The 121,896-nt window shown below is 38.4% G+C and overlaps 2 protein-coding genes across 2 annotated transcripts; one reads left to right on the top strand and one right to left on the bottom strand.

Moving 5' to 3' along the window:
• Nucleotides 1–1,242: 1,242 nt before the first annotated feature.
• WDR3 (WD repeat domain 3) lies at nucleotides 1,243–34,793 on the bottom strand. Its single transcript, XM_065886294.1, has 26 exons — nucleotides 34,623–34,793; nucleotides 33,406–33,615; nucleotides 30,973–31,091; nucleotides 29,264–29,342; nucleotides 27,992–28,087; nucleotides 26,619–26,732; nucleotides 26,362–26,463; nucleotides 25,370–25,467; nucleotides 24,338–24,445; nucleotides 23,587–23,817; nucleotides 20,756–20,849; nucleotides 18,342–18,443; nucleotides 17,005–17,090; nucleotides 16,706–16,841; nucleotides 15,929–15,985; nucleotides 14,813–14,913; nucleotides 14,474–14,585; nucleotides 14,193–14,327; nucleotides 13,854–13,904; nucleotides 13,265–13,330; nucleotides 6,263–6,355; nucleotides 5,734–5,781; nucleotides 5,021–5,064; nucleotides 3,252–3,380; nucleotides 1,753–1,846; nucleotides 1,243–1,459 (listed from the first exon to the last, which is right to left on the bottom strand). The coding sequence occupies exons 1-26, from the start codon at nucleotides 34,791–34,793 to the stop codon at nucleotides 1,304–1,306; spliced, it is 2,832 nt and encodes a 943-aa protein (XP_065742366.1). The 3' UTR covers nucleotides 1,243–1,303.
• A 3,648-nt stretch (nucleotides 34,794–38,441) lies between these two features.
• GDAP2 (ganglioside induced differentiation associated protein 2) lies at nucleotides 38,442–106,037 on the top strand. The gene is made up of 14 exons (XM_065880734.1): nucleotides 38,442–38,615; nucleotides 46,528–46,770; nucleotides 47,710–47,849; nucleotides 65,474–65,627; nucleotides 66,038–66,126; nucleotides 71,734–71,810; nucleotides 78,119–78,278; nucleotides 80,291–80,447; nucleotides 86,036–86,112; nucleotides 86,873–86,949; nucleotides 89,755–89,894; nucleotides 90,196–90,250; nucleotides 100,932–101,075; nucleotides 105,478–106,037. Exons 2-14 carry the CDS (start codon nucleotides 46,595–46,597, stop codon nucleotides 105,523–105,525), a joined length of 1,494 nt encoding a protein of 497 aa, XP_065736806.1. The 5' UTR covers nucleotides 38,442–38,615; nucleotides 46,528–46,594; the 3' UTR covers nucleotides 105,526–106,037.
• Nucleotides 106,038–121,896: the final 15,859 nt, after the last annotated feature.

The following is a 121,896-nucleotide window of genomic DNA, read 5'->3' as shown; positions in this document are numbered from 1 at the left end:
TTAGATTCTTTTCTCATATAGGTCATCACACAACATTGAATAGAGTTCCCTGTGCTATACAGCAGGTCCTTGTTGGCCATCTACCTTATATATAGTAGTGTATGTTTATCCCAAGCTCCTGATTTATCCCTCCCCGCCACATTTCCCCTTTGGAAACCATAAGTTTGTTTTGATATCTGTAAGTCTGTTTCTGTTTTGTAAATAAGTTCATTTGTATCATTTTTTAATTAATTCCACACGAGTGATATCATATGATATTTGTCTTTCTCTGACTTACTTCATTTAGGATGATAATCTCTCGGTTCATCCATGTTGCTGCAAATGGCATTATTTCATTATTTTTTACAGCTGAGTAATATTCCACTGTATATATGTACCACATCTTCTTTATCCATTCATCTGTCAATGGACATTGACGTTGCTTCCATGTCTTGGCTATTGTAAATAGTGCTGCAGTGAACATTGGGGTGCATGTATCTTTTTGAATTATGGTTTTCTCCAGATATATGCCTGGGACTACTGGATCATATAGTAGTCCTATTTTTAGTTTTTAAAGGAACCTCCATACTGTTCTCCATAGTGGTGGTACCAACAGTGTAGGAGGGTTCCCTTTTCTCCACACCCTCTCCAGCATTTATTGTGTGTAGACTTTTTGATGATGGACATTCTGACCAATGTGAGGTAGTACCTCATTATAGTTTTGATTTGCATTGCTCTGATAATTAGTGATGTTGAGCATCTTTGCATGTGCCTGTTTTTTTTTTTTTTTAACGTAGAGCTGCATGAGCTGTTTGTATAGTTTAGAGATTAATCCCTTGTTGGTTGCTTTGTTTGCAGATATTTTCTCCCATTCTGGGGGCTGTCTCTTCATTTTGTTTATGGTTTCCTTTGTTGTGCAAAAGCTTTAAGTTTAATTAGGTCCCATTTGTTTATTTTTGTTTTTTCTTACTCTATGAGGTGGATCCAAAAAGATATTGCTGAGATTTATGTCAAAGGGTGTTCTTTATTTTCCCCTAAGAGTTTTATAGTGTCCGGCCTTACATTTAGGTCTTTGATCCATTTTGAGTTTATTTTGGGGTATGGTGTTAGAGAATGTTCTAATTTCATTCTTTTACATGTAGCTGTCCATCACATGGCATTCTTATAAAAGCAAATCATTGGATTTAATCTTATCTAGAATGACCCATCTTAACTAATTATATTTGTAAAGACCCAAATTCCAAATAAGATCATTCATAGGTTCTGCTGCTTAGTTTGGAAGGCCTTTTCAAGAAAAAGTTGAAAAAGGCACCACATTTCAGTTCTAAGTCAATGTTAAAATCAGCTTCTCCCTCTTTTTCTTTTTCCTCTTCTTTTCTTCCAAGTGGCTGGTAGCATCAGCAAAAAACATAACTTCACTTTTTGCCTCACATTCCCTCTTGAGATAATCAAGACCTGCCATGTTGAAGCCGATAACATCCTGAGAAAGAATACAAGAGAGATTAAATAAACTTCCTCTCAATTCAGTTCAACATCACAGCATATGTGAGTCAGGGGAACCAAAGCTTCATGTGTTGTTACTCATCCTTCCCTAAGGGTTTTCCTTGTTTGTTTGTTTTTTTGTCTACTAGCTCTAACAAAAACCTCATCTTAAATATACATGCATGTCAGGTCAGTATCACCAAAGATAGGGCACAGCACACTATGCTACTTGTAAGTAACATACACGCTAGAATTTTCCCCTCCTTGTTCTGTCTCTACAAAGATACTTACCCGGACTTGGCTGACTTTTGAAATAGTTGTTTCCTTTAATTTTTCAATCACTGGCACAAGCATTTGGTTGCTAGTGATCTGGCCAAAGTGAATCCTAACAAAAATAAAACCAGGCATGTCACAAAGAAGGATAGTGGTTCTAGCTCTACCTATCCCTTCTAGAACTAGCAAACAGACAAAATGTCCAAAAAAAAAAACATTTTGCTGATCATGGGAATACAGAAATGCTTCTATGAAAAAAAAACTAAAGAAGTTTCTTCCTACTATTCAGTTCTATCCAATAACAATTTTTAAAATACTATCCTAACATTCAACTCATTTGCAAAGCTGACTCTGCAATCTACCCGGTGGCCACAGATTTTGACAACAGCATTCTATGGAACAATCAGAGGAAAATGAGCCTTCTAAGAATTGCTAACTCAAAGATTTATTAATATTTCAGCCAAAAAAAGAGATGATCAAACTCTAACCTAGAGTACCAAGATGCCCTTGATGATTCATGCTCCTCTAACCTCCACATTCACCCTCACCCTCAGTTGTGACCTGCCATATCTACCTGCGAGGTAGCACCCATCTACCACCCCAATATGCTAGAAACATTCACTGTGTTTCTCTTAGAATCAGTAACCCCGATTCAATAGCACATATGCCATAGCAATTAAAAAATAAACTGTAAATATGACAACGGAGTAATATAAACATATTGTTCTTCATTTGCTACTATCCTGAAAGAAATAAAGGAATGAAGGGTTAATGATCATGAAAAAAGGCCAATTCACCAAATACACCTGTTTTCTTATTAACTATTTGGTATTGGCTGAGCAGTTTCTGATTTCCTAATTAATAGCATTTTAAGGAATGTTCAAATTTGCCTCTATTCCTGTCCTCTGATATAACAGCTTGAGACTGGGGGACAGAGTGGGAGATAAGAATATATTACGCCTTTGTAAATATATTTTCCCTCTGTTACATATTAATAAGAATTCTTCCTATTTAAGAATATAATCTAATGAACATTTTCTTTATGTTTCTTAGTTCCCTCCAAATATGCCCCTATCCTTCCATTTGTACTTGTAGAGACCTGGGAAATAAACTGACTACTCCTTAAAATGCTATTATGAAAACAAAACCATTTAGTTTAAACTCAATAGTCAAAAAGAAACACTGAGGCAGACTGGCTATTCAGAGATGGGCTTTCAGCAAACTAACTAGAACCGGAGCTGCTACCTTAGACTGTAACCTGGAGACCTCTGCCTGCCTGAGCATCCTTAGCAACATAGTACCTCATGCTACTTAGAGTTGGGTCATCACTATCTGCATTTTACGAGCAAGACTGACTCCAAAGGATAAGAATTATGTCAGGCAGCACTGAAATTCCCAACAGCCTCTGAAACGGAAACATCACATTTCTTAATCCCAAAGCATGGACAGCTTCAGGTGAGGCACTACTGGAGCAGTTATGCAGATAAGACATGATATTCTTTTGGAAAGGACGTTACCTGAGGAGAAAGAAGAGGCACCTACATAGAAGTTCAATATCAGAGCCCAGCTGGATGAATTCATTAAAGAGCTTAAGAATGTCTGGGACGTAAGAGAAAGGCAGCACAAGCAGAGATTCTTCCAGCTCACTGAAGAGGAAAAAATAAACATTAAAAATGCCACGTTTCTTAACATGGTCAATTTAAAAATCTTTTCCTCTCCTATTTTTTTCTTCTACTTTTATACTTGAGTAGATCTTACCCATCCAGAGTTAAACATACATCGGTATTATGAATGGTTCTCTCTTTTCAACGTTTTGGTTTTTTATATTTAGTATTTTAACCTACTTGATGCATTCTGGTCCATGGCAGGGTAGGAGAATCTGTTTTTCTTTCAGATAACCAATTTCTTTAAAGCCTTTTGTTGTATATCCCATCTTTATATGATACTTCTTTTACCATTTATTGAGTCCCTCTATATCATAGAGTGTTCTAGGGCTTTAGAGTCTGTTTTCATAACTGATTCTGACAACAATCCTGTACTGTTTTAATTTTGCATTTTTACAGTTTTTTAATCTAGGAGAACAGCTCCCTCTTGTTCTTTTTCTGGTTTGTTTTACTTTTCTTGAGCTAGTTCTATTATCATTTCATCAATTCCAACTAGAACTCTCAAGAGGATTTCAATTGGGATCACAAACCTATAGACTAGTTTAAGAAAAACCAAATCTTTAAAACACAGAATCTTCCCATCTAGGAATGCATCGTACCTCCACTACTCTAAATTTTCTTTTACATTTCTCTAGCAAAGTTTCATTATCTTAGATAGGTCCTGTTTGTTTCTCGTATGGGATATACTCAGATATTGTGATTTCTTATTTAAAAAATGATAACTCTCAGTAGATCAAACTCAAATATTATTTCAAAAATGAATGACAAAAGATATAAAAAAATTCTTAAAAAACCGGTAAGAGAAACAACTATAAAGCACAAGAAAAGGAAAGTAAAAATTCACAGGAAAAAATACAAATGGCCAACAAATATAATAAAATTTTAACTTTGTTAATTAAAAAGGAAAATAATGCAGTACCACCTTTTGCCTCTCAAACCAGCAAAGAATTTTTTAAAAGCTGGTAAAAGTCATTACAAGCACTCTGACAGTAATTAAGCAACATAAACCTTTAAAAAGCTCATGTCCATTGATTAGTTAATAGACTGCTAGGACCCTTAAGAAAAATAATCAATGATGATGACAAAGATTTATATATAAAGGTGTTTACTAAGGCAGTATTGGTAACAGCCAAACACATATGCACCACCCAATAGTAACTATATATACAATGGAATATTTTGAACTAATTCAATGATGTATTTTTGAAGAATATTACTGAAGTGACCAAGTGCTCAGGAAATATTCTGTGAAAAAGGACAGGATATAAAAATGTATACATATGATTCCAGCTGTGTATGTATACAGAAAATAAGCCAAAGGAAATATACAACAAAAAATGTTAGCAGTTGGTACCTGTGACTGAATTATAGATGATTTCATTACCTATGATATAAAGTAGCACTGCCGTTCATTTGTGCTTTTTAAAAGTATTCAATATCTCCCTTCATATTTTAGGAGGAACCTTCTAGTTCTAATTCAAAAAGAACATTATAATGAATTATTTTCCATCAAAATTTTGACATAGTTAAACCTCTAAAGAAGATAACCATCAATTATAATGTCTGTTTATCTCATGTTCGGTAAATGGTATTAGCTGTAGTAACTGTGCACCGGCACTCACCTTGACTTGATTCCTTTAAAAATCTCCAACACATAAGCTGAAGGCTATAAAGGAAGTGTGACAGCATTAGTGATACTCTTGATTTCTTACCTGAAGCTCTCTAATTTCCATCTCCTGAAAACCAGGGATATCTCTCCTTCTTATGAGAAACTGTTCTAAAAAGGGCAGTACGTGCACGGGCTTAGACTGAGTCAGATCTGGGTTCACAATCCAGCTCTGCCACTTATCAACTATGTTCCCTTCGATCTGTAAGTCAGAACAATCTCCTATCTATAAAATGAAGACACACTGACTCACATTACTATTGTGATGAATGAAACATGCAAGTATTGAGTAATTAAAGATCACTAAAAGCATACATTGTCCCAGTATTCTCCCTCTCTCCTCTTTTATCTGACTAATTTATATCAACTTTTCCTCCAAAAACTTCAGTTTCAATGAATAGAATCTTCAGAGGGCTGTGGATACTAAACATAAATAAGCACTAAAAAAAGAATGCCAGTCCAGTCCAACCAGAAAGGATGACTTGAAGATACACTAAAATGGTCCTTTTGAAATACAAAATGTCTTAGAGGATTCCAGCATTCAAGAGATTTTTAATGACAAAGTATTTCCCAATATGTCTATTCTAAAATCATAACGCCTCTTCACTTCCTCTCTTGTGCCTGAAAGTATACTTAGAATAACCAAGGGGAAACCATTAGTCTACTCACAGAGATACTGCCATAAGCCATCAGGATGGGGTTGATGGGAAGAGGAACCTATGAAGAAATTATTAAATCAAATCATTAAAAAACAAGCCTTTGATAGTGCTTATCACAGGCAGGGTCATAACAATATTTTGCACTTTTGAAAAGAGAGACCCTAAAAACTGACCCTGAAGAATTATTAAATTATTTAATAATAACTTTTAGTTTCAATACTGCTTATTTATGAATGAGTCTGGGCAATACATTTCATCTAGAAATCCGAAATGTTTACCCTGCCTCCCAAACAAAAGGAGGAATCTGAGTTTTTAACTCAATACAACAATCACCATGATCTCAAATTAACTATCCTTGGCTTTTTATTAAGACAAAGCTTCTCAATTCCTTCCTTCTAATGTTTGAATTAGAAAAGATTCTACTACATTTATCCCATTTCCTGATCTGAGTTAATAAATCCCCAAATGATGTTTTTTTCCTCAGGAGTTGTCTCCATTTATAAATGTTTCTCAGACCATAACTTAATGGACTGTCTTACCTCTTTCCCTGCAGCTTTACAAATGGCTTTGTGTTCTCTCATTTTTGCAGTTTCTTCTCGGTATAGCTCAATAGCCTCCATGATCCTCTCAGCCTACACGGATGATGGCAAAGGACAGAAGTCATCACAACAAACTCACCATCCCACAACACTGCAAATGGAAGGCCTGACGAAAAGTTACCAAATGAAATTGGTTGAATCAGTTTAATAAAAATGTGCCAATAGTGTGCCAAACAGCATTCAAAGATGTCTTCGGGGTTTTTTTTGTTTTTTTTTTAAATTTTAGTTATTTTTGGCTGCATTAGGTCTTCGCTGCTGCGCACAGGCTTTCTCTAGTTGCGGTGAGCGGGGGCTACTCTTCGTTGCGGTATGCAGGCTTCTCATTGTGGTGCCTTCTCTTGTTGCGGAGCACAGGCTCTAGGTATGTGGGCTCAGTAGTCGCAGCACGCGGGCTTAGTTGCAGCATGCAGGCCCTAGAGCATGCAGGCTTCAGTAGTTGCAGCACGTGGGTTCAGTAGTTGTGGCTCGTGGGCTCTAGAGTGCAGGCTCAGTAGTCGTGGTGCATGGGCTTAGTTGCTCCATAGCATGTGGGATCTTCCCAGACCAGGGACTGAACCCGTGTCCCCTACTATGACAAGCGGATTCTTAACCACTGCGCCAGAGGGAAGTCCCTGATTTTTCCTTTTTAATTTACAAGGAGACTGGGTCATGGATTCAGGTGAGACTACAAGTGGACACACTGAGTAGGGCAACTCCCAGGAACACCTGAGAGGTGCCACTTTCAGGAGATCAAACTTTCCTTTCTAGAAACCAGGCACTGATCCAACAGATTCAGCACTACTTCTGTCCTTGGCTACAAGGGAGGAAAACAGAGGTTATGATCTTCATCTGTAAATTTCATCAACTTTTTGCCACAAAAGGCCTATCTGGTTGGGATCCTATTTAAAACTGAGATACAGGGGCTTCCCTGGTGGTGCAGTGGTTGAGAATCTGCCTGCTAATGCAGGGGACACGGGTTCGAGCCCTGGTCTGGGAGGATCCCACATGCCGCGGAGCAGCTAGGCCCGTGAGCCACAACTACTGAGCCTGCGCATCTGGAGCCTGTGCTCCGCAATGGGAGAGGCCGCGATAGTGAGAGGCCCACGCACTGCGATGAAGAGTGGCCCCCACTTGCCGCAACTGGAGAAGGCCCTCGCACGGAAGCGAAGACCCAACAGAGCCCAAGATAAATAAATTTTAAAAAATAAAAATGAGATACAGGAGAGCGATCAAGATGGCAGAGTAGAAGGGACGTGAAGCTCACCTCCTCCCACAACTACATCAAAAACATATCTACATGTCGAACAGTTCTCACAGAATGTCTACTGAATGCTGGCAGGAGACCTCAGACCCCTGAAAGGGCAAAGAAAATCTCCATGTAACCAGGTAGGACAAAAGTAAAAAAAAAAAAAAAGAAAGTAAGGAAGCCATCGGGTCAGGACCTGCGCCCCAGGCAGGGAGCTGTGAAACAAGAAAGGTTCCTGCATCCTGGGAAGTGCCCTCACCGGCAGGGAGATCAGCCAGGACAGAGGGAGAGCTTCAGAGCTTTGGAGGAGAAAACAGCAACCGATCTGCAGCAGCTAGAATAGAGACCTGCACAGAGGGTCAGTGCACCCGCTCTACACTCCCCAGCCCGAGATGCACGTCTGCCAGAACGGGCAAGGGCTGGGTGTGGAAACTTGGGCTTCGGAGAGGTGCTGTTGTGTGGGCAGTGTGCGAGGGGAGGCCCGGGAGCCACCCTGCAGCCGTTTTCCCTGAGCGAGCTCTCAGGCGGCAGGACACGGCCTACATGAGCTCCAAGAGTGATCATGAGCTGCCTCTGCTCCCATCATTTGCTCCGGGGTCACACATGAGCCACCACTGCCGCTGAGAACCCCACGACCAGGCACCAGACACTGCATCTGCACATCCTCTATTAAGGGGATAATGGCCGGCACACGCTGAGAAAAGAGGCAACAGGCATCCATACGAAAATCAGCCCCTGCACCAAAAATATTAAACCCACACAGGCTACACAGGGATGCTCCCACATAAAAAGAGCCCTCCAAGACCACAGTAGATAGACCTCTTCAGTCTAACAGACACTGATTTCAAAAAGGAGATAATGAAAATACTGAAGGAATTAAGAAAGGCTATCAACAGAAATGCAGAGTACTATAAAAGGGAACTAGAAACAGTAAAGAGGAACCAAGAAAAATTAGAAAACTCATTTGTCAAGACAAAAACTGAACTACAGGCAACGAACAGCAGAATAAATAATGTAGAACGAATAAGTGACCTGGAAGATAGAATGATGGAAATCACCCATCAGCACAGCAGACAGAAAGCCAAATGAGAAAAAAATGAAAGCAATATAAGAGACCTATGGGATAATATAAAGTGTACGAATCTACACATAATCGGGATTCCAGAAGGGGAAGAGAAAAGGGGACTGAAAATGTATTTGAAAAATTATGGCTGAAAACTTCCCAAACCTAAAGAAGGAAACAGATAAAGCAGGTACAGGAAGCACAGAGGGTCCCAAACAAGGTAAACCCAAACCTACATCAAGACATATTATAATAAAAAAGGCACAAGTTAGAGATGAAGAGGATTCTCAAGGCAGCAAGAAAAAAACAGTTAATTATAAGGGAACCCCCCATAAGGCTATCAGCAGATTTCTCTACAGAAACACTGCAGGCCAGAAGGGAGTGGCAAGATATATGCGAAGTCCTGAAAGGGAAGAATGTGCATCCGAGGATACTCTAGCCAGCAAGATTATCATTTAGAATAGAAGGAGGGATAAAGAATTTCTCAGACAAGCAAAAACTAAAAGAATATAGCAATACTAAACCTATCCTAAAGCAAATATTGAAAGGTCCTCTCTAAGCAGAAAAGTAGGAAAAATATATAGGGAAGAGAAAATTCACAATTGGAAAACAACTCACATAAAGAAGCCAGTACACAGATTAAAAAATAAAATTTTTGTGAACGTGATAATACCACAATGAATAGCAAAAGCATGAACGTGAAGATGTAAACAGGACATTAAAATCATAAAATGTGGGTGAGGAGAGTAAGAAAAGGTAGATTTTTCTTTTTTGCATTTCCTAGAATGTGTTTGAGCCTATATGACTACCAGTCTAAGGCAAGTAGATATAGGATGGGGTTAACATACTTGAAAAACAGGATAACTACAAATGAAAAACATACAATAGAGTCACAAAAACCAAAAAGAAAAGAATATAATATGAAAGAAAATCATCAAACCACAAAAGGAAAAACAAAGAAAAAGGGACAAAGATGAAATATTGAAAGGGAGGGAATGTAAAAAGATATTTCATGCAAACAGAAATGACAAGAAAGCTGGGGTTGCAATACTCATATTGGACAAAACAGACTTTAAAACAAAGCCCATAAAGAAAGACACTATATAATAATAAAAGGATCAATACAAGAAGAGGAGTTTACACTCATCAACATGTATGCACCCAAAATAGGAGCACCCAAATACATAAAACAAACACTAATATACAGGGACTTCCCTGGTAACACAGTGGTTAAGAGTCCGCTTGCCAATGCAGGGGACACGAGTTCGAGCCCTGGTTCGGGACGATCCCACATGTCACGGAGCAACTAAGACCATGTGCCACTACTGAGCCTGCGCTCTAGAGCCCACGAACCACAACTACTGAGCCTACGTGCCACAACTACTGAAGCCTGTGCACCACAACAAAGAGAAGCTACCGCAATGAGAAGCCCATGCACCACGACAAAGAGTAGCCCCACTCGCTGCCACTAGAGAAAGCCCACATGCAGCAACGAAGACCCAACGCAGCCAAAAATAAAAATAAATTAAAAAAAAAAGAAAATACTAGGGCTTCCCCGGTGGCGCAGTGGTTGAGAGTCTGCCTGCCGATGCAGGGGACACGGGTTCGTGCCCCGGTCTGGGAAGATCCCGCATGCCGCGGAGCGGCTGGGCCCGTGAGCCATGGCCGCTGAGCCTGCGCTTCCGGAGCCTGTGCTCTGCAATGGGAGAGGCCACAACAGTGAGAGGCCAGCGTACCACAAAAAAAAAAAAAAAAAAGAAAATACTAATATACATAAAGGGAAAAACTGACAATATAATAGTAGGAGACTTTAAAACCCTACTCACAGCAATGGACTGATCTTCTAGACAGAAAATCAAGGCAACAGAGATCTTAAATGACACAATAGAACAGTTAGACTTAATTGATATTTTCAGGACATTACATCCAAAAAAACCAAAATACCTTTCAAAATTGCAACCCAAAACTAAAATACTTAGCAAAAGACCTGACCAAGAAAGTGAAAGACTTATACACTGAGAACTATAAAACCTTAATAAAGAAAATTGAAGATGATTCAACGAAATGGAAAGATAGGGACTTCCCTGGTGGCACAGTGGTTAAGAATCTGTCTGCCAACACAGGGCACACGGGTTCGAGCCCTGGTCCAGGAAGATCCCACATGCCGTGGAGCAACTAAGCCCATGTGCCACAACTACTGAGCCCATGCTCTACAGCCTGCAAGCCACAACTACTGAGCCCACGTGCCACAACTACTGCAGCCTGCGCGCCTAGAGCCCGTGTACTGCAACAAAGAGTAGTCCCCACTCGCCACAACTAGAGAAAGCCCGCATGCAGCAATGAAGACCCAATGCAGGCAGAAATAAATAAATAAATTTACTTATTTTTTAAAAAAAGAAATGGAAAGATATCCCATGTTCTTGGACTGGAAGAATACTGTTAAAATGGGCATACTACCCAAGGCAATTTACAGATTTAATGTGATCCCTATCAAATTACCCATGACATTTTTCACAGAACTAGAACAAATAATCCTAAAATTTATATGGAACCATAAAAGACCCAGAATTGCCAAAGCAATCCTGAAGAAAACGAACAAAGCAGGAGGCATAACCCTCCCAGACTTCAGACAATACTACAAAGCTACAGTAATCAAAACAGCATGGTATTGGCACAAAAAGAGACATATGGATCAATGGAACAGAATAGAGAGCTCAGAAATAAACCCACACACCTACTGTCAAGTAACCTTCAACAAAGGAGGCAAGAACATACAATGGGAAAAAGACAGTCTCTTCAGCAAGTGGTGTTGGGAAAGCTGGACAGCTGCATGTAAATTGATGAAGTTAGAACACACCCTCTCACCATACACAGAAATAAACTCAAAATGGCTTAAAGACTTAAACATAAGGCATGACACCATAAAACTCCCAGAAGAGATTATAGACAAAACATTCTCTGACATAGATAGTACCAATATTTTCTTAGGTCAGTCTCCCAAGGCAATAGAAATAAAAACAAAAATAATTAAATGGGACATAATCAAACTTAAAAGTTTCTGCACAGCAAAGGAAACCATAAAAAAAATGAAAAAACAACCTACAGAATGGGAGAAAATATTTGTGAACGATGTGACTGACAAGGACTTAATTTCCAAAACATACAAACAGCTCATACAACGCTATAACAAAAAACCAAACAACCCAATTGAAAAATGGGCAGAAGACCTAAACAGACATTTCTCCAAAGAAATACAGATGGCCAGTAGGCACATTAAAAGATGCTCAACATTGCTAATTATTAGAGAAATACAAATCAAAACTACAATGAGGTACTACCTCACAGTGGTCAGAATGGCCACATTAAAAACTCTACAAATAACAAACGTTGGAGAGGATGTGAAGAAAAGGGAACCTTCTTACACTGTTGGTGGAAATGTAAGTTGGTACAGCCACTATGGAAAACAGTATGGAGGTTCCTCAAGAAACTAAAAATAGAATTACCATATGATCCATCAATCCCACTCCTGGGCATATATCCAGACAAAACTCTAATCCAAAAAGATACGTGCACCCTTATGTTCATAGCAGCACTATTCACAATAGCCAAGACATGGAAATAACCTAAATGTCCATCAACAGATGAATGGATAAAGAAGATGTGGTACACTAGAGGGGTGGGATAGGGAGGGTGGGAGGGAGACGCAAGAGGGAGGGGATATATGTATACATATAGCTGATTCACTTTGTTATACAGCAGAAACTAACACAACATTGTAAAGCAATTATACTCCAATAAAGATGTTTAAGAAAAAAAAGATGTGATACAAATGTACAATGGAATACTACTGAACCATAAAAAAGAACAAAATATGCCATTTGCAGCAACATGGATGCAACTAGAGATTATCATACTAAATGAACTAAGTCAGAAAGAGACACAAATACCATATGATATCACTTATATGTAGAATCTAAAACATGACACAAATGAACCCATCTACAAAACAGAGACAGACTCACGGACATAGAGAACAGACTTGTGGCTGCTTTGGGGGAGGGATGGAGTAGGAGGTTGGGGTTAGCAGATGTAAGCTATTATATATGGAATGGATAAACATCAAGGTCCTACTGTATAGCACAGGGAACTATATTCAGTATCCTATGATAAACCATAATGGAAAAGAATTTATAAGAATGTATATATAACTGAATTACTTTGCTGTACGGCAAAAATTAACACAACATTGTAAATCAACTACACTTCAATTTAAAAAAAAGAGTCTATAATCAAAAAGCAAACAAACAAACAAAAAAACCCTCACTTATTGCTCACCCCACCCCTGTGATTCACATTCAGTAGGTTTGGGCTAGGGCCTGGGAATTTTCTTTTCTAACAAGTTCTCAGGGGATGCTGATGCTTCTGGTCTGGGGGCTCCACTTTGAGAACTACTGCCATAAAGTAAAGGAATTCGAATAGGGGCTCTTAACACTTATTTGGTGATTTTAGGGTCAAATCTAGAAAAAGGGCAATTTCATGCTGTTTTTATTTCTTATAATTATTTCCTTTGTGTTTTTCTTTAGATTTTAATAAAATACTTTTTGGAAATAAAAAAAAATTAAAAATGAGATACTACATTCTAGTATCAACTTACTGCTTTGACCGTTTCAATAGTTTTCTTTCCAGTAAAGTAACTGTCACCTTGAGTCTCTCCCGGAACCTGCCAGGAACAGAGAGATCCTTTAACAATTTCATTGACAGGTGTTAAAGAGCCAATAAATTAATCTTACATCCAGAAAAGAACAGACATTACTATGTTACGATGACTGTTACATGGTGTTATCAGCTACCATTAACTGAGTACTTAGTGTCAGACACTACGTTAAATGTGTTATATGCATTATCGGAAGAATACCCTGCTCTACAACACGTTTAAAGACAACGCCCAATTTCTCAATTTTTTTCTGATTTTTGATTTACAGTGAAACAACTGCCTGAAGCCTCCTTTAAAAAAAAGCCAGAACGACAATCATTCAATACCAAATCTGGTCAATCATTTGTCCCATAAAATCAGGATATACAGCTGGATTAGGAAGGACTACACAGATTCCTTCCCGTATCAGCTGTGCATGACTCTGACATCTAGTCCCAATTCTAATCCCATTAGAAATTCTTGAAATTACAGCAAATTCCAATAAGATAATTACAGGACACAGTCTGAGGGTCCTGAAAGATTTACTTACTACTGGTTGGTCTTCTTTGGCCACACTCTCCTCATATTCTGCTTCCCTTTGCTGACAAGAGATAGATATGAATGAATTTCAAAGAAAAAACATGACCCCTATGTGAAGTGAAATGAGACAGTGAGAAGCTGCTTCTTTCACAATCCAACCCCCTTAATGGCATCTCTGTCTCCGCTTGGCTGCCGAAGTGGTGTCAGCAGTCTTGGAAACATCTTTTGGAGCTCAATGGACTTGCACTGACTGAGGTGTGACAGCACTAGACAGGAAACTCGAGCTGAGACAGCGCTGTCAGATACTGACACCCACCAGCACATTTGTAACCAAGGCTGAACACCTTACCATCTCCCTTTCTTCCTCAAGAATAAGAGGCTCCCTTGTTCTCTCCCAAAGTCTCAGAGATTTGTCATGGGACGATGATACAATATAGTCCCCACTGGGGCTTACAGCCAAGCACCATATTTCCTGGTGATGTCCCTGCGGAGAGAAAGGACAAAAAACAAAAATCCTGAGTAAGAATACCTTATTCATAGACCGCTAACTGCTTACATTAGTGGGAAATCAACACTTGATCTTAAAAGAAGTTCTTAAGTACTGAGCAAGCAAAGCAGGCAAGAGGTTACCTCCAAAGTTTGTATGTGTTCAAATTTGTCTGCATCCCACTGCTTAATCTTATGGTCTTTCCCAGCAGTGAAGAAGAGGTGAGACTTGGGAACAAACTTTAGGTACATCACACTGAAAAGTGAGAGAAGTACTCAAATGTCATCAAATTCCTCATCATTAAAAAGAGTCTTATACACATAAATAGCTTTTGAACAGCTAGTTCTAGAGTGTCTGACTATTTATATTTTAGAATTTTTAATTTCTGACTATCTGAGAACACTAAATAATAGACACAGATGCTCCTGGGAAATGATACCTACGGTGACTCAACGGGAGGTCTTTGAAAAGATGACACCTACCTGTCATCATGTGCAAACAGAGACTTGTGGCAGTCCCCAAAGTCCAGACCCCAGATCTTCACATTCCTGTCAGCAGAGCCAGTTGCTATCAGTGCTCCATCCTAGGAGGAAGAGAAGTAAAACATTACTTGATTATCTGAAACTCTAATTGGAGAAAAGCTAACCAGAACATGTATCCCATTTCTTTCAAAAACATTAATGCCAAAAAATTAATTTCATCTCTTTACCAAGAGCACCTACATCCTCTCTTTTACCTACAGATCTACTTATAAAGCTTGTAAGTAAGCAAGAACTCTGTGGCTTAGATGTTTTGGTCCTGCTACAGGACAGTGTTATGCCTTGATGGAGGTTATGTTTACTTTGTTCAACAGATAGAATAAAGAATCTCTAATCTCTGTCATAGAGTTTGGGGGGAGAGAAGAGGGAAAGAGAAGAATAAGGCTGGGAAAGAATCTACTATATAGAATGTTTAAGACCTAGCCCTTTTTATGCCATGTCTCCTATCACTGATTTTCTTACCTTTCCTGTTTTAGCACCTAGTTCAAATTGCTGTCAACGTAACAAGAAAACTGAAAATATTTTCTGACACCAATTTATTCTGTTAATGCACTGAGTGCAGACAAGCTAGAGCAGGGGCCAATTCCTTTTACACAGACTAGACATTGTTTTTAAGTATATATTGCCACTCCTAACCATAACTAGACATTACAAAAAATATGACTTTGGTCAAGAGACTAGAAGTATACATAACGCAAAATACCGTAAATATTGCAAAGTTCCATTTTCCTTACAAACATTATACTTCAGAACAAAGGGGGCTGCCTTTTTGAAAGTTCTTCATATTCTAGGGTGTTCTACCAATTATATTATTTTTATACAAGAAAATACTATTTGGGGAATCCAAAACAGGGAGTTGGTTATGAGGATTAATTCAGGTATCTGTGAAAATATTCTAAAAGCATTAAAGAAATATATATATCTAAGGTATGATTTTTTTAGGATAGTCAGTTATACAACAAACTGAAAAATACTAAGATGAAGCTATCAAGCCAAGAACTAAGATAGCATTTTAGAAAAGACAACTTGTTACTGAGACAGTATTTAAATTTTACTTACATAAGAGATGTCCATGCATATGACAGGCAGTTTGTGTCCATACAGTGAGAGAAAAAACTAAACATTTAAAAATAAAAAAAGAGTATAAATAACTCATGTCTATAAAACACAGGTATAATTTATTACCTGTAGACCTAAAATATAACTTTAAATACAATGCTAAGACTGTTCTGGATTGCTTTATGTCTGTAGTTTCAAAGAAGACAGTCAAACCACTGAAGGTGACTTGACTGTCACCGGCATACAACTCCTGCATGCACTTGCCAAGAATGCTGCAGTATAGTGGAGCCAGGGCTGCTGCAGAAGCCTATTCCCTCAGTCAGAATATGGAACAGAGACGTTCTCTGGATCTCTTAGCTGAAATCTCTGGAGCACTTGTTTCACAACAATATTTCCAGGCCCAATCCAGTCCCACTGAGACTCTGGGCATAGAGCCCAGTAATCTATATTTTTAAAAGCAACTCAAATGATCCTGACTTACAGCCAAGTGTGGAATCACTGCCTAAGACACCTAGCATCGCTCTTAAAACTACTGGCTACGACAGGATTTTCTGTCCACAGATTTTCTGAACATATGAAATACAACTTGCTTTAAACAAAATTTATGAACCAAAGGATTCTTTTAAAACCCTAGCCTTCCTAGTGTACTTGCAATGTTTTGATTCACAAATTTTTAGAAACATACTACTGCTGGGAACACTCAAGGACACTTCTTTATAGTCTCAACCCAAGGTCAGTCAGAAAGAAAGCAAATATCCATAGGCATAACCATTGTACCTTTAAAGTATCAACATAGAAAACTTTCACAGTACAGTCCAGCAAAGACACAGCCAACATCTTTTGATTGGGAGAGTAACTGACACACAGAACTTCTTCATCTAGTTGCAAGGTCCGGGTTTGCTTCACAGAAAGCCTAGCATTACAGAAAGCATCAAGAAAAATGAGTACGAAAGCACAAAAAAATTCCAAAAACCCTCTGGAGCTCAACAGAAATATCAATACATGTCGAAAACCCATTCAATGGTTCCCGATTTTCGCTCCCCCAAAATGGACACAAATAAAAAATGTCCACTCACCTCTTCTGGGTACTGTTTTCATCTTTCACCAACTCAAAATCCCAGAACTTGACAGATTTATCTGCACCACCTGTCACAAAGCCACGCTGAAAATCAAATGACATTTCCGTTAAAAAAAATCTTAGTATTGAAACTTTCATAAGACACCTCAAAATAGTATAAAAGACCATTTTTATTTAATGGCATGGGATAAGAATTAGGATATGTGGTTTTTCCTTAACTCCCTTCATTGCTCTTTATGGGATGCTACCACAGGTCCTACTGGAGAACTCCTAGCAGAGACTAATGTAGTCAGATGATAACTAGTGTAAAGTTCTAGTTATACTTTCATTCAGCATCAGGAAGAAAGACTCAATGAACACTGCAGGGTAAGGCAACAGTCAAAAGAATTTGCTATGAAGTATTCAATTGGTTTTATCACATTTTAGTATTAGTGTAAGCTATAAGGACTACAGAGTCAGAAAACTACATCTCAAATATCTATTCTGCTATTTCAGAGATTTGTAACATGGGAAAATAACCTTATAATGACCCTCAGTGTTGGTGCAGTTGTAAAGACTACCTAGTTTATAAAATCATTGTGAAAATAACAATAATGACATGATGGACGTGAAAACACTTTGGAAAAGAGAACACTCTACAAATGCTAGATGTTGCTACTATTTAAATTTTAAATGCTGTTTCATTTCTGACCCCAAATGGCATTACCCAGTCTAAATTCCAGGTTCCGTTTTTTTCCAAAAATATCTACTTTCAATGAATGAAGGTTTGTCACCATTGGGAGTATTCAAATAAATGGGCCACAATCCCTTAAGGTGTCAAATAATATCTCAAAATGTTCTGAGCAACAGCACCATTACTGGAATAAGTACGCAGTTCTCCAGGGTGACTCCTTTGAAGGGAAATACACTGTTATTGACTTGAAAAGGTTCACATATTTACTAAAAAATCACTAGATTTATATAGTCATAGATGTATGGACTAAAAGGGGAGCACAAAAGTCTACTCTATCCTCCACACTGTGTTGCCCCAGGAAGTATTTCCTCTTAAGAAGTATCACAAACCACTGGTACAAAGTCAGGAGGGTAAGCAATTTGATGTCATGGAGCTGATGATGAACAGCAGCTGAACAAGATTTCAAATCATAATGACAGCTATTCATATTATCAGGCACAAGATATGGCACCATATATAAAAGCTAGAGATTAGACAGAAGTGGGCTTTCTTTAAAGAAACCCTGAGACAAATCCCTGTTAGGCAGCAGCAGAACTTGATATAAGAAATGGGAAGTACAGCCAGAGTACTGAAGCCCAGATCTTAACATCTGGTTTAGTTACCTGATCTGGAGAGAGAGACAAGGACCATAAAGCTCCATCATGTGCATCTATTGTCTCCAGCAGATTTCCTGAGGCCAAGTCATAAAGCTGCAGCTTTCCTGTCTTTGGAAGACACAAAATGAACACACTACCTACACAGTTTCATAACCAAGCAGCAACAATGTAGCTAACTGCTCAGGAAACGGGCTTCCACGGTCCATGCTCTGTACTTCCTCTGTGAATAAATGTTGTTAAATCCCCTACGGATATGTTGGGTTAATCCTGGCAGGGTTGCTATACTGTACAAGTAAGGAACAGTACAACCTTGTAGTACAGGACTACTGTCACTTCCACTGGTTTCCTCAACTTCAAAAGGTAAATATCATGGCCACAGGCATTATCAGAATAAACATAAGAGCAAATGGGGAACTTAAAAAACCTTTAAAAAACTTAATCAGTCCTTTAAGTGGACTATCCTCTATGGTAGTTGGCTTAACCAACTCTCGATTTCCCCCTCTAGAATACACTGATAATGAGAAATACTGCCTACGATGCTAGGGAGGGCAATGAACTTGAAACAAACAACATCACAGTAGCTTAGAAAGCTATCAGCCACGCTTCCTGTTTAGACCATGTATATGCTGTGGTCATGGTGCCAGCACGGAACACACACAGTGGCAAAGCCTGCTCTATGACAAGCCTGTGCACATGTGGTGGAAAGAACGTAAGGGGAAGACTTGAATCCCAGGGCTGCTTCTCTCTAACTCTGACTGTGGGTAAATTCATCTCCATGAGCCCATTTTTCCATCTGAAAAATGGAGTTTATATCACCAACCCCTCTAAGCTGTTGTGGGGATTAAATGAGATCATGTATGTTAGCAGCATGGCACAGAGACTAGGCTAGGGATTCTGTCTGAGTCATACAAATAGTCTTTGAAGCAATGGGCAAAATGTTTTCCCAATAGCAGATAGCGAATGGACATTTGTTAAAAGAATGAATGAAAACTGAGGAAAACTTTTAACTGAAATTTAATGTTCTTTCACTGACACTGACCCTAAAATCTCTCCAGCTTATTTTACACTTTTTGCTGGACCAAAAATATCCATTATAACATAGGTTTTTCTAATAAAATAATCATGCACACATGGCATTAGTTTAGGGGGATAATAATGACAAATACTTGCAAAGCACTTTTCAAAATATTCCATAGACCTTATTCCACTTTATTTCCACTACCACCCCTGCTACTACCATTCGTGCTACTTCTGCTACTAGTTCTTATTTATTAGTTATTTGCTGGGAGCCAGTCTCTGTGCTAAGTGCTTTGCAGACTGTGAGGCAGGTTATTTACATCATTTTACATGAAAAAACTAAGGCTCACAGGGTTGAGTAACTTGCCCAAAAGGTCTTATAGCCAGTAAGTGGAAGAGCTAGGATTCAAACCTAGGCCCATCTGGCACAAAAGGCTCTGCCAAAAAACAAGTGTCACCATTCCATTGTGTAGATAATGAAACACACTAAGAGAAGTTATATGACTTTCTCCAAATTACCCATTTCGTAAGGGGAAGAACCTGAATCCAAATCCATGTCTGCTTATTCCCTCATGGTTATCTCCCAATCTGATTAGCAGCTCAGGACTTCATCAGTCAGGCTGTCTTTACCAAATGCTTCTATCTGCCACGCATGATGCTGGTACTTAATGTCTTTTATCATCAGTCTTCTCAAAACACAATTACACGTGTGCTCATAAAAAGATGCATGAAAAGCTGATCTCCAAAATGTTAGTGACAGTTATCTCAAGGTCATGATTTTAATTTTCTTCGTAATTTGACATAAGATTTGGTTTAAAAAAAAAACACAAAGAAAACAAAACTTAAAAATAAAAACCTCGCGCTTCCCTGGTGGTGCAGTGGTTGCAAGAATCCACCTGCCAATGCAGGGGACAAGGGTTCGATCCCTGGTCCGGGAAGATCCCACATGCCACGGAGCAACTAAGCCCATGCGCCACAACTACTGAGCCTGCCCTCTAGACCCCGCAAACCACAACTACTTAGCCTGCGCTCAGGAGCCCGTGAGCCACAACTACTGAGCCTGCGCTCAGGAGCCTGTGAGCCACAACTACTGAAGCCCGTGTATCTAGAGCCCGAGAGAAGCCACTGCAATGAGAAACCCACGCACCGTGACGATGATTGGTCCCTGTTCGCGCCGCAACTAGAGAAAGCCTGTGCGCAGCAACGAAAACCCAATGCAGCCCAAAATAAATAAATTAAATAAAAATAAAAACCTCAAAAAAAAAGGCAATGAACTAACACCCTCTCATACTATCTGGCCCTAATACATTTCCCATATGCTAAAATAGGAAGCATATTTCTCAAACAACTTTAAGAATACGGAGTAGAAAAAGTCCCCCAAATCCATGGAAAAGCCTGTTTACCTTTGTTCCTATGACCACCTGCCGATCACCAGGTACAAAGAATGAGCAAAGTGCATATTCGCAGGTCATCGTGCGAATACACTGCAGTGTAGACCTGTGAGAAAGAAGGAATCAAGAACTTGTATGTTACGAGAAGCTGCTTCTCCATCTGAGAGGTCAGCATGTACATTTCATACAAACTTAGCCACACAGAATGATCAATATGAGAAAGGATAAAGTCTGAATAACCCTGGCTTATTACAGTGAAGGGAGAAATTAGTAAGCGGCACCTAACTTTGTTTTCTTTCATGGCGGCTCCCAATCCTAAGGAACGGATTCTACGAAAGAGCTGAGAAAAGCATCTGCTGGGCTCCACAGACTGCCACTACAAAGAAGTGAGGCCAGAGGACTGCAAGTCGAATTAGCATACTGTATCCTTACAAGTTCATTTTACTGGACCATAAGCATTCATCCGTGCAACAAACAGATATCAAATGCCCACTTCCTTCAACATTTACTGAATGCCAGGTACCGTTCTAGGTGCTGGAGATATAACAATGAATTAAACAGAAGAGGCCCCAAATCTCATAAAGCTTAACATCCTCTGGAAATGAGACAAATTGGTGTATCAGGTGCTAGCAGGTGCTATGGAGAAACACAGTACCTGGGGGAAGGGGACCAAGAGTACAAGGGTGGGAAGGGGATAGCAGGATGGCCATGTGATGAGAAGAGAGGGAGAAAGTCTTAGCCAAAAGGGGAATATGGTTCCACGCAGAAAGGGAGCACAACAGCCATGACACGGGCACACGCCTGTCACCTGTAAGGGATAACGAAAAGGCCAGGGTGGCTCCACTGGAGAAGGGGAGAGTGGTAAGAGACAATGTCTGTAAGGACTGTGGCTTGTAGTTAGTCCTTGTGAGATGGACCTCCTGGAAGTGATATAACTTCCATTATAAAAAGATTACACTGGCCGCTGTGTTGAGTATAGACCACAGAGGGGCAAGTAAGGAAGCATGGAAGACTGGTCAGAAAGCTATTACAATCCAGGTAAGAGATGTTGGTGGTTTGAACCAGGTCATGGCAGCGCAGGTGATGAGATGTGGTTGAATTCCAGGTGAGTTTTTTTTTTTAATTTATTTTTGGCTGCACTGGGTCTTCATTGCTGCGTCTTAGCTTTCTCTAGTAGTGGTGAGCATGGGCTACTCTTCATTGCGGTGTGCGGGCTTCTCATTGCGGTGGCTCCTCGTTGCAGAGCATGGGCTCTAGGCAGGTGGGCTTCAGTAGTTGCAGCATGTGGGCTCAGGAGTTGCAGCGCACAGGCTCTAGAGTGCGCAGGCTTCAGCAGTTGTGGCACGCGAGCTCAGTAGTTGCGGCTCGCAGGCTCTAGAGCGCAGGCTCAGTAGTTGTGGCACACGGACTTAGTTGCCCCATGGCCTGTGGGATCTTCCCGGACCAGGGATCGAACCCATGTCCTCTGCATTGGCAGGTGTATTCTTAACCACTGGACCACCAGGGAAGTTTTGAAGGTAGAGCTGATAGGATTTGCTAATGCACTGGACATGAGAGAATCAAGAATGGCTACAAGGATTTGGGCTAGAAAAACCACAGGAAGTAATTATTTACTAATATGGGGAAGTCTGTAGGAACAGAGGGTGGGGAGACTATTGAAGAAATGAAGATCACAAGTATGGTTTGGACATATAAAAATCTGAGATGCCTAATTAGACATCCAAGGGTGATACAAACAAAAGCTTTGGACATATGAGTCTGAAGTTCAGGGAGAGGCTATGGCTAGAGATAGAAGTTTAAGTGTCATCAGCTTACAGAAAGCCACCTGACTAGAGATCACAGAAAGTGAGTGTAGACAGAGAAAAGTTTCAAAGACTCTGCCCTGAAGTATTCCAACAGTTAGAAGTCAGCAAAATAAAAAGGGTCTAGCCAAGACTGAGAAAAAAAAACAGCCAGCAGAGAAAGAGGAAATAATGAAATTCAAACTGTTTCAAAGAGGAGAAAAGTTATCAATTCAAAGACAGTGTCAAACGAAGCTTATTGGTCACTGGATTTTGAAACATGAACACCACTGATGAGATGACAAGAGCTGTTTTGGTGAAAGAGTGGGGATAAAGGCCTGATGGAGAAAAGGAGTCAGAGGATGGGGGGAGATAATTGGACAGAGAGATAAGGATGAAACAGGATTACTTCCTTCAAGATGGGAGATATCACAGTGTATCTGTATGCTGATGCGAACAACCCAACAGAGAGGGAAGATTAATGATGCAAGAGAGGGAGGAAAATTGCTAGAAGGAGAAATATAGCTTGTGATTACCTTTTGGTTTGGAGCACCAACAGTCATAGGAAGAAAGATTATGTGGATACAGGTGCAGCTAAGGTGGGAACGTATGAACATTTTCTAGATGATTCCATTTCTTCAGTGAACTAGGAGGAAAGGTCATCAGCTTAAAGGGGCTACAGGTGTGAGGTGTGAGGAGCGGTAAGAACATGTGAAATAGTCATCTAGGAAAGTGAGGAATGAGAAATCATGGTAAAATTACTGTAAAGCACTAAGAGCCTATTTGAATTTAGAGTAGGAAGTATGCTTGTGTTTTTCTCTAGCCAAGTACAGCAATAAGCTTCAGACATGGAATAAACTTACATTTTTCATACCAAATCTAAAAAGGCAATTTTTCCTACTCTAAACTTCACAGGCCTACAGTCAAAATGCACTGAAGATACATTTTGAGGGAACTGTATTTAGGGCCCTAAGAATAACTAACCATCAAGAGTATTAAAAACCAACTCAAAGGGAAGAAAACACTATTGGATAAAGCTATAGAAAGCATCATTTCACAAACCTGTTCCATATCTTAACGGAATCAGCTGCTGCTGAAAGGACAGCGATATTGTCTGAGCTGAATGCCAAAGTCCGCACATCACTGCGATGACCCCCGATGGTAATTCTGTTTGTCCTGACAGTCTGAGGAGCTGACATGGATGGATTCAGTGAATATAATTCCACCAAGTTGTTTTGCAGAAGGAAGACAGCCTTTAACTCTCCTTGAGGAGTATGAATCAAGTCAAAGGATCTGCATGGAAAATATTCATAAATGCTCCAGCAACCATCTTAGCTCACAAGGTTAATTTTTTTCTAGGAGAAAAGCTTTGCAATGCCCTCCATCTATACAAAGTTTGAACAAGTATAAAGGATTTTACAGATAAGAGTGCTCTGACTATTGGACAGTCGTCTAGTATAGGCTTTTAAGTCCAAGAAACCTGAGCTCAGATATTGGCTCTGACTTGTTGCTGTGCATGCATTCTTTTTTATAAGTGACTGCAAATCCTTTTGGAATGTGGGGTATACATTTTTCTTTTTAACTGGCAGCAAAGAACTGTAAGTAAAAAGCTAAAAAGCTATCATAAGGAAACAAATATGAGATGATGAGTAAGTGGGCCCATGGTGAGAGGCAGGAGCTGAGGCCACGATCACCATCTCCAGATACGTAATTTGCAGGGACTGCTTACAAATGGTGGGAAAAGCCGATACAATTTTGTAGCAACACTTCAGATACTTCTCTCAGATACCTCAGCTACTACATTTTCACTCACTTGATTTTGGCAGAAGTTTTGATATTAGTCACCCGTTGGATTTCATCTTGCAGAGTCATTTCAACATTGACTTCAAGGTCTTCCTCCTCCTCTTTGCAAGAATTTAATCTAGAGGAGAAAAAAAAAAAGACTATCATGCTATCACTTTTCTAGAAGAAGCTTTGCTATTACTTGAGTCAAGCTCTGGTCTGAGACCAACAACCTTTATTGAACCCGGAAGAGTCACTTAACCACACGGATTACCATGAGAATTAAACAATGTAGTGTACGTAAAAATGCTTTGTGAACCACAATGCAATTAATGTGAAGTGTTATTCCATCCTATGGGTACCCTCAATAAACGGATTCTGAATGCAAAAGCCCATAAAATTTCTGGGGACAAGTCTTTGTAGTTCAAACTATCCCACTGAAGTAAACTTCTCTAACTTCAGGACTTTTTAGAAAATCCATTACTCTGCACTTATAACCCAACCAAGCCAAAAAAAAACCAGAGGTCTCAAAAGATTTGCTTTGGCAAATAAAAAATTTTAAAAACTGGTGACTTTTTATTTCTTTGAGACTTGATAAATTTCAACCACTGAGAAACTGATTTCTATGGCTATAATGACCTATTTATTGTAAGGTTATACCGCCCCCAAACTCCAATTATGTAACTGTCCAACCAGTCTTCCTTCTCACAGTCCCAAAGGTCAGCACTATGCAACCCGGATTCCTTCTGTATAGGCTGTTGTCACTGAAGACACACTGCTAGCCTCTCAGAATTAAATCATTTAGAAGCCATGTTTGAATATCTGTACTGCCTTTCTCGTTCTGTGTGGCTCTGAGTGCAAGACCTAGGAATATGATAGTTATGAAGCTGTATTTAGAAATTAAAAACTTGGCTTACCAGCACTCCATAAAATCTTCCCTAGCATTTAATGGTAATTGAAAACAGAGTAAATACTCCTTTAAAGAAGCCATAGTTTTTCCTTCAGTACTATGTGGCCCACCCACGATACTTGTTGACTAGTAGTAAATATTAAGAAAACACACTTTGCTTTCTTTTTAGCTTTCTTCATCTTCTTGTCTATTTTCTTCTGAATTTCCTCCTTGGAAAGGATACGAAACACTTCTAGCACAGAATCAGTCCCCTAGAAAGGCAAAAGGTTGATGTGAGTCCAGGAGAGGCAATTTGTAATTTAGCTTTTTCTCTGTAAGAACATTTCTCTTTCTTCCCTTACTAGTTGTATTACTATGGACAACTTAATCTCATTGGGATTGCTGTCTCATCTGTAAAGTGGGAATTCACCACTTTCTACAATGTTACTCTGAGACTAAATAAGAAGTTAATGCTTTTTACAGAGTGAAATCAGAAAGAGAAAAACAAATACCATATGCTAACACATATATATGAAATCTTAAAAAAAAAAAATTCGTTCTGAAAAACCTAGGGGCAGGACAGGAATAAAGACGCAGACATAGAGAATGGACTTGAGGACATGGGGAGGGGACAGGGTAAGCTGGGACAAAGTGAGAGAGTGGCATGGACATATATACACTACCAAATGTAAAACAGACAGCTAGTGGGAAGCAGCCACATAGCACAGGGAGATCGGCTCGGTGCTTTGTTTCCACCTAGAGGGATGGGATAGGGAGGGTGGGAGGGAGACGCAAGAGGGAGGAGATATGGGGATATATGTATACGCATAGCTGATTCACTTTGTTATACAGCAGCAACTAACAGAACAATGTAAAGCAATTATACTCCAATAAAGATGTTAAAAAAAACAGAAAAAAGAAGTTAATGCTTATAAATTGTTTAGAAAGGCAGGGATTTAATAAATGTTTGCTAATAATAAGAAGAATAAGAGCAATTACTGTTGTCGGGCTAACAGAAGTTAGGGAATATAGGTCCACACAATACCATATAAGGAAATCTTAACAGGACCAAAGAAAAATTCACCTCCACACTGAATACGAAAGAAGAACAAGTCTCTAAAGGAAGAGCCAAGTCCTTGTTATTTTCTCCTAAGCCTGGTACTCACATGGCAAGCAAGAATCCTGCCTGTCCTGTCGACTGCAAGGTTCACAACTCTGTCCCTTCCTTCCCGCATTATGGAACCAGCTTTTCTACATGTAAGGATGCGCTGCAGAGGAAGCAAGAGAAAAGATGAAGGTTAATAGTTCTGTTGACCCCTGAAAAGACACGATCCCAAGAAATGCAGGTGACAAAGATCTTCCCTAAAATGAATACTTTCCCACCACTCAACTCAACTGAAGGTAAGAAACAAAAATGAATTACATCCTCAGGAGCTTCATCCATCTCAAGGGTACCATCCTCTGCTTCATGTGTGTCCTGTATTCCAGGGGAAGACCCTTTGACTTTCTTGGGCTCTGGTTCTTCTGGGTCTCCAATCTGTTTTATAAAAATGGGAAAATAAAAGCTGAAATAGGGCTTGCCAGGTGGCTCAGTGGTTAAGAATCCGCCTGCTAATGCAGGGGACATGGGTTCGAGCCCTGGTCCAGAGAGATCCCACATGCCGCAGAGCAACTAAGCCCATGCGCCACAACTACTGAGCCTGCGCTCTAGAGCCCGCGAGCCACAACTACTGAAGCCCGCGTGCCTAGAGCCCGTGCTCCTCAACAAGAGAAGCCACCACAATGAGAAGCTTGAGCACTGCAATGAAGAGTAGCCCCTGCTGGCCGCAACTAGAGAAAGCCCATGTGTAGCAATGAAGACCCAACGCAGCCAAAAATAAATAAACACGTTTATTTTTTAAAAAAAAAAAAGCTGAAATAATTTGTTCCAGGAGGTGATTTTCCCCCCTAATGACTTAGAAACCTGTCCTTAGAGCCACTGATAACTTCCATTTAGTGATCTCTCTGATCAAACCTCTTCAACGACAGCACATTCATCAGAATGTGTTAAAAACTGACCACATCAAGAACACAAACAAAACATTATTCATTATACCAGCTCCAATAACTTTCCACAGTCTAAGGACTATTGTTTCATAACAAGGTGAAAAAATGATGACCTCATTAATTTTAAAACCTTCTTAGGTGAAAGATCTACCATATTCTAGAGGGAAAGATTCATGTTGGCATTACGAATTGAAAGACATTGCAAGAGAGGTTACATTTTCTCCTTAAATAAAAAAAAAGATAAACCCTAGCCTACTAATGAAGAACCCATCAAAATGGCTACTGGACCCAACACCACACACCTAACTCCAGCTAAACCCTAAGGTCTATAACACCTTTCATCCACGCAAAATCTTTGATGATCTGAGAAAATGTGACAGATCTTCTCAGAATATACATATTTACATAAACATACACAAATTTCACATAGATTTTTGTTTGAGGGAAGAGGGTCACAGATATTCGGAAGTCCATCCGTGGACACCCAAAGGTCAAGGAATATCAAGCTAAGAGCCCTACAGACTAAAACATTAACATTACCAAGAGCTGTCAGCCTAAAGCTATCCTTCTTCCAAGTGCAAATCAGGGCAATGGACCATAGAATGAAGAAAAAAAATGTTTAGAAATCGCAGTAAGAGAGAATTCCAATACTATGTGAAGTACTCAAAAATTACATCTGATTCTAAATTCAATAAGTCTATGAAATTGCTAAAACATGACACTGCCCATGATTAGAAAAAAAGCAATTACCTCTCGCAGGTAAGCTATGTCCCAAGCCCTCAGCTCACTGTCAGAAGCCCCAGTGATGAGTCGCTTTTCTTCTGACACCAGAACCAACCCCCACACCTACAGGGTATAAAAATATTCAAATAATATGGTTATTAAGGGACTCCAGGATGCATGACATCACATTCCAAAAGTCTAAGTACACTGTAGTGAAATCTCTTTGGCACTGCAAAGTCTAATATTAAGACAACCCTTTCAAAATACACTACAAGAAAGCTCACTTTGAGAAAGAAAATGATCTGTGGTGGAAGTGTTGTTTATGGGGTAACTAGCAGTTTCTCTGTAATTTCCTATCCTTAAATTTAGATAATGGCTGTTCAGAATAAATCCTAACTAGAAGCCACTCAAAATAATGATTTCAAGCGTGGCACTTCTTTGATTTCAGCAGTGCCTTGCAAATGAAAGGTGCTCCATTAACGTCTATCAGAGCACAATTTTTAGCCTCAAACATCCATGAACTAAACAATGAAAACAACAATACTGTTGCAAATCAAGAAAGAATCTGCTTTTCCTCCTCATTAATTCTAGGGTGTGTATATTCCTCATATATTCTAGGGCATATATATACAAAAATATATATAATTGAGTTATAATTAACATATAACATTAAACTAGTTTAAGGCATACAACACAGTGATTCAATATTTTTATACATCATGAAATGATCACCAAAATAAGACCAGTTACCATCCATTGCCATACAAAGTCGTTAAAATATTATACTGACTATATACCCTATGTGTAGATTCCATCCCATGGCTTACATATTTTATAGGTAGAAGTTTGTACCCCTTACTCACCTTCACCTATGCCTGGTATGAACAAAGCACAAAGGAGGATGCAAAGATGTAAAATATTCCCTGATCTCTACTGAACAGATCTATGTTCAATAATTATTATAATGGCTACAATTTGCTATTTACATGTCACTGGGCCAGGCATTGTACACATTAAACTTCCCTACGACCATAAAGGTGGATACTTATCATTTAAAAGTGATGAAACCCATATTCATGGGTTAAGAACTTATCCGGGGCCAATTTCTACTGAATGCCAGAGCAGCTGCATCTGCTCTGACGGTTGGCACTTTGTCCACCACTCCAACTTCTCTCTCTAAAGACAGTACATGTTGATTACTGTTAGTAAAAACAAAGAGTCATGAAAGGGCCAGGGAAGAAACCATCTTTTCCTTTCTGCCTTGCTATTCATTCCCTGGGCCCATGACTCTACATATACCTCAGTTCGGTGGCCAACCATTGTTTTGAAGCAGTGCTGGGTATCAAGGTCCCACCATTTCACCATGGTATCTTTCCCACTAGAAGAAGAAATAGGAAAAAAATCTTATTAGGAAGAATCACTGAACTAACAGGAAAATCAAGGACTTATTTGTTGCCTTAAAAAGACAATACACAGCAATGATGTCTAATGCTACTATTTACCTGACCTTTCTTTTAAAAAGTAAAGAATCCTAACTCTTTATATGTCTATTCTCAGGTAGAAAAATAAAATGTTCCATCTGTAAGCACAAAAATAACCTTGAATTCAGAATGCTACAGAACACAGAACTTGACCAGCTGACCACCATTTCCATCGCCACAGCATCAACATTCCTTCATTCTAACACACAAACATCTTAGACCTCTCCTGCTCCCTTGTCTCCTATGTCCAGCTAGTCTCTAGGTCCTGAAAACGCCTCCTCTGGGAAGTCTCCAAGTCTCGATTCCTTCCAATCCATTTCTGTACACAAACCTGAAGTTAGGTCCTACTGCCCGAATTATTTTAATAAGTTATCTGGTCTCTGTCTATTCTGTTCCCTCACCACATCCAATACATTACTGTCAGATAATCTTAATCTTCTAAATTTGCACTAACTCAAGGTTCTCTATGGATTCAAAATCAAGCTCTTCAGCACCATTCCCAAAACCTCCCATTAACTGGCACTTAATCTCCCTGCCAATGGGCTCTACTATTCCTGCCTCAAATGCCTGTTCCCTGCTTCTTCACCAATATGAATCTAATATAATCCTGCTTCAAGACAAAACTGGAAAAAAACAAAAACCCAATTTACAAAGTCTTTCCTATATAATCCCACCTCACGGTGTTATTTCCTTTCCCTTACATTCCCTAAGCTATAAGGTGTATGTATATTCTAGTAGAGCAGTAGAGTCATTGCCTCACAGAATGTGTTATCTGAACAAGACACACTAACGTCCCTGCATCCTATCCCACAGGAACAAATCCACCACTGGTACAGCATTTCGTGCTGCTCCTCTACACTGCCTTCTGGTTCTTCTATGGTTCTAATTACTATGGTTCTTCTAATTACTGCCTGGCAAAACTTAAGATCCCAAACTTTCCTGGGTGGTCATTCCTTAGGAATGATAACTATTATATTAGGTTGAGCGATATGAAATTGCTGATATATGAAATTGCTGATATCTGACCTATCATTTTTAACCCACACAAATGGAAATTTCAAATGGTTCAACCTATGAGATGTTCAGAAGGGCTAAGTATGGAGTATGTCTCTTCTCAAGCGGCAGGCTAAGACAAACATTTGGTATTCGCATTTGCCCACTGCTCCATGTTCGGCTTTTCTGACTTTCTAGGGATCCAGAAAGTAGACAGCTCATCCTATACAAGGTCTGTTGAAGAGTTAAGGAACTATGGAAAAGCTGGTATGAGGGGAAAATAATGACAAATCAGAAAAGGGAATTAAAAAATGCTATAAATAACTCTGGACAGCATCTATGACACCGTTTGGGAAGGGAGGGGAGGGGAAGGGAGGGGGAGAGAGAGGAAAAGCAGCGAGAAGAGGAAACTAGCACATGAGCTTGAATATAGTGCGGAGATACGAGTAAGGAATGAAACAAATTCCCTCTTTGAAAACCTCTCCAGTGAATTCACCTAGAGAAAAATGGAAACGAAGCTTATTATTTCTTTACCTAGTAACTAGCAGATTCTTGTCTCGTAGAAACAATGCTTGTGTAACAGCGTCCTTGTGCCCCTTTAGACGGTAGAGGCCACTCTCATTGATCACATCCCACACAATAGTATCTGTGTCCTAAAGGAATCAAACACAGAAGAATTTTCTTTACCACATAAGGCCTAACTTGACAAACAATATTTTTATTACAAAGTTGATATGTAGTCCTTATAGAAAATTTGGAAATCATACAGAAAAGCACAGAGGAACCAAACACCAGTTGATTTCACCATCCAGATATAACCACCACAGGTATTTTGTTGTATACTATTCTAGTCTTTATGTATACATACATGTTGTTAACTGAGATCATGCTATTCCTATCACTGTATAACTCTCCTCCTTTTTCTCATTTAATATACTTCCACGTCTTTCCACACTGTTCTCATTTTTAATGGTCACATAATAACCAACCTTAAGGATATACCATAATTTACTTTAAATTTTTTCTATTTCAGCCATTTAGGCAGTTTCCAATTTTCTGCTATCATAGATATGTGGAAATGAACATTCTTGTACCTCTATCTTTGTACATATCTCAGATCAGAATAAAAACTAAAAAGGGAAATTATTGGGTTAAAAGGTATTTCTATCTTAAGTCTGCAATTCAGGGTGATCTCCAGAAAGGCTGCACCAATCTAAAGGTCCACCAAGGATATGTATGACAACACCAGTTTTCCCATCCCTTCACCTCTGGATATTATCAGTTGCTCAAAAAACAGTGCCAATTTCAAAAGTTGAAAGGCTGTCTCAATGTTTATTTGATTTGCATTTCTGAATACCAATGAGAAATTCTGTACATGCTCTATGGTGATTACTGGCCGTTCTGCACCTCCTTTGAACTGCCAAGTCATGTCTTTCATCTTCTTTTGGGTCTTATTTTTCACTTGTTTGTTGGTTATTAAGACATATTAATCCTTCCCTTTTATAGTGGAACTATTAAATACTTTCCCCTTTTTCATTGTCCTTTAACTTTATTTTTTCCAGTTTTATTGAAAAAATAATTGATGTACATCATTGTATAAGTTTAAGGCATACAGCATGACAGTTTAATTTACATATATTGTGAAATGATTACCATAATAGGTTCAGCTAACACCCATCTCCTCATATAGATATAATAAAAAGAAAAAAAGGAAAAATAATTTCTCCTTGGGATGAGAACTCTTAGGATTTACTCTTGACAACTTCTTTAGTGTTTAAATGCACAAATGTTTTAAATATTCAAATATCAAGCATTCAAATTTATCAGTCTTTTCCTTTATAATTTCTTTCCTTGCTGATATGCTTGAAGTCTTTTTCCACCTTGATATCAAATAAATATTTATTTATATATCTTCTAGTTTACTTAAAATATCATGGTTTAATATTTAAGTCTTTAATCTGTGACTCTTTGGTACACAGCATGAGGTAAAGTTTTAACTTTAAATTTGCCCCCAAATAGTTAGCCAACTGTTTAAGTCCTGTTTCATAAGAAATCCATCATTTTTCTACTCATCAAAAATGTCATCTTTAAAATATACTAATTAGGTATATCAAGTGGATTTGTTTCTTGGATTCCCATTTGGTTACAGTAATCTATCTGACTATTTTGTATTAATGCCAGGTTAATATAACACATTATAAGTTATGACTTCATAATGCATTTTAATATCTGAAACTTCTTAAATCTAACCCTGAAAAAAGAAATCTGAAACCCTTTTATTTTTTCCCAAAATTCTGCTATTTATTATTCATTTGTTTTTTCAATATGTGCTTTTAAATCATTTGGTCATATTCTAAAAAAACAACAAAAAGACCTTTGGGATATTTAAATTGCTTTATCTGTATAAACTAATTAGAACATACGAGCATCTTTTCAATACTTTGTCTTGCCATTCAAGAACATGGTTTGTGTCTCTATTCACTCAAGTCTTCTGTTACATTCCTTAGTAAAGTTTCACAGTATTTTTGTGTCCATTACTTAACATACTTTTGTAAATGGAATCATTTACATTCTATTTTCTGATGACTGAGATATAGGAAAGCTACCGATTTTACCAAAACAAATGGCCAAGAATCATCATTTTGACTCCCCTTTTCCAATTTGTTTTGTTCCCCCCAACTTGTGTACTGTTTTGGGTAGCATATCCACAATGATGTTACATAGTAACTATCATGGGCATCCTCATCTTGTTCCTGTATTTAATAGTCTTTTATCAGTGAATCTGACAGGAATCAAAATGAACCACCCAATTCATATCCATCCTTCTCACTCTATTCTACCATCTATACTATTTTGTACACCGAGTGCCCACTGTTTGACACAACAATGTTTGTGAATCACCTGCTTCAGCAGTAGCCTTACACTCCTTTCTAGATTAAAGTCCAGGCACCTAATTCAAGGTCTCACCTTGGACCCAGATGCCAGCCTGCCTCCTAGCTGATCATACTTCAAGGAAGTGATTGCTGCTTTGTGTCCATTGAAGGTCACGTTTCCTTCCCCACTCAGGAGACTGAAGATTCGGATAGACCCATCCTCATAACCAACAGCTAAGTGCAGCCCATCTGGGGAGGGGCACAAGAAAGTGACTTCGTGTTTAAGCCCCTGAAGGATGAGAATCTGAAATAATAAGAATTAAAAACAATGTAGAGGAGTTAAGCATGTCATCAAGGAAAAAGTGTGGGAATAATCAGGCACAGTAAAATTAAGAGCATCAATAATTCCAAATCACTCTTATGAATAATAATGAGTCTCTGGACTCTATCTCAAGTTCTTTAATATAGAAATTATTATTTGTACAGGGTAATGAAACATTCAAGAAAAGGTAAAGCTATACTATACTATTTCTCCAAAGCTCTACATTAGCATAATATATGCCAAAATTTCCCAAGCAATGGAATAAACTACTAAGTCCTTATTCTATGTCAACACCAAATGATTTTCCATAAAGGGTTATAAACGCATCCTTGATTTAACTGAGCCCCATCCCAGAAACCAACCTGCATGGCACTGGAGTGCTACAGTGATATATCCCCAAGGGACTCTGGGGGACACTAAGTATCAAAGTATTAACCTCTTGGAGGTCACAAAGTGAGTGGACAAGATCAAAATGCCTGTATTTTGTTCGGCAGAAGTGGTAGGCTTGGGAATTCAGAGTCATACAAAATATCAAAGGCTAGTTTAACAACCGTTGGGCCTCATCTGCATAAGTAAGAGAAAGATTCAGTCAACATAGCAATATTCCTTTTAAATGCTTAATTTCTATAACTAGTTGTGAGGGCAAGTAGAAGAACTTGAAAAATGGAGAACTGGTAAAGTAGAGAAAAACAAACATGTTGGGAATAATGATTACAAATAATTACCTGTAAATATCACTACAAATAAATACCCAAGAGGTAAGCTCTTTCGGCTGTGGTTTTCAGAATACAGTATAGAAGAGCACAATAGAATGTGATACTTGGCTATCTGGACCCAAAGGAAAAAAAAAATTTCTAGAGGCACACACATTAAAAAAAAAAAATCTGTGCGTGACAAAGTCTGTGCATGACAAAGCAGAGCTCTCCCACTTCTGCCTCCACCCTTAAATACCCATAAATCAATATCAACCTAGGTGATTTCTCGCATACCTTCTCTCCTTTCCTTAAGTCCCAGATGAAGACATGTTCACAGGCTGGTACTGCCACGTAGCGTCCTTTTTCACCACGAAGTGTCACAAAGACAATATTACCCTTCTGGCTGCCAATAAGGCCAAAGACTGCACTGGCAACATAGCGTAGGTACTGCCTGGTGAGCCCCATGTTCTAACATCTGATACCACAAGTGAGGCAGCTGCACCTGCAAACAAAGAAAACTGAGTTCTTGGGTTCTGCTAGGCTGGCAAACACCGACTGCATATCATGTAGTTAAAAGTACATGACCTGTGGTTGCTTAACCTTCATTTACTTTGAATATATTACTGACATAAAATACCCAGACATCTCCATTTTTTATTCACTGCTGACTCAATGTGTAATCTCTCACTCCTCAAGTTTCGGATTGGTCACACTGTCATGGCCACCTCACAAATTCTGACATGTAGTCCCAATGCAGCTTAACAATTTGCTTCTGCCCATTCAACTACCATCAAAGTTTTTACACGGAGACGGACAGCCTGAGACTGAAAATATTTATTGGTGAGCATTTATTGTAAACCTACTAATAATGAGACAGGCGCTGATCTAGACGCTAGAGATACGGTGTTGAGTAAAACAACATCCCTGATCTTGTGGCACTTACCTTCGAGCACAGTGGCTCTCAAACTCCAGAATGTATCTAAATCACCCAAGGAACTATGAAAACAAATTTCTGGGAACCACCTACACCGCACATCCCCAGGGCCTATTTCTGATTCAGTAGGTCTGGGGTGGGACCCAAGATTTTTCATTTCTAACAAGTTCTCAAGTGATGCTGCCGCTGCGGTTCCCCGCTTTGAGAACTACTGTAACTAATACGTGCAGGTATGCCCTGGATTTCCAAAGCAGGGCAGCCACCTGCCCTTGGCGCACTGTTTTTCAAAGTTGCCATAGTTTTTATGTAACCGAGCAGGACACTACAGGGCCTTCCCAGGTCAGGCACCACCGCCGCCCCCCACCCCTCGCCCCCCGCCCCCGCCGCACCATGTCCTCCACCTGCCTCCCGTTAGTAGAAAACCTTTAGCCTCCTAAGCCTTTCCTGAGTTCCAAAGAGCAAATGTAATCAGAGAAGTGAGAAAATGCAGAAACAAAGGAATCAAGCAAGACAAAAAAAAATAGTTTTAACCATTAAACAAAATCAAGGATCTTTAGGTTCCTCCTCAAGGGCTATGGAGATAATATTCTGAACCATATCCTTAAGCTGTTTTGCAGATACTGAAACCCCAACCAGGTGGAAGAAGTTAACCGAATGCTGACCACCAGCACGTAGACTCCAGGCCAGTTGGAACTGGGTTGATGGTGTTGACTCCCAATTACCTCACCACCAACCAATCAGAAGAATGCCCACCAGCTGATCACATGCCCCACCCCCTCTCCCTCACCTTGACTTGAAAAACCTTTCCCTGAAAGCCAGTGCCGGGGAGGGGTGTCTTCTGAGCACTAGCTGCACTTTCCTTCACCACAACCCGGTGTCAGTAGACTGGCTTGATTGCCCACAGTGGGGCGGACCCAGCTTTGGTTTTAACAACTGCACTAAATCAAATTCACTGAAAACACTTGGTTACCATAAGAGACAACTGGTGAAGGAGATAAATTAAGCTTGTCTGTTCTTAATATGGAAACGCGAAAGGTATTCCCCCAAACACCGATGCAGCTTAAAAGACACAAGAATACTAAACAGAAGTTACAGCCTTCTTCTGGAGCTGTTGTTGTTTGTTGCTGTTGTTGGTTCAGTTTGTTTGGTTTAACGCTACAGGGTCTCTTTCTATTACAACCTGATGTTTTAGTCTACTTTAACAGGAAAATATTCAATGCCTGTACTAATATTTTCTTTTAATGACCACTTACAGGCCTCATTTTTCTTCTCCTAGGAACCAACATAAAGCCAGTTAAAAATGAAGGGAAGATAATATTAACATGGCAAAAACGCTCTTCACCTGGGCCATTTGATCAATTCTTTACCAATTCATCTTACTCCTCTGGCCCCAGCCCCTTAACTGTAATTGTTGTTCATGGTAGTCTTCCACCATCTACCACAGTATTTTCCTTGGAGACTTCATACAGCATGCCTAGGCCCAGGGACGCACCACATCCCTACTTCCAGTCCGGCCTACATACCTGAATACTAACTATACAGCTCCAAGAGTTTATTAGACATCCCCATCCGAACACCTTGCAGTATCACATTTAACGTGTATAAAACCAAGCCTACCTTGCTTCCTGAACCCTACTCACTTTTTTCTGAGTCTCCAAGCCATTCAGGCTCAAAACCTTGTAGTAACCTTTGGCTCATTAGTATTATTTAAGCAGCCAATACTGAAAGAGTGCTTACTATATGGTAACTGATACATTAAAATATATATAACTGAGTAAACATATGCAGTTAATTTCATATTTATTAATCGGATTAATCATAATTAATTGAATTAAGTGGGTTAATACATGTGAAGTGCTTAAAAGGATCCTTCAGTTACCTTGCAAGATAGGTACTATTCTTATCCCTATTTTACAGACAAGGAAACTAGACACACAGACATGAAATAGCTAGCTCAAAGTCATTCAGCTGGTTTTAAGTGCCAAAGCCAGATTACAAACCAAACTCCAAAATTTCCTCTTTTAACCACTAAACTATTTCTCTTTGCCTCCGTCCTCTCTTTTGTCAGAAACTTCTACCTGTTTCTCTGAAGGAGGATCCTTTTCTCTTTCCACTACTTTCTGTTCCAGCTCTTTATCACTGGGTTCCTGCACTATGTAGCACCTCCACCTCCATGTTTTTCATTCTTTTCTTTTAAAAGTCATTAATACTACCTGACTAATCTTTTCAAACGCACTAATCCTACCCCAAAACCCTTTAAGAGCTAAACAGTGTGCAGTTCGCAAGAACTCAACCTATCTATTCCTCTTTAGTTCTCGCATAAACTTTTCTGTCAGGCTAGCTGGTTTCCCTCTTTGTCCTGTCACCTGCCTTCTTCAAACTGTTCCTCCCACTTAGAATAACATACATTCGCCCGTCTACCTAAGTGTTACCCTCTGAGGCCCACTTCCTTTGGGGCTAGTCCAATTCTCGAAGCTTTTTCCATTGCCTCAGAACTTTAACGATCTTCCATACATCTTGGTACTGGTCACTTGTGTCTCACATGCATGTTGTGTATATGACGCTTTTCGGAGAGAGCTCACGCCCTAACCTTCCGCTATGCCCCTACCATCCCTGCTTCTGAACCCACAGCCCCCGAAAACATGCTTCTATGATGCGCTGAAAGGCTGGACCGCCGGAACAGACCTGTCAGATGTCCCTAAACCAATTCTTCAGTCAGGAGAGGGTGAAGTGGAGGCTCCGCACACCCACCACGCTGCCAGACCATCCTCAGGAGAGCCCTGCAGGCGCCGGGTGAACTAGCTCAACACGGCATGCGCCAGCTTCGGGTGTCCGCGGCCAGCTTCCCAGGGACGGCGGTGGGGCTCCCGCAGTGGCCCAGGTGCCCCTCCACCCTCGAGACCGTCCCCAAATCCCCCTGCCTCGCCCGCTGCTGGCACCAGGAAGGCCTCAGCCAGGACCAAACAAACCCGAGGAGCGGAGCAAAAAGCGCTCGGCCGCCGCGCGCCTTCGGTACCTACCTGGGCCTCCACGAGGCTCCGGGCTGGTTGGACCCGCCCGTGGAACCCACCCCTTCCGGGTCCGCTGAAGGAGCCTCTTCCGCCCGACGTTCCCTTTGCCTTCTGGGGGAAATGACGTAAGAGCTGGGCTCTGATTGGTGAGCGCTGGCCGGGAGCGGAAGGCGGTGTTTCGCCTGCCAGGGCTCCTGTGGCTGGTCTTTCCAGCCTCCTGCGACTTTGGCTGCTTTACCCGCCGAGCTCCTGGCAAGGCTTGTCAGGGGATGCCGCTCGGCCGCTTTCCACGAGGAACTTAACCCGCCGTGCCTACCTCCCGGATGGGACCGCCGGAATGCTGTGAGAGGCGGGACAGAGGCCGGGAAGGAAGGCGGGGCGGAGCGGGCCGGGGGCGCGGCGGGAGGCGCACGGGACTCGGCCAGGGCTGGGGGTGCGGGCATAGAGGGCTGGTTTTGTCAGTTCTCCGCAAAAATGAGCCTGGCGCTCCCGCCTCCGCTGTTGGTCTTGTTCCTCTCGCCTGAGGCGCTGTCGGGGAGAAGTTACCCACCAGAAGATAGAGGATAGGCAGACCCAGGCACAAGGGACAGTGGTGCTCTAGCCCCTGGGGAGGCGCGCGTCCTGGGGTGCAGGAGTCGAGTTTGTGTGGTCGCTCGTGTGGACTGGGCGTTTCACGGACCGAGAGCTGCTCGAATCAGGGCTGGGTAGGCGCTGAGCCCAGGATGCTGAGTTGTCTGGATCTCCGCAGTCCCTGGAGTGACATTGGTCTAGCTTTTGGTTTCCGCTCCTTGGTCGCCGGAGGGGGAAGTGAACAGGGCTGACTCCTCCTTGCTTGGTAATTGAGGCTTTAGGTGCTCTGTCACCAAGTGGGAATTAGCTATTCTTTCTTGCAGTTTTGTCCGATTTTATTCTTGGGCTGCATAAAAGTGTTTAGAAAGGAGTTCTGATGTCTGTAGCTGTGGAAGATTAAAGCTAACATATAGGTATATAAAAGAAATAAGTCTGTGCCTTCAAGATAGCTGCAGCCAGCTTAGAAAATGGAGTTTTATCTATATTACCTGATTTTCTTCAGGCGTTTCTTGAGTTTTTAAGACATGTTCACCTAGTCTGCCATATTCAAGTAAATGATAAGAGTAGAGAATGGATATGATCAGGCTGTAAATAGATGTAACAGTGTAGGTGTTTGAAACAAGCCTGCGGTGGGTTGGATGAATAAGGGAGGAAATTGTGGCAACAGACTTACTTCAGTTAAGTTTGATGGGGAAGGGAGCATTTAGGTGAGCGTGTATGGCTAATATACGAAAAAATGTGTATATATATGAGGAAAAAACGTGCTTTAGTACATAGTCTATATTCCATCTCGGTGACACCCCTTGTATTACCTGATTCTAAGAAAGTTATTTTACAGCTGTATAAACTGTAGACAACTGCTGTCAATACTAAATCATTTTATTTGTAGACATGAAAATTCTACATGTCTTTTAGAGGTTGAGTGGAAGTTTTGCCTCACGTACATTCATTTCAGTATTCCTGATCTATTAATGAGCCCAATTTTGGGACTCCCTTTATCAACCATCTGGCTGGTACCTTTGTGAGTTAAATAAAATCTTGAACCATGTTCACTTCTGTATTAGAATGAGTCATGATTTTATCTTTAAAAAATTAATTTAACATTATTAAATATTATGGGAAAGGACAATCACAAATGGAAAAAATAATTTTGTTTTATTTATTATTATTATGTTTTGGCCGCATCGTGCAGATTACCGGATCTTAGTTCCCTGACCAGGGATCGAACCTGCACCCTCTCCAGTCCTAACCACTGGACCGCCAGGGAATTCCCAGAAAAAATAATTTTAATGAAAGTTGTTGTAAGCATCTTCGATTGAGTGCTAAGATAATGCATCTTATAACTTCCCAATGCACTACTTCAAGAGCATAACCTTAGTTTCTTAAGTTTCAGAATTGCTAAATGTATTAATTTTATAATTGAAACATAATAAAGTTCTTTTTTTTTTTTTGGATTCAAAACTTTAACAATAAGTTCTGCCTGATTCTGCCCTGTCTTGAACAATAAAAGTCTAATCCCTCTAACCAATCCAATTAATCATATAAAGCACTATTTGGAGGACTTCGTAAACTAAAAGATGACAAGATTTTGAGGAAAAAAAAGATGAACTACAGGGTAATAAGAACTGTTATATACTCATTACTAATTTGAATTGTAAAAGATACATAGTGGGTTCTCTTTATCCTCATCTAGGGAGGTACTGAAGATAACCCTTAAGATAGTATGGCTAAGGAAATAGATCTGATTCTGCAATCTTCTGTTTGTTACATGTAAACTTTGAGATCCTGGGACGTAAATGTCTTGCTTCAGGAGCATTTTTACTAAGGTTTTGTGTTTGCTTATGAACCTGTTCAAAATACAGGACTGATCAATTGATTTTCAGTGGAAAGTCCCGCTCCTCTTTAATGTTATCCAAAATTCTGGCTAAAGCTGTAGATTATCGTAGCCTCCCCCTCCTCCTTTCCTTACCCGAGCACTCTGTATTCTATCACTGGGATTCCTAATTTGAGTCTGGGAAACCCCTCAGATTTTTTTCCAGACCTGTGCTTGTATGAGCTCATGTAGTCACAATTTGGGTGATGAAAAGGTTTTTATATTTCATGCAATTCTCCAAAGGGTCTGTGACTCCAAGAATGTTAAGAACCACTGTTCCTTAAGGATCAGGGATCAGATTTTCCTGCCTAGCTTCGCTTTGCTGCTCCATTTACTTTATTGCCAAGGTGTGTGTGTTGGGGGAGGGAGAGATTTAAATCTCTTTTTGATGAGAAAAATACATTTCTGTTTAGAGATGGAGCTGAAAAAGAATTCATTGTTAAATGCCATGACACTTTCATATAATGCCATTAAATTTGCTCTACAGTAAGCGCTCTGAACATTACCTATTACTCATTTAACACTCAGTATCTTGTGTGTCACAATGACTTTTAAGATCTTGGAAGAAGATCCAACAAACTATACTGACAAGATGTGGTTGGACATATAGGAGAACTACCAGCGTGTACTGTCAAAGAAGATAATAGAGTTTCAGGGAGGGAATAATCAATAGTGGATGCAGCTAAAATTTGATTAGCTCTTGGACTTGACATTTAGAGAATTATTGTTGACCTTGAAAAAGCAGTTTTAGTATTGTTATAGAGATGGAAGCAGAACTGTAGTGGGTTGAATAAATGGAGGAAAAGGAAGTAGAGCTGCGAAACAGATTACTCTTAAAGTTAAATGGTGAAAAGAGGAGTTTGTTGGTATTCTGAAGAAACGGGGTAGGGAAAAAATTTGAGAGTAAGAGACTCGGGAAGGAGAGATCAGGTGTAGTGAAGGGATACTTGATGTTATTACATTCTCTTAGAGGAAAGCTAGTCAGGTGCAGTAAAATGCTTAAATGAAGGTGATTTGGCAGGCTTAAAAGTGTGGAATATACCCCAAAATCACTTGGAAGTTGGAAAGAGTGAATGAAGATAGAGACATTTTGAGTTGGAGAGAAGTTAAGATAATTTGAACAATGACTTCTCTTTTCTCAGAGCATCAGGAAAAGAAGGAAGGCAATGTGATATGATGTAATGGAAACGGCACAGGTTTTAGTGCCAGCTGGTCTTTGATTTGGATCTCAAGGTACCACTTACTAGTTCTGTTACCTTGAGCTGATAATTGAACCTCTGGGTCTTGGTGCCCTCACTGTAAAATAAGTGTTCTGATACCTACTTTGCAGGATTATTGTAAGGATTAGAAAGCATATTTGTAACATATCTAATACCCTGTGGTTCACTGTAACTTCCACAGTTGGCCTTCTTTTGTTCCTTTAGTGTCTTAGGCTCTTTCCTGCCTTAAGGCGCCCAGATGTACCTTTGCGCAGCCTGTAAAACTCTTCTACTTTTGGTCTCAATTCTCACTATCTGGAAGAGACATTCTCTGCCTCTTCAATTTAAATAGCTCCACTCTTCTTTGTTGTAGGACACTTATCACAGATTTTAACTATGTATGTATTTCTACGATTATATCTTTGTGTGATTTTTGTGGAGCTATCTCTTCCATTAGACAGAGACTCAGCACTTAACAGTGCTTGAATGAATGAATGCCTGGGACATAATAGGCAAATAAGCATTTATTACCTCACAGTTTTTATGGGTGAGGAATTCAAAAGTTGCTTAGTCTTGTGGTTCTGGCTCAGGGTTTCTCATGAGGTTGTGGTCAAGATGTCAGCTGGGGCTGGAGGATCCAAGGTGATTCATTCCCATGTCTGTCAGTTCATGCTGGTTGTTGGCAGGAACTCTCAGTTTCTCCACACAGGGGCTTTTCCATGAGCTTCATGAGTGTCCCCATGTCATGAGAGCTCACTTCCCCAGAACAAGCAGTCCAAGAGAGCATGGCAGAAGCCACAATATCTTTTATGATCCATCCGTGGAAGTCACACACTGTCATTTCTGCAATATCCAGTTGGGTACACTAGCCAGCCTTATTCATTATGGGAGGCATCTACACAACGGCATTAATATCAGGAGGCAGGTATCATTGAAGGACATCTTGGAGGCTGTCTATCACAGATGCTGTGTGGAATAGCATAGAGTCATCCAAGAATGACTCAAAACAGTTTTCTCTTAGTGTTGATGGAGGGCCAAGCTAACATAGGAAACCATGTATTTGTTTTGACAGCAGAGAGGATAACTTCTGATTTTTTTTTTTTCCCTACTGGCACAGGAGCAGATCAGAGAAAACAGATGTAGGCTTGATCTAGGTGTTAGGGATTAACAAGTCATTACAAGGGCAGACATTGAGATAAGTAAGAGTGTATCTTAATTCACCAATTTGTTTATCTGATGCTCGTTAGAGAGTCTTTGACAGTGAGTGTCTTGGTCTTTGCCACACATGAAAACATCTCTTTATCTCAACAGTGGTGCAGGTGACTTTCACATTGGCTCTGAGAAAGTTATAACTTTTATTGTGCCTTGCTTGATGCCAGGTGCTCTGCTATGCAGTTTTTTTTTTAAAGATTCTTTTGATATGGACCATTTTTTAAGTCTTTATTGAATTTGTTTTATGGGGTTTTTTTTGGTTTTTTGGCCGAGAGGCATGTGGGATCTTAACTCCCCAACCAGGGATCAAACCTGCGCCCCCTGCATTGGAAGGCAGAGTCTTAACCACTGGATCACCAGGGAAGTCCCTGTTGTGCAATTTTAATACAGATTATATCATTTAATTCTCACAATAACCATAGTAGTACATTACTCCTATTTTAGAAATAAGAAAACTCTGGTTTAGAGTCAAGGATAATATGTTAGGTGGTAGGTCCTCAACCCAAACTCAGGCCTTCTGATAACGGAGCCCAAGCTTTTACCATTCTGCTTCTGCCTCAAAGTGTAATTGCATATGGAAATATTTACCTTAAAATACTAAAGAAACCGGATTCAAAATTGTACGTGCCTTATCATTTTACCTATCACAGAAAAAGGTAGGAACTACTTTTTGGTATCTTTCAAATGTTCTGTAAGTGAGTATTACTAAGAATTGGAAGGAAAAGTTATTTTAAAGAAGTGATTTAGCCCTGTAATTTGACATTCAAGTTTGCAAAATGAAAACTAAGTTTGTTTTTAATGGACTTTTTAGTATCATGGTTAAGAAATTTCAGCATGAGTTGTCACCAAAAACCTGTGGATAATTTTTTGAAATTATGAATTTCTGCAGGGTGTCATTCCGTTGAGCTCAAGGCAGTTCAACCATAGACAGTGAATGTAGCCTTCACTTGTACTCTGTTCAGCTTGTCCAGTTCCAGGCTGAATACTTGTGAACTGATCAACAGGACTTGTGGTTGCCTCTAGTTTCAAAGGCCAATTGGATGGACTAAACACCAACTTCTAGATAAAATTAGTTTATTTATTTCAAAATAATATCAAAGGAGTACTTAGTAACAAATAAGAATAATCCTCTGATACAATTTTATCCTGGTATGATCTACAAGGCCTTTCTGAAATTGTTATATAAATGAGCACATTTCCTACCACACAGTGTTGGTGCAGGAATTAGAATATTGTGTCAAATCCATCGTTCATTCCAATTAGTATCCCATGTCTCTCAGCAAGAAACAGCAAGATATTAGATATAGAAGGGCATGCTTTTTCTCCTTGACTCTTAACAAACATGAGGATCATACAGAAAAGCTTCTCAGGAAGTTCACATACCAGCTGTCATTCCTTAATCATCTCTGCTCTCATGTATGTTCAGTGTTACCAGCTATCTCCAATTTACCAAACCGACTAATTAGTTCTTAGTCCTTACTCAACCTTTCAGTAGTATTTAACCCTAGATGATCCCTCTTGAGCATTCTGTCTAAAGTTACTTTCTTCACTTGGCTTTTAGGGTACCACACTTTCCAAATCTTCCATTCCTATCAATGCTTTTCTATCTCTTTCTTAAACTTTTCCTCTTTCCAGCCTCTAAATTTGGCCTTAGGACTGAGTCCTTGGATCTATTCTCCATTTGCATTTTCTCTCTTGGTGGTCTTAAATACCATCCATATGCTGAGACTTCCAAATTTATATCTTTAGCCTGACCTCTTCTCTGGGCTCTAGCCTCATGTAGCCAGCCAATTGTATGTTTGATATACATACTTGGGCATATAATGGGCATCTCAAACTAACAAAAGGAAAACATAAGGAAAAAAATACCTTGATAATTACTCCACCTGCAACCTACTCCAGTCTTTTCCTTCTCTATAAGTAGCATTACCATCTATTTAATTGCTCAAGCAGGAAATCTAGGAGTAACCTTTGATTCTGTTCTTTTCCCTCACCCCCTCAGGTGCATTTAGAAAGTCTTGTTGACCCTACCTTCAAAATTCATTCCAATTCTAAGCATTCCTCACCACCTTCCTCACCATCACCTAGATTACTCCAATCGTTTTCTACTGGTCTCTGCGTTTACTCTTGCCCCCACTCAGTTTCACTGTAGCTGGAGTAATCTTTTCAAATATTTATATTAAGTCATTATCCTTATAGGGACCCCCTAAGAGCTTACCCTCATTTACATTGAGATCTAAACTTCTTATCATGGCTTACAAACTAGATCATCTGGCCTTTCCTTGGCTCACCAACCTCATCACCTGCTACTCATTACCTAGCTCACTGTACTGTAGCCAAACCAGCCTCTACGCTCTTCTGGAATAGACCAAGCTCCTCCCTCCCCTTTTGGCCTTTGTACTTGCCATTCCCTCTGCCTGACGCACCCTCCAGAGCTTCACATGGCTTGCTCTCTCTCACTTTATTTAGCTCTCTGCTCAGATAGAACCTTTTTCTTATAATACTCACTGCCTCCAGTCGTTCTGTTAGATACCTGCTTGCTTGTTTGTTTATCGTTTTTCATCTGCTTTCAAGGAAGCATCAGCTCTCTAAGGGTAGGGACTTGCTCTGTCTTATTCACTGTGTGTCCCCAGTAACTAGAACAATACCTGACACATAATAGCTGCTTATAAAGATTTATTGAATGAACGAATCTACCATTTTACTGAAATAGCTATCTGACTTATTGCCAAATAAAGTATCATGTTAAATTTCCCATGAGTTTCTGTGACTTGACACTACGTGTCTTCCTATCAACCCTTCTCTTCTAATTTCTACATTTCTGTACAACCAACCTTATACCACATTGGTGTCTCATATACTATATTCTATAAATTTTCAAATCCTGTTAATTTTTCCTTTGTATGTTGCCTCACAAATCTATGCCTTCCTCTCCATCTGTTTCTCTACATAGTTCAGACCTTTATCTCTTACTACCTGATTGCAGTAACCTCCCTGCTTCTCATCTTCCGTATTAGACTGAACTTTTTAAGTTGTTCATATTATCTTTGTATCTCTTGCAGCACCTGACACTCCCCCTACCCCGCCAATAGCAGACACTCAATGAATGTTGAATGAATGGTCCTGTGTTTCTGGAAAGTAGAATTGATGGGCCGTGTGATTATTTAAATGACTGTAATTCTTTGAAAATAATTTGTGTTTAAATAATCCCTCTTTCTTCCTGTTTAAAAAAGCCGTAGTAATTCATTGTACATTTGATTTTTTAATGGACTATTTAAGTGACTATAATCACACAATGTACTATTGGAGCATTTCACAGCAGAGTTTTGTTTTTTACTCTAATAGAAGTAAAGTAATACCTGTGCTTCTCTATTAAAATGATTCTTTCTTTTCTCTTAAGCTGAAGTCTACAGTGAATATTGAATTGCTGAGGAATTTGGGAAAAGACAAGCTGAAGTTCCCATTCCATGGATCCCTTGGGTGCACCTTCCCAGTTTGTGGATGTGGATACACTACCAAGCTGGGGCAATTCTTGTGAAGAACAATTAACTACTTCTGATACTGCAGCTGAAACCTATCAGGAAGAGACTATTAGATCACCTTTTCTTTACAATAAGGATATCAATGGAAAAGTGGTTCTCTGGTAATTCCTTGGTTAAATCATATCATGATATAATAATACTTTCTCATAATTTCTTCTAATTTCTTTTTTTCATATTTTTTTCTAAACTCTTTTTTGTGAACCCTTGCATTATTGAAATATTACTTTGCATACACATTTACAGCTTTATTGAGACTTAATTAACTTACAGTAAACTGCATATATTTAAAGTGTACAGTTTGGTAAATTTTGACATGTATACACCCATGAACCCATCACCAGAATCAAGATAGTGAATATATTTATCACCCCGGAAGTTTTTTTGTGTCCCTTGGTAATCCCTCTCTCCTGCCCCTCCCTGCCTCAACATCCCCAAGCAGTCATTCATCTTTCTGTCACTATAGATTAGTATGCATTTTCTAGAGCTTTATATAAATGGAATAGTGTACTCTTTTTTTAGTCTGGCCTCTTTCATTCAACACAATTATTTGAAAGTTCATCTATGTTGTTGCATGTAGTAGTAGTAGTACATTTCTGTTTTTAAAAAAAGCTTTAGAGATGTAATTCATATACCATACAAATGCACTAGTTTACATTGTACAAGTCAGTGGCTTTTAGTATATTCACAAAATTGTGCAGCCGTCACCAGAGTCAATTTTAGAACATTTTCATCACCCCAAAGTCCTGTTCCCATTAACTGTCACTCCCCATCTCACACACATCTCTTATGTAAGAAGCAAAGGAATGACATGATGGTTTTGTGGGTTTCAGGGTTACAGCAATTGCGTTCAAGATGTATCTGCGATGCCATATTAGCCTTTCTGAATCAGGAACAACTTTTTACTATTGTTTAAGCTTGTGAACTGGTAAAACCAATGTTGTGGAGGGAGTGAAGATAGAATGTTTTGAAACAATTAGAAACTAGCTTTCTTATATGCCTCCTCTTCCCCACACTTGCTCTTATTTATTTATTTTCCGCAGGAAAGGAGATGTGGCATTACTGAACTGTACAGCTATTGTAAATACCAGCAATGAAAGTCTTACTGATAAGAATCCTGTGTCAGAAAGTATCTTCATGCTCGCAGGGCCTGATTTGAAGGAGGACCTCCAGAAACTTAGAGGTGAGTGAATTTTCTTAGGTATGTTAGTGCTTAGGAAACATTTATTTTGATGTTTGAAGAAGTATGTTTTGCGTGTAAGTGAGAAACTAAGTAGATGTAGCTCTTCTGTTGTTGTTAAAACTAAATAAATACAGCCTTTGAAAAACCTATAATGTGTTAGAAGCTGAGTACTGAGACTTTACTTGGTAAAACCCCTCTGTCGTGTTCCTGAATTTTAAAATGACAGTCAACATAGCCAGTTAGATTTCTGGTAACATTTTCTTGGCTGTATAATGTCTTACACCGATAAGCCTTATAAAACAACTATTCTTTATCTAAACTGAAAATTTTTTATTGAGTTATGATATTGACAGAATTTTTTTATATACCTCCTGGACATAGAGTGTCACACTTCTGAAATGAAATTGACTTACTGGTAAAAACCAAGTGTGTTCTGGGTTAATTCTGTACTTTCTTTTTTTTTTTTAAACCAATACATTCTTCTTCTGGGAATATTTCTTTGGAATTGGAGACAGGAGGAGTCCTGTTTGTTCAGAATCTTGTTTACCTTATTTGCATTTATTTTCTTAACTTACCAACCTCACAACTTTTTGTTATTATTATTTGTGTGTAAAGGGAATATTGTGAAATTCAATTATCCCATTTCATAAAAAGTATTTTTGAAATACAGCAACTTTTCTTAAAATGTAAACAGCAAATCCCACCTATATAAAAAAATCTTCGTTTCTTAGACTTCTACAAACAATTGGTTTTTAACCTAATAAAGATATTAGAATTTGAACAGGATCATTTATAATGCTGACTATGAAAGAAGAGATGAAGAGAGAAGAATTGTTTATCTGATCAAGAAACTGAACTTTGTGAGGGTAGATGTGGGAAAAAGCCCTCAGTTTAACTAGAAACATGATGCCATGAAGAATATGTAGAAATTATAATATGTATTAGAGATAATACTGAGAAGTTCTTTGATATAAGTAACAGAGAAACTGGTCTGGAAAAATTCCTAATGAGCGCGCACGCTCACTTACACCTTAGAGCTGGACTTATGAATTAAAAAAATATAAAATTTAAGTATACAAAATAAAAACTCAATTTTTAGCAGCATATGTTTGGAGGGTCTCCAAGCTGGGGTTCATATTATAACTCTGTCCTTTACTAACTGTGTTACTTAGGACCAGTTACTTCACCTCTGAGCCTGAGTTTCCTTATCTCTAAAATGGGGATGATAATAGTCCCTATCTTAGTTCCTGACACATAACAAGAGCTCAATGAGTATTTGAGGATGGAAAAAATTAATTTCATGAAGAATAAATTAAATTATGGACATTAAGTGCTAGGCACATCCTCAGTGTTCAGTGTTATTGCTGGTGCTGGTTACACTCCTCAGTTGTATTGCTTAATGAACCAGTGCCACCCTGAAGAGAGATTATTAAGGGTGCACTGAAGGGCTGAGTACTTAATTCTGTCCTCTTTTTACATGCTTAACAACAACTTAGTAAATGATTACAAAGTATGACTTACCAAATTTGTAGATGATAAAAAGTTGGGAGGATTTATAGGAGACATTGGATGATAGACTAAAGATTTTGAAATATCCGAACCGACTGGAAGTATGAGCCAAAGAAATGAAAAAATCAACAGGGATGAATATAAAGGTCTTGCAGTAAGTTGAAAACATTAATTACCCAAGTTCAGGATGGGGAAGCCCAGTCTGACAACACTTTTTATATAAGAATTTGCTTTCTTAGTAAAATGGCATTATCATCTCCTCCATTTTTCATGCAAAAAAACGTTAGCATTAACACGTTCCTCTTCCTTATTCCCCACATAAAGTCAGTCATCAAGCCCTAAATAGATCTTGAATCTCTCTGTATTACCACCACCTCCAGCCTAGCCTGTGCTGCGTCATCCCCTGCCTGGACTACGGCCATTGCCTCCCTCCCAATTGGTCTCCTACAACCATTCTTTACTTGAATCTGTTTTCCACATGTAGTAAGTATTTGCTTTTTAAACTGTAAATCCCTTCTCATTACTCCCCTGCTTCAAACCATTTAGTGGCCTCTCATTACACTTTAAGTCCTAACTCCTTAAATTGTTCTCCAAGTTCTTGCAAGATCTTACTCACTTACTTCCAGGTCCCCTTTTACCTTCCTCAATGTACTTGAACCAGACTGATCTCTCATTGCCTTGTCATCCAGCTCCTTTTCAATTTTGCATGTGCTGTTGTTCTTTCTCTCAATTCTTAACTCTTAATCTTAAGTCTTTGCTTATATCTCTTCCTCAAAGCGCTACTTCCTTTTACTTCAGAATCGCTCATGGTATATGCTCCCAACCTGTGGTACTTCTCTTTGGTGCTCTTAGCACAATTGTAATTTTGTAAATTGTTTATATAATTATTATGTCCCCATTAAACTTTGAACTCCTTGAGGTCAGGAACCATATGTCTTATTGGCCTCCATGTTCCCAGTACCAAGTATAGTAAAGGCATCCTTTCAGTAGCTGATAAATGAATGAATAGAAGTTCCCTGGGATTTTAACTGACTAGACTCCGAGATGATAATGCATCATTTCTACTGAAAACACTAACAGTATCAGATGCTTCATTGCACAACATCACAAGTGAAGGTTTGTAATCAGCTTAAAATAAACTGTTATATTTATCAGATGTTTAATGTAAACCTCATGGTAACCACAAAGAATAAAACCTATGATAGATACAAAAAAGATAAAGAAAGGAGTTAAAGCATACCAGTTAAAAAAAAAAATTAAAGTAAGACAGCAAGAGAGGAACAAAGGATAGGAGACTTAAAAAAATACTCAGAAAACAATTAACAAAATGACAGTAATTACCTATTAATAATTATTTTAAATGCTAAAGGACTAAATTCTCCAACCAAAAGACACAGAGGGGATGAAGGATAAAAAAAGAAAAAGAATCCAACAGTATGCTGCCTACAAGAGACTCACTTTAGCTTTAATGACATATACAGGCTGGAAGTGAATGGATAAAAAAAGATATTCCATGCAAATGGAAACCAAAAGAGAGTAAGAGTGGCTATACTTACATCAGATAAAATAGACTTTCAGTCAGAATTGGTCACAAGAGACAGAGATCACTATATGGTCCAGGGGTCAATTCATCAAGAGATTATAACAATTGTAAATATATGTGCACCCAACATTGAAGCACCTAAGTATTTAAGGCAAATATTAATAGAACTGAATGGAGAAATAGATGGAAATACAGTAATAATTAGGGACCTCAATACCCCACTATAAATATTGGATAGATCATCCAGACAGAAAATTAGTAAGGAAACAGAAGGCCTGAATAACACTATGGTCCAAATGAACCTAAGACATATACAGAATATTCCATCCAACAGCACCAGAATATACATTCTTCTCAAGCATACATGGGACATTCTCCATGATAAATCATATTGGGCCAGAAAGCAAATCTTATCAAATTTAAGAAGACTGAGGTCATGTCAGGAATCTTTTCTAACCACAGTTGTGTGAAACTAGAAATCAGTAACAAAAAGAAAATGAAAAAAATCACAAATATGTGGAAATTTAACAGTATGCTCCTGAAAAACTACTGGATCAAAGAAGAAATCAGAAGGGAAATCAGAAATTATCTTGAGACAATGAAAAGGGAAATACAACATGCGAAACTTATAGGATGTAAAAAAAAAAAAGTTTTAAACCAGTTCTAAGAGAAATTTATATCACTAAATGCCTACATTAGAAGAAAAGAACAGCTCAAACAACCTAATTTTAAACCTCAAGGAGTTAGAAAAAAAGGTCAATCTAAGCCTGTAGTTAGCAGAGGGAAGGAAATAGTAAATATTAGAGCAGAAATAAAAGAAATAGAAACTAGAAATACAATAGGAAAAAAGCAACAAAAAGAGTTGGCTTTTAAAGAAGAGAGACAAATGTTTAGCTAGACTAACCATGGGGAAATAAAGGACTCAAAATTCTAAATGAAAGTGGAGATATTACAGCTAACACCATAGAAAGACAAAAGATTATAAGAGACTACTATGAACAATTATTTGCCAACATATTGGATAACCTAGAAGAAACAGATAACTTCCTAGGAAACATGCAACCTAACAAGACTGAACCATGATGGAACAAAAAATCTGAACAGATGAAAGGAGTAAGGAGACTTGAATCAACAATCAAAAACTTTCCAACAAAAATAAGCCCACAACCTGATGGCTTCCCCGGTGAATTCTACCATACATATACATATAGAGAAGAATTAATACCAATTCTTCTCAATTTCTTCTGTGAAAAAGTTGAAGAGGAGTGAACGCTTCCAAATTAATTTTACAGGGACAGCACTACCCCGATACCAAAGCCAGATAAGGATGCTACAAGAAGAGAGATTCAAGATGGCAGAGGAATAAGTGGACATGGAGTTCATTTCTCTCTACAGATGCATCAGGAATACATCTGTAGATGCAACAGTTCTCACAGAACACTGGCTGAAAACTAGCAGAAGACCTTGGACACTGGAAAGGACTATAAAGATCCCTGCATAACTGTGTAGGATGGAAAAAAGAAGGGAGAAGGAGAAGGAGAGGAAGTAGGACAGGACCTGCACTCTGGGTCGGGGGAGCTGAAGCAGAGGAGAGATGCCCGAATTCAGGGAAACCCCCTCTCCGACGGGGAAATCGATTGGGACAGAAGGGCAGCATTTGAGGCTGTCAGAAGAAGGTGAAGCGACCAATCTGTGGCAGACGGGACAGAGTGAGAAGTACACAGATGGTCCATACCTCAGCCCTGTGTGCCCCGGACTGGGACATGTATTCACAGGTGTGCAAGGGGGCTGGGAGCTGGTGCATGGGGATTGGAGAACAGGCCCAGAGTGAGAACTGCTGTGGGCTGTGGGGAGACGGACTGAGGGGACAGGAGGGAGGAAATCTGCAGCAGGGAATGCCTGTGGAGGAAGACTGGACTGCCATGGAAGCAGGGTGCTATTGCTGAGTCACAAGAGCGGGGAGGAGCCACCATTGTAACCTCTCTCTCCCTACATGCCAGTGCCTGCTGATGACAATAAAAGAAGCCCACTCAAGGCTGGCTCTGTGCGCTGGCTGCCAAGCAATAAACAAAGCCCCATGAGAGCTGACCCTCACGTGCTGGCTGCAGGGCAAAAAAACCCTCTCAGGGCTGGCCCTTGCACACCTGCTGCCGGGTGCCAGAAAAACCCTGGCCAGGGCTCGCCCTCATGTGCCTTATGCCGGGCGCCAGAAAAGGCCCTCACTACGACCATATCTCTTGTGCCTGTGGCTGGCAGCTTCCCTGTGCATTTGGGGCTGTAAGGGCTCCCGTGATCCAAGCAGTCATACCACCTCTGCACCTGGTCCTCACGGGGGCAGACCCTAGAGCTCCAAGGCAGCCTCAGGACCAGACTCCTGTGGGTGGACCACGCACAGAGGTGGGAATGAAACCAGAGCTGAACCCCTGGGACGGGATGACTAAGGAAGATCAAAAATCTTTCCATCAGCTGTACAAGCTGCAGACTAAATCCCTGCAATCAGCTAGGTAGATTCTGCATCTAAGGAATATCTGAGTAGACAATGAGTGTTCCCACAAATGAAAATGGTCTAGCTCTGGCAGTTGTGGACGTTGGGGGCAGCACATGCAGGAATTGGGCCAGATCAGAGTCTGAGTGGTGCCCACAGGGCCCACAGAAGGTCTAGAGACCAGCCCAGAGGCAAAGGAGAGCCTCTTGGGGAGGCGGAGGTGGGCTCTAGCTCACGGCATATGCAGGACACTTACAGCAGAGATGCCAGGGACACATAATTATTGCTATTAATTTCATTATGTTTTGATTCATTCTGTTCTTGGTTCTAGCTTTTTTTTTTTGGTTTTTTTTGGTTTTAGGTTTTTTTTTGGGTTTTTTTGTTTTTTACTCTTTTGGGATCTCCATGTTTTATAACATATTTTTACTTTCTATTTTTTTTATACATTTCTGTTTTTACTTTTCTGTGTTCTTTTCCCTAATATTTTTCCTTTTTCTTTTTCTTTAATAAATTTTCCTTTTTTTAATGTATATATTTCTGTTTCTACTTTGCTTTTCTGTTGTCTGTGTTTTTTCCCTTTTTATTTTATTTTATTGTTTTTTTTTAATCATTTTTATAAGTTCTGTTTCCTTGCTTTATTCTTTAGTGGTCACACTGCTTTGGTTTTGTTTTTAGGTTATGTGTTTTTGTTAGTTTTAATCCTAATTGTTTGATTTCATTTTTGAGTTCTTCTGTTTGTCTGGTTGTTCTGTTTTTGTTTCTTTTATGTGTGTTTGTGTTCCTTGTTTCTCTTTTTGTTTGATTTTGTTTTTACCATTTCTCCAGGGTTTTGTTTGTCTTTTTTTTTCTAAAATATACTTTCTATTTTTTTATATTTGTTTCTACATTGTTTTTCTGTTGTTCTGTCATCTTTCCCCTTTCTCTTTTTCTTTTTTTATATCATTTTTGTCAGTTCTGTTTCTTTGCTTCATTCTTCAGTTGGCACTCTGCTTTGGTTTTGTTTCTTGGTTTTTGTCACCTTTCTTCTTAATTGTTTGATTTCATTCTTGGGTTCTTTTGTTTGTCTGGTTGTTCTCTTGCTATTTGATTTATTTGGCTCTATTTTTCTTTCTTTTGTGTGTGTGTGTGCTTCCTTGTTTCTGTTTCTGATTGATTTTAATTTATAGCATTTGCTTGGGGTTTTGTTAGTTTTTTTTTTTTTTTAATCCCCTTTATTGCTGGGATGAGTGACTTGTGGGGTCTTGGTCCCACGACCAGAAGTTGGGCCAGAGGCTCTGGAGTGGGAGCACTGAGTCCAGGGTGCTGGAACACTACAGAATTGCCGGCTCCAAGGAAGATTAATCACTGAGAGATGTCACAGAAGCCTCCATCTGAATCCAAGACCCATCTCCACCCAACTGCCAGCAGCTCCCAGCTGCTCCCAGCAAACAACAAACAAGACAGGAACACAAACCCACCCATCAGCACACAGACTACCTAAACTCCTACTAAGCTCACAGACACCCCAAAACACACCACCTGACCTGGCCTTGCTCATAAGTGGAAAAAAGACTCAGCTCCACCCACCAGAGCGCAGGCATCAGTCCCTCCTATCAGGAAGCCTACACAAGACACTGGACCAACCTTAACCACTGGGGGTAGAGAACAGAAGCAAGAGGAACTATGATCCTGCAGCCTAGGGAAAGGAGACCTCAAACACTGTAAATTAGGTAAAATGAGAACACAGAGAAATATCTTACAGGTAAAGAAGTAAGGTAAAAGCCCACAAGACCAAATAAATAAAGAGGAAATAGGCAAACTACCTGAAAAAGAATTCAGAGTAATGATAGTAAAGATGATCCACAATCTAGAAAATAGAATAGAGAAAATACAAGAAACGTTTAACAAGGACCTAAGAGAACTAAAGAGCAAACAAACAGTAATGAACAACACAATAACTGAAATTAAAAATACTCTAGAAGGAATCAATAGCAAAATAAATGAGGCAGAAGAACAGATAAGTGAGCTGGAAGATAGAATGGTGGAGATAACTGCCACAGAGCAGATTAAGAAAAAAGAATGAAAATGGAGGACAGTCTCAGAGACATCTGGGACAACATTAAGCACGCCAACATTCGAATTATAGGTGTCCCAGTAGAAAAAGAAAAAAAGAAAGAGTCTGAGAAAATATTTGAAGAGATTAGAGTTGCAAACTTCCCCAACATAGGAAAAGAAGTAGTCAGTCAAGTCCAGGAAGCACAGAGAGTCCCATACAGGATAAACCCAAGGAGAAACATGTCAAGACACGTATTAATCAAACTAACAAAGAGTAAACCCAAAGAAAAAATATTAAAAGCATCAAGGGAAAAGCAGCAAATAACATACACGGGAATCCCCTTAAGGTTAACAGCTGATCTTTCAGCAGAAACTCTACAGGCCAGAAGGGAGTGGCAAGATATATTTATAGTAATGAAAGGGGAAAACCTACAACCAAGATTACCCAGCAAGGATCTCATTCAGATTGAACAGATAAGTTAAAACTTTTACAGACAAGGAAAGGTTAAAAGAATTCAGCATCACCAAACCAGCTTTACAATAAATGCTAAAGGAACTTCTCTAGGCAGGAAATACAAGAGAAGGAAAAGTCTTAACACAAACAAACCCAAAACAATTAAGAAAATGGAAATAGGAACATACATATCGATAATTACCTTAAGTGTAAATGGATTAAATGCCCCAAACAAAAGACACAGACTGGCTGAATGGATACAAAAACAAGATCCATATATATGCTGTCTACAAGAGACCCACTTCACACCTAGGGACACATAAAGACTGAAATTGAAGTTATGGAAAAAGATATTCCGTGCAAATGGAAGTCAAAAGAGAGCTGGAATAATAATACTCATATTAGAAAAAATAGACTTTAAACTAAAGACTACTACAAGAGACCAGGAAGGACAATGATCAAGGGAGCAATCCAAGAAGATATAACAATTGTAAATATCTATGCACCCAGCATAGGAGCACCTCAATCCATAAGGCAAATGCTAACAGCCATAAAAGGGGAAATCAACAGTAACACAACAATAGTAGGTGACTTTAACACCCCACTTACACCCATGGACTCATCATCCAAACAGAAAATAAATAAGGAAATGCAAACTCTAAATGACACATTAGACCAGATGGACTTAATTTGATATTTATAGGACATTGCATCCAAAACCAATATAATATGCTTTCTTCTCAAGTAGACACAGAACATTCTCCAGGATAGATCACATCTTTGGTCACAAATCAAGCCTTGGTAAATTTAAGAATATTGAAATATCAAGCATCTTTTCCAACCACAATGCTGTGAGACTAGATATCAATTACGGGAAAAAAAACTGTAAAAAATACACATGGAGGCTAGACAATAAGCTACTAGACAACCAAGAGATCACTGAAGAAGTCAAAGAGGAAATTAAAAAATACCTAGAAACAAATGACAATGAAAACACAACGACTCAAAACCTATGGGATGCAGCAAAAGCAGTTCTAAGAGGGAAGTTTAGAGCAATACAATCTTACCTCAAAAAACAAGAAAAATCTCAAATAACTTAACCTAAAGCAGTTAGAGAAAGAAGAACAAAAAAACCCCAAATTTAGCAGAAGGAGAGAAATCATACAGATCAGATCAGAAATAAATGAAAAAGAAATGAAGGAAACAGTAGCAAAGATCAATGAAACTAAAAGCTGGTTCTTTGAGAAGGTAAACAAAATTGATAAACCATTAGCCAGACTCATCAGGAGAAAAAAGGGAGAAGACTCAAATCAACAGAATTAGAAATGAAAAAGGAGAAGTAATAGTGACACTGCAGAAATACAAAGGATCATGAGAGACTACTACAATCAACTATATGCCAATAAAATGGGCAACCTGGAGGAAATGGACAAATTCTTAGAAAAGTATAACCTTCCAAGACTGATCCAGGAAGAAATAGAAACCATGAACAGACCAATCACAAGCACTAAAATTGAAACTGTGATTAAAAATCTTCCAATAAACAAAAGCCCAGGACCAGATGGTTTCACAGGTGAATTCTATCAAACATTTTGAGGAGAGCTAACATCTGTCCTTCTCAAACTCTTCCAAAATATAACAGGGGGAGGAACACTCCCAAACTCATTCTATGAGGCTACCATCACCCTGATACCAAAACCAGACAAAGATGTCACAAAAAAAACTACAGGCCAATATCATTCATGAACATAGATGCAAAAATCTTCAACAAAATAATAGCAAACAGAATCCCGCAGCGCATTAAAGGATCATACACCATGATCAAGTGGGGTTTATCCCATGAATGGAAGGATTCATCAGTATATGTGGATCAATCAATGTGATACACTATATTAACAAACTGAAGGATAAAAACCATAGGATACTCTCATTAGATGCAGAGAAAGCTTTCGACAAAATTCAACACCCATTTATGATAAAACTCTCCAGAAAGTAGGCATAGAGGGAACCTACCTCAACATAATAAAGGCCATATATGACAAACCCACAGCCAACATCATTCTCAATGGTGAAAAACTTAAAGCATTTCCTCTAGATCAGGAACAAGACAAGGTTGCCCACTCTCACCGCTATTATTCAACATAGTTTTGGAAGTTTTAGAGCAATCAGAGAAGAAAAAGAAATAAAAGGAATACAAATTGGAAAAGAAGAAGTAAAACTGTCACTCTTTCCAGCTGACATGATACTATACATAGAAAATCCTAAAGATGCTACCAGGTAACTACTAGAGCTAATCAATGAATTTGGTAAAGTAGCAGGATACAAAATTAATGCACAGAAATCTCTTGCATTCCGAAGACTATAGAGACTGAGGTTCATGATATTAGAGATGAGAAGGAGGAAGACAATATATTAATGGTGTAAAGCAATATGGTTATTATCCTAAGGATGGCAGTCGGCTGTTTGCCATTTAACTGAATACAAAGTAGGAAAATTGGGGTCTACGATACAGAATGGTGAGTAGAGGACAAGTAAGTTGTTCCCATGATATTTGCACACACTAGACTCTTGCTGCATTAGTTGAATGAAAACATACATGAATTAATGAGCAAATGTGGAATAATTTACTAGTATTTATGTTTCTTGAACATTGGGTTATTACTGAGAGGGGTTGAAAAATTCTTTTATCTGGTGAAATGAAAAGAACAGAGATGTAATTAAAGAGGGGCCTTAAACTGTCAAAAAATTGTAAAAAAACATTCTTTCTCCACAAAAAAAAAAGAAATCTCTTGCATTCCTATACACTAACAACAAAAAAATCAGAAAGAGAAATCAAAGAAACACTCCCATTTACTATTGCAGCAAAAAGAATAAAATACCTAGGAATAAACCTACCTAAGGAGGCAGAAGATATGTATGCAGAAAACTATAAGACACTGATGAAAGAAATCAAAGACAATACAAACAGGTGGAAAGGTATACCATGTTCTTGGACTGGAAGAATCAACATTGTGGAAATGACTATACTACCCAAAGCAACCTACAGATTCAATTCAATCCCTATAAAATTACCAATGGCATTTTTCACAGAAGTAGAACAAAAAGTTTTACAATTTGTATAGAAACACAAAAGACAATGGAGAAAAGACAGTGTCTTCAATAAGTAGAGCTGAGAAAACTGGACAGCTACATGTAAAAGAATGAAATTAGAACACTTCTAACACCATACACAAAAATAAACTCATAGTGGATTGAAGACCTAAGTGTAAGGCCAGGCACTGGAAAACTCTTAGAGGAAAACATAGGCACAACACCCTTTGACATAAATCACAGCAAAGGTTTTTTTTGACCTCCCCCAGAGTAATGGAAATAAAATAAATAAATGGGACCTAAGGAAACTTAAAAGCTTTAGCACAGCAAAGGAAACCATAAACAAGACAAAAAGACAGGTCTCAGAATGGAAGAAAATATTTGCAAACGAATCAACTGACAAAAGGTTAATCTCCAAAATATAGAAGCGGCTCATGCAGCTCAATATCAAAAAAACAAACAACCCAGTACAAAAATGGGCAGAAGACCTAAATGGACATTTCTCCAAAGAAGACATACAGATTACCAACAAACACATGAAAAGATGCTCAGCATCACTAATCATTAGAGAAATGCAAATCAAAACCACAATGAGGTATCACCTCACACCCATCACAATGGCCATCATCAAAAAATCTACAAACAATAAATGCTGGAGAAGGTATGGAGAAAGGAAACCCTCTTGCACTGTTGACGGGAATGTAAATTGATACAGCCACTATGGAGAACAGTATGGAGTATAGTTTTCCTTAAAAAACTAAAATAAGTACTACCATATGACCCAGCAATCCCACTACTGGGCATATACCCTGAGAAAACCATAATTCAAAAAGAGACATGTATCCCAATGTTCACTGCAGCTCTGTTTACAATAGCTAGGATATTGAAGCAACCTTTGTGTCCATCAACAGATGAATGGATAAAGAAGATGTGTCACATGTATACAATGGAATATTACTCAGCCATAAAAAGGAATGAATTGAATTATTTGTAGTGAGGTGGATGGACCTAGAGTCTGTCATACAGAGTGAAGTAACTCAGAAAAAGATAAACAAATGGTGTATGCTAACGCACATATATGGAATCTAAAAAATGGTACTGAAGAACCTAGTGGCAGGACAGGAATAAAGGGCCAGACGTAGAGAATGGGCTTGAGGACACGGCGGGGAAGGGAAACTGGGTTGAAGTGAGAGAGTTGCATTGACATATATACACTACCAAATGTAAAATGGATGGCTGTTGGGAAGCAGCTGCATAGCACAGGGAGATCAGTTCGATGCTTTGTGACGACCTAGAGGAGTGGGATAGGGAGGGTGGGAGGGAGGCTGAGGAGGGAGGGGATATGGGGATATATGTATACTTATAGCTGATTCACTTTGTTGTGCAACAGAAACTAACACAACATTGTAAAGCAACTATACTCCAATAAAGATATTAAAAAGAATAAAAATTCTAAAATAATGTTCCTATTAAAGGAATCATTAGTAGTTATAATTTTACAGAGGATTTTTATTGGTTCATTAAATACAAAAAAATTGATGTATGATTGCATAATAAAGTTTTTCTAATTCTAAGAGAAAAATGGACACTGCAAGAAAAGAAAACTACAGGCCTATATCTCTGATGAATATAGATGCAAAAATTCTCAACAAAATAGTAGCAAACAATACAGCAGCACTTTAAAAGAATCACACACTGTGATCAAGTGGGATTTATCCTTGGGATGAAAGGATGGTTCAACATACACAAATCAATAAATGTGATACACCACATTAATGGAATGAAGAGTGAAAATTATATAATCCTCTCAATAGATGAAGAAAAAACGTTTGACAAAATTCATCACATTTTTCTTGATAAAAATTCTAAACATGTTCAATGTAGAGGGAACATACTTCAACATATCCAGAGCAATTAGGCAAGAAAATGAAACAAAAGGCGTCCAAATCAGAAAAGAAATAAAATTATTACTGTTTGAAGGTAACATGATCTTATTTAGAGAAAATTGTAAAGACTCCACCAAAAAACTGTTAGAAGGGGCTTCCCTGGTGGCGCAGTGGTTGAGAGTCCGCCTGCCGATGCAGGGGACATGGGTTCATGCCCCGGTCCAGGAGGATCCCACATACCGCGGAGTGGCTAGGCCCGTGAGCCATGGCCGCTGAGCCTGTGCATCCAGAGCCTGTGCTCCACAATGGGAGAGGCCACAGCAGTGAGAGGCCCGCGTACTGCAAAAAAAAAAAAAAACTGTTAGAACTAGTAAATCCAGTAAAGTTGCAGGATACAAAATCAACATGCAAAAATCAGTTGCATTTCTATACAGTAACAATGAACCACCTGAAAATGAAATTCTGAAAACAATCCCATTTTACAGTAGCATCAAAAAGAATAAAATTCTTACTGATAAATTTAGTGAATAGGTAAGAGATCGGTACACTGAGAACTATAAAACATTGATGAAAGAAATTGAAGAAGACATAAGACATAAATGGAAAGATAGCCTGTGTTCATTGATTGAAAGAATTAATATTGTTAAAATATCTGTACTACTCAAAACCATCTATAGATTCAGTGCAATCCCTATCAAAACTCCAATGGTATTTTTCACAGAAATAGATAAAAGAATCCTAAAATTGGTATGGGACTACAGAAGACCCCAAATAGGCAAAGCAATCTTGAGAAAGAGGAGCAAAGCCAGAAGCAACACACTTCCTGATTTCCGACTATACTACAAGGCTGTAATAATCAGAACAGTAACAAATGGGACTACATCAAACTAAAAAGCTTCTGTACAGCACAAGAAGAGACATTTTCCCAAATAAGACACAGATGGCCAATAGGTGCATACAAAGGTGCTCAATAAAAACCACAGTGAAGGGCTTCCCCGGCAGCACAGTGGTTGAGAGTCCGCCTGCTGATGCAGGGGACACAGGTTCGTGCCCCAGTCCAGGAAGATCCCACATGCCGCAGAGCGGCTGGGCCCATGAGCCATGGCTGCTGAGCCTGCACGTCCAGAGCCTGTGCTCTGCAACGGGAGAGGCCACAACAGTGAGAGGCCCACGTACCACAAAAAAAAAAAAAAACCACAGTGAAGTATCACCACACACCTGTTAGAATGGCTGTTATTTTAAAAATGAGATAACATGCTGTTAAGGATGTGGAGAAAAGGGAACTGTTGTGCACTCATGGTAAGTATGTGAATTGGGATAGCTGTTATGGAAAACAGTATGGAGGTTCCTCAAAAGAATTTAAATGGAATTACTGTATTGTCCAGAAATTCCACTTCTAGGTGTAAATCCAGAGAAAATGAAATCATTATCTTAAAGAGGTATCTGCACCCCAATGTTCATTGCAGCATTATTTATGATAGCCAAGACATGGAAACAACCTAAGTGTCCATTGATGGGTGAGTGAATAAAGAAAATGTAGTGGTGGTGGTGTGTGTATGTATAAACTGTGTCTGTGTACATATTATATAATATATAGTATACACAGTGGAATATTTTTCAGCCATAAAAAAGGAAATCCTGCCATTTGCAACAATATGCATGACTTTGATGGTGTTATGCCAAGTGAAATAAAGTCAAAGGCATATTGAATGATCTCATTTATATATGGAATCTGAAAAAAGCTGAAGTCATAGAAACAGAGAATAGAATTGTGGTTGACAGGGGTGGGGGAAATGAGATGTTGGTCAAAAGAACAAACTTCAGGCTATAATATAAATACTAAAGTTGTACAGCATGGTGATTATAATTAATAACACTATTACATACTTGAAGGTTGTCAAGAGAGTAGATCTGAAGTGTTCTCTCTATAAAGAAAAGTAGTTATTTGAGGTGATAGATGCGTTAACTGACCTTATTGTGGTAATCATTTCACAATACATACATATATCAAATGACCATGTTGTACACCTTAAACATGGTCATTTGATATATGTATATATTGTGAAATGGTTACCACAATAATTACACAATGTTATATGTCAATTATGCCTCAGTAAAGCTGAGGAGAAAAGTACAGCATCAAAGTCAAGAGAGGCTGTTATTTATTCTGTCCTGTTAGGACCCCATGCTGCATAGTTTTCATCTTATTTTTGTTATTACTTTTTAAGAGTGATAGACTGGGATATACCTAAAAGAAAATGATTAGCATAGTAGACATTGTGGAAACCATATTATTTGAAGGAATAGTTTAAAGAGCTAGGATTAGCATAGAGAAAAGAAGATTTGAGGGAAATATGACTTGTTTGAGTGAATTAGGCCAAGATATTTTTCAAGATATCCCACCTTCTGGATATATCTGATTCACCTGAGGTACCATTTAGTTTATTGCTTTATCCCTTGTATTTCCTCTAAACTGGAAGTTATATCTAATGGAATCAAGTTTGGCTAAAATATTTCATAGGTGATGTTGTATTGTGTACTTAATATTGTCTCATATTAGAAGATACATGAAATCTGATTGACCTGTTAGTGGACCATTATTAAGAGGCTCTCCAGATTAGAGTGATGACAGTTTGATCCTTCCATTTGTACAGTTATATTTTATCCTTTGTGGCCGAAAGGTAATCAATAAGATGGTGTTTAGGCTCTATGAGTATCTAGTCCCTCATTGTACATTCACATAATGGTTTTAGCAACAATTTATAGTCCTAAATTATAGTTTGGGTGGAAATAAAATTCTACGTTAGAAATTATTTTCCAGATTTTTGAAGGCATTGCTCCATTGTTTTCTATTTTCATTATTGCTCTTGAAAAATCTCATATTATTATTCCTGATTCTTCATATGTTACTGGTTTCTTTTCTGGAAACTTTATGATCTCATCTTTATTTCTGATGTTTTTTTAATTGAAATTTAAGTGATTTAAGTAATTTAAGTGATGTGGCTTGGTCTGGTTTGGTTATTCCATGGGCTCTTTGAGTCTAGAAACTCATATCTTTCCATTATGGGAAATTTCTTGTTTTATTTTTTTAATAATTTCCTTCCCTCTGTATTCTCTGTTCTGTCTTTGAAGAAACTTTATTGGATGCTCTACCTCCCATTTCATCCTCCGAGTTTTATATCTGTTACCTCTTATTTTCTATCTGTTTATTTTCTGGACGATTTCCTCAACTTTAGCTTTAACCCATTTTTGAACTTTTTATTTCTGCTGTCATATTTTTCACTTGGCTATAACAATTAGATAAGTGCTTTTTCCTCTTCTCTGAATATTCTGTTTTTCATAACATTCTGGTTATGTTTCAGACATACTGTGTCTCTTCTCACCTCTTTGAGAGTATTAATTATAGTGTTGGGAGTTTTTTGGCTTGTTTTTTAAGTTTCCTTCCCTAAATTGCCTATTTTTTTTTTTAGCATTTGTGCCCCCCACACATACCCCGTTTCTGAGAGGCTTTCCTCACTTCCTGGTGATCCTCGAGTGTTAGCATATTCAAGAGAGGAATTGAGAAGGTACTGGGAAGCTTTGTGTGCATGGGCTTGGTGGATCTTGAAGCAGGTGATGAGCAGGAGCCCTGCTGTTTCATTGGGAGAACATCCCTCATCCCTCATTTATCAGAATCTGTAGGTCCTTTGGTTTGAGCCTCTTAGTCTCCTGGAAGGGAATCTTCCAGGGGTATAATCATGGATGTCTGTTTTGGAAGCCAGTTAGGAGCAGAGATCTAGAGCCATTACTGTTGAGTATAACAGTTTAATCAAATCCCCTCTTTTCAGCTGTGCCTGGGGTTCTTAGAGTCCAGAAGCTCTAGTGCAGCATCTCCCAAGAATAAACCTTCCTGTTGCTGTGGTGGTAAAGGAATCATCGCCTTGCTGTGCTGGCTGGGAGAGGGGTTGTTGCAGATTTGAATGTTTTTATGCAAACTTTTAACTCAGCCTCCTCTTTTTAGTCCCACTTCACATCATAGCCTTCAGAAGTTCTTAGGACCTCCAATTTCTGAGCCTTTTTAGTGTTCTGTAGTAATAACAACAATAATAGCTAATGCATGAATGCACTTTGCATATATTAACTCATTTAATCCTGTGAAATAAGTACTACTAGTATCCCCCTTATATAGGAAATTGAGGCATGGAGAGGCCAAGGGCTTGTCCAAAGGGTCATAGCAGGAACATGGTGGATTCAGGATTTGAATCAAAGCAGTCTGTCTTCAATCCAACACTGCCTTTCAGAACAGACCAGCTTGCTTCATGTTGGTCACCCCATTTCTGCAAGCAGTTATGTTTCTCTGCTTTGCTAAATCAGTTGCTTCTAGTCCACTGACTTTATTCCTTCCACAATTTTAATGATGCTTTTCTGCTTCATGTTCTCTCCCATCCTCTTTGTCTCTCTTTTTATACCTGTTGTATTGCTTTTTTGGGATCAGAGACAAATGTTTGTATTCAATCCATATTTTTAACTGGAATTTCTCAAAGTTCGTAATACTTTCTCTGTTTCATGCATTGTTCTGTTAGTTTGCTGGGTTTTTTTTTTTCCTAACAGCTCCATGACTTATATATTCTCCCTTGTTCCCAGGTTGCCGGACAGGTGAAGCAAAATTGACAAAAGGATTTAATCTAGCTGCCCGGTTCATCATTCACACAGTGGGACCTAAGTACAAGAGCCGCTATCGCACAGCCGCTGAGAGTTCCCTATACAGCTGCTACAGAAACGTACTTCAGCTGGCAAAGTATGGCTAGCTCAGTTCCTAGACATAGCATGCCATACATTGGTAAAGGCCCTGGTTTTAAAATGAAACCTAGCTATGAAAGTCAAATTTTGAGGGACTTAAATAATTTAGGAGGAACCTGAAGATAGAATTAATCATCTTCTCAAACGTGGCAGAGTAAGAGGAATACATTTGGGTGACTTGAGAATTTAACCAATTCCCATTTTACTTAGTTCCCATTTTACTCGGAATATATTTCCCCCAAATGGCGCAGTTAAATTATATGTTAATATAATTTTTACATAGCGCAGTTGGGTTAAATATTACAGTAGATTCATTGAAGGGACAGGGAAGGAGAAGTTAAGCTGCATTTTTTATTATTTATTATGAATGCTTAGAGTATAGTTTTTGTGTTTTCTGTTTGATTGCAGAGAGCAGTCCATGTCTTCTGTTGGATTCTGTGTCATCAATTCTGCAAAACGAGGTTACCCTTTAGAGGATGCAACACACATAGCACTTCGTAAGTAAGGTTGGGGGTACTGTACATAAATTAAATTTTAAAAAAGTTTTTTATCACTAGTTAAATAGTTGCAGCCAAAGAAGATTTGTTGATTAACTGATTGTGGCACTCTGGCGGGAAGTTTGTGTTGACAAGTTGCAGAGCTCTCAGTTTACTTTCTAGGTTTGACATTTTTATCCCTTTGAATAAAGGCTTAGAAAATTTGCCTATTAAGTTTGAAAATTATACCGCTGAGAAGTATGGCCAATGCATTGGGTATTTGAATCATAATTCAGAATAATCTTAGCAGGCAGCAACAGTGAAGTCAAAACAGATTTTGTAATATCAGATTGATACAGCACTGTCAGTTTAAGCGGTAGCTTTCACGTGTGCTATTTGAATATAAAACCTTGCGTTTAGGGTTTAAAAAGACTGGGCTCAATCATTATGAGCCAGAATGTTGTATATGTAAGATAAAAATATGACGCTTAGCTCGAGGGAGTCCCTGATCTCACTGTATGGTATACAGCTTCAGACCACGCCTAGAATTTTGCATCTAGTTCTGGCTGTCATATCTCATGAGACTGACAAACTGCAGGGCAAACAGTTTGAAACATTAGTGGTGTTTCTCCTAAAGAAGAACACACTTTTAGCATATATGGTGCCCAAATATATGGAGTCGTCTCATGTGGACTTACTCCATACTGTATTTTTAGAGCAATAGTTCTTAACTATTATGACTTCTTTGGAATTCATCATAAACTACACTGAGCATCTGAGGAAACAAAGCTGTGGACCCTTTTCCCGGAGGAATGCACTTATAGAGGGAATTTACATGCTATTTCAGGAAGTTCACAGATCCTTGTAAAGATTGTAAATAAGATCTCCAACTGTAGAAGACAGGTCTAAGACAAGTGACAAGGAAGAAGATTTGTTCCCCTTTGAGATAGGACTATCTGAAATAGAAAGTTTTTTTTTTTTAATTTATTTATTTTATTATTTATTTTTGGCTGCATTGGATCTTCGTTGCTGCGCACAAACTTTCTGTAGTTGCGGCAAGCAAGGGCCACTCCTCGTTGTGGTGCATGGGCTTCTCATTGTGGTGGCTTCTCTTGCTGTGGAGCATGGGTTTCAGGTGCGCAGGCTTCAGTAGTTGTGGCACGCAGGCTCAGTAGTTGTGACTCACAGGCTCTAGAGCGCAGGCTCAGCAGTTGTGGCACGTGGGCTTAGTTGCTCCGCGGCATGTGGGATCTTCCTGGACCAGGGCTCGAACCCGTGTCCCCTGCATTGGCAGGTGGATTCTTAACCACTGCGCCACCAGGGATGTCCTAGAGATGTTTTCATCTCTGTATTTCTAATGCTTTCTTATGTCAGGAATGCTTTACATATGGTCCTTGCTGAAGAAATAAGTATCTTAAAAAGGGATAAAAGAAATTCCATTTCACTTCTTCAACAACCGTGTGTTTTAGGTAGTGTAGTGTTTTAGGTATTTGCTTTACAAATAAAGAGGCTCAGAAATTTATCATTTTCTTAGGGTTATGCAGACTTGGAACATGTATCCAGGCCTTCTGACTCCCAAGTCTAGTAACCTATGTGTTGTACTAGATAATTCATTATGCTTGAGTTAGGACTGCTTTGGTGGGAAACTACTGTTACAGCTAGCCTGCATGTATTCTGAATGGTGCCTTACCAAAGCAAAGTTCCTACCTTTATATAATTCTCCTTGGCAAGGCTTTTGGCAGGTCTTAACTTTCTCTGGTTTCGTTTAGCCTGTGTCCCATATTCCTATATCATAACTTGAGATAGGCCTTTTATGTCTCCATTTTTTATTAAAGTAATTATATGGATTAGAATTTAAAGAGACACCATCATTTTGTAGCAAAGGCTCTGAAAAGGTAGTCAAGAAGACTGGTTTTTGGTCCCAGTTCTACCAGTCTAACTCTGGCTCTGTGGCCCTCAGATAAGTCACTTGATACAGTACCACAGAGGAGTCAGCTTTGAGCAGTAATTGTAGTAATAGCAGATAAAGATCAAAAGTAGGTATAAGGCCATAGTTCCTATGAGTCAGGAGTCTGGCTTGGCTGACTCTTCTGCTCGGGGTCTCCCATGGCAACAACTTAGGTGTGGGCCAGACAGTTCATCTCTGGAGCTTGGCGGGTACTTCTAAGTTCATGTGGTTATTGGCAGAATTCAGTTTCTTGCAGCTGTGGGACTGGAGGTCCCTGCTTTCTTGCTGCCTGTCAGCCGAGGGCCACTCGCAGTGCGTAGAGGCCACCTGAACTTCCCTGCTACGTGACCCTTTCCCAACAGGGCAGCCCACTTCCTCCAAGCCAGCAGGAGAAACTCTTCTTCCATCAGCCAGCCAGTGCCTCACACCATGTAACTCAACCACAGGAGTGACATTCTTCACTTCTGCTGGGTCCTTCCACATTCAAGGGCAGGAGATTCAACCAGGTTGTGACTCTTTGGACGTCATCTTAGAATTCTGCCTGTCACAGGGTAGAAAGCCAGCCCACTCTTCCTACCTTGAAATTGTCAACCAGAAACCCAGCATGTGCTTTTGTAAATGGTCCCTCAATTAAATTCTCCTCAAATTACAAAGAAAAAAACTAGGTATAAGGGACTTTGATGAAGCAATTTCTAGAAATTTAATTAGCACAAAGGAAAGGTAAAGCTTTAAGATAAGCAGGTTAACTTGTATAAGACCTGCTTGACTTATTACACCTTAAATCTAATAGCAGAACTATAACATCTCATTAAAAAATACACACACACACACACAAACAGTTGTGCCCTTTGCTCACATACTTTCTAAGCATCTGGGAAAAAAAATGGCTTTTAGGCTTTTGTAGCATATATGGGCCAAGAACAAATCTGAGGCTGGAACTCTTAAGTCCTTAGCTCCAAAAGCTTTCTTACTTATTAAACCATTATTGAAATTTATTTCATTTGAAATCTAAGTAATATCTGCATGATAGATATACTAAGTTATTTATCTTTTTTTCCTTAGTTCATATGCAGTTCAGTTCTTCTCCAGAAGAAACTTAAAGAAACATCTACATTTAGAGAAATGTATCATGTTATTTATCATTCAGCAGAACTGAGTGACTACTATATGCTAGGCCCTATGCTGTATAGAAGAGGATACAGTGGTGAGAAAAAAGGCAATGGTGTTGTTCTTATTGTGTTTCCGGTTTGGAAATTTTAATGTCACACATGTCATTCTCACCAGTTACAGAGTTTTTACTACAAGTTAGGCACATGGCATCCTAGCTGCTTGCAAAGAATAGTGCACAGTACAAAAACCTTATAGCCATGATATCACTTTTTTTTTTTCTCCTTTTTGCAGAATTACTTTTCTGAGTGAACTGTGCTGCTGAGGGAATTCAACTTGGTTACTAGTTGGCATCGTACGTTGTCTTCCAAAGGAAATGCCCCAGTTATACGCTGGGAAACTATTTTGTGTAAACATTAAAACTTGGTGTCAAAGTAAATGGGATGGAAGAAAATCGTTTTTTTTTTTAATTTCATCTTTTAAAAATTATTAAAGCACAATAGGGGGAGAAATGAAAAAATTTGTCACCTGACAGAAAGAGAATTAGGAAGATTTGTTCAGTCCTTCAACAAATGGGTCTCCTCTATTTAGGCTCTCAAGACACAGTAGTGAACAAGGCAAGCAATAGGTTGATAATCAGAGTCATAAAATGTTCATTCAGTTACTACTTTTGAATGATTGCTTGCCATATTCCAAAGGTGTACTAGGCCCTAGTAATATATATATTTTATTTTAAAGATTTTTTTTTTAATGTGGACCATTTTTAAAGTCCTCATCGAATTTGTTACAGTATTGCTTCTGTTTTATGTTTTGGTTTTTTGGCCCTGAGGCATGTGAGATCCTAGCTCCCCGACCGGAGATCAAACCTGCACTGCGTTGGAAGGCAACATTCTAACCACTGGACCACCAGGGCAGTCCCAAGGCCCTAGTAGTATTAATGTTAAGTTTACTTGGCCTTCAGAAAGCTCACAGTCTAGATATAAAATGCTATGCAAAGTTCACAAATAGAGGGCTGTTTAAAAGATTATGGGAGGAGCACACAGAAGGATGGAGTTCTATACAAAGGAGATGGCTTTTGACTGGGCCATGAAAAATGAGTAGGAGTTCACTAAGAGAGGGTCATGGTGGATGAAAGGTATTCTAGTCAAAGGCAACCATGCAGGCAGAGGTAGGGTAACATCAAAGTAAGTGGCATATTCGAAGTACAGCAAAGAAGCCAATGGCTAAAGCATAAGATGGGTGGGAAGAATAGCTGGAAATAGGACTAAAGGGCAGGGGTGGAGGGGTGGTTAATTGTCAGGGTGTGGAGAGCCATGCCATGGGGACTTTGGATCTTAACCTATAAGCAGTGCACAGCCATCGGAAATAGTTAGTAAGGAGGGTAACATAAGATAACTCAGGCAACAGTGAATATGTAGGCTTGGAAAGAGAACAGTTGAAAACTTATTGCCAACGTCTTTGTTAGCCTTGGGAGCCTGAGAGCAGCTGGAAGAGAAAAGGAATGGCTGTTAAAAATATTAGCAATAGAATTTAAAGCACATGATAACACATGGAAAATGCAGGATGAAGGAAGAAGTGTCAGAAGAATTCAGGATTCTAGCTTAGGTTAGTGGTTGGTTGTTGCTGTGTAACTGAAATAAGGAGTACAGGTAAAGGAGCAGGTGTTGGGGAGAGATGGAAGTCAGGTTTGGACCTGTTGGGATCAGGTTTGGACACGCTGAGTTTGAGGTCTCAGTTACCTGGGCAGATATGCCCAGCAGGCTGTAGGAAATTTCAGGTCTTTTGTTCAGAAAACAGAGTATAAAGATTTGGGAGCCATCAGCATGTGGAATATTATCTAATAATCAAATTAGTGAGCTCAAGAAAATATATATACCAAGAAAATTAAAAATATGGAGGACAGAACCTGGAGAGGACAATATTTTTAAAAGGTGGGGTGCGGGCATCTAGAGAGAGATTGCAGGTAAGTTAGGGACTGAGAAAAGGCCACTAGGTCTCATTATTAAGAAGTTTATAGAGAAAGAATAAGGATAAGATAGAAATTAAGAAAAAATAATTCCGTTTTGGTTCAATAGGATCTTGACAGGGATAAAGAGCTGAGGAGGACTTCTCATACTGTAACTGATTAATGGAAAGGCACTTGTGCTAGACCATTCTGGTCAGAGAGAGAGGTCCCAGAGAATAAAAAGAATATACTGGATAAGGGAGAATTGTCTGGAGTCAGCATCTTCTATCGCCAGGCACTATTTACTGGCAATAAAGCAGTAAATAAAATAAAGCTCTTGCTGTTGTGGAGCTTTCGTCTAATGGATGGGGCAGGGAGGGTGGGGAGGATATACAATAAACAGGAAACTCCACGAAATGTCCAGAACAGTTGCTCTGTAGGAAAGCAAATTAGGGAAGAGTTTTTAAATAGGGTGACCTGGGGAGGCTTTACTGATACGGTGTCACTGAGTACAGACCTGAATGACACGAGGAGTGATCCCTTACAGAAATAAAACTTTGAAGGGTTCGATTTTTCTTCACAATTAATTTCTTATTTATTGAATTAATCTTTCTATTCTTTTCCTCAGGCACCGTAAGGAGATTCCTCGAAATACACGGAGAGACTATTGAAAAAGTAGTATTTGCTGTCTCTGAACTTGAAGAGGTATTTTGCTAATTCTCTTGCATTGTTTAAACCTTATTTTCACTTGTAAGTGTTTGCCTCTGTCTCTTCATTATCTGTTAACTGAATTGCCAGCAGGGAAATCCTAATTATCTGTGCACATGTTCGGTAGTGGGGCTTACCATCATTTGTTGAAAAAGACTATACTGGAGACTAAAAGCAAGCCAAGAGGAGCATCTTGTCCATGTTCTTCACTGGTAAACTGTAATCACGCAGTAAACTCTTACAAGGTGGAGTTGTTCTGATTTACTCACTATATTAGCTCTCAAGACAGCTCAAGGCATCGCCTTACGACCTGAGCACTGGGTGCCTGGGCAGCATAACTGGAAAACCACCACTGCTGGAAAAGCCCTGTTATCTCTGTGACCTGGAAACAGGTGACAGCCTAGCCTAGTGGCTAGTATTGAGTAAGTTGTGAGGTTTATGGTTTGTTATGTGTGGTTAGGTTTAGTATGTTTCCATTTAATTTAGAGCCATTTTAGGAAATAAGTTCTTTTAAAAATCTTATTAAGCTTTATTTAGCTTTAGTGTGCTCTGTCCCATTCAGCTTGTATTACTTCTGAGTTTTGTGTCCTTGGGCAAGTTTTGTGTCCTCTCTGTGCTTTGATAAAAAATGAATACTAACAGTACTTATATCATAGGAGTTTTGTGATAAATGAATTAATACATGTGAAATAGCCATTCAGAGTATATGTAGGTACATATATAAGATATAAACCATTTTGAATTTGCTGAAGTAAGACACATTTACCATGTTTGCTACCTCTTCTTGTTTCACCTGGTTTGCCTATTCATTCATTCTCTCAGTGACCTATTATTGAATTCTAGGATATATCAGGTTTACTCCACTGGGTTCTGGGAATGCACCAGTGGATGAGTCATGGTCGTTGTCCTCAAGGAGCCCACTGTCTGTTGGTGGGGACAGACAAGTCAGATAAGTTATGGTAATTGTGGTAAGGGCATTAATGGAGGTATGGGAAGGACAGGAGCACACAGCTCCAGCCTGGCATGTGGTTAGGAAATGCTTTCCATAGATGGTGATATGTAAGTTGAAATCATTGTAAAAGGTAACTAAAATTTTCCAAAGGAAGGGCAAATAACAGTAGTCATACGAGCATAAGCACAGGCATATAAGTAAGAAATAGCAGAAAGGGTGTAGTGTATTGCATAAAATGTGAGGCTAGGAGTCGCAAAAATGCAAGTTAGGCAGGTGCAAGATCACTCAAGGCCTGGTATCTCATACTTTATCAGTCGTACAATGGGGGAACATGGAAGAGCTCCAAGTAGACGAATGATGCGGTCTCACTTCTGTATTAGCTATGTGGAGGGTGATTTTGAAGGAGAAAGACAAGTGACCAGAAGAGATAATAAGCGGTTGTAATATTCCAAGTGAGAAATGATCAGACCTGAACAAGGGCACTGGAGGTGTTGAAATTTAAAAAAAATATTAAACAAATTCAGCTGGAGTTGGAGGTCACAAATATGTAGGGGAAAAGAGAGAGGGAAGTTAAGGATGACTCCTGGATTTCTGGCTTGGATGACTGGATAATGATGCCACCAGTGAGATAGCAGGTAGAAAGGGGGGAAAATTTTAGAGAGGGGAAGGGATTGAAGACACGTTCTATTTTGAACATGTTGAATCCTAGGGGGTCAGTGTATTCAACTGATGATCAGCAGGCCATTGTGCTTGTCAGTCTAAAGCTGAGGAGTGAAGTCTGGGCTAGAGATTTGACCATGTCATAGAATAGGATACCAAGTAAGGTACCAAGGTAAGATACCCTGTTCTCAGGGAGTTTGTAGACTAATAGTTAGATAGCCAGATAAACAAAGACCACCCTGAAGTGTGGCAAGTGCTGTGCTGGGAGTGTACATCACAGTGCTGTGGCAGTCTATCAGGGCACCTAAGCCAGACCCAGGGGAACAGAGAAAAATTCTTCACCTTCAGTATACCTGAAAAAAATAGTCATTAACGTTTATCATCTAGGTCCAATGGACTTTTTTTTAAAAAGTCGTTTTAAGAATAATTTATTGAATAATAAAGGGATAATAAAAAACAATTTGATAAGGTATTTCAGTAAGAATTGAAATGTAACCAACCTTTTTATATCAAGTAAATTTTGTTGCACAAACATTGTAAAAGATGAAAGAATACTGTCACATCTTTCTAGTAAAATGTTCTTATCACAAAATCCTGTATGGTCAAGTTCTTCCTATAGTGACTCACTGAATGAGAATGCCATATTTCTACTTTGCCCATAGAAATATGTTGTTGACTCATGGGTTCTTGAATTTGAGAAGATTAATCTAGGATATTGTCATCTGAAGACTCAGTGTCTGAGATTCACTTCATATGATCAATCTTAACCTCATCTTTAATGAAGTGCTGCTGTCTGTGTCTTTACATCCACCTTTGATTCCTTTAATAATTCTGAAACGTCATCTGTGTTCAGTTGTCTTCTCTTTGCTATTTTGGGCTGAAAATGAAAAAGTCTGAATTCTCAAATCTTTCCAATGAAAGTTAAAAACAGACTACACATAAGAATAGAGATGCAAAAATTCTTAACAAAATATTAGCCAACTGAATCCAGCAACATATAAAAGGATTATGTAATATAACATCACCAAGTGGAATTTATCCCAGGAATGTTAGCTATGTTTTTTTGTATATAAAAAAATCCTAAGACGTCCACAAAAGAGCTGTTAGAACTAACGGAGCTCAGCAGGGTTACAGGACATAAGATCAATATAAAAAATAGTGTTTCTACACACTAGCAAAGAATAATCCAAAAATGAAATTAAGAAAACAGTTGCATTTACAGTAGCATTAAGAAGAATCAAATATTTAAGACTAAACTTAACAAAAGAAGTGTAAGGCTTGTACATTGAAAACTGCAAAATATATTTGAAGAAAAATTTAAAAGACCTTAATAAATAGAAAGATATCCTGTTTATGGATTGGAAGACAATATTGTTAAGATGGCAGTATTCCCCAAATTGTTCTACAGATTCAGCAAAATCCCTATCAAAATCCCAACTGAGTTTTTTGTAGAAATTGACAAGTTGTTTCTGAATTTCACATGGATATGCAAGGGACCCAGGATAGTCAAAACAACCTTGGAGAAAAAGAACAAAGTTGAAGGATTCACACTTAACTTATTTTGAAACTTACTCCAAGCACAGTAAATAAGACTATGTTGTACTGACACAAGAATAAACATATAGATCAGTGTAATAGAATTTTGACATGGCTGCCAAGACAATTCAATGAAGAAAGAATAAATAGTCTTATAAACAAATGGTATTGGAGCAACTGGTTATCCACATGCAAAAGAATGAAATTGAACCCCTACTTCACCCATATAAAGGAAATTAGCTCAAAATTTATCTAGGGACTAAGTATGAGACCTAAAACTATAAAACTGTTAGAAGAAAACATAGGTATAAATCTTCATGACCTTGCCTTAGGCAGTGGTTTCTTAGATATGATGTGATGTCAAAGACACAAGCATCCAAAATAAAAATAGGTAAATTGGTCACTCTTATAATTCAACAGTAAAAAGACAAATCACCCAATTTTAAAATGGACAAAAGTTGGTATTTACCCAAAGGAGTTGAAAATTTATGTCCTCACAAAAAACTACAAAAGATGTTTATAGCAACTTTATTAATATTTGCCAAAACTTGGAAGCACCAATATGTTGGTAGGTGAATGGGTAAATAAACTGTAATACATCCAGACAATGGAATATTATTCAACACTAAGAAGAAATGAACTATCAAGCTATAAAAAGATATGGAGGGACCTTAAGTGCATATTACTAAGTGAAAGAAGCCTATCTGGGACTTCCCTGGTGGCGCAGTGGTTAAGAATCCACCTGCCAATGCAGGGGACACGGATTCGAGCCCTGGTCTGGGAAGATCCCACATGCCGCGGAGCAACTAAGCCCGTGTGCCACAACTACTGAAGCCCGTGCGCCTAGAGCCTGCAAGCCACAATTACTGAAGCCCGCGTGCCAAGAAGCCCATGCTCCACAACAAGAGAAACCACTGCAATGAGAAGCCCACACACTGCAACAAAGAGTAGTCCCCGCTCACCACAACTAGAGAAAGCCCGCGTGTAGCAACAAAGACCCAACGCAGCCAAAAATAAATAAATAAATAAATTTATTTAAAAAAAAAAAAAAAAGATGCCTATCTGAAAAGGCTGCATACTGTATGATTCCAACCATCTGATGTTCCAGAAAAGGCAAAACTACCAAGACAGTAAAAAGGTCAGTGGTTGCAGGAGGATGGGGGAGGGATGAATAGAGCACAGAGGATTTTTAGGGCAGTGAAAATACTCTTTATGGTACTATAATGATGGATACAAGTCATTATACATTTGTGCAAACCTGTAGAATGTACAACACCAAGAGTGAACCCTATGGGTGATTAGACGTGTCAGTGTAGGTTCATCAGTTATAACAAATGTACCACTCTGGTGGGGGTTGGTGATAATGAGGGAGACTGTATGTGTGAGGGCTGAAGGGATATGGGAAATCTCTCTACCTTCTTCCCAGTTTTGTTGTGAGCCTTAAACTGCTATGAAAAGAATAAAATCTTAAAAAATGGGCAAAAGTTTTGAATAGACAAGCACATGGGAAGATGTTCTATAACATTAACCAATAAGGGAATATAAGTCAAAATCACAGTGAGGTACCACTTCACACTCACTAGTGTGACTTTAATTACAAAGACAGACAATAACAAGAGTTAGGATGTGGAGAAATTGGAACCCTCATACGTAGCTAGTGAGAATGTAAAATTGTGCAGCTGCTTTGGAAAACAGCCTGGCAGTTCCTAAAAAAGTTAAAAAGAAATTCCAGTCTTAGGTATATGCAGAATAGAATTGAAAACATATGTCCACACACAAAAACTTGTACACAAATATTCATATCATCGTTATTCGTAACAGCCAAAATGTGGAAACAACCTAAATGTCTGACTTACTGATAGATGGATAAACAAAATATGGTATATACATACAATGGAATATTAACCTATAAAAAGAATGAAGTACTGATATATCCTGTAGCATGGGTGAACCTTAGAAACATTATGCTAGGTGAAGAAAGCCAGACACGAAAACCATATACTGTATTCCATTTTAATGAAATGTCTGGAATAGGTAAATCTATACAGACAGAAATGTTAGTGGTTGTCAGGGGCTTGGGGAGGGAGGTATGGAGAATGACCTAGCTAATGAGCTTAGATTTTCTATTTGAGATGATGAAATGTTCTGGAATTAGATAGTGGTGATGATTGCCCAACTTCGTGAATATACTAAAAACCAGTGAATCGTATACTTTAAAACGTGAATTTTATGGTACATGAATTATATCTTTTTTAAAAAGGCTGCAAAGATGTTGTGTCTAGTCTTTTTTTTTTAATTGAGTGCAGTTGACTTACAATCCAGTCTTCTTATGTACCTCATATAATATACTTATTTACATGAAAGATGATGAAGTATTGCAGGTGACATAATAGGAAAACTGACAGATAATGATTTCTCTGCCCTTCTAGGCAATTCCATCGTTCTTTTGGTTTCTTATTATTCTATTGTAGTCTTTTCTGGTATAGTTGGGGATAATTGATGAATAATGATAAAATAATTCTAGGATGATGAAAAAGCAAAATGCTTCAAGATACAGGAAAAATAAGAGCACTAAGTATCTATAATGTATCATGGATTTAGGAATGAGTCCAATGGACCAACCCATATGGAAATTATAAGAATGAGTTTTATTCTATTTTTTTAAGTGAGATATATCTTTATTCTTTGAGAAATCTCTAAGAAAGAATGGAAGTCATGAAATAGCAATCCTTCACAAAGAGTTAGAACTGTTAAAAAAAAAAAAAAAACTCAAAAACTAAACCTGGGTCCAATGGACCCTGATGGCACACTGAGGATTAAGGAAGTGGTGTCTGAGCTGAATCTTGAAAGACAAATATCACTAGTGAGGTGAAGGAGGGGCTGGGGACAGGGGTCACAGAACTTTTCATTCCAGGTTCAGTGACCTGGAACTGCCAGGATGGGAATCATGCTCAACTTGAGTGACTAACAAACCCTGATCCTTAACACGAGAACTGATTGAGGGTCCCAGGCAGCACGCAGTCTGAGCTTAGAAGTGGTGTGGCCTTCCTCCGGGATGAAGGCTGTCTTCACGGTGTAGGGAACAACACTAAGCACTGCTGGTGCCTGCTCCATTACTTCGTTAGTTTTCACACAATGTTTGGCTTTTCTCACACAGGCTACTTACCAAAAGCTGCTACCTCTGTACTTCCCAAGGTCATTAAAGGAGGAGAGTTGCTCATTGCCATACCTACCTGCAGATATTGGAAATGCAGAAGGGGAGCCTGTGGTACCAGAACGGCAGATAAGAATAAGTGAAAAACCTGGCGCCCCGGAGGGTGAGTTCTCCTTTTCTTACTTTTCCTCTTAAGGAAGCAAAGGCTCTGCTAAACATCAGCCACCGAAGAAGTAGGAAGTTCAGCCTGACCCTTGGGAGGCTATTGTGTGACACTAAGATCAAGACCACCTTAGGTGTTTTTAGAGTCTTATTCTTGTTAAGTCTAGAGACTCTATTCTTTTAGAGTCTTATTCTTGTTATTTTTACATTCTTTAAATGTAAAAAATATATATATGTATTATATTATATAATGTCAAGTCTGTGTTAGGCAGTAGAGATTCAGAGGTGGATATGACAACATTTTTACCCTCACGAAGTTTAGAGTTTCATGAAGGACACTGTTGAGGAAGCAGTCAAGTATATTATCATCTAAAATTTTCAACAGCTTCAACTGTGTCCTCTGAAGGCCATACCTAACATCGAATACCGAAACAAGAATGCTGTTTTGTTTTGTTTCTTTAGGTTACATACCCCTGTAGATTGAAGTGATAGTAGAGCAGGGTAGGATGGGAGCTCCTCTGAAGCTGTTCTGTATGACAGCTTGTACTGATCTTCTTGGATATGTGTTATTGGAGACATGCCTCACAAGCTTCATTGCTGGAACTTGCAGCAGTTTAAGAATTACTGTGAGATTCCTGCTGTGAACACTTTTAAATGAGCATCAAGTTAAAATCTATAGAAGGCTACTCATCTCTTTTTTATCACCAGTATTTTTATCAGAAAATGTCTGTGAACCAAGCTTTCCTGGAGGGGTACTCATGTACTTTTAGGGAGCCACCAATAGAGTACAGCCTTGAAATGTGCCCAGCATCATTTGGAAATCCTCATAATTGTGACTACCACAATAGAATATAATTTTTCTTAAATGCGTAAAATGTGTTTTATATGACAAGGAATAATAAAAAGCAAAATCAGCTGAGGTAGCAGTACTGGGCAGTCATTAGCCAAAAGGTTCCCTTCTGTCCCCCATCCTCAAAGACTGCTTGATTTGCATCCATATCTCAGAAAATATTGTTACCTCATAGGTTCTAGTGTTCATAAATATTTTCAGTTAGAATATAGAATCTGTTAAAATAGATGTAAAATCAGCCTTGCCTGAGGGATTGAGAGAAGATTCATTTATGGGTATTTTTTTTAATAAAGGCACACTCAGCCCTTGCCTGTCACAGTTTGAGGAGCAGTGGTATAGATGTGAGGAGGTCCCAGCTCAACGGCCTCAGGTGGTGGCATTGCCTTGGGAAGCTCCCCTGCCATGGTCCAAGGATTTTGTTTGTTTGCTTTTCTTTCTTTAAAAAAGAATTTTTTTTAAACAGATCTAGTGAGGCAGTGGGGAACACATTAAGAGATGATCCATTCCCAAGGGACTGGCTGCTAGCCAAACGTAAAATGATCATATGGATAAATCAGAAAGGTAACATTAATTTGTAGTGAGAACTGTAACTCTTATGTACCAGAATGATTATGTAGGCATGACCAGTGTAGAAAATCAGACCGCTAGTCAAAACATAGTGAATGCGGATCACACCCTGAAATCCTGGTCCATCCGTCTTCCTTCAGGGGTTACCTGACAAAAGGACTGAAGATTATGTGCCAGCCATTCAAGTGCTCCCTTCTTAAACAATTCTGGATAAATGACCCCAAACATTTTTTCTTTCTATTTCTCTTTGGTTAGGTGTTGTGCTGTAGTTCATCTTTAAACCCACATACAGTATAATTGCTTCTATCTTTTTGTTTATTATTACGTTCTACTCTTTTCTTCCTTAGGTTACATCTAGGTCCCCTTGATTTGATTTCATGTGTTCCTAAAACTTCCATCCCACATGGACAGGTGGTTTCTTTCATTATTTCAGTTCTTCAAATGCCTGAATCTGATTTCAGTTTCATTCTCAAAAAATAACCTTAACCCTGGTTTTTTGAGTTTCTGTGCACTCATCCCTATAGCAGCATTCACAGTCTGTTTGTAGCATTTACTGTCAAGTTTTGCTATCTCTATTGATAGTATTTGTGTTGCAGACAACCAAGAAGAGGAGGATGAAGGCTTGGGAGTTGATCTCTCTTTCATTGGCTCTCATGCTTTTGCTCGAATGGAAGGAGATATTGATAAGCAAAGAAGACTGATCCTTCAGGGACAGTTATCAGAGGCAGCCCTGCAGAAGCAGCATCAAAGAAAGTAAGGCAAACCCCTTTGGACTGACAGGCACATAAGGACATGAGAAACAAGAAAGGGCCTACCGCTGCTAAATGATCTACACGTAACGTGGTCTCATTTATTCTTCATGACAATCCACTAAGAAAGATATGTCCCCACTTTGTAGATGCAGAAATTCAAAGTTAATTTATCAGTGGACACCATTAGTATGTGATGAAGTCAGTGTTCAGATGCATCTCTGATTTCAGAGCTCCTACTCTTTCTACTGCGATTGTAGTGTCTTTGGGTGAGATTATATTCTAAAAGCAGAAAATAGGGGAAGGGAAAAACCAAGTCACAAGGTTTTTACTTAACATTACTATATTTATAATTAAAGCATAATCTATGGTTGTATTAACGTTAAAAGAGCTTTATTTCCCCCGATTTATCCCAGGGACCTTATAAAGCCATTCCATTTCTTTCAGGTGTTTTCTAAAGCAATTCTGAGTAACTCTTTTTTGAAACATAAAGAAAAGCAGCTTTTGTACTTCTGGGTAAGCTTGTCCAAGGATTAACAAACAGTCCTTGGAAAGCTAGTTGCTTTTCAAAAAATGTTAAAGGAAAGGAAAAATCATACACCATAATTGATTAATATTCATTATCTTATAGGGTTGGTTGAGGGGATAACATCTCATAGCGTCGTTGTGAGTGTTAAATAAGATAATGTAATGAGCTTAGCACAGTACCTGGTACTTAGCAAGCTCTTAAAAATTGGTCACTGCTCTTCTCTTTAATACTGAGCAAATTATGGTCTATTTTACCTTTGAGCTTTGGTACTTGCCATCCCTTTTGCCTGGAATACTCTTATTCTTCAATTCCTGCTCATTCTCCAGGTTTAAGCTCAGAAGTGATTGCCTCTAGAAACTTATCTCCCTGGAGATAAGTTGGAATAGACAGAATAGAAGTCTGGAATCAATGCCTCCTCCGTATGCTTTTTTTTTTCTTTTTTTTTTACATCCTGTACTTAACCAAAGGATAGCCTAGCACTTATCACACTATACTGTAATGATGTGTGGTGGTTGTTAGTCTCCATGTATAAAGTGGGAGTCAGACTAGACGATCTCCGGAGTCCCTTATAGAATTAGAATTTTGTTTTTCCTGAGTTCCTGGTCTTCACTTTATTCTCCCTTTTTTAAAAAAAATTAATTTATTTATTAATTTTTGGCTGCATTGGGTCTTTGTTGCTGCACATGGGCGTTTCTCTAGTTGCAGCAAGCGGGGGCTACTCTTCCTTGCAATGCACAGGCTTCTCATTGCAGTGGTTTCTCTTGCTGCGGAGCACAGGCTCTAGGCATGTGGGCTTCAGTAGTTGTGTCACACGGGCTCAGTAGTTGTGGCTCACGGGCTCTAGAATGCAGGCTCAGTAGTTGTGGTGCACGGGCTTAGTTGCTCTGTGGCACGTGGGAATCTTCCCAGACCAGGGCTCGAACCCATGTCCCCTGCATTGGCAGGTGGGTTTTTAACCACTGCACCACCAGGGAAGTCCAGTTCTCCTTTTATTTTCATGAACAAAAGCTAATTAGTCACTAGGGGGCACCAATGAACAGCTTTTCTAAAGGCAAGCACAGTCGAATGACAGTTTCAGTGGTTTCTGAACTAGGCCATGTATACGAATCATCTGGCAAACATTTTTCTTTAAATACAGTGACTGGGCTTTCCCTCACATGACTGGGATTTGGCCTCTCTATATATTTTAAAACTTTTTCACATCATGATTCATGTACAACTAGATTTGGGTACCTTTTTTTTGGACTAGGGCAGTGGTTCTCAAACTGTTTGGTCTCAGGTCCCCTTTGCATGCTTAAAAATTATTGAGGACCCCAAAGAGCTTTTGTTTTTACCTGGCTTATACCCACTAATATTTATCGTATGATAAATTATTTGTTAATTCATTTAAAAATAACCCATTATGTTTTTATGAAAAATAACTATTTTTTAAGTCAGTGAGAAATGCAGTGTTTTACGTTTTTGCAGATATTTTAATGTTTGACTTAATAGAAGACAGCTGGATTCTCATGTCAGCATTCAAACTGTTGCAATACTTTGTTTTGGGTGAAGTATATGAAGAAAATTTGACCTCATTCAGATACGTAGTTGGAAAAAGGTGTATTTTAATAGCCTTTTCAAATAGTTGGGGATATTCTTTGATATTACACCATAACTCCATATAATGATAGTTTCATAATGTTGTAATATGGAATCTCAAACCATATTTATGAATTTTTGTATTGTTATATTACAATGTGTTGTTTTATCCTGCACTTTGAGTAGATTTTATAACAGGAATTTAGAGCATGAATTTACAACATGATGTGTTGGTCTTTTGGAAAATATTGACTCACGTAATTATTCAGTTGTTCCAAATATTGACACATTACATTACACAATATCAAAAACTTATATTTGATAATATCACCACTGATCTCATCAGAAAAGTCCTTAAGTATTAGAAACTGTTAGCTTCTGGTGGTGGATACAAATTTTCTAACATTATATCTGTATTTTAAAGCTCAAATTTTATCACTGGTAACAAATACTGTTGGTTGTTTTTCTTGAAATGGCAGGGTCACTTTATTCATTTTTGACAAAACATCTGCCAAATACTCATGTTAAATAACCACAGTTTGTCTGCCAGTGATTAGTTGAAGAAAAACGGTGTTCCATGAAAAAAAGCAACTGGTTCAGCTTGCAAGTCAAACAACTAGATCTTTTCTTCAGGACAGCCTCATGCTTTGGTCTGCAGAAATGCTTTGTGTGTTCTTCCCATTTTGTGACACATTAATATTAAAAAGATGTATTTCCGTGGGTTAATGAATAAAATTAATAATTTTTTCTTCCTCATCAAAGACATTCTTAAATGAAACTGGCTTTTTTTTTCCTGTGAGTATTTTGGCAATTAAGAACACAACGACTACTAGTACAATCTGGTGCTTCCACCTGAATTCATGCTAAAGCAGCAGTAGTTTTATCCAACAGTTGCTTTTGCACCATCAGTGCAGATGTCAACACAGTGAAAAACAAATGATGTTTTGGTGTTATTATGAAAATAGTTTTGACTTTGCAAAGCCCCTTGAAAAAGTATTGGGACTATGCACCACACTTTGAGAACCACTGGTCTGTGGTCTCTCAGCAGTACATTATAGTTGAAAGGAGTTTTGGTAATTATCTGATACAGCTTTCTGAAACGTAGTATAAAGTGTATAAGCATTAGAATTACCAGGGGTGCTTGCTAAAAACTCATAGGCCCCACACCAAACTTCCTGAATCAGAACCTCTGTGGGAAGGCCTCAGGAATCATTCTTCTAAGGTTTCTTAGATGATTTCTTAGATGATTTTGTACCTGATCTGGTCTGATCCCTCTAATTTACAGAAGGGTGAATTGATCACCAAGAGTGACTTGACCAGAGTCATACATCTGAGTTCCAGTTAAAAAAAATTTTTTTTTTCACAGTTCATTGAATACATAGTTACTGAGTGTCGGGAACTACCCTAGAAATTTGCTAGAAATATAGAGACAACTAAGACATAGTCCCTATCTTGAGGTCCAACAGAGTAGAAACAAATATTGCAGTGAGCGGGTAAAGCTTTGTGCTGATCTTTGTGACATAAAGAAGGGAGAAGTTAGTTCTATAACAGGCCTGGACCTTGCCTCCACTTCCGCTCACTCCCCCCCCAACCCCCACTCCTACCCCTGCCAGTCCCCACCTTAGCGTACATACTTGATTGATACAGTATTTAGATGTCTGCTGTATTGCTTATCTCGCTGGGTCTTATTACAATGTTAGTTGTCTTTGTAATATGTCTATCTCATATATTCAACCTCAAACTCTGAAGCCAAGGGCCTTTTATTATTCTTCTCAGGCCTCCAAAATACCTTGAATAATACTCATGTTTATTATTTTATTCAACAAAGATTTGAGTCCTTGCTATGATGCAGGCATTGCATTTATACAATAAATCTTTGAAAATGAGCTAATGAATACACAGAGAGTATAGAAAATAACAGATATTTACTGAATTCCTGTTACATGTTCTGTGCCATGACCGGTGGTGCTCATAAAGCATTTAAGACATATTATTCTGTTTAGTCTTGATGTGTGGAGATGGCTTAATCATAAAACAATTAGAAAGCAGGACAATAGGGGAGTTAGTGTAAATAACCTCGGAAATAGCTCTGTATGAAAATATGGAATAGTACATATGAATAGGGAGAACTACAATAAACACAGATCCTTTCTTGACTTGCAAATTATATCTTAAACTAAAATTAAAAGTTATTGTCTTTGAATTCAGTTTGCACAGGTGGGCACGTTTCTAAATTTAAAAACATAGACTATAGAACTATGCAATACTAAGTATTGTTTTCACAAACAATAACAATTTCTGTGAAACTAGCAGGCATATCACTTGTTGATTACAAGCATATCACTTGTTGATTACAATCCGTATGTAATAGACTTCCTATTAAATATCCTTAGTGTGTGATTATACTTCATAGCTGAAAGGTGTCCTACAGAAACACCGTTTTGCAAGTGAGGAAACTGAGGTCCATAGAGGTGAAACTACTTTACCGAGATTGCATAGAAAGTGATAGCGTGAGGACCCAAGTATCCTCTCTTCTGGTTTAGTTTTGTTTGTTTGTTTTTATGTTGTGCGATATTGCCATATGTGACCTAGATGCTTCAAAGTTGCTTTTCATGCATTTAGGTACCTTGAAAGCTTTTTTCACAATTAAGTAAGTGGCACTTTGTATTTTAAGAAAGCAAGTATGAAATAGTAGAAAAAGTACTGACCTTTCCAGCAAACTGGAGACTTGAGTGCAACTTCAAATTCAACTCTACCATTAACTGGTAACTCTAAGATTTATTTGACCTTTTTCAGATCGCTTCCACTCTTTGAGATCTTTACGTTTCTTCCAGTTTCAGTATCCTCTTAGCCAAAGCCAAACTGCCATCTTTATGATCTGGTATATAGAGTATCAGCACAGCTACTTTGATTAGCCAGTCATTAAATAAGCCTGGACTTCCCAGAAAAAATTACCTACTTTCTTTGTGGTCCAACATAACATGTACAACACTTACCTGTTTTTCTTCTGAAAAGTAAACTTCTTGAGGGTCTGACCATGTCTGTTCACTAGAGTATTCTCAATACCTCTTGTGTAGTAAGCACTCAATAAATCTTTGTTGAATTAGTGAACATCTGTTGTGGAGAACTGCTATTGCTTTAGGCCTTCTTTGCTTTTTTTTTTTTTTTTTTTTTTAGTAGGAGAAGATAATAGTATTTAAAAACAATGTTAGAGTACTTGGTATCTTAGCCAATTATATGAGTAGTCTTCATTTGCTCATAAAGGATTTTTTAAAATCATCTAGTGTGAATACCTTCCTTTCTCAGTAACTCATTTTTTTTTTAATCAATAACAGAGTAGAGATTCTGCATAGTGTAACAGCCTCTTTAACTCCTTTCTCATTATAATAAAACATTATTCTTTAGGAACACAGACAGATAAAAACAGGTCTCATTTATAAATTTACAACTGTTTATTATAATAATTATATCCTTTATTTCTCTAGTTATAATCGCTGGTTGTGTCAAGCAAGATCTGAGGATCTATCTGATATTGCTTCTCTAAAAGCCTTATACCAAACAGGTGAGCTTAAGGATATGGTAACTTATTCTTTTACTGATTAAGAATCTTACTTAGCATGCTATTAGAGACTTCACTTTTCTCTGATTTTGTCCATTTTATCTCTGAATAGATTTTTTTTTGTACAATGGAAGATAGTTTTTGCTCATCATCAAGATCTGCAAAATAGCATCTCAACCTATAAGATTTTCAGCTAGTAATTCTACATTGGCCAACTTCATTTCTTCTCAGTGTCCTTTTTCCTATCTTTTGATTTTTTTCTACTTTTAAAAGTACCATAATCCTGCTGTACAAAATTCAAACCTTACATAAATAAATAACGGAGACAGTAAAAGTTATCAGATTCCCCCTTTATATTTCTTTTCCAGGCAGTACTTGTTAATTTTCAGATTTGAGTTCCATTTAGTTTTTCCTGGATCACTGATGTTATTAAAAGTTGTAGTATGCTTAAACAAAAAGCTATTTATAAAAAAATCTTTACCCTCAACATTACCTTTGGCTGTCCCTGATTTAAAACCTGTAAGAGGGCTTATCTTAAAAGTAAGGGCAGTCATCAAAACTTCATGAAGCTGGAAAAAAAAAGAAAAGAAAGGCGATGTTTTCCACATACTAAAAGAAGTCTGAAGATGAAATCTGAAAAACTTATGTTCCTGGTTTTCAGTCTTTTACATTTGTGTAGAATATTTTTATAAGGTCAGAGCCCAGGACAGATAATATTCTTGGAATAAGGTTTCTGGGTGCTGATTACATTTCCTGTTTGTAGGTGTTGATAACTGTGGTCGCACAGTAATGGTGGTAGTTGGAAGAAACATTCCTGTAACATTAATAGATATGGACAAGGTAAGCCATTAAAAAGCTTTGTTTTATAAATAATGTTGATTTAAAAAATAAGTAGGACATGAATTTGGAATCAGGGCTTAGAATATGAGACAGAATTGTGTATCTGTGATAGAGTAGCAGCCCTGATTCTGCAAGTTGGCACATAGCATTTCAGTAAGGGGTTTGGTTTTGCGCTCTGGGAGAAACGGAAATACTGAATTGCCATACTGTGATCTCCAAAAATGCAGCTGCTTTGTTTTGGATATGATGTAACTGGCAAGTTTTTGGTTGGACTCATTCTGTATTATAAGTGTACTAATAATCAAATTCTGCTTTTCTTGAAACAAGAAACATTAACTCTTTTATCTCTCTGAAGAGAAGAAGTAGTTAACCCAAGATGTCATAATTTCGTAATCCCTTCTTTTGGAGGTAAAGGACAGAAATAGATGATTCATAGCAGAAGAAATGGTATTACTGGTAAACAAAGTGTTCAACCTGATTAGTAGTAAAAAACAAAAAAAGTGAGATCTCTTTTTTCACCTTCAAAACTAGCCATTACTTTTACTTTTTTTGTTTGTTTTTTTGATAGATAAGAAGTGATTTATTAGAATAGGACATTTGTGAGGCTTACAGGCGGGTGGGCAAGAAGGTGCTGCACCCCGAGACCTTAGTGGGCTACAGTTTTATAATCAAAGGAAAAGTGGTGAGGGGGAGAAGACCACCTTCTTCCTCATTCTGAGTAGACGTCACGCTTCTGTCGTCATTTCCTCCTCCATGTCAGGCGGGGGAGTTTTCTTGTCCCTGCGTGTTCCAGCTGAGACTGTCATCAAAATTAGCCATTACTTTTAAATAATAATCATTGTTACCAAAGATGAATTGAAACTGTCAAAGTGGTCACGCCCACTGACCCATTAATTCCATTTCCGAGAATTTGTACTAAGAAAATAATTCTAGGTTTGAAAGTAGCTATAGGCCCAGAAATTGCCCAAATTGGAATACTTGGGCAAGGGACAACTGAATCCATGGGATAAATATGTAGATCTTCCTAGAACAATTGTAATAGACACAGACTGCAAAGGAGGAGAATCACTTTAATAAATAATTCCTAACCATAGTAAAAAAAAAAAAAATGTACTCAAAAGTGTAAAAATTAAATACAATTTTAAGATAAAACACAGTTGTGCAAAAGGGGATAATTTTATCTGGCTAAGCCCTTAAACTCCTGGTCACTGGTGTTTGGGTAAAAAAAACTGTGGAAGCCCTGGATCGGGCATGTTACTCACAGGCTCATTTGTGGCCCAAAATTATAACTTAAATTCCTAACAGGTAATTATTATGCATCCACAAATGGAATGTTCTGTGACCCTGAAAAATTATGGTTATAGAGGCAAGTACTATAGAGAAATGTTTATGGTATAATATCAGTAGGAGAAGAAATAACACCTTGTATGTACATTGACCTTTTTGTGGGGGAGGGGGGCATGGTGCGAGTTTATGCATATCAGTATCTCAAAATGGATCTCATAGTTTTAAGGAGAATTTGTTTTCTACATTTTTCTGTCATATGGCTGTACTTTTTTATAATGAAAAAGATTCAAGCTAAAGACGGGGAATTTGAAGCTGAAAATGGATATCTTGATTGCCTTGGGGAGGAGGTGGTGAGTGGATAGAAAGAGGACCAGAAGCAGTCTGGCAAGAGCAGAAATAGTAATAAAAATACACACACACATATACACATAGGGGAAAAAAACAACTGATAATCAGTATGGCATTCATTCTCAGCATTAATAATGTGATTGATACCAATAAAAGCGTAAACCCCTGCCTTTGATTCTGGTGTGTACTTACATGGTGTTCTGGATGTTCGTGGTGTATCATTTCATATATATTGTGAAGTCCAAACCAGGTAGCAACTGGAAAGGTACTGTGTTTCCTTAGTGCCCTCCTCTGTCTGCTCTGGTAGCAGTTGGACCCATGCTAACTAATCCATGTTAGTCCATTCAAGTTAATGCCAAGGACTCCCCTGAGGAGGAATGGGGAAATAACCTGTTTGATAGTAATCCTTCAGTTGTTACCTCTTAACTTCCTCTTTGTCATGGTTTATAGCTACACCACCGGGTCATGCTGGTCCTGCCCAGCATGGTTATTATCGTGTCTCTGCTTTGTGTTTAATGTTTCTCTTAAATTTCATCCTTCTTGTAATGGCATATTCCTCTAACTGATCCAGGTCACATTAAGTTTGAGGCAGAGCAGGGAAGTGCTGCCCAGCCCACTGCCGTCTGCTCACTAAACCTGTTTTCATTTTCCTCATTCAGTTCAATGTCAAAGATGCTAACAAAATTAGCCCTCAAAGTGAGCCATGTGAGGCAGCACTTCTAACGTCCTTTTATAGTAATTCTTGGTTACGTGAGAGCCATTAGTCCGTTTCTCAGTGGAGACTGCAAAGACTTTCACTGAATGCAGGTAGAACCTTCAAGAATGATTAAAAGTCTAGAAATTCTCCCTCTAATGGTTTTGATACCATTATTCCAGAGAGAGAAAACCTGGTAGTTGACTGAAGAGCTCTTTTGAGTATGTGAAGAGTTGTTTGAAAGGACGGAGACTGGTGGTTCTCCTCCATCACTTAGAACAAGACAGAAAGGGACCATACTGTAGCGTTATGTGCACTACTAAACACTGGCATGAGACACTTCCCCTGAAGATCTTTTTAAAGAGGTACTCTCTGCAGTGCCTGGGGTGCAGATTAATCTTCTGGGTTTTTTCTCTCTTGGCATCTGTGAAATAGACTACTGTACAAAATGATCATTATCTTTATTTTTCTTCTAGGCTCTCTTATATTTTATCCATGTAATGGATCACATTGCTGTGAAGGAATACGTATTAGTATATTTTCACACACTGACCAGCGAATACAATCACCTGGACTCTGACTTCCTGAAGAAACTCTACGATGTTGTTGATGTCAAGTTAGTTATCTTCTCAAATTATGAAGGGGGAAAGCAGCTTTTTTCTTTCCGAATATTAAGCAATAGCAAACATCGTTTTGTATTTTGTGAAAGGATAGTTCATGTAACTAAGATTTTTATTTTACTTAGATTGGATATTTTAATGATAGGCCCTCCTTAACTCCAGTTTATTTTGTATCAAAGTAAATTCATGTGTAAACTTTTTCCTGCTTTTAAACACCTGGAAAAAGAGTTAATTGTTCATAATGGTGACTGGTTTTAGACATGGCTTATACTGACCCTCTTTTTGATTTTGAATCAGGTACAAGAGGAATTTGAAGGCTGTTTATTTTGTGCATCCAACATTTCGTTCAAAGGTACGGTATTTTTCTTTTTAGCTAAATCTTGAATTTAAGTGCACTACATGCATATTAGGATATATTTCATCATCTTAATTCTTGCTATCACCGTGGTGACTGCTAATTTCTTTGTTTACCCTTCCTTTTTAAGTGATCTTGAGTTGTGGTCCTATTTTGGTCCCATGTAACTCCAGTATCTTTGTAGGCGACCTTTACAGGCCTTTAGTCCCTCAGTCCTTGCCTCTTCATGCTCTTTGTTAATCTGGGCTTTTTTCTGCCCTTGCTCCTGGCTAACTCCTGTTTATCCTTCAGAGCTCAGGTCAACATTTACTTTCTGTAAAAAAAACCTCTCTGATCAATCCTGCCACTAGTAGGTACTCCTGCATTGTACTTCCTTAAGATTTTCTAGTCTTCCTTTATTGTTGTTTTTAATTCTAATTACTAGTTTAATTTTCTACCTTATGTGTTAGCCTGCCAGATCTCTGAGAGGTATTATATAACTATCTTGCTCATAATTACATCCCTAATATCTAATCCTGCATCTTGATTTCATCAAGATATCTAGTCCTTTGGTCCTTTTACTTTTTCTGAAAATATCTTCTTTTTTTTTTTAATCTTTATTTTTCTTCCCTATCCAGCCTAAAACTCATGTTCCATCACTTCAGCCACTCTTGTCAATAAATAACCTATGTCTAAAATAACCTATGACCTCTTAGCCTTCCATCACACTTGCCCATCCAAACCTGATCTTGAGCTATTCCATCATTCTGCTTTCTTCACTCCTGTATCTGGGTTGCTGAGCAGTGGTGGAGAAATCATAGAGCCATGTGAATTTGGGCTTCTCAACAGACTCGTGGGGCATTCACTGCTAGCAGTCCTTTGATGCTTCACTGAACAGTGTCCCAGCATGGCTGTGTGCTCCCCTCAAGCTCTGTCCTACCAGCAGCTCCTCACTGCAACAGATGGCCCTGCCTCATTCTTAACTGAGAACATAGAAAACATCACTGAGGAGCTCCCTGTCTTCTCCCTCCCACCCCAAACTTAACGTGCCATCTCTTCCTATCATTGCCACTGTTTATTCTATCACAGAAGTGTGTTCTTTCTTAATGAAGGGCAGTCCCTCTACCTGTGCTCTGGATCCCATAGTGATAATAGCTAATGTTTACTAAGCACTTACTGTGTGCCAGTTCTTCCCATGAGTTATCTTGTTTAAGCCTTATATCTATGAAGTAGATAGTAGTATTATTCCCATTGGATAGGCAAATGATGGATGCTTAGAGAGATTAAGTAACTTTTGCAAACTAAGCAACTGTAAAGTAGCAAAGGCTGGATTTGAATCTAGGCATTTGAATTCCAGAGGCTACACTCTTCTCTACACATATATTGAATATTTTCCCTGTCCTCAGGAACCTCTCTTCAGCAATTATCCTCTTTCTTATCTCCCATTTCTCTGGATCTAACTCATCAATTTTTAAACATTCTAAAGCCTCCACTTATCTCTCTTCCCCTTTACAACCAAAATTTTTTAGTGTAATCTGTGCCCTCTGCTCACCATCTCCATTTGTCATACACCTGAAATTACTCCAGTCTGGTTCAGATCCCACTATGGCAACTAAAGCTGCTCACGCTGAAAACACCAGTAATTTCTCTTTTCCCTATACCCTTAAGCACAGTTATCACTTCTCCCTTGAAACACTTTGTCTTGGCTTCTTTGAAACTTACCCTGCCTAGTTTTTCTTCTACTTCTAGCCACTCCTTCTCAGTCTCCTTTGCGGTTCCCTCTTTTTCTGCTCATCGTTTGAGTGTTAGTGTCCCCAAATCCTCTGACTTCTTTCATTCTGTACTTCTTTTTTTTCATTCCTGTGTTTTCAACAACCCTCCAAAATATATGCAATTCCCAAGTATATGTCTGGAGAGGCAGTAAAGTCTAATGTTTGTGAAAGCATGGATTTGAGATTCAGGTAATGTAGGTTCTAATCCCACCTCTACCAATTACCAACTTGTTTTCTCAGGCAAGTTATGTAACCTCTCTGTGCTTTAATTTCATCTTTTGTAAAGTGGGGATAAGAGTAGTACCTACCTTGTGTAGTTGTCAGAAGGATGAAATTAGTTAGTACATGTAAAACGCTTAAAACATTATCTGACATACAATAAACACTCAGTAAATGTTAGCCATCATCATCATTCCTGTGCTTAGACCCGCTTGTTGAACTTCTGATCAAATATCTTCACTTAGATGTTTTACAGGCCCCTGAAGTTCAACATGTTGAAAACAGAACTACTCATGTCATCATCTCCCACTCCCTCCCAAACTGCTTTTTGTATTCCCTATCTTTATAAATGGGACCACTGTCTACCCAGATGCCTAAGTCAGAAACAAGGGAGGCATCCTTGGGTACTTGCCTTACCTCATTCTCATCATATTGCATCACTTCTGTGTGCTTACTATTGTCCAATTCTATGCCTGTGTCTTTAGTCCCACTGCCTCTACTTTAGTTCATCCCACCATCATCTCTTACCTCAAAGGATGCAGCAACAACCTAATCAGTATTCACGTTGTCCTGCCTCCAGTATAGCACTGTTCCAGGTGCCTTCAGGCCTGCCTAGTGAAATTTTCTTATAATATTAATATAAGAAGCCAAAAATATTTCCTATTTACTATAGGGGCTTTTGCAAAAGTTTTCCAACCCCTGGTCTAGGCAAAGAAAAAAAGAAGAATCTGAATATATCAGTGCAGTTTGGAGAAAAGATGACTTATTATTTGGGTATAAAATCCCAGGATTTAGTGATTTATTAAATGAGTACGGGTGAGAGAAAGGATTGTGTCATCCATGACTCCCAGGTGTCATCAGATGTGGGGACCATGGATTGGGATGTAAATTTGAGAGCATAATCAAGTAAACAGAGCTTTAACTCTTTAAAAGTGTTATAAAATCATAGACTTAGACAGCTAAAGACAGAGCCCTGAGATCAGGGAAGGAGATCAAGAAGAAATAATCAAAAAGCAGCAGGAGAACTAAGATTGGCTAATGCTGTGGAAGCCAGTGAATGGGAAAAGCATCAGAGATGGTAGAAATAGTTATTTTAAAGCACTATGGAGAAATTAAGTAAGATAAGTAGTGAAAAGTCCTTACTAAATTTCATAACTAAGATGAGTGAAGGCTTCAGTGAGAATGTTTTCCACTTTGGGATTTGTCACTGTTTACAAAATTGTTGTCTGTCATTGAAATACCATCTTTAAATTTTGCATGAAGCATTTTAATAATTCTTTTAAAAATTGCAAATTTCTTTTTGGTCCCTCAGTGTTAGAACAGCACGGTAGAAAGTGCTATGCTTATGGGAACACTGCTTGGCAAGGCTTAAAAAAAAAAAGTAAAATGTGTGAACAGTCAATTAAATCACTTTGTCTTTCCTACTCTTCTTTCAGTTGAGTTCTGATTACATGGTCTTATCAGATAATATATTATTAACCTTCCTAACCTTTCTCCTTATTGGAAAAGTTAACTTTGTTATGCTCAGCAGGTGGCTAATTTTTTCTTCTATAGCACATAAGGAAGAAGTGCTTGACTATTTCCCAAAATCTCATCATCCATTTATTTTTTTATTCATCCAGTAGCTACTGAAATTTTTTCTTTAATGGAGACAAACAGAAGAGTATGTCGGTTTTTAGTATGTCTTTGCAAGAATGTCTGCTATCCCCACTTGTATTCAGTATTGTACTGGAGGTTTTAACTAGTGTAATATGACAAGAAAAAGAAACAAAATGCATATAGATTTAGAAAGGAGTAAATAATGCTGTCTTGATTGTCATTAATAGATGACATGATTATCTATATAGAAAACCCTATGGTATCCTCAGAAATGCTACTAGAACTGATGAGTAACTTTTAGCACGGTTTCAGGGTTTAAGATCAATATTCAAAAATCTATTATATATATTAGCAAGAAACAAATTGAGATTTAAAAAGCAATATAATTTAAACTAGCATCAAAAATACCAAGTACTTAGGGATAAATATGACAAAAGATATGAAAGACTTGTATAATACACTGTGCAAGTTATGTATACTGCAAAAGATTAATGAGAGAAATTAAATAAATGAATACATATACTGTATTTATGGATTAGAAAACTGAATACTGTTAAATTGTCAATTCTTTCTAAAGCTATAGATTCAATTCAGTCCCAGTCAAAATTTCAACAAGGTTTTTTCTGTAGAAATTCAATTAAAATGCACAGAATCTAAAATAGCCAAAACAACTTTGGAAAAGAAGAACAAAGTTAGAGGACCAACACTACCTGCTTTCAATGCTTATTCTAAAGCTACAGTACTCAAGACAGTGAGGTATTGGCATGAAGATAGACAAAGACATCAATGTAGCACAATTAAGAATCCAGAAATAGATTCACGTATTTATGGATAACTGATTTTTTTACAAAAGTGCAAAGTCAGATCAGTGGAAAAAGGTTAGTCTGTTCAACAAACAATATTGGACCAATTAGATATCCATATGCCAAAAAAAAAATGAACTTTGATCTATATCTTGTATCACATAAATGTAAAACAAAACTTTTTAAACTTCTAGAAGAAAGTATAGGTGAAAAAGCTTTGTGTGACCTTGAGTGTAAAGCAAATATTTCTTAGATACAACACCAAAAGCACAATCCATAAAAGAAATTGAACTTTATTAGAATTTAAAACTTCTGCTCTTTTAAAGATAGCTAAGAGAATGAAAAGATCAACCACAGCCTGAGAGAAAGTCTTTGTAAATAAAACATTTATCTGATAAAGGACTTATCTTTAGAATATATAAAGAAATCTCAAAACTTAATAATAAGGAAACAATTTAGAAATGGAAAAAAATGATTTGTGCAAAATACTTCACCAAAGAAAATATACGATGATAAATAAGCAAATGAAAAGATGTTCAGCACAATTACTTATTAGGAAAGTACAAATGAAACCAAAACGAGATATTACGTTCCTATTAGAATGGCTAAAATTTAAGACTGTGTATCAAATGTTGGTCAGAATGTGGAAGAACTGGAACTCCCAAATAGTGCTGATCAGAACGTTAAATGGTATAGAAAGTTTGGAACACAATTTAGCAGCCTTATTTAAAGAGTTAAACATACACCTACTGTGTGATCCAGCCATTCCACTGATAGATACTTACCCAAAACAAATGAAAGCATATCCATTGCCTGTATACAAATGCTCATAGCACTTTTGTTATAGCCCCAAATTAGAAACAACCCATATGCTCATCACTGAGAGGACTGATAACCAAACCGTGGTATATCCATACAATAGAATACTACTCAGCAATAAAAAAAAGAATGAACTGTCGATCTATGCAACAACACAAATGAATCTCAACATATTTACGCTGAATAAAAGAAGCGTGTACGTACCAGACGAGTGTCCATACTATGTAATTCCCTTCATATAAAATTCTAGGGAATATGAACTAATGTATAATTTTTCTACAGAAAGTAGAGCAGTGGTTACCTGTGGACAGGGAGGAGGGGCGGGAGGGAGGAGTTACAGAGGACCCTGAGAACGTGTAGGAGTGATGGGTATGTTCATTTTCTTTCTTTTTTTTTTGTTGTTGCTGTTGTTGTCGTTGGCTGTGCCGTGTGGTTTGTGGGATCTCAGTTCCCCGAGCAGGGGTTGAATCTGGGCCACAGCAGTGAAAGCCTGGAATCTGAACCACTGGGCCACCGGGGAGCTCCCAGTGTTCATCTTCTTGATTGTGATGACGGTATCATGGGTGTATACGTAATGTCACAACTTAACAAATTTTATCCTTTAAATATGTACAGTTTATTGTAAGTTGGGTATATCTTAATAAAACTTTTTTTTTAGACTGCATGAGATGTCACTGCACTGCCACCAGAATGGCTAAAGTTTAAAAAACTGACAATACCAGATATTACCAGTGATGTGGAGTAACTGGAATTCTCCTACAGTATAAGTCAGAATGTGAATTTCTGCGACCACTTTGAAAAAAGTTATGACAGTTTCTTATAAACTCAGTATGTCTGTGACCAAGCAATTCCAATACTAGGTATTTACCCAAGTGAAATGAAATATATGTGCATAGAAAGACTTCTACAGGAATGTTCACTGCAGCATTAATCATAGCAGCCAGTGACTGCCAGCCAAGGTGTCCATCAATAGGATTATGAATAATTAAACTCTGCTGTATACTTGTAATGGAATATTTCTTGGCAATAAAAGAGAACATCGATACTACTAATATACACAACAGCATGAAGGAATCTTAAAAACGTTAATGCTGAGTGAAGGAAGCCTTACATAAAAGAGTCATACTGTATAATTCCACTTATATGAGATTCTAGAGCAGGCAAAACTAATGCATGGTAGAAAAAAAATCAAAACAGTGTTTGCCTCTGGGAAGAGGGGCGTGAGGGAACTTTCTGGGGTGATGAAAATGTTTTGTATCTCAATAGGAGTTTTGCTAATACAAGTGTGTACATCTGTCTACCCAGCAAAAGTACACTTAAAATCTGTGTATTTCATCGAATGTAAATTTTATAGCAAACTGAACGAACACTGAACTCTAGTTAAAGATATGAATGCTGTATTTGAGGAACGTTTACCGATGTCTGCAGTTTACTTTGAGATGCAGCAAAAAAGTAAGATGGGTTAATAGATGCATAGAGGAACAGACAGATGTGTGATGAAGAAAACTTAAGGAAAATGTTAATGATCGTCTGAATGATTTCTGTACCAGTGTCCCCTGTAAAATTCTTTCAACTTTAGTGAATGCTGGAATTTTCATCCAAATTATGAATCTTCATAATTTTTTTAATGGAAAAAAAAACCTTTTTTAACTTTTGTCAAATTCAGACTTATCCAAAGAGTGTTCCTCTGTACCAGACTTACGAGAATACATAGCCACTGTTCGCTAAGATCTGACTTTAACCCCTCCTTCCCCACACAAGAGAGTCAGTGAATAGCTATCTTTCCCCTACTGGGACACCAATGGATAGACATTACCAGAAATTTCAGTGTTAGAGCCACTAGCGTTGGTTGTCACACCATCGGAATTGCTTCAGGTAGAAGTCAGTGCAAATGGCGGGTAGGCAGAGACTGAAGAGCAGATGTATGAAGTGAAAGCCATTATGTTACCTTTCATAATATTTTGGGACGGAGAAAATGATGAAGGATTGAGAAAATAAAATCCATGTGTAATGAAATCCACCATTATTTTATACTAAATCGAAAACTGTAAATGGAGTGGTTGTAATTATAAAATAATGAGATGAAATCAAGGGATAATAAAACAATAGAATCACTGTCCTGATTTCCGTACTTCTCAGATCTTTTCCAGGGCACTCCACCCACCGTGGTAAGTTGACTGCTCATATAAATCACTACTCTTTTTCTTTCTTGAAGTTCACTAATAGAACGTGAACTAATAGTATTTAAACCCACTGTTGATTCTGGCTGTAGTAGATGACTTAAGTGCGTACATGTGTGAACAATCTTTTCCTAGTTTATGTTGTCTTGTGATCCCATGTTCTTGGCTGTGCATTTGTGAATAATTGGATGAAAGAGTTTCTAGCACTCACAGCATATCATAGCAGCCTATTTTCAAATTTTTAATTCAGTTTTTTAAAATAGTAGATACTGAGTAAAGCAAGTTTACCTAAATAAATGTATATCTATGACTTACGTTGTAAATAATTGAAAATTAAAAGCTGAGCTACATAAAAATAAAATGAAAAAAACTGAAAACAATGCTCTTGGGTCTCCCTGAATGGAAAACTTGTAACTGGGTTTCCACTTCTGTCTACTTTGAGTAATTTTCTCTTGCTAATGCCTAAAGAATGTAAAGGAGGTAATGGGAGAAAATGCAACAGAGAAATGTGTTTGTCTTTCAAAGAGTGTGTGCCTAAGATCACTGCCCATTCTTCCCCAACCCAGCCTTCTCTTTGAATTTACCACCACCAGCTCACCGTGTCAGTACATGCAGCATAGTCAAGAGTCCTTTCATAGAACTGTATAACTAAGAGGGACTTTAAAAATCATTGAAGTCCAACTTGCTCATTTTGTAGTTGAAGAGACTGAGGCCCAGATTGAAGTACAACTTGTTTTTGTAGAATGAAGGAATATTCGACCATCCCTAAATAGTACTAAAGTAGTAAGTCCAGAAAGTATTTGTTAATTCTCTCAACACATATTGAATTGCTTACTTTTCATGTTGAGCATTAGTTAGACCCTATAAATCCCTATAAATATGGTATTGAAGAAGAGAATCCCCACACGGGGGAATTCAGTCTATTGAGAGAATCAGCTACTCCCACACAGAGTGTCAGTTATGTAGTAATATGAGTAAACACGGTGTTGTTGGAACACTTAGGGGGAAGCTGCTTCTCCAGCTTTGGCTGGAGTGTAGGTACTCAGTGAAAGCTTCCTCACAGAGGTGAGTTCTGACCTGAACTCTGAAGGACAGTTCTTAGCCAGGCAAAGAATTGAGGAAAAGGGTTTCAGGACTAAACGAGCAGCATGTAAAAAGGTACTGAGGTAAGAGACAGTGGAACACAAATACCCTGTGTAGTCCCTTCTAGTTCCGTAATTTTATACCTTTTTCCACGTAGCACAGCTCCTTGCCTGTGATAGGTATTCATGTGTTTCTTTGGGCCATTCATTGCATTTAGTACTTTTTGCCTTAGGAAGTTGTTACTATGCTTATAAGCTGGCTCCTTTTCTAGAGTCTAAGCCCCCATTAGAGGAATGGCCAGGTCACTGTTACCCTGTATCACCTACAGCTGTGCCCAATGCTTAGCACATAGTAGATTCCCAGTCGATGTGTAACTCCTTGCACAGTGTATCTCCTGACACATCCGCAAGGTTCTTCTCCATTCTGACTCTACAATCTTTATTTTCTTAACCTCTTCCTAGAATCTCTAAAATCTCCATGGTCTCTCCGTAGCTCTTACTAGTTTATCAGCTAACTGGTTGTAGAGCCCCTAATCTAGTTTGCAGAAGTTTGTATCAATTAGGTATATAACAGCATGTGCTTTGAAAACAAAACAAAAAAAACTGATGTAAAAAACTGGGGATTGGAGTGTAATTAAGTGACAATCTAATCTGATTTAAATTAACTCACTTGATTCTAGAAAGGCCGAGTACCTCCCGCCCCCTCCACCACACTCCAAATAAGCTTGGTAAGATGAGAGGATACAGAGGGTAATGTTAATATCTGAGGCCTTATAACAGTCATTGGTAGTATAGCCGAAATAGATTAGTGAGCCAGGCCATGAAACTCAGTATGAAATAGGCCTTATCTTCATTCATTCGTTCTTTTTCAAATACTTGAGGATGCATGGTCTGTCTGTACCTTCTAAAACTTTAGACCATTCTATGATTGTCTGCCAAGTTACTAGGGAAATTATAGAAGTGAATATAAGAAACTACTTATATTCCTATGAAGTAAGATAAGTGCTATAAATGAGAGTTATAAGGTTATGTGAATTCAGTAGAGGGGATAATCTGTTTGGAGCTGTAAGGGAGAAATAATGGTAGAGATGAGTCTCTACGGAGTCTTGGAAGTTTGGATAAGATTCTGATAGAGATAAGTGTAGTGTTGTCTCTGTTATTCCATGCCTTTTCTCATAAGTAGGTATGAAGACAGTATGTTGTATTAGGGACCAGGAATATGTGAAAGGTTTGGAGCAACCACTGGAAAACATGATAGGGTGTCAAAGAGAAATTTAAAAAACGATTGGCAAGTGCCCAAAGTGGCATGTACTGTATTTGTAATGTACCCAGTTATATACTGGAATGTACTATGCCAGTGCACTGAGAATTCATATGCATCTGTTACCTTCTGTAAATAAAATGAGGATAGCAGTAACATTGTACCTACCTCATAGAACTGTTGTATAAGCCGTTGGTAAACATGACTAATTATGATTGCCAGTTTGGATAGATGAACAAGAATTTGTAAATTCTAGCTATTGTTTAGCTAGAATGCCAGTATAGTTTGCCAGTATAGTTTGCTATCAAGAATTCTCTCTTTTTTTGGAACCAACAAATTTTGCAGACTAGCTTTTATAGAAAGATTGCAGTGTCATGGAGTGAAATGAGCAAAGGTGGCTCCACGTCTACAGAAGATTCACTTTGACTGAGAAAGAGACTGCATGCCAAGTGTCAACAGAAAAATAAATGTCTCAAAACTTGGCAAAAATTTTCAGTCTCATTTGAAGTAATGAAAAGAGTTTATGAGATTTGGAGATGTTAACCATTTTCAGAGTACCAGTGAATCAGTTCTTCCATCAGATAATGCAGTGGTTTTGACCACAGCCCACAGTAAGAAGCATATTATGTTACATCCCAACGCATGACATGCACTGGAGCACATAGACATGTAACAGAAACTGAAGCTTCATGAGACAAAGCTCATCTTGCTACATTCCCTAGTCATTGTTGCTCTAGCACGTTTCTTTTTGTTGTTTTTAATACTGTTCACAATCCACTAAACTGATTGCATAATCCACTGATGCACTCCAACATGCACCTTGAAAAACACTGCTTATTAGAAGATTTCTTTGATATCAATTTCAATTTTGAAATAGTTTTTATCTAGCATAAATTTTCAAAATCGTGTATATTTCCAATTCAGGCCACCAGCTTAAACTATTTTTTTTTCTTCTATTAATCAGGTATCAACATGGTTTTTTACCACCTTTTCTGTCTCAGGACTGAAGGACAAAATCCACCATGTGGACAGCCTCCACCAGCTGTTTTCTGCCATCTCGCCAGAACAGATCGACTTTCCTCCTTTTGTCCTTGAATATGATGCCAGGGTAAGAAGTACCAGGAATTCTCCCTTACCTGGTGTATTATCTTAACTAGTTTATGGTGCAAGTGCGTCTGAGCACATCATCTTTTCATTGTAAGATGATAATGCAATTAATGTGTTTTAATAAAATTGATAGTATCGTTTGACATTCTTTTCCTATGGTAACTTTAGGAAAATGCTTGACTCTAAGGGGGGCGCCTTTCCCCCAGTAAACTTTTCAATGGGAAATATTTCTGCTGTAGGTTTATAGCCAATCCTTGCTTGTACTGTCAGTTTTCCACCACCTTTGAGACACACCTCTCCCTAATTTTGTTAAGACTGAATGGCTTTTCATCTACATAAATAGAGCCAGAAGAATCTGTTGGTGTCCGACATTTTCAGCGTTAATTGTAAGCCAGGTCACCTATCCTAGTCTTTACCCTATGAGAAGTTTCATTTTGCTAAAAGTTTGTATAAGTGACAACCAATACATTATTCCTTACAGATACATTTATGAATCTATTAAACACTAAGAAAGGACTACTCTAGAATTTCATCAAAGCTCTATTCCATTGTACTTATTCACGCTATCACTTTAGTGGTTAAAAACAGAGAAGTAAGTAACACGCTTGGCCAAAAGGTTATCAATTGCCTTATTTAATTATTGCTGATTGCATATTTTTATGCATGAATCAGAGAATATATTTGCAGGTTATATTAAGCTTAAAATGAATTATTTTTCCTTTATTGTACAACATATGTACAGTAAAGTAAGTATCCTACAAGACATTTTCTCTCTAACGTTTCTACGACTTCAGTTATGATTTCTGTTACACTTTATGTGAAGAGCAAAGTATTTAATGTGTTCTAATGGCTAACAAAATGTCATGTTTTGCTTTTGCACAAAGAGGATTTGTAATTGGAGTCGCTGGATCATAAATACAAAGATTGTTGAAGGTATGGGAGGCAGAAAAAAGAGCGTCCGGTTTTATTTCTTGCAGATTGCTAAAGCAGAAAATTGCCTTATTATTTTTTTGAACTATATATCACTCTTCTTAATATTTAAAGAAAAATGGATAGCTGGAAATGTGAAAGGCACTGAAAGACATTTTGATACGAAAATTTGGAATGATGATTCAAAGCTAATATCCAGATTTACCATTTATTTTCTGGTGTAGAAATATGTAAGTTAGGATGTATTGGTTAGAAAACCCAAAAGAGCAGGGGGTTTTTGTTTTGTTTTTTTGTTTTGTTTTTTTTTTGCGGTACGCGGGCCTCTCACTGTTGTGACCCCTCCCATTGCGGAGCACAGGCTCCGGACGCGCAGGCTCAGCAGCCATGGCTCACGGGCCCAGCCGCTCCGCGGCATGTGGGATCCTCCTGGACCGGGGCACGAACCCGTATTCCCTGCATCGGCAGGCAGACTCTCAACCACTGCGCCACCAGGGAAGCCCCAAAAGAGCAGTTTTTAAGCCAACACATTTTCTGTATACTTAAGGGCCTACAAAGCAGGCTTTCATTAAATATCAACACTGCACTCAAGCTTGGTTTTGTTTTTTTGTTCTGTGTGTGTGTGTTTTTAGTGTTTTTTTTGATATTTTATATATTAAATACAGGCCTAATTAATAATGTGATTAATCAAAATGAAATAAAATAACCTACAGTCTAACACTTAGGTCACTGGATCATCTTTCTGTACCTGTATTAGAGCTTTCTGAAACTGAGATATCAGGCCATCTATATATAAAGGCCAAAGAGAGGAATAAAAAGAGGAAAGAAACAGAAGAAGGTGTCAGGAGATGATGTGGAAAGGGCAGGCAGAGGGCAGATCCCTAAATACACTGCAGCCTTGCACATTATGCTGTGGTACTTTGGCTCCTTCATAGTTGGTGGGGAATGTTGAGCAAGGGAGAACTGCCATTGTGTTCCTGTTTAGAGAGATGGCTAAAAACGCAGTGTAGAGAGGGACCAGACAAGGGTAAAACTGGAGGCAAGGAGACAAATAAGAGGCTGTCAGAGGAAGCCAGAGGAGAAATGAGACTAGAGCCAGGCAGTGGTAGTGGTTATGGCAGGGGTTTGAAGAGCTTAGAGATGGTTAGAAGTAGACATTTTAGGGAATAGAATCCACAGCATTATGGTGACTGAGCAGCCAGCCATTGGGAGGAATGAAGGAGGAAAGAAGCCTGAGGTGACTAACAAAGTTTCTGCTTTGGGAGACTTGGAGAATGGTGTCGCCACCATCCCAGAGAGGCAATTTGGAGGAAGAGCACTGGGGGGGGGGCGGGCTTGGAGAAAACAGACAGGTGGTCTGTTCAGTTTGTGACACGCTAGGTTTGAGGTGCCCCACGGGACACTGAGGTGAAAGGCTAGAAGGTGGTTGGATAGTACCTTGTAAAGAAAAGTTTTCCTTTGCTAGAAAGAATTAAAAATATGATTAGAGAAAAGGAAACAAGTGTAGAGTCGATCAGTTTTATTATCGTATTCAAGTGTGCTTTGCCCATAGTCCTTTACTTGGTGAAGGTATGACGTGGTTGGTTGTTGGCAGTGAGCTTCTATTTTTCTGGGTCTTTTGTGACTTAGTGACATAAATTTTATAGGATTAAAAGGAACCTTTGGCGGTAATTAGAAGGTAATTTTTGTCTATCTGGATCAAAATGGTACTGAGACCATTTCAGAAAGGGAGCTAGTCAGCACTCTTATAGTCAAAGAAGAGAGTGTAGAGATTTACCTGGTAACAATTCTTCAAAATTCTGTGATTGTTTCCAGAAATAGAGAAAGTATTCGATTGCTCGGCAGTCTCTTCCACAGTGTGAGACTAATATAAAAGCTTTATTTCATAGCATTAAGAATTAGATTTTCCCTTCTTACTTTATCACAATTTAATGTAGATACAGGAAGCCTAGAAAAATACCGTAGTGGAATGGAATGGAGAAATCTTAAAGATGGATCGTGAACCATTTCTTTTCAGTTGAACTTCAGGATAGATTTCTCTCTTCAGGCATGTTTCTTAAGCATAGCTTCTATGCCTGTTGAGGATACTGGAGTGATTAGTTTAACAGATCCTGGTAGGAAATTCTAAAATACAAAAAACATTTTTCATTAATTTTAGTGAAGTATCCTAAAATGTAGCCAATCTTTAGATTTGTTTCTACTGAATTTTTTTTTAACCCGGTCAGATGTATAATCAGAAAGTTAAAAAAAAAAAAAAAAGAAAGAAAAGAAAAAAAGAAGAAAGTAAGTTTTCCTAGATATTCTCTTGTTTTCCTGGTTATGGTCCCAGGATCAGTTTCTCCTCCAGAGCATCTGCTCTGAAGAATGGCAGAGCTTTTGATTCACTTAGTCACTCAAATAACATTTAACTGCCTATTATGTTCAAGACTGGATGGATTTAATGCTCCATAACTATAATGTAAATATGCCATAAAGCAATGCTGTTTTCTTCCTACCTTTCATTCTCCATATCTAACTATTATCTTACATTAATGTGAAGCATTTTTTGTTTATGGTTTACTGGAAAATAAGTTACTTGTCAAGGAAATACTTTCCTAAATAACAAGAAATGAATCTTAAGTCTCATAAATGTAATTTTGGGTCTATCTACCATAAAGCTAACTGTCTTGATTTTTATAAGATAAAGTTAGCCAAAATAAGGTCAAAAAATTTCCTTACACTGATTTATTGCTTTCTACATTTGACATTAAAGTTCTAGCATTCAATTCTCCACCTTGATCTTGAACGCCCTAAAAACTGTCATTGTTAAAAGCCTCGTCACTCAGGCATGTCATGGAGAGACTCATTTCTGCCAACACAGTTGTAATTATTAAATTCCTTGATGATGATTTTTGTTTCATAACTCAGAGATTCGGCACACAGCAAGACAACACAGCCTAACAAAAAATTCACTTTGTTATAAAGAAGAAACTAACACACCATTGTAAAGCAATTATACTCCAATAAAGATGTTTAAAAAAAAAAAAAAAAGAATCTGGGCTTTAGATTTGGATAGACATGGATTTAAAATTCAGGCTCTCCTGGTTGCCGGCTTGGTGACCTAAGGTGAGTGATGCCATCTGTGTGATCCTTAGTTTCCTGTTCTGTAAAATGAGGATGTTACCTACTTATGGCATTACGTCGTGAGGTTATAAAAGGATAATGAAAGAAAAGTGCTGGTTAAGTGTCTGGCATATAGAATGTTCAATAAATGGTAATATTTTTAAATCTCATCATCCTGATCACCTCTGCCTACATTATACCAACTCTGACTGACTCCAGTGGAATGGCTCTGTTGGCTTGAGGGCCTGCTCAGGGCCAGGCATGTGCTAGGCATTTTCCATACGTTAGATCATTGGCTCTAAATCCCTTTATTTTACAATCCCAATTACATTGATCTTATTATTTAATGTTCTTGTCTTTGTTTCTTTCTGCAGGAAAATGGGCCTTATTATGCGTCTTATCCCCCATCACCAGATTTGTGACCTGCTATCTTTCAGTGCTACTGGTTTCTAAGGACACCACTTTCTCCAGAGATCACTACCTACTGAAGTGATATTCATTTTTGCTGTACAGCTCCAGAGAGCCTTTTGTCCCCACTCTCTGGTATTTTTTTATCGACTGTATATTTTCTGACACATAAGCAATCTGAAAATGGTAGGCCATTCTGAACTGTGCACTTATTTTAAATTTGTATATTTGTATCAAATGAAAATGTTCACTTTTCGAGGGTTGTTAATAGAAATTGGGGAGCAACTTTTGAGTATCTTCAGTTTCCTGAAAGGACACTGGATTCTCCATTAGACAAGCCACAATATTGTTCAAATCATCTCTTTAACATTGCACGCTTTCTTTGTGTACTCAAGTGTTTCTCAAAATATATAGAACCAATGTATGCTGACTGGATGTATTGTTTGCTTCAGACCCTGGCATTATGTTTTATACAGATAATTCAGTTATGCTAAAAGAGAATTGTCTGTGATCAAGGATGTAGAAATGTATCTGATCGAAAACATCAAAATCATCAGCAAAATATAGGTCTTAGAATTTTACCACACCAGTGAAGACTGAGACTTAAGGACTGAAGTTCCTTAGATGGTATGTTTTAAGATTGTCACTGTTCTGGTCTCAACAGTGGGGGAAAACAAGAAGACTGTTTCTTCAGCCTTTTTCCTGTCATCATAGATGGTTTGGTCTCCATATTCAACAGGACTGCACATATTAGTACTCTTCAGTGGAGGGCGTCTCCTAAGACACCATCAGTGAGTGTTAGAGTGCCGCTTTCCCAGAGTCATGAATGATTTTGTTTGGCTCTTAGGTCTACTTTCTCTAAGGACATTTCCTAGCAGTGTGTCTTGAGTTGCCTACATCAAAATGAAGGAAGTGTGTTGCAGTGAACAAAATTCCAGACCACTTTTGCAACTCAGGCTCTATTTGTGCCTTAGCTTGAATAAAAATTAGAATTATGCTACCTACCTCACAGAGGTATCACGAGGATAACATTTAGAAAGGGCTTTTGACGTCTTTGGATGAAAAATGCTAGGAGAGTTTGTGTGGTGGGGTGTCTTTAGTTAGTTTTTAAATGATAACAGATATCCTTGAGAGAGTGCAACAAGGCACTCCTCTTGTCTTTGGCACCTTTTGAGTGATTTCCCTTTTCTTGGGACAACAGCTGTTAGTGCAAAATGCCAACCCTGAGGACCTCCTTCCTACTTTGTCCAGAATGTCTTCTGTCCTACTCCTCTTCCAGTGCTACACTTTAACAAGAGACATATGTTAGCCATTTTAAACATTACTTCTTGGGCTTCCCTGGTGGCTCAGTGGTTGAGAGTCCCTGCCGATGCAGGGGACACGGGTTCGTGCCCTGGTCCGGGAAGATCCCACATGCTGCGGAGCGACTGGGCCCGTGAGCCATGGCCACTGAGCCTGCGTGTCCAGAGCCTGAAAACGTTACTTCTTGAATTAAGGTCAAACCATTATCATTTCCATCAGGGTTTCTTCATATTCCTTTTGATTCCTACATTTACTCCCCATCTCCCTCACCCCGTCATGTACACTGGCAGTTCGGAGAAGAAAAAGTAGAACTCTTCTGTTCTAATGTGCTCAGGATTGGTGCTTCCAAGGGTCCCACTCCCCTATGTCCAGATTAATTCTTCAGTGGAGATAAAAGAAACATATTTCTTCATTTATGCCAGAGAACCCCCCCATAGTTGTGTTAACCCCATCCTCTATCTTCCCATATAAACAAGAAGGGGCTTTACATTTCTCAGATAAGCAGTCTTATCTTTTGCATGTAATGGACACATTTGCTTTGTGCCAGAAATCAGAACCACTTGTTCCTTACATACACTTACTTGTTAAGGACTTCCTGTTATGTTCCCTAGGTCATCAGGTCTAGACAGCGAGTCAAATGTCTGGTATTAAGCTTCATCTCAAGCAGTACTCCTTTCATCCCTTGAGCCTTGACCTTTAGAAATCTGAAAAATGAGCTTCATCTTCTCCAGTCCATTGTTAGATCATATATGAGGTGTCATTTCACTAGGAGCAGTTGTAGAAATATGCCATCTTTTCTCTGTTAAAGCTGGACTTGGCTACCTCACATTGGCATCTGGCCTGAATCATTTCCTCTATAGATAATAGGGGGTGCAAGCTACTTTACTATTTGAAAGGGAGCAAATTTTACAATTTCTTATAGGCAATAATTTTGAAAGGGTGTCCCTTTGGTATATTCACAGCAGTATATCAATGATTAGTAGCACAAGCAAGAATGTTCAATTGCTGTCTTAGGGTGTAAAGGTAGTATGGGACTATGTACATATCAACTGCATTTTATAATTTAATGGTGACTAAAGATAAGGTTGCTCTGCTCAGTGAAACTGAATTTGGTATGGGACCAAGTTCATGCTTTTATAGCTGTCTGAAGTGTTACGTAATGAAGGTCTTTCAACGTACTAAATCCTAGGAGGGGAACATAGTGACCTTGATATGGAAATGATAAAGTAATGTTCACTATATATCTGCCTTTGTCAGAAGGTTGGATAGCCTGGGTAACACATGCCACCTTCAAGGACACATTAGAGGGAGGATAAAGGGGTGGAGATGACCACTAGCATCTGATGTTAATTCAAAGCACCCTCAAGTCTTTAATTTAGTTAAACTTTGATCATGCCAAATGCTAGTTGAATTGAGGAAGAAACTGCTTACAAAATATTAATTTAATTCATTAATTAGTTCTTGCAAGACATAATATGAATTATAAAACAAGTATGTTTCTTGCTTCAGCATATATTTTAATTCTTAATTAATCTATATTTATTTCATTATTTCTTGATAGCAAAAATGACCTCTTGAAAAAAACTCAGTATTTATTAGACTCTTAAGCCTTAGAGACCAAGTGGTTGATATTTTGAAGATTTTCTTTAATATATATCTTATTTCATCGGCTGGTGCTCTATTATATTTATTTTTTGCAAAGTAATCCATCTGCAGTAGTTTGAGACTAATTAACAGGATTTTTAAAGTATTTTTGGTAGCATAAATGGATGTAGATTTTTGATCAAATATCTGAAATTTAAAATGATTAAAATATCTCCCATTTCTAGAGAGAGATGAGTGTAATCACTGTATTAGAAAAACGTGGCTTGCCTATTTCTGCCTGTCTTCTGTTTGCCTCGATATTGTTTAATAAATTCAAACTGTAGGTAATGGTTTAACCATTTCTTTGCAGCAGTTCATAGGAAAGCAAGAAAGTGTAGTTAGGAGCTAAAAATCACTCTTTGTGTTTCCCCTGGTACATTGTGTATGTATGTATATAGAGTTTAAATTGCTTAATATATGAACAGAAATGATTGGAATTTGAAGTACTGGAAAGAGAAGAATTGTATGGTTCTAGGAACAGGGATTGACTGTAATAAGGACCGAAAGGACTGCAAGAGAGCATGTAGACCTCTAAAATTGGAGTTAGCCAGTGAGTTTCAGATTGTGGTTCTCTTAAGTTATGGTCACCATAATCAACATGCATTAGAGCGTTTCACCTGTACTGGTGCTAAAATACTTCATGCTATGGGATGGACTCTTGGTTTGCTATTTCCTGAGACCGTGAAGGGTAGAGGAGAGTTCTACCTGTAATCTAAATCGTACATAAACCCAGAGATTATAAGGATTGCCTAGTAGGTCTAACCATATATGCGTATATGTATACATATTTACATACATATTTATGTTTATACACAATAATCTGCTTTGCTTTACATTCTTTGAATGTGGTTTAAATGGCCTATAAGTAGAGAACATAAAACAATAAATAGCCTAGTTCAGGCTTTGATTCTACCAAAATCACCCTTGAACAGATGATATCAAGGTCATTTTAAATATTAGTGGCTCTCTTGGATATTAGTTGTTAACTTTGTTTTCTATGCTTCCAAGAACAGTATCTTTAAATCTTTTTAAGTAAATACAACATGACTTAAATGTTTAGGGCCTCTGAGTTCAAGAAGAAAAGCAGAGATATTCTCTAGGTGAATTACACTGACAAAATCATAAGTGGTGAATGTGATCTTCTATTTTTGTTGAACAGTTAACACTAATACATTTTGTATATACAGTCATACTTTTTTTTTGGTAATGTGTTTTGTTAGTATAAGCACACAGTCATCATAAACTGAGCCAAGACTTTGGCAAAACAGATGTTGTGGGCCAAAATATTTAAATAAGAGCTTAACATATGTAAATTATTTTAATTGCTATTGGGCAAAGGAGACCTAACAAAGTTTTGATTGATGTGATCTTAAAACTTGTTTATTCAAAATTCAGAAAGTTTTTATGAATATTTTGCACTTAAAAATATTCTTTGTTCTTTCTGAATTAGAAGTTAGATCCCTTTTAAAGAGAGTCCCACCCTATTACACATACAGCCATTAAGAACCGGTTAGAGGGCTTCCCTGGTGGCTCAGTGGTTGAGAGTCCGCCTGCCGATGCAGGGGACACGGGTTCGTGTGCAGGTCCGGGAAGATCCCACATGCCGCGCAGCAGCTGGGCCCGTGAGCCATGGCCGCTGAGCCTGCGCGTCCAGAGCCTGTGCTCTGCAATGGGAGAGGCCACAACAGTGAGAGGCCCGCATACCGAAAAAAAAAAAAACCGGTTAGTAAGATGGTAATGTTTATACTGAACCCCAGGATAGGACAGTCTTTTTTGGCCATTTACACCCGGCATTTCTCTAATCACCAAAATTAGCCTACAGAGCAGTTCAAAATGCAGTGAATTTTATTGTCGACCATCTATCTCTATGGAGATCTAGACAAGTGCTTCTCAAACTTTAATGTGCATATATTAAATCAGCTGGGAATATGTTAAACCAGATTCTGATACAGTAGGTCGGGGTGGAGCCTGGGACTCTGTTTCTTTCTTTCTTTTTTTTTGGTGGGGGGGGCATGCCACAAGGCATGTGGGACCTTAGTTCCCTGACCAGGGATTGAACCCACGCCCCCTGCATTGGAAGCGTGGAGTCTTAACCACTGGACCTCCAGGGAAGTCCCCAATTCTCCGTTTCTAACAAGCTCTTAGGTAGTATCAATACTCTTGGTTCCAAGACCACACTTAGAGTAAAAGAGCCTAGACCATATTTAGCTTCCATATTTTCCTTGTTTCCAGTAAAGCGGACAGAACTATCAGTGTAATTCCTTCTGTGGGCACAGCACTCACACATACCTCATCTCGTTTAATCCTCTTACAAATCCTGTGAGATAGGTGGTGATAGAGGTTAAGTGCTGCTGAAGCCCAAACATACAAGCGGCGCAGTATAGACCAGTGTTTCTCTAACTTGAATAATGCACATCCCCTTTTAATATGGAAAAATTCTCTTAGCTCCTCAGGTTTTGTTCATTATAATGTTACCTAACTATATATGAACATAAAGCTACATGTAAATGCCTTATGCTTATAGCTCTCGCACAACTATAAAACCAAAAGAAGTTTACAGATCAGACACAAGCAAAACTATAAAACTAATACAGTTTAGAATAACAGTAAGTATGATGGATGATGGTGTTTTGCCAAAACGAAGCAGCAACACGATTATGGTACTGAGTACTGTAATACAGGTTCTTCTGTGTTTAGTGTGCAACCACTACCATGTGCTATGTGGTGACTCAGTTCTCCCTCTCTTTTTCTCTGTTCAAACTATTACTTACATTTGTTTAGCACATAGTGATGTTATTTGGTCTTCTTCTAGCTTGAATGCATCATTTCCCTTATATTAAGTTATCCTCTGTTCTCCATAAGCTTTCCACAACTAAAGCAGAACGCGGCTTTAACTTTCAAGTAAAGACAAGTGCAAACCTAGTCACTGAAACGTTCTGGCAATATTTGGTTTTAAGGTAGTTATCCAGATAATTCAGGACATGAATATTAATTTTTTAGAATTTTCATCAACATGAAAAATGTCTAATTCTCATAGTAAACTCATGGATCTCCCAGCCCGCAAACACATACACAGACTCTTAATTCCCCTTTCTCCTTCTCTCTCTCTCTCTCTCTCTCTCTCCCTCCCAACAAGGATTTTTCATGGTGTTTAATAGCATTGGTCCTTTGGCTTCTGACACACCTGGGTTCAGGCATGTTTCTCAACATTTTCTGAACCTCACTGTTTTCAGGTATTATTCAAGGATAATAATACTCATTGAATAGTTAAGAGAAATAAATGCAGTCATGTTAGTAAAGCATGCATAGTAAGTGTTTATAAATGGTAGCTGCCATAGCTTTGATTAGAAATAATAATAACTACCATTTGAGGACTTACTATGTGCCTTCAACTTTGCTAAACTCTTTATATATGTTATCTTATATATTGAGTTATAGGATTGGGGTTCAAATCCAAGTCTGACTCCAAAGCTCATGCCCTTAAAAAAATAATCTAATATAGAACATCAACTTAAGTTGCTTATTTAAAAAGTTATTTAATGTTAAATTGTATTTTCTCAAACTTTTTGTTATAAAATTAATGATGTTTCCCTGGAGGGGAAATGACAAAGGTTCCTTTTCACAATTGTGTGATGTGCTGATAATCAGATTGACACAGAATAAATGTAGATTTCTTTTAAAGGCTGTCACGCTAGGTTGTGGTCCAGTGAAGAGATAGTAGGAACATTAGGCTCCACTTGTGCATTATTGTTCTCTTGCACATTTAAGATCTATAACTAATGGTAGCATGAGATTCTCACTGAATCTCAATATGGCTTTTTTGCAGAAAAATAATTTTCCCCCCACCAGTATTATCCTGGTATTCCTTGATAGTCTGAGAAATAATATGCAACTTAATTTTCACATGTGAAACATTTTTTTTTTTTTTTTTTTTTTTCAGTACGCGGGCCTCTCACTGTTGTGGCCCCTCCCGTCGCGGAGCAGAGGCTCCGGACACGCAGGCTCAGCAGCCGTGGCTCACGGGCCCAGCCGCTCCGCGGCATGTGGGATCTTCCCGGACCAGGGCACGAACCCGTGTCCCCTGCGTCGGCAGGCGGACTCTCAACCACTGCGCCACCAGGGAAGCCCATGAAACATATTTTTAAAAATTGTTCTAACTGTCCTTTAAAATAGTTTCTAGTAAGTCTATCATTTCCTAGTTTCCTGTTAAAAAAAAATCTGGACTTTTGAAAAATGAACATGCATACGTGTTGGCTGGGTTTTTTTAATTTTTATTTTATTGTTTAGCTTTTTTTCTAATTAGGTGTTGGGAGAAAATACCAGGAGGGAGTTGTAAGAGGAACTCATTTATTAACAAAGATAGTCTGTAGCAAATTAAAATTCTTTCCCTACTTACTAAAATATTTGCAGAAATTGTTAGAGTAGTGGAGACACGTGAAATGTGAGGCTGTCATTGAATTTTATTAAAATCTGTTGTAAAAATACTTCCCTTTATGCCATCTTATATAGAAGCATGATGATAATCTATGTTGTGGAAATTATTCTTTTTCCACTCCAGCCTCTTTCTGCCTTCAGCAATAAATTTATTTATTGTATTTATTTATTTTTGGCTGCGTTGGGTCTTTGTTGCAGCACATGGGCTTTCTCTAGTTGCGGTGAGCGAGGGCTACTCTTCGTTTTGGTCCATGGGCTTCTCATTGCGGTGGCTTCTCTTGTTGCAGAGCATGAGCTCTAGACATGCAGGCTTCAGTAGTTGTGGCTCGCAGGCTCCAGAGTGCAAGCTCAGTAGTTGTGGCGCACGGGCTTAGTTGCTCCGCGGCATGTGGGATCTTCCCAGACCAGGGCTCGAACCCATGTCCCCTGCATTGGCAAGCTGATTCTTAACTACTGTGCCACCAGGGAAGCCCCAGCAAGATCTTTTAAGTTCAATGAATGCATGCCTGTCCATACATGTGAGTTATCAAGATAAAAGATACGTTTTCTGTGTTACTTCACTGCCCATCCCATATCACAGCATAAGAAAATTTTTCTGGCTTCACAGAATAGATACGGCCCAGTTCTACCTGATTTTCTCCATTGTAGCAGTCTGTTATTTGATTTGGGTTGTGAGCCCTACTTCAGTTCAAGTTATTTTCCTCTTTCTCTTATTCATTTTAAGACTGGTTAACTTTTCTTTTATTACTTGGATATAATGCCCTCTGGTTTTTTGCTTCTTTAAAATCCAAATTTATTCTTTATAAGTAGGTATATAAAGAATTTGACTGTTTAATTATGTCTTCTAGTTCAGATGTGTCTGGCATTTTCATTTTGAAATGCTAATTATGAATTATAACATCATTTTTTTTTTAAATAAGGTGGGTTATGTTTTCTATGAATTTTATTTTTTATAGTAAAGTAGGTGTTAAAATTTATTATGAAAGGGGGCATTGGTTCTCCAACAGTGGAGAACCACTGAACCCTGTCATTTTACTGATGAAGAACTGGAGGCCCAGGCAGGTTAAGGCAGCTTGGACTCATAGCCAGATCATGGGGATTGTAGGTACTTTGAGGATGAGCTTACCATCTGTAGCTAGAGCCCTTTGGTTTAATTATGTTTGCACAGTTGCTTGACTTTCACATTCCCTCTTATGTCCTCCAAAGTAGGGGTTTTTTTTTTCATCATTTATTTTTTATTTATGTTGCACTTGGCTTAGCCAAGTTCCAGGGGAGGACCCAGTTCAGGAATTAACAGCAGAGGTTATCAGTCATCATCAGGGACTGTGAAACTATCGGGGGGTGGAAGGTAAATGTTCATTTGAAGTTACAGGTGTGAGGTTTTAGTTTTTACCCAACCATCCATTCACTCCCATTCACTATCCACCTCTTGAATAAAAACTCCTCCTTCCAGCAAAGTTGAACAAGAAAGCAGCATTTAAAACCACCTCTTTGGAAATCAAACCACACTGAGAAGATGCTGATCCGAATATGATGATCTTACACCACCTGGAAAACTGCACAGACTTTGGCATTGCTACCGTATCAAGTGCCAAAAGCATGCCAAAATAAGCTCTACATTAAAATTATGGAGGCTCTTGTGGGAGAAGGTCTTATCTATGAACCCATTTTCTGACATTTAGTTTTATAGCATAGAAGTTCTCTCCTTTATTTGTTCCTGAACCAATGAGCAAGACCACAATACAGAGAAATACTATACTTCTTCCACTCACTTAGTAAACAGTTACTAAGGATCTGTACGTTAAAGCAGTGCTAGCTGCTGTAACAAATACACTGAACATGCATAATGGCTTAAACACAATAGAAATTTAATTCTCACCTGAATCCTGAACAGATATTACTGGTGAGCAAGCACTCTTCTCCAAGTCCTGGTTCAGAGACAGCTCCATCATCTTCAACATGTGAAGGATACACGCTTTTCCACTTCAAGCTGGCAGATGGGAAAGAACCCAGAGGACTTGCCCACAAGATTTTTGTATGCCAGACCTGGAGGTGACACATATCACTTCCATTCATATTCCACTATTTAGAACTCAGTCATCGGCTACACCTGACTGCAAGGTCAGGAGGTAGGGAATGTAGACTAACTGTGGGCCCAGGAAGAGAAGGATAGGAATTTGGTGCCCAGCTTTTGGCAATAATCGAGGCAGTCTACTACATGCTAGTTGGGTGGGAATGGGCAGGGGGGAAGAGGGAGGCTCACGAGGGAGGGGATATATGTATACATATAGCTGATTAGCTTCGTTGTACAGCAGAAACTAACACAACATTGTAAAGCAACTATACTCCAATTTAAATATATGTATATTCCAGCCAAATAGAAGTCAATTACTCTGTGATGAAAGAAATGCTCCACTAGAGATATGTCAAATGTTAGAGAAGGGCATTGGCACGTGATCACGACTTTGCCTGGAACAAAATCCCATGGCATAGCTTAGAACATATCTGTAAACTGAAGCTCCTAGTATCCAGAACCTCTATCACCAAATGTGCGTATGCTCTAGAGCAGACAGAATGGGGGGATCCAGATGCCCTTTACTGAATCTTGTACTAATATCTTACTACTTCAAGTCTGTGGATCAAGAGTTTTGACCTGTTAGAAATGCAGACTCTCAGGCCTCACCCCAGAACTATGGAATCAGACTGTACATTTTATCAAGGTTCCCCCAGGTGATTGGCATCTATGTTAATTTTGAGAGACACTGTTGTAATCCTGGCTCCGGCGCTTACTAGTATGACTTAGCCAGATTGCTCAATCTCTCTGTCCCTTCACTTCTTGGATATCGGGGTACTCTCTAGAGATAATGTACACAAATGTTAAATAACACCTGACAGCAAGCATTGGCTATTTTCTTACGCTAAGTATTTTTTAAAATAAAGGGGAGACAGCTCTTTAAACTGGAACTATTTGAACTCATCCTCTTTCAACCCTTATTTATGTCACACTAAGGACTTAAGCCCTTTGAAATAGTTTCTTATTCATATGGTTTAGTGTTCCTTAGCACAGAAAAAAATAAACATTTCCAGAGTCAGCAAATGGTGTTTGGCCTAGTAAGTCCTAACATAGACAGCAGCCATGATTTCAATGAATTATCAAGGTATAAACTTTAAAGTATACACAGAAATGATCTACTAATATGCCAAACCTTGAGAGATACTAAATTCCTAAGGGACTTCAGTCATAACATTTATAGTAACCTTAGATTAATTGAAATAGGAAACACAAGTATTTGTATATCAAATAATTTTGTTCAACCAGAAAATAACTTGGTTTTCAACCTTTTGGAAATGTGTTTCGGTAGTATAATCTTTGTGCCTCATTTAGTAAGTATAATATATGCACATTAAAGTTAATTTTTGCTTTATGTAATGATTTAGAAAGCATATCTAGATCTTTCATGCCTTGGGTTTACCTTTTTAATACTGTTTCTCTTAATCATACATGGTTAGCATAGAAAGTTATCAGAGATAGGGCTGAATATATACCGCCATAAGAATACAATCTGGGACTTAAAAGCATCTTTTAAAGTCAGTTCCTAATATCAGCTTATTTGACTTTTTCCTCTTTCTCTTAAAGTAAATTACAATTTTAAAATTCCAGTTTAATTAAGGTATGTTTACTGATGTTATGGGTGGTTTACTTTAGCTCATCAAATTCTTCAGAATTGGAAACTAAATTGAAAGACTAGTTATTATGGCTTTCACTCAAGGAAAGGAGCAACCCAAGAACCACTCACATTTTTTCAAATAGAAATATCTAAATCTAAATTTGTATATGCCTCTCGACATTTAGACCTGGATTTCCAATTCATAGAGAAATCAACCTTAACATTTGACAAGTGAAGTCCAAAATGCTGCATGTTGTTTTCTTTGTACAGCACTTAGTACAGGCCAGAACTAAGAGCTACTAACACTTTCTTGTTAAATCCATCTTGTTGGTGTGCTGTATTAGCAAATCCAGTTTTGAACCTTACCTAACCCCCATTGGAGTTGCACAAGAAGCAGGGAAAAGGCAAAAACCCCATTTTTTAGTCACAGTAGTGAAGTGACACAGTGTAAGACCACTCTGCATCTAGGGTTTTTAAATTTTATCTTTATGTTTATGATTTATTGTAACATGTACCAAAATCAAATTATAATATAATCCTACATTATATTCTTTTTGAATATATAAAGACTTCTATTTCTATTCTGATCTTATGGAGTATATCCTTTTTTGGTATGTTTATTTTCTCTTTCCTTCTTTTAGTAGCTTTAATGATATAATTCATGTATCATAAAATTCAACTATTTAAAGTATACAGTTCAGTGGTTTTTAGTACATTCAGAGTTGCACAACCATCACCATTACCTACTTTTAGAACATCTTCAACATCCTAACAGGAAACCCCATACCCATTCACTGTCATTCCCCCTTCCCAGTCTCCTCCAGCCTCCCTCCTGTGTCTGGGTCTTACTGCAGTGTGTTCTCCAAGACACTTCATGTTGCACTCAGTGGTAGAACAGTGTCTCAACAGATATTCATTGAATAAATTAATACCCACAGAAGCCACCAGCCAGGAGTGGCAACTAAGGAGTAATTGAGAGGGCAGTGGAACCGGTGTCAAAAGGCTGGATTCAAATCCTGACTGATGCTCACGAGCAGTGCGGTTCTGGGTTTAGAGCCACTTAGCTCTTCTAACCCTCAGTTTTCACATCCATAAACCACTTGTTCAGTCAGGATTTGGGAATGATTTGATGAGTAATAGGAGAAGGAAGGACATGAGTCAAGTGGATCCCTATATAAAACTTTTTTGTGAACAGCCAAATGATCTTTCCTTCGGTGAGCAGCCTTGCTTCACAACATTAACTCTTTTAATAATTTGTTTTTTTCCAGGAAAGGTGAATATAAGTGAGGATTGGGTTTCAGGTCCCAAGTTGCCTCATTAGTGACAAAACACTAGACCTGAAGGTAGCAGCTAAGCCAACAAGGCAAGGAAGCCTGAGAGAAGGCTCTGAGGTGATGAGGCAGTCTTGCCGAGGAGTTTGGTGAGTCTTCTGTGATGGGGGGAGACTGAGTCACCTAGAATAACTAAAATGAGCCATGAAACCTACATGGCCAGAGCTGGTCCTGCCCTTCCTGACAGATGGGCCTCTACACACACACAAAGAGAGAGTGAGCACTGATGGATGCTCACTGTCTCCCCAAGAAGCTACTCTCAGGTAAAACACCTGCACAAACCTGGGCACCACATCAGCATGTGTCTCTTGTCAGGCTAGGAATCAGAGAAGAAAGGTGCATTTCACATCACTTTAGCAGAATCGAATATATTCAGTGTGTTACATCAGTGAGTTCTCTACCAGTTCCTGCCTGTCATTAAAAGTCACCTCTGAACGTCCCTGAACTTCTTCTGAAGCTAGTTCCAGCCTATGCTGTCTCTTACTTTTTATTTTTGGTCTGTGATAGAAAATCATCTACTTTTTTCCTAAATATGCCCTTTTTAAGGTTCAAGGAGTACCTGCTAAACATAGCATTTTACAGTTTGGTTTAAATTGTAAGCCAAATTCTTCCATACACATTTTCCTAATGTCTCCTGTCTTATGTAACCATCCCCAGATGAAAATAGCTCTTGATCAGGGCCCATGTTCTTGGGATACTTCTGGGCACCCAGGTAACCACAAACTACCTTTTGGGTCCATGACTCTTCTTAATCACACCAAAGAGGTTCTGTGTTTTCCTCCTCAGGACAGCAAAAAAATTGAGGTGGAACAAGGTGCTACTTCTGCCTTCTCATTTCAGGTCTCATACTATAAACACATTTCCTTTCTGTGTTCTATTTGGTGCCATGTATTTTGCTTTATTTTTTTTTTTTTACATATTTATTGGAGTATAATTGTTTTACAGTGTTGTGTAAGTTTCTGCTATATTAACAAAGTGAATCAGCTGTATGTATACATATATCCCCATATCCCCTCCGTCTTGCGTCTCCCTCCCACCCTCCCTATCCCACCCCTCTGGCTGGTCACAAAACACCGAACTGATCTCCCTGTGCTATGCAGCTGCTTCCCAATAGCCATCCATTTTACATTTGGTAGTGTATATATGTCAATGCTACTCTATCACTTCATCACAGCTTCCCCTTCCCCCTCCCGGTGTCCTCAAGTCCATTCTCTACATCTGCATCTTTATTCCTGTCCTGCCCCTAGGTTCATCAGAACCATTTTTTTTTAATTCCATATATATGTGTTAGCATACAGTATTTGTTTTTCTCTTTCTGAATTACTTCACTCTGTATGACAGACTGTAGGTCCATCCACCTCACTACAAATAACTCAATTTTGTTTCTTTTTATGGCTGAGTAATATTCCATTGTATATATGTGCCACATCTTCTTTATCCATTCATCTGTTGACAGACACTTAGGTTGCTTCCATGTCCAAGCTATTGTAAATAGTCCTGCAATGGACATTGTGGTACATATCTCTTTTTGAATTATGGTTTCCTCGGGGTGTATGCCCAGTAGTGAGATTGCTGGATCATATGGTAGTTCTATTTTTAGTTTTTTAAGGAACCTCCATACTGTTCTCATAGTGGCTGTGTCAATTTACATTCCCACCAACAGTGCAAGGGTTCCCTTTTCTCCACACCCTCTCCAGCATTTACTGTTTGTAGATTTTTTGATGATGGCCGTTCTGACCGGTGTGAGGTGATACCTCATTGTAGTTTTGATTTGCATTTCTCTAATGATTAGTGGTGTTGAGCATTCTTTCATGTGTTTGTTGGCAATCTGTATATCTTCTTTGGAGAAATGTCTATTTAGGTCTTCTGCCCATTTTTGGATTGGGTTTTTTGTTTATTTGATATTGAGCTACATGAGCTGCTTGTATATTTTGGAGATGAATCCTTTGTCAGTTGCTTCGTTTGCAAATATTTTCTCCCATTCTGAGGGTTGTCTTTTTGTCTTGTTTATGGTTTCCTTTGCTGTGCAAAAGCTTTTAAGGTTCCTTAAGACCCATTTGTTTTTTTTTTTTTTTTTTTTTTGCGGTACGCGGGCCTCTCACCGCTGTGGCCTCTCCCGCCGCGGAGCACAGGCTCCGGACGCACAGGCTCAGCGGCCATGGCCCACGGGCCCAGCCGCTCCGCGGCACGTGGGATCCTCCCGGACCGGGGCACGAACCCGCGTCCCCCGCATCGGCACTCGGGCTCCCAACCACTGCGCCATCAGGGAAGCCCCCATTTGTTTATTTTTGGTTTTATTTCCATTACTCTAGGAGGTGGGTCAAAAAGGATCTTGCTGTGATTAATGTAATAGAGTGTTCTGCCTATGTTTTTCTCTGAGTTTTATAGTGTCCGGCCTTACATTTAGGTCTTTAATCCATTTTGAGTTTATTTTTGTGTATGGTGTTAGGAAGTGTTCTAATTTCATTCTTTTACATGTAGCTGTCCAGTTTTCCCAGCACCACTTATTGAAGAGGCTGTCTTTTCTCCATTGTATATTCTTGCCTACTTTTTCAAAGATAAGGTGACCATCTGTGCGTGGGTATATCTCTGGGCTTTCTATTCTGTTCCATTGATCTATATTTCTGTTTTTCTGCCAGTATGATACTGTCCTGATTGCTGTAGCTTTGTAGTATAATCTGAAATATGGGGGTCTGATTCCTCCAGCTCCATTTTTCTTTCTCAAGATTGCTTTGGCTACTCAGGGTCTTTTATGTTTCCATACAAATTGTAAAATTATTAGTTCTAGTTCTGTGAAAAATGCCCTTGGTAGTTTGATAGAGATTGGACTGAATCTGTAGAATGCTTTCAGTCATACAGTCATTTTCACAATAATGACTCTTCCAATCCAAGAACATGTTATATCTCTCCATCTATTGGTATCATCTTTAATTTCTTTCATCAGTTTCTTATAGTTTTCTGCATGAAGGTCTGTTTTCTCCCTAGGTAGGTTTATTCCTAGGTATTTTATTCTTTTTGTTGCAATGGTAAATGGGAGTATTTCTTTGAATCTCTTTCAGATTTTTCATTGTTAGTGTATAGGAATGAAAGAGATTTCTGTACATTAATTTTGTATCCTGCTACTTTACCAAATTCATTGATTAGCTTTAGTAGTTTACTGGTAGCATCTTTAAGATTCTCTATGTATAGTATCATGTCAGCTGCAAAGAGTGACAGTTTTACTTCTTCTTTTCCAATTTGTATTCCTTTTATTTCTCTTTCTTCTCTGATTGCTGTGGCTACAACTTCCAAAACTATGTTGAATAATAGTGGTGAGAGTAGGCACCCTTGTCTTGTTCCTGAACTTAGAAGAAATGCTTTCAGTTTTCCACCATTGAGAATGATTTTGGCTGTGGGTTTCTCATATATGGCTTTTATTATGTTGAGGTAGGTTCCCTTTCTGGAAAGTTTTTATCATAAGTGGGTGTTGAATTTTGTCAAAAGCTTTTCCTGCATCTGTTGAGGTTATCATATGGTTTTTATCCTTCAGTTTGTTAATATGGTGTATCACATTGATTGATTTGTGTATACTGAAGAATCCTTGCATTCCTGAGATAAACCCCACTTGATCGTGTTATATGATCCTTTTAATGTGCTGTTGGATTCCGTTTGCTTGTATTTTGTTGAGGATTTTTGCATCTATGTTCATCAGTGATATTGGCCTGTAGTTTTCTTTTTCTGTGACTTGTTTGTCTGGTTTTGGTATCAGGGTGATGGTGGCCTCATAGAATGAGTTTGGGAAGAGTTTGAGAAGGATAGGTGTTAGCACTTCTCTAAATTTTGCTAGAATTCACATGTGAAGCCACCTGGTCCTGGGCTTTTGTTTGTTGCAAGATTTTTAATCACAGTTTCAGTTTCAGTACTTGTGATTTGTCTCTTCATATTTTCTGTTTCTTCCTGGTTCAGTCTTGGAAAGTTGTACTTTTCTAACAATTTGCCCATTTTTCCAGGTTGCCATTTTATTGGC

The sequence above is a fragment of the Phocoena phocoena genome, chromosome 1, assembly GCF_963924675.1.
Source record: "Phocoena phocoena chromosome 1, mPhoPho1.1, whole genome shotgun sequence".
NCBI lineage: Eukaryota > Metazoa > Chordata > Mammalia > Artiodactyla > Phocoenidae > Phocoena > Phocoena phocoena.
The sequence above is the reverse complement of the archived record's forward strand: the minus strand, read 5'-3'. Positions and strand labels throughout refer to the sequence as shown.

Coding starts and splice junctions, on each gene's coding strand:
- GDAP2 (XM_065880734.1), top strand. CDS start 46,595: ATGGATCCCTTGGGTGCACCTTCCCAGTTTGTGGATGTGGATACACTA. Junction 47,850..65,473: donor GGACCTCCAGAAACTTAGAG/GTGAGTGAATTT, acceptor CCTTGTTCCCAG/GTTGCCGGACAGGTGAAGCA. Junction 66,127..71,733: donor TGCAACACACATAGCACTTC/GTAAGTAAGGTT, acceptor TCTTTTCCTCAG/GCACCGTAAGGAGATTCCTC.
- WDR3 (XM_065886294.1), bottom strand. CDS start 34,793: ATGGGGCTCACCAGGCAGTACCTACGCTATGTTGCCAGTGCAGTCTTT. Junction 26,464..26,618: donor TGGATGAAGCTCCTGAGGAT/GTAATTCATTTT, acceptor CTTCCTCTGCAG/CGCATCCTTACATGTAGAAA. Junction 5,065..5,733: donor TGGCTTATGGCAGTATCTCT/GTGAGTAGACTA, acceptor CTTCCTTTATAG/CCTTCAGCTTATGTGTTGGA.